This window comes from Benincasa hispida, chromosome 11 (assembly GCF_027475165.1).
Source record: "Benincasa hispida cultivar pf3 chromosome 11, pf3_genome.v1.1, whole genome shotgun sequence".
NCBI classification, from domain to species: domain Eukaryota; kingdom Viridiplantae; phylum Streptophyta; class Magnoliopsida; order Cucurbitales; family Cucurbitaceae; genus Benincasa; species Benincasa hispida.
This window is the reverse complement of record NC_143488.1, coordinates 39237290-39381468: the sequence shown is the minus strand read 5'-3', so window position 1 is coordinate 39381468 and position 144179 is coordinate 39237290. Positions and strand designations below refer to the sequence as shown.

The 144179-nt window shown below is 35.1% G+C and overlaps 5 protein-coding genes across 14 annotated transcripts in view; 1 reads left to right on the top strand and 4 right to left on the bottom strand.

Moving 5' to 3' along the window:
- Window positions 1-12267: 12267 nt before the first annotated feature.
- On the bottom strand, window positions 12268-12871 carry LOC120091380 (uncharacterized). The gene has a single exon (XM_039049381.2). The coding sequence runs from the start codon at window positions 12735-12737 to the stop codon at window positions 12543-12545; it is 195 nt and encodes a 64-aa protein (XP_038905309.1). The 5' UTR covers window positions 12738-12871; the 3' UTR covers window positions 12268-12542.
- A 15515-nt stretch (window positions 12872-28386) lies between these two features.
- Window positions 28387-29279, bottom strand: LOC120091583 (thymocyte nuclear-like protein). Its single transcript, XM_039049678.2, has one exon. It carries the CDS (start codon window positions 29230-29232, stop codon window positions 28651-28653), a length of 582 nt encoding a protein of 193 aa, XP_038905606.2. The 5' UTR covers window positions 29233-29279; the 3' UTR covers window positions 28387-28650.
- A 10406-nt stretch (window positions 29280-39685) lies between these two features.
- On the bottom strand, window positions 39686-103703 carry LOC120091408 (pre-mRNA-processing protein 40A-like). Of its 10 annotated transcripts, none has more exons than XM_090306762.1 (31): window positions 103444-103690; window positions 101134-101198; window positions 100940-101008; window positions 100501-100845; window positions 99920-100078; window positions 99764-99840; window positions 99057-99126; window positions 94975-95027; window positions 94815-94872; window positions 94386-94708; window positions 93617-93689; window positions 93443-93535; window positions 93301-93369; window positions 93148-93225; window positions 92920-93006; window positions 92798-92832; window positions 92586-92691; window positions 86921-87001; window positions 86721-86813; window positions 85211-85264; window positions 85014-85130; window positions 84739-84837; window positions 83599-83646; window positions 83430-83522; window positions 81510-81617; window positions 81279-81343; window positions 80646-80748; window positions 79158-79442; window positions 78889-79018; window positions 67222-67337; window positions 39686-39751 (listed from the first exon to the last, which is right to left on the bottom strand). In XM_090306762.1, the coding sequence occupies exons 2-31, from the start codon at window positions 101164-101166 to the stop codon at window positions 39701-39703; spliced, it is 3171 nt and encodes a 1056-aa protein (XP_090162888.1). In that variant the 5' UTR covers window positions 101167-101198; window positions 103444-103690; the 3' UTR covers window positions 39686-39700. The 10 variants fall into 10 exon arrangements, with proteins under 10 accessions (XP_090162888.1, XP_090162889.1, XP_090162885.1 ...); XM_090306763.1 differs by having other exon boundaries at window positions 39686-39748; XM_090306759.1 differs by lacking the exons at window positions 39686-39751; window positions 67222-67337 and adding an exon at window positions 75075-75656 and having other exon boundaries at window positions 100501-100842; window positions 103444-103703.
- LOC150032633 (phytosulfokines-like) lies at window positions 71069-71720 on the bottom strand. The gene is made up of 2 exons (XM_090306766.1): window positions 71448-71720; window positions 71069-71361 (listed from the first exon to the last, which is right to left on the bottom strand). Exons 1-2 carry the CDS (start codon window positions 71583-71585, stop codon window positions 71236-71238), a joined length of 264 nt encoding a protein of 87 aa, XP_090162892.1. The 5' UTR covers window positions 71586-71720; the 3' UTR covers window positions 71069-71235.
- Window positions 103704-141647: 37944 nt separating the features above from the next.
- Window positions 141648-144179, top strand: part of EGY3 (ethylene-dependent gravitropism-deficient and yellow-green-like 3) — a 5204-nt gene continuing 2672 nt past the window's right edge. Inside the window, exons 1-3 of the mRNA XM_039049304.2 lie at window positions 141648-142505; window positions 143565-143762; window positions 143983-144179. The exon at window positions 143983-144179 is cut by the window's right edge and continues 28 nt beyond it. Of these exons, the coding sequence (XP_038905232.1) occupies window positions 141960-142505; window positions 143565-143762; window positions 143983-144179 (941 nt within the window). The 5' untranslated portion in view covers window positions 141648-141959. The remainder of the gene's footprint in view (window positions 142506-143564; window positions 143763-143982) is intronic.

The following is a 144179-nucleotide window of genomic DNA, read 5'->3' as shown; positions in this document are numbered from 1 at the left end:
CTTAGAATCAAAATTTTCAAGTTTTTCTTTGTTATTCAAAATAAAACATTCGCAACAAAAAACTTTGAAATCCCCAATATTTGGAATTGTTCCATACCAAAGCTCATAAGAAGTTCTATTTAAAGATGGTCTAATTAAAACTCTATTTAAAACATAGCAAGTAGTATTAACGACTTCCACCCAATAATATTTAGGTAGACTATACTCATTCAACATTAACCCAGAAAATTCTTGCAAATTATGATTTTTCCTTTCAATTGCACCATTTTGTTGAGGAGTTCTTGGAGAGGAAAAATTATGAGAAAAACCATTTTCTTCACAAAAAACTTTAAAAGTATCATTATCAAATTCTCCTCCATGAACACTTCTAATTTTAGAAATAAAAAAGTCTTTTTCATTTTGAACTCTTTTAGCAAAACTAATAAAACTTTCCGAAACATCATCCTTATGTTTTATCATCAAAACTTAAGTAAATCTAGAAAAATCAACTATCACAAATGCATCATAATTCCCTCCTTAGCTAGCATTTTAGAAAGTCCATATGTAATAGTTGTAGAGGTCTAGTAGTAGATCACTACTACAAAACTGAGCTTTAATGTCGGTTTAAAACTAACATTATACAAGTACAATGTCGGTTGAAAACCGACATCGAAGATTTTGTTATAAAAGGTCTTTAATGTCGGTTGTCTTTAATGTCAGTTTAAAACCGACATTATAGATGACCAAGATTTCAATGCCAATTATCTTCAATGTCAGTTTTCAACCGATATTGAATACTATCTTCAATGTCGGTTTTCAACCGACATTGAACATCATCTTTAATGTCGGGTTGTCACCTACTTTTTATCAATAAATGTCTGTATTAAACTTCTGTTAAGATTTTTCTATTGAAAAATAAAAATACATACGCATATTTTTTTGCTTACACACGTGCAAATCAATAATATTTTTCTTTCATCGGTATGTACACAAAATAAAATCTTAATTGTTATTATATATACAACTCAACTTTAAACAAACACAAAAATTTCACAACAAAGAAAGTGACAAATTGTTTAACTAAGTTGTCAACAAGTTATATTAACCAATATATACATAAAGCTATGAATTCTAAAGATCTACAAAGTTGGTTGTCTACTTTGGAGGCTCATATAGATACAGCCAGCAAAAACAGAAAAAATAAAAACTAAAATAATCACACAACTAAATTAAAATAATCACGCGACTGAATCTTGTCATACTAACAAAATCATGTCAATCGGGAGGTTTTCCCTGCAAAAAAAAAAAAAAAAAAACATGCATTTTCTTAGCATATCGAAAACTACGGTTAAAAAGTAGACATCCCTACAAAAGTTCAATAGATTATTTAACATGATGTTTTCACTAACTAAGATATTTTAAAATTTCTTCCTCATTTCTTTAGGAAAATTTATAAACTTATAAACACAAACAACTTAATGAAAACCATAAACATATTTTATGAAACCAAACAATTAAGCTTGTCAAATCTAAGAGAAAAGACACTAGTACACAATTGAGCTATAGTAGCCATGAACAATTTAACAATTTAACAACCCAAGCATGGAAATAAGAATTTGATATCAAAACTAAAGACAAAACTAAAAATACGAAGCCATGAACTTATCAACAACAAAACTATTTATAAGCCACATGTTCCAATATCAAAATTAAAACAATTTATTTAGAAATTAATATATAGAATGAGATCTTACATCAAACATTATGCAAGAATTTAGAAACATAAACTTAACTTTTAAAAAGAAATAAACTCAACTAGATAATTTGAAACTTATGAACTAAGAAAACAATTAACACTACAAGGGACCTAAAGGATTAAGCACAAACAATTACCCCTAAAATTTTGACCATCAATCCAATCAAAACCATGAACAATTATTGAAAAAAAAAAAACAAAAACAAAAACAATCAGAGCATGAAAATCTATATATCACCAAATATACATCTAAATGATATAGAAATAGAACATTTAGCCTAAAGATTGCTAAACTTACATCAACAATCTTAGCTCATTCCTTTACACATTTTGGAAAAGTAAAATTCTCTCCATGCAACACCCAACTCCAAATTTGGGCATTGAGACTTTACCACAAACACAATAGAGCTTTCAAAAACAACTCAACATAACAAATGTCAAAAGTTTACAACATAAACAAACAAATAAGTTGAGAGAACATAAAATCAAGGAGCCAATTAAGAAATCATTGAATGCAACTTATAAAATTATAAACACAAACAAGTCAATTGAAACCCGTCATTTCCCTTCGCAGGAATTTTATATTAGTAATGTAGTTTCTCCCTACTCGAGTATCGATAGTAAATGATCAAAGACAAATCATTTCCATATCAATGTCAAACATGGACAAACTAAAACAATCAAAAGCATAGTCCGTCAATGTTATTATTTTCCAGTAAAAATGATAAAGTATAATTGACAACCCAATCCGTTAGAAATTAATAAATTAATCATAATTCATCAATTTCATTCAACCCAAGAGTTTGAAAGGAAATCTCTTACTACTGAGATATGTAATGATTGAGGCATTTGGTTAAATGAACTACCTGCCTATATTATAATGAGTTTCTTCAACCTTCAATTTGCTACTAGATTTGCCATAATACTCTAACAATAGAATTTATCAAGAAAATTAAATTTTAAGATAGCAACCTTGCTATGATACCCATTATTGGACTGGTATGAAAAATCCTAGACGGGTGAATAGGGTTTAATTAAATTTTTTCTTTAAGTATGCTCAAGTGATATAGTTAGATATTTTAAAATTAAATTAATAAAAATTCTAATTTATGACAAATAACAAGATTGATAAAAATTATGTGAGAACATAGTCAATCTATCTCAACCAACAAAATCACGCAATTAAAATTAAATGTAAAATAATAAGTAAAGAGTCAGAGAAAAAAACGCTAGTTCAGTAAAAGTTGACCTACATCCATTTTCCCAAGCGCCTCCTAAGATTTTGATTAAAAGGTCTTCTTTGACTCTTTCCATGGATGAGAGTTGAACCCCTACCTTGCTCATTTTACGGATTCAAGAGCAAACTCAATCATTTCCATGGGTTAGGATCCAACCATTACAATTGATGATTTAAATCACACAATAAAACTCTTTAAAAAGAGTGGATATACAAGTTTGGACTCACGCACTTTAATCTTCATAATACAATAGAAATTTCTCTCAAGAATAAGATGAAAAGAATGAAAATTGGAAGTTGTAGAGAGGGTAACAATGGTAGCCTTTTTGCTAATTCTGAAGATTGTAAAGTTATGAAAAGTTGAAATAATTGTTGAAGATGAAGTATAAAAAGAGAGGAAAGTGGGGTAAAAAGTGGATTTTAATTTGAGACATTGGATTGTTCAAAAAGTTACATTGAATTGTGGAAATTTAAACTTAACTAGCCGTTAGACACAAACAAAAAATAATATAATAATATATATCTTTTAAAATCCAATAAATAAAAACAAGAGCCCACCATTTGTCAAAAACTAGTTGTTAGACATAAACATAAAATAATATTAAATTTATTTTTTTAAAATTTATTTTATCTTTTTAACAATCCAAAAATAAAAAAATGGGCATCATCTCGAGTATTTTTCTGTTATGTTCTTTTTGTTATATCTTCTTCGTTTGAACTTCGATTTGGGTGATTCAAGAGGCATCGAAATCGTTGTTCCGAGCTCTATGCTATAGACTATTGAAAATAATAAAATTGTTAGTAAAAGAAATCGGGTTTATTATTATCAAAATATTAATGAATTAATTTGAGATTAAAAACCAGAAAGCCAACAAGTCCTAGCAGATCAACTCCTCACACAGGAAGTAACCTTTTCCATCAAAGGAACACAATCCGCATAAGAAAACTTGCCCGAGATAAAAGGCAAGCCAAGATAATGGAAGGGGATGGAAGCCATAGGAAAACCCATGAAAGCTAAAAGTCCTCAACCTCATTCGAGGTCATCCCAAAACAAAATAAAAAATTCTTCCCATTGTTAGCAACAAGGCCAGACAAACCTTGAAACTGCCTCAAAACAATCTGCATGAATGAGAGCGAACGACGGTCTGCCCCAGCAACAAACATCATCAAGTCGTCCGCAAAACAAAAGACGAGTAAGCTTAATTCTATCACAATGGTAATGAAACCGAAAGGAAGGAGGACGAGAATTCAACATGCACATCAATGCTTCCATGACGATCACAAAGAGGTAAGATGACAGCGGGTTCCCTGACCGAAGACCTCTGCATCCAGGAAAATAACCCTCGATAGCCCCATCAATAGAAACAGAATACATATGGAAAGTAATGCAAGCTCTGATCCAACTAACAGAATGTATCGATAGCAAGCAGTGTGCCGAAGAGGAAATTCCAGTGAACAAAGGCATAAGCTTTGTTGGAGATCCACCTACAAAACACTCCATGTAACGACCGGATCCATACACATTATGATCCGACCGCTACGACATGCATACTTAGACTTTTCTATCATGAGATGAGTTTGGTGAAAATTTCAAAGAACATATCTAAGTTTTATTAATTAGATAGAAAACTATATAAAAAAGTTTATTTATCAAAACACCAGGATCCATAAAACAATAGCGTGGTGGTACAAAATGCATATGCCTATAATAGTGAGTTTGATGGTTGGCCATTTGAGCGACATCCAATTCTGCTATTTACGCTGTGTCCTTACCTACAAAGTCTGTAAAAATATAGGATGAGTATATAATATACCCAGTAAGTAGTTCTCACGTAGGGTAGTGACTAAATGCACAATCACAAGCAACATGTCATGAAAACATATGATCGGGACCGAAAACGTATAATAACATGTGGTGGTCGGTTATGCTTCCAACATAAATCTCTCCGCCTTGATAGAAAGATGAGGACTTTAGCGAAAACTGACCCATCTGATGATTAGCGGGTCATGCAGTCAGTAGAGTTAGTGTCGCATCCAACATCAACCATTAGCATAAACGTAATATTGGACTAGAGGGGTGCAACCATACATACCTTGCTAGTTCCTAACGTAAACAGAACGTAAGATTAGGCCTGGAGGGGTGCAACCATACATGCCCTGCCAGTCCTGAAAGCATAAATTTCTCCGCCCTGATAGGAAGATGAGGACTTAAGCGGAAACTAACCCATCTGATGATTAGCGAGTCATACAGTCAGTAGGGCCAGAGTCGCATCCAACATCAACCATTAACATAAATGTAAGATTAGATTGGGAGCATAACTTACACCTAATTAAAACTTGATTTTAACGTAATCGTGAACAAACATAATGCATGGGGTCCCTTGTAGAGAAACGTGTTCTAAACATGTAATGCAATATAACAATTAACATAACCATGCAACATAATAAAGGTACACTACCATAGAACATTTAAAGAGAGGGTGAGATAAACTACTTACCTTGACTGTGATCTAATTATTCCTTATTATTCTTTATGATTTGATCAGTAGAGCTTTCCTTTTTTAAATCAAAAGAAGAAATTTGGGCAGCACCTTACTCGAGCTTTTCTCTTTTATTCTCACAGAACTTCCTCACTCACACTTACTTTTTCACACGATTCTTTGTTACTGAGATTTGTTTAAGAATGGGTTAAATCTTCGGCAAAGGGTCCTATTTATAGTAGTTTTCAGCTCTTCTCAGAGTGACAAATCATCCTACAGGTGGCTTCTTTAGAATTACTTAGGGTTTAAGGATTCCTCTCAATAAGACACCTAATTTTGGCTAACGTTTACCTTTACGTCATCATTCTTTGTTTGTATTCAATTTTAGGATTTTTCTATGTATAATCTATAAGATCGTGGCCAAATTCAACGCATAATCCACGCTTCTGTCCAAATCTCGCTCTCTCCAGATTTCTTGCTGGTTTGGCTCTCGCGACTTCCGCTCTCGCTCTCGCTCTCGCTGATCGTGCTCTCGCTGCTCTCAGCTTTCTCGCTACAATTCTCGCTCTCTCTGATTTTTCCTTCAATCTCGCTCTCTCCAGGGATCTCGCTCTCTCTACTCTTGCCAGCCTCAATCTCGCTAGCCTTGCTCGCTAGGGTTTCTCGCTCTCCAATTCTCTCTTCGATCACGCAACTCTCTTCTTAGTATCTCGCTCTCTCCAGTTTTCTCGCTGCAATTCTCGCTCTCTCCAATTTTTTTTCAATCTCGCTAGTTTTCACGCGTGGTTACCTTCACTGCTTGTGGATTCCACTTCCTCTTTTCCAAATTTTAAGAGTATATGGGCAATTAATTCACCTCCAATTCTTCCAATGAGTAGTGTCCAAACAAAAGTTATCTACTGCCCGTTGTCTCCTGAATTAGCTAGCGTCCAACTTCCAATTAATCCTCCTGATTCTGCTCCCTTATTCATTATTTTTGGATAATGAATAAATTTCCAATTTCCAATTATTCATTATTATTATTCTTCTTCTAAATTTCCACCCCTTTAAATAAAATTTCGTCCGGCTTATTATTTGACATTTAATTTCCTGTATGCGTTCAAATTTGGGTCGTTACACTCCACCCTTTACCATCAATCCTATGATACCCACCCATAATCTGATTATGCCCTTTCACAAAAGCAGATTGATTGGGCTAATGAAATGTGGAAGCCACACACCAAGACGAACTGCAGTAATCTTCGAAATGAACATATAAGTCACGTTGCAACAAGAAATGGGCTTGAAATCTCTAAGCCCCTCAAGCTTGGGCCTTTTCGAAACCAATATTTTTGTAATTTTTCTTCTTTTTATTTTTTTTAGAAGAAATTTTATTTTTGATTAATTAGTTCTTTTGAAATATTGATATTTTTTTTACAATATGAATTTGAAATATAAATAAATAATCCTTCCACCTTGTATATTATCAAAAAAATATTTTAAAAAAATTAAAATGAGGCTATAATTTTATAATAATAATTGTTGAATGAGTAATTTTAGACGAACCACAAATTGTCATGTCATTTTTCAAATTGATGAAGAAATTACAAATGATCAAATTTGGAACTAATCAAAGTTGATGTGTCCCAAATTGAACCTGAATATATTAGTTGGCAAAATCGACGATGCCACATATTTTTGTCGTGATCATTGGATCGAATAAAATAATTTGGTCAAATTTAATATTATTTGAGCTCAAGTTCATTTGAGCCCAAAATAGGCTTAATTTAGCCCAAAAGCCAACCGAACTCATGATCCAAATAATTGGATCGAAGGACTAGGTCATGGACTAACCAACCCTATATAGAAACTCTATAGATAGAGAAATTCTCCTTCATTTGAAAGCTTTAGAAATTTAAAACTCCAAAGAATTTAGAGAAAATTCTCCCAACAATCAATTAAAAGATTAAGCTGAATCACACTTGTAGATAGAAATTCTTTGAAGATCCAAACATTCTTTTAAGACTTCAACTTCAAGAACAACCACTTGTTCTGTTTCCTCAAATCAAGCAAACACATTTAACAAAGAGAATCAAATAATCATGTATTATAGATCGAACTGCATCTGCATAAATCAACATAAATACAAGTTCAACTCTACGAAAATACGTTTCTCTAAAAATCTTGTGCAAACAATAATATTATATGGAAAATAATTGAGAAATAGTATGATTTTATTACATTTTAAAAATAAAACTTCAACAAAAATATAAAACATGTTTTTTGTCTTCAATTTTTTTTTAAAAAAAGAACCAAAAACAAGTACCAGACATGTTTTTTTAAAAAAAAAAAAAAAATAGAAAACCAAAAACACTTAATTTTTGTTTTTAAAAATGAAAAATGAAAAATAGATTTTTATAAAACAAAAAACCAAATGGTTATCAAACAGGACCTTAATTGGACATTTTTAAAAGTTTAAGAACCCATTAGATATAAAACTAAAAAAACATTTTTCATCTCTAGGTTTTAGGTTTAATTTTTATTTGGTCTCCAGGTTTCAAAATGTTGTATATTTAGTTCTTAAGTTTTGAATTTGGTTTTTATTCCGTCTATAAGTTTCAACTTGTGACAACTTTACGCTTAAGATTTGAGTTTTATTTCATTTAGGTCCTTATGTTCCAAGATTTACACTTAATTATGCTTTTTAAATCTGAAAACATAATTAATAGATATTAACATTAAAGATGGAAAGTGAGTATTTAGTAAAAAATCAAGATTAAAAAGTGTCAATTAAAACACTTTTGAAACCAAACTCAAAGCTAGACAGTAAAATTGTAACATTTTGAAACCAAACTCAAAATTTAAGGACTAAATATATAATATTCTAAAACCTGGAGAACAAAATAGCATCAATGAGCTATACTGATAAATACAGACATTTTCTTTTTGTTAAAAAACAATTAAGAGATGACCTTTTAATTATATAGTTTGATGAGTGGAGATGTTATAAAAACTTTTGAAATTTTAAAATTGTTAACTTTTCATAATATAAGTTATAAGTAAATAAGTAACCTTTCATATTCAAGCTTATTTAATATTAGGTAAGTTAAGAGAAAATGAAAAGTTAAAATGTGAGATAAATATATGGATGGGTGAAAGAGTGGAAGAGAAAAATTTGGTGAGAGAGGGTAAAATTATAGAGACAGGTTGAGAGGGGAAAAAATTATGGAATTAGGTAAAATGGGTGGAGAAGAAGAAATATCCGATTAATAGAGATAAATAATTAAATGAAAAAAGAATTCCTTTTAAAAAATTGAGTGTGTATTAAACATTATAGTTGTTCATATATTAAAATTATATTCAACTTCTTAATCCAACATTATATATATTCATCTTCCTTAATTATAACACAAAGATATATAGAGGACATTGAATAAAATATTTCAATTTAAAAAGTTATTACTTATTCATTATTTCTTATTCCATTGAACACCGTACTTTTTTTAATATTATTTTATTATGACAGTTATATTACATTTTTTTCAACTATTAATTTTTTAAACAACAAATATAAGGTTACATATCATATAAGAAAATATAAGGATACAAAATATATTTTAATTAAAACGATAAATAAATTATACGAAAAAAAATATAAACCAATAATAATTTTTTAAAAAATACAATGAATCCCTTGAACATATTATTGTTGTGGATGAAGTATCCCATTGTCGGTGGCTCCAATCTTTATTTCTCCATTAAAAAAAATGAAATAAGAAAAAACGCACGCAAGTACACAAGCACATCTATAAGAAAAATACATATAGGTAGAACAAAAAAATAACGAAATTAGCATAAATGGTTTAAGGGTTTGAAACGTATTATTAAGCGAAAGAAAAAAAAAAAAAGAAAAAAAGTAAGCACAAGCATATACCATATAAAAAAAAGGTTAGGTGCAATGAAATATTAGAAGAAAGTGATCGTGTAATTTCTTTTTCATCTTCCAACCTTTTGTTGTGACTTTGTGAGCATGAATGATACGAGTGAATGATGTATATTTCTTTTTCGTCTAATAAAGTTATTTTTGTTTTATTTTCTAAAATAACCAATAAAATTGAAAATATTGATAAGTAATATTGGGACCATTGGCCAACCAAAATATGAATAATCAAAATTTTTCAAACGTCGCAATTTAAATTTAATAATTTGTTCAAATGCTTTTTGTGCGGAAGGCTGAGCTTGGGAAATTTCCTAACTATTGCTTCTTCTTTTAAATGATCTTAGTTGCGGTTCAAACTAAAATTAAAGTTTCCTATATTATTTATTTATTTACTTATTTATCAGAAATAAATATATATACACACTAAAAATTATAGTTTGAAGACCTATGAGAAATTAAAAAGAGTTCAATTTCACAGTTTTTTATTTGAAAATAATAAAAACTAAAGTTTCCTAAATACTAAAAATTAAAGTTTGAAGAATTATGAGAAATAAAATTTAAAATTATGAAACATATTAGATTGAATCAAAATTAAGAAATGCATTAGATAGTCTTTAAAGTTAAATTTATGATTTAGATCTGCTACTTCTATGCCAATACAAGCATAGATCAACTCTCATAAAGGGTTATGAACGATCAAGTATGATCGAGCATGTTCAAGCATTGAGATGATATACGATACACGGAAGGAAAATGACGGTGAGATACAAAACACTTTCCGAAAATGGAGCCACAAACAATTAAAATTTGTGAGATAGGATAATGAGACTTCAAACACTGAGATGATATGGGATGTAGGGATATACCATCTCAGTTGGGCCTCTAAACAGCTCCAAAGTATTGACTATTGACCAAAAGGTCAAAAGTGAGACTCTTTCACCCTATATATTTTTATAAGCCATTGTTTCATGGATATAGATATTAAAATATCTGTGATTTGAATGTTTGGACATTGAATGTTTAGGATAATTAATGTCTGTGTTTAAATATGCATGATAATTAATGTTTGAAAGTTAAATATGTGTGTTAAATTTAACAATTTTGTATACAGAAACAAAAATTAAAGAATTATTTAATTAAATACAAAAGGCCAATTATTATGGTCATGAAATAAATTTAACATTATTTAATCAATAAAAATAAAAGTAAATGAATACTTTTATATTAAATTTTATTAAACATAATTGATTAATTTAAATTAACTACTAAAAATAATTATTTTATTACAAATCAATTAGAATATCGATAATCATCATAATAATAATTTTTTATATTAAATAGTTAAGATAGCTTAAAATATTAATAATAAAGATACTAGTTGAAATTTATTAAGTCTAATTAATATATTTATATAATAATGAGTATCAATATTAATTTATTAATTAATAAAGTTATATTTGTACTGACATCTTTCACGTAACAAAATTCTACACTTTTGCAGTGTATTAAAAAACTAATATCATATGGATTTTGAAGTTTTTTGATAATAATATTTCGGGTTGAAATAAACAAAGATTAACAGACCACTTTTATATATTCACTCATGTCTTATTTAGTTGTTGAATATAGTAGGACACCTCTACTTTTAAAATCGATCTTACTTTGAATTTAACAATATGTGTAAAGAGGGTTTCGAATCACTATTTTTTAATTTTTTTTTTTTATCAAGAGTATGTTTTTAATATCAAATTGGGATCACATCGACACTCAAATTAGTCATTAATCATATTAGCTTAATAGACAAAACAAGAGATTTATTCAACACCTTTGTCAATTTAGTATAGCCACAATTACTATTTCTATACAAACTCTTCTCTATTCATAACTCAAGTCATCATAACTATTTTGTTACCCAAAAAGCATTATAAACACACACCCCAAAACTTCTCAAGCTATATTATAGAGGCTAGAAAAAACAACTTTTTTTTTTAATTGACTATTTCTTTTTAAAATTCCTTTTTTTAAAAAAATTACAATATCAATCTCTAGAGGATTGAAATCGGTGAGACAAAAATCAAAATGTCACCGATCTACGAATACATTATGGATATATCCATAAAATATTGGTATTCATATATACTTTTTATAAATAAATAAATTTATAAAATAAGATTTATATCGGTAATTATATTGTTCAAGCTATTGTTATAGATTTGATTATTACTATTTATACTTATATCGAGATTAATAAATAATAATATTTTAGATTTTATCATATTTAATCCTTAACATCAATTCAATTTGAAGTTATATTAACTACATTGTATCGAGACTTAAAATGAAAATTGAAACTTAAAAACCACCCCGATCCGAACAGTGCAATATTGCATCAATCAGAATATTTTTTTAAACAAGAATTTAAGCCTATTTTAAAATAGAGTCCTGTCGTTTATGCACATGATTGAAGCATCATTAAATTTCAATTCCAATATGAAAAAGAGAGACAGAATCACATACTTTATAACCTAATCATTCAAAACACCAATAAAAAAATAACAGAATTATTTATTTATATATATTTTTCTGAAATTTGAATAGGATAATAAAAACACAATTGACTTTTAACATCGAACAATGCACAATAAAATAATCTGTTCCAGTTTGACATAATGAATTATGAAGAATCGACAATGGCATAATTGAGTGGGCCGTCCATACCATTCCTTCCTTAATTGCAATTCAATTATGTGGCTCATTTCCCATCACAAACGCTCAACCGATTTGTTTTCCCCCAACTATTCAAACTGATTTGATTCCCAATCAGTTCACACAAAACAAAATCAATCGCTCAAATTTGAGGAAAACCTCTCGATTGAAATCAAAACCGAAACAGAAATAGAAAGAAACTCAGAAATTGATACTTTCATCAGGATTCATAATTAATTACAAGTTTGATTTCGGAGCTATGTAATCCGAAACGGTTCCATATCTGAATCTATGAAAAGAAACACAGAATCGGAAGCTACACGTACGATCAAACCAAAACAGAATCATCACAAAGAAAAAACCAGAACATTCCGCGCGATTAATTGAAACTACACGCGAATATCAGAGAGCGAGAGATCTAGCGATACCCATACCCGTCGATAAGAGACAGAGATCAAAAAGAGACTAAGAAATTGTACGTTTGCCAGGACGATCGGCGACTTTCATGGTTTTATCGATCAACAATCGAGCTTTCCGGCTACGGATCTCAACTTTGACACTGGAGCTTTTGTCCATCTTGATATATGGTTTCTTCGATTTCTTCAGTGCCTTGACCTTGGATTTAATGGATTCCACCAAATTTCCTAGCTGATTCGCCATTGAAGCCAGAGAGAAATGGAAATGAAGGAAGTGTAAGAGGAAATTTGAGGAATTAGGGTTTGAAAGGAGGAGATGTGAGAATTCAGTTGTTGAAGGAGGTGTGGGATTCAATGGTTTTCGACTCTGTTAGTAGCGAAGAGCTTCCATTTATATAGAAGAAACAAGCACGCATGCAATGTGGCATTTTATGAACGTGAAATGATTAGCCTTGTTCTAAACACTATTTTACAAATTTGCCACTCACTTACCCTATTACTCTTGGTTCCTAATCTATTGGAGACCTTCAATTTGGAACCAACCTAGATTAGGTTAATCCTTATCCAAACTATAATTAACCTTGGATCTTTTCAAAACTCGATTACTAATACACATTATTTTTTAAAAAATGAAAAAAAAGAGAGGAAACAATCATCGTAACAAACCACCACTCGAAATAAGAGCTCGAAGAAGAGAAAAAATTTGCTCTTCGACGCCTCATATAGGAGTAGGAAACATCGATCATCACATGTGCAATCAATGTCACTTCGTCAATGAAAAAAGATACTTTTGTAAGTTTCACTTAGACATCGTTAATTAAATTAACCACGTCTAGAACCTTGAGCATATTTCATCCTGGTATGAATGTATAACCAGTCAGGCGAACACGACTCAAGTGATCACAAAGCACCAGCCTAGCCAATCGGCTTGCCTGAACGAGACTCTAAACAACATCAGTATTCACTGTTTAGCTTGTATGTGTTCAACGAAGGAGGATGCCAATAAACAGTATAATTCAACGTAGCTTCTTTTCCCTTAAATGCCATGTTAAAAGATCTATCCTCTTAAAAATACTTATCGACTGAATTGCTAATAAAGTCAATATCTACAAGAACTCGTTAGAACATTAATTTGTTTCGAGGAGATCCACTATTAAACATCTTAATCTTTAAAACTTGTATTTTTTGGTTTTCCAAATTTTAAACTTGTCTCATAGATATCTAAACTTTGAATTATCAATTTTCTATTTAATTGTTCTCTAATTTATTTGAATTTTTTTAAAAAATTAATTGATTTGTTAGCTATAAAGTACGTATAATAATGAAATAATCATAAAGTTTCAATTTTAGTTTTAATAGATTTGTGAATTTAACAAGTATATAAAAAAATCAATGACTCATTAAATACAAAATTGTGAGTTTTAGAACTTATTGAACACAAAGAATAAAAATATTGAACATGAAATGGAGATTTATTGGATACAAAATTGAAATTTTAAAGATTTATTAATTATTATACACTTTTGAAAGTCAAGGAATTTTTTTTGAAGTACAACAACACTTACCGACCTCTAAGAAGAAAAGTCATGCAAAATATTACTGAATACAAGAGATTGAATAGACACAAATTTTGAAATTTTGAAATAACATTTTAAATTAACCTAAATATATATCTTTTATCATGAAAAATTTTCAGTGTAAAAGTAATATAATATTTGTTACACATTCACGTGTGTAGGGAGCATAGAAATATTGTTATTTTAGGGAAATAGAAATATTAGTTTAATTTATTGAATTTAACATGTGAATTAGTGGACCTTTTATTCAAATATTGTAGTTTAAAAAAGTAATTAGTGAAATAGGATAGTTTTAAAATCATTTAGAGATTTGTGGTAGTTTAATAATTTTGAGGCGAGTAAAAAAAATTAAAAATTAAGTTGAGGGTTGAAATCTCGACCTAAAGTAAGTCGAGAGTTGAAATTTCGACCTATAAAAAATTTAAAAGCAAGTCAAAGGTTCAAAACTCGACCTACATAGGTCGAATCTTCAACCCTCGACATCTTGCTTTTGCATGTCAAATCGTCTTGTCACTTCCCCAGGTCGAGAATCCTCACTTCCCCATGCCAAATGGTCTCATCACAGCCAGAGACTTTAAATTCGTAGGTCGAGTTTTGAACCTTCGACCTATGGTTTTTTAAACAGTTGATTGCCTCTTGCTCTCTCATTCTTACTCTCTGCCTTAATCTCTTCTTGCTCTCTACTTTACTCTCTACTTGCTCTCTACTTTACTCTCTTCTTCTCTTTCCTGTGAATTCTTTCTCTCCACACTTTACATCATAAATTATACAGGTTTGTTCATTCATTCTATTAGATTTTTATTTTTTAAAAATAATTATAAATTTTGTTTCTATTATCATATTATTGTTTCTTTTTTATAGTTTTTATTTTTGTTCGAGAAACAAAAATTCAAAAAGAGGTATACGTTTACTCAACTAAATTCCTATTTTTTAATTAAAAAATAAGTTATAGATTCTAATATTATTTTATTTTATTTTTTTTATAGTTTTTGTTTTTGGATTGAATAACAAAAAGAAGTCCACTATTGAATTTGTGAGTTTAACTTTTATTTATTACTAGTTTTTTTTTGTTTTTAATACTTATTTATATTTATTTTATACTAGATATATCATTTTAATTCCTTATATAGTGATGTCAATGTTGATAGTTTTTTTTCTTTTCGATTTTAAATAATATTAGTGTCAGGGTTTTTAGGGTTTATTGTTGTTTTTGAAGACATTCGATTTTAGGCAAAAGAAGTAATCTTGTTTATTTGTCTTTTTATATGATATTCTATTCTTTTAGTATTATTCTTACTTAAAAAATTTAGTATTTTGTTTGTTTTTAATAAAAAAAATGTTACTAATTTAATGAAAGTTGAACTTTGATGTTTATCATTTAAAAAGTTTATTTTTTTTAGAGATTTTTTAATAAGAAAGTTTAGTTTCTAGTTTAATATAAAATTATTAATTTGATGTTTAAAATTTTTTATTATAAGAAGTCTAATATTCTTGTTTGTTCTTTTTTAATAATATTCAATTCTTTTAGTTTTTAATAAGTTTGATGTTCAAACTAAGTTATTTTTTTAAAAAATAATTTTAACATTTTTGTTTGTTTTTATTTGTATTTAAGTTTGATAATTAGTAAAATATTTAGTTTAATACAAAAGTTTAGTTTATAGTTTAAAACAAAAAGTGAACAGTGGACTTGTTTTTGAACAATTCATTGAAATAGTAGGGATGTCACTTGGTGTAGATATGAGAGTAAATCAGTTATAAATAATATATAGACATCCTAATCTAATACCATCGGGATAAGTAAGGTTTATGTCATTTCCTATTCCTAATGAACAAGCAATGTACTTGATGTTCTCAATCGCGATGCCACTCTCGAATTTAATGCATTTATATGTTAATGTGAATAGGGTAGGGTTGGATATAAACTTAAATGTATCCTGTAGTCAGTTTGAAGATCCGACCCAATATATTGACCTTGATCCTGAATCAGTTGCACCACCTTGTGGTGATGAAGATATGGTGACTAACAATCAATACAGGGATTTTAGAACAGATCGGATGATGAATTTGAAGAGTTGGATTTTGATGGTCGTGAACATGAGTTATCTTTAGATACATTCAACGATAATAGCATTCGAGAACACGATCCAATTGTAGCCCCTGTGGATGTTGACAATATACCCAATTGTATAAGAGGATAATTTGTTAAGACAAAAAAATGCTACAACACGCGGTTAAATATTTTGCTATTAAGTGTCATGCACCATATGAGGTTGTGGAATTGACACTAACGATTTGGGCAATTTGGTGTAAGAAGTGGGAAGAAGGTTGCAAATGGAGACTTTGTGCAACAAAGAAAAAGTTGCATGGTTTGTTTGAGATTACGAAGTATATTGATCAACATACATATTTTTACTCATAACTTAGTCAAAGTCATGTGCAGTTAGATTCATCGATGATTGCAATAGAGTTTTGTGATGCCGTAAGAGAAAAACCATCCATCAGCGTGACACAACTGTAGTCTGACATAATAACAAAATTTGGATATCGTGTTTCTTACTATAGTATGTGGGAGAGCAAAAGAAAGGTGTTGGCTAAAGTGTTCGGTGATTAGCAAAAGAAACGCCAATTGAAGGACATGTCATCCTTATTTTGGGCATTCGGTCCTTGTATAGAAGCTTTTAATAGATATCAACTGATACCCATTTGTATGGAAAATATCGAAAAAAGTTATTGACTGCTACATTAATTGATTCAAACGGGCATCTTCTTCCCCTTGTATTCATCGTTACAAATAAGGAGTCTGCATACTCATGGGGATGCTTCTTGTAAAATTTGAGAGAAATAGTTACACATGAAGAGGTGTGTTTAATTTTAGATCGACATGCTGACATTATCTTAATAATCCAGCAAATGGTCTGACGGGACTAAAATGTCAATCGATTCTGTTGACGACATATTATCGGCAACTTCAATAAAAAAAAAGTACAAATTCAACACATTAAAGAATTATGTTTATCGTGTCGGATGTCGATTCCAAATTCAAACCAAGTTCTTGCTATATGCAGTTACAACGGGAGCTATATGAAGGAAATACATTATATGTACGATATACCTATTGTTCCTCCACCAATTCCTAGACGTAGGGGACCTGTTCGAGGAGAAGAAGATGAGTTTGATGAGGTTGCCCACAATCTGGAAGAATTACCTCCTATGACGCAGACACATAGCTAAATTGATTATGTTAGTCTGATGATGATAATGTCAACATTTGGTTCAAGATTTATGATTCAGAGGCTGGTCCATCGTCTTCATACTTGCATGGACATAGGCGCGAACGTGGAGAGCATAATGAATATTTATATTATGAAGCGCTTATAAAGGTACCAGAGCAACATCAAAAGGAACCAAAGCAACCTCAAGTTCAAAGTCGATTATGACAATAGTCGAAATCGACGACGTTCGCCTTGTGGGACACAATGATTTTTTTTAATTACTTTTAAATGAATGAGATACATTAAATAGTTGTAATAATATGAACATTTTAATTTACATTTTATTATTTTTAAATTATGGAAGAAAACGTGAATGAAAATTTATTATTTTCTATGATGTCTCATATAGTTAAGAGTTAAGGATGTTGATTTTATTTATTATTAAGAAATACAACATATTTTTTGTTAAGAAATATAATAACAAAAAAAATGGTGGTCGAAAATAATAACACAGAAAATGGTGGTTGAAAATAATAACAAAGAAAATGATGGTCGAAAATAATAAAAATCGAAAAGGCTTTTGTCGAGTGTTCAGCACTCAACGTGCATTTCTTGAAAACTTATTTCTCGGGTGTTGAAATCTCGACATACAGAAATTAAAAAAGGTCAAATTAAAAAACTACCATATTTCCTAAATAGTTTTCAAACGGAGTTTTTTTTTTTTTTTTTTTTTTTTTTTTTTTTTTTTAATATTGTGATTAGGAAAACAATTTAGGAAAATATAGTGGTTCTGGAACTATTTAGAAATCTATGATTGTTTTGGGATTTTTCGAGGCGGGGATTTTGTGTAAAATATTTTGTCGAGGGTTCAACCCTCGACCTGTCAAAAATTAAAGAACAAGTCGAGGGTTTGACCCTCGAACTGAGAAAAGGACGAGTGTTCAACCCTTGACCTGTTGAAAATTAAAGAAGAGGCCCTCGACTTAAAGGAAATTAAAGGAAGAGAAGAAAATTTGAAGAAACCCTCGACCTCTCGAAAATTAAAGAAGAAACCCTCGACCTAAAGAAAATTAAAGAATCGTTTAGTAATTATACACGATCGAACACAATCGTTTAGTAAATTACAATACGATCGTTTAATAATTAAATTATACACGATCATACACAATCGTTTAGTAAAATTACTATGCGGTCGTTTAGTAATTCTTTATTAACGTAACAATAGGTGCAAACTTCCGGAAAGAAGAAGTGAACGATGAACAAATTCTTTATTAGACGATAGGAATCAAATAAGATTAATCGATCGCTTACGAGACGCTAAACAATCGTTTACAATCTCTCCACGATCGCTTACTAAATCCTCTGTGATCGGCCACAAACTCTTACACGATCGCTTAACTATTACTATTACATGATCGCCTTCTCAAAACCTATACGATTGCATACCTTTTACTATATGATCGTCTACCAAGTGCTACACGATCCCTGAACTTTACTACACGATCATCTAGTGAAAGTAGACGATGAGCGGCACACAGCGATGGCTTCTCCACAACAGTGTCTGCCGAACTCCCATTCTCGAGAGCTCTTTTTCTCACTGCACGATCGCCCACAAATTCCTACACGACCGCTTAGCTATTACAATTAGACAATCGCCTTCTCAAAACCTATACGATCGCCTATAATTTACTATACGATCGTATACCAAGTGCTACACGATCGTCTAATGGAAGTACACGATGAGTGGCACGCTACAATGGCCTCTCCAGGATAGCGTCTTCCGAACTCCCACTCTCGAGAGCTCTCTTTCCTCACTACACGATCGCTCACAAACTCTTACACGATCGCTAGCTATTACAATTAGACGATCGCCTTCTCAAAACCTATACGATCGCCTACAATTTACTATACGATCGTATACCAAGTGCTACACGATCGCTGAGCTTTACTACACTATCGCCTAGTAGAAGTACACGATGAGTGGCACGCTGTGACGACCTCTCCAGAACAGCGTCTTCCAAACTCTCACTTTTGAGAGCTCTCTTTCCTCACTACACGATCGCCCACAAACCCCTACATGATCATTTTATACACATTAAAATTGATACTTGTTTGATCTGCTTCAACCTAATCAGGTACATTAACACTGAAACAAATTGATTATTTTATACACATTTTTATTGTATTTGTCTTTAATGTTCTCCAATATAATATTTTGTGTTTCAGGTTATTTGGGAGCCGTACAAAATTATTATGCATACTTTGCCCAATTTTTGTACGAATGGTCAAAACATATGGCAGACGATAAGTGCTCTCATATGTTTTCACATTGGTGAGTGGCATCTTCTGCCAGGGTGATGAAATAATTCGGTTTTTAGCAGGATATCCCATCGCCCTGTAATATTGAACCCTTACGACATGATATCGACTTAAGGACTGTAAATTGGTCTGAAAAAGTTGGACATTTGGTAGTGCAATGGCACTATCGTGCAAGGTTTATTGTAGTGGGAGTTTCTATCGATCAGTTTGACAGTGATGTCACTCAAGACTACATTCACTGGTATAATAATATCACAATGCGCTACGTCACTCCTCCGGGAGTAGCTGTGGGTCATCTGGTAAATGAATATTATCTAATTATTTTTAATTTAAATTTATTTTAAATATTATCTAATTGTTTTATAATTCACAGAGATCGAACAACAGTAGACTCCGTGATGTGGAGAAGATACATTATTTGTGCAATATATTTATTGTTCCTCCACCAGCTCCTAGACGTAAAGGACCTGTTCAGGAAAAGGATGAGTTTGATGAGGTTGCCTATAATGTGGAAAAGTTGCCCCTGTGATGCAGATGTAAAGTCAAACTGATTATGTTAGTTCGATGATGATGATGCCAGTATTTGGTTCAGGACATTATGTCTCAGAGGCTGATCCTTCGTCTTCATATTTGCATAGACATGGTCGAGGTCATGGAGAGGATAATGAATATTTATATTATGAAATGCATGCAGAAGTACCAAAGCAACATCAAGAAGAACCAGAGCAACCTCAAGTTCGAAGTTAACGATGACAACCAACTCGAAATTGACGACGTCCGCCTTGTGGGACACATTGATTTTTGTAATTATTTTTATATAAATGGGATATTTTAATTTATACTTTTTTATTTTTATGAGATATTATATTTTTTAATTTGTTCTTTTTAGAGTTGAGTTAAATAAAATAATAAAATAATAAAAATAATTTAGAATTTTTTTTTATAAAATATAATTTTCTTTTTAAAAAGAGGTAAAGGTCGAGTTTGAAAATTCGACATATTAAAAAAAGAAAAATATAAAAGTCGAATTTTCAACACTCGACCTATTAAAAAAAAAAACCATATTTTTATAAATAGTTCAAAACTCGATATTTTTATAAATTGTTTTTAAAACTACCCTATTATTTTAATTTTCCCTTTTCAAACCAAAATATTTTTCTAGTTGGTTTTAAAAACTACCATATCAACCCAAATTTCTCTGAATTAGTAGTGTGAAAAGAAAAATAAATTCCCACTTCAAAAAAAAAAAAAAAAAAGAAAGAATGCCGAAATGCGAACTAAAGTCTCCCCATATGATGTCATTTTTAAGACTTACACGTGTGAGCGATTGAAGAACTTGCCATAACTTCATTAGATAAGATAACTATTCTCTTTAAAAACAACAATAACAACAATAATAATAGGATAACTATTCGATCTACAATATTTAGTTGTCGAAAACGTTCTAAGATTTTAATATCATAATCATGTGATTATCATTAATTTGAACAAATTCCTTCATCATTTTGAATATCGTAAATTTTATGAAGTTTAAAAGAAAAGAAAAGAATTCTATAGTTCATAAAATTATATTATTGTTTGACCATTTTATAAAGATTTAAGTCAATATATAACGTAAGTTTTTTTTTTTTCTTTCTAATTTTAAATTTTGACAGCCACAACCTCAAACTCTAAATTTTGTCTAATGTCAACCTTCATCCCTCTCTTTTGCTTCTTAAATCATGAATCCCAATGATTTTAACTGAAATTAAGTAAACTTTCTAATTTTTTTATTCACAACATAACATATTCACAACTAATAAGTTTAATTCAGTTGTCAGTTTTGATCGACACAATCGAACCGTGAACACACATAACCCAAAATAAAATAGTCTACACCCAAAAAACATAGTATATGAATCCAGATTATTATAACCAATTAAGTATCCAGTTCCTCGAAGTCCTCCTTTTTTTTAGAAAATAAAGTTCTCAAATCGCATTAAATATTTTTGAATTGTGTCCTTGTACAAAAAAATATTTTTGAAACTTATTTGATATATGGTTGATATATCGTCATCGTCTAAACTTATTTGAATGTTCTAACTAGATGGAAATAAATTTTGTTTCGAGACGGTTTGAATTTTGTGTCAAGTAACATAAAAATAACATTTTAATAAATTTGAATATGTTAACATAACAATAATTTGATCTGGTTCAATTTTTTTTTAAATAAAATTTGTACAAAATGAGTTAACTAATTGAGAATTTCTATCCACTAAAAGTAAAATTTAAAATTGTAAAAAGATTAAGGGCCAAATGAAAAGTTACTTAAAAAATATATATAAGAAATAAAATTTGAACTTCTTTGTACTTTTTTGTCCTCAATCATTTGAAAATTTTCTTCTCTCTTAAACTTTTTTATTATTTTAAAATTATAATTTTCAAAACTATTAATCCTCACATAAACTAAAGAAAAGGAAAGGAAAAAAAAAATGGAAAGTCAAAAGGACATAAGTGGAAGGATAGCATTGCAATCTCATATGAGGGCAAAATTGTACATTGACATATAGATTGGGGGAGAAACTATAATTTAATTTGTTATGGAATTAAAATAAATAAATAAACGTTGAATTTTCTAGAACAAAAATTGATTTCCCACATAATGGACAAAAGTTCGTTAAAAATGGAAAAGAATTTTTCAAAACAAAATGCCTTTAATTTCAAATTTAATGTGCTTGACTATTTAAAACAAATCAATAAAACCCTAAACCTTGGTTCACACTACACACACCACAACCACTCAAACTAATCACAAATTTAATTTAGGACCATCCTTTAATATTTTTAAATTATGTTTCAAAACACCACTCCTATTTGTTGATTTTTTTAAAAAAAATTTATTTTGTATGGATGTTTTAAAAAATTGAGTAAAAAAAACTATATAAAAAACTAGTTTTTAAAATTTTATTTTTATTTTTGAAATTTGGATAAAAATTATAGTACTTAGTAAAGAAAAATGAAGAAAATGCAACAAAGAAGTTGTAACAAAAAGATTATAATTTAAAATCAAATAACTACGAAACAAAGGTTGATATTTTTTTTCTCTTTTTTCTTTCTTTTGGGAGAATATAAAACATCTATAATCCATGTAATCTTTTTCAATTCCATTGGTTACACCACAATTTGATATGAGTTTATTTTTTCACAATTTTTTTTATATGTATGATTATCAAAAGAAACAAATATTAACTTTAATGTCAGTTTGATATTACAGGATACAATGTCGATTAACAACTAACATTGAAGATCGTGTTATTAAAAATCATTCAAGGTTGATTGTCTTCAATGTCGATTTTCAACCAACATTATACATGACTGCTAGTCACCTTTAATGTGGTTTTCAACCAATATTGAATAAAATTTTTCAAGGTTGGTTGTCTTTGATGTTGGTCAATAACCGACATTAAAGGGTTTGTCCAACATTAAATATCTATCATTTTTTCTTTATTGAAAAATATTTAAAAAATATATATCTTTTTACCTTGCACACATGCCTAATACTATTTCTTTATTACCTATAGATGCAAAAAATTAATAATTTCATGAAATTTAATGAAAATACCCAACAAGGTATGAAAAACTGGAGTAATTCGTTTCATGTATAATTATTGCTAAAAAAAGATTTTCAAAACCAAATCCACAATATCAAACAAAGAAATATTAATCGCTTAGGAACAAAATAATACAATACAAGCAATCTAGAAAGAAAATAACCCAATAATTTAAATTTTTCCTTCCCCACCAAAAGAATAGGATATGTTTTATTTATTTTCCCCAAACAGCACATGAAGAACTTGTAATAGTCGGTTGAAGTACATTTGAAGTCTAAACAAAAGTAAATTTCAAAAACTGATTTCCCTTTTTTCAAAATGTGAATTAAATTTTGAAAACCTATTTCGAAGGTAGATAAATCCATATATGAAAGTAATGTTTACAAATTTAATTTTTAGAAGCAAAACATCAAGAAATAAATGGTTTATCAAAAGAAGCTTAAACTTAGTTTAAGATTGTTGTAGCTTTAATAATTGCTGGTAATTATAGTTTTAAAAAATCAACTATAAGCCAACAAGAGCGTAGCACATAGTACTTGTACAACCTCAAAGTTTGAGGTTCGATTCTCTCACTCCACACTTTAATTATAATACCTTTAAAAAAAAGAAAATCAACTATAAAATGTGAAATGAAGTAAAATATTATTTGGTAAGATTTTTTAATTCTAAATCAAAAAATAAAAAAAAAGTTACTATGTTTGGTAAATTAATACTAAATGTGTGATTCAATTATATGGTAGTAGACTTGTTATTCCAATCATTTTCATACTGATATTTAATTTATAATTTGTTACAATATAACTATTTAAAATTTTTATGATTTAGATTGCAACAAATTTTGTTTAATCTAAATTATTTAATAATGTTGATGGTAAAGTATGGACAAGAAGATTCATTTGATCTTCATGTGCCATTGACAGTAAATTTGAATTTTGGAGAAGAGGCCACCTGCAAAACAATCAGAATAACACACTGATGGAGATGCTTATAACACTCCGATGCTTTAATAAGTTAGTTTTCAACACAAGGGTTAGAGCAAATAATTTAAGGAAGAAGATGAACTTACCTTATTGTCATGCTCTATAAACAGTAGGCTAAATTTGGGTTTCCTTCATCCTTCAAGAAAATGATTCAAACTTCCTTTATCCTTTTAAAAACATGACTCTTGAGAATTGGATCAAGCCACATGGGGGCCTTGGATAAGGGCCTACTAAGAATGGGCTACAAAGAATGGGGCAAGTTGGTCTCAGTCTCAAGCCAATTGCTTTGCCCTCTCTTCTTTGACATCCGTCTCAAGGATATGGCCAAGTTGGCCTCGACCTCAACCTTTGAGACCGAGGGCCATATGGGTTGAGCCGCCCAATTATTTCGCACTCTTGTTTTTGGAATCTATCAAAATGAGAGGGGACGGGTTGGTCTCGACCTTGGTAGGCCAACTGGGTCGCAACCCAATTGTTTCGTCCATTCCTCACTAGTATTTTCCTAGGCTTGTTTCCAAACATATGCACATGCTCCATTAGTAATTTGGTTTATAATTAAAACTTTTTTCAAAACTTGGAGAAATTTTTTTAAATCAAATACATGGATAAAGAAGAAAATCAAAAGATTGAATTACAAATTCAGTCTTGGTGCTTTAAAAATTATATATAATAAATTTTTAAACTTTAAATTTATCAAATAGATCTAAATAGATCTAAACTTTCAATGTAATGTGTAATAAATCCCCAAAACTTTGAAAAGAATCCAATAAGAGTTTTGAACTATCAATTTTATATCAACAATTTGAAGAACTTTAGAAAATGTTTTGAAAGTCAAGAATATATTAATCATAAAAATATAAGATTTTTACGTGGAATATCTTCACTACGACTTAAATTTCATAAATGTCCTAAAAATTTAATTATTTCGTGAAGAGTTTTTAGACAAAATTAATCTTTTATTTTATTTTTGAAAATTCACTATATTATTTTGTTTCCTTATTCTCAACCATCTAATATTTTATTTTTAGTGACATTTATTGAATTTATATTCACTTGATGCAGGATTCATATATTCTTTTGATATTAGGTGTCTTTTTTTGTTGGACATTTTCCCAATCAATTACAAAGTTTTCTTTCTTTTTCATTTGTGTTTCATTTCTTAAGTATTTATATGGATTTATTTTAAATATATACGAAGTTTATTCCAAATGTATTTAGAACAAGTATAGATTTAAGGTTGTTATATAATATAATTTCATATTTTAATTTTAGTCTCGTTTCTATTGAGATATATATTCCACATATTTTGACATGTATACACATGTATATAAATTAAGATAGATGACATCCTTATAATAAATCCATATATATTTAAAATTGAAAACAAAATGTAGTTAAAACCTTATGTACTATAGTTATTTGAATTTTGAAAATGAAACAGTTTCAGAAAAAGCCATTTAAAGACGCGTGAATATGGTATATTTTTTTCTTATGTGTGTTTTCGTATTTCTATCTTATTATTATTATTGTTATTTAAAAAAAGTCTAAAATTCGTGGAAGTAATATAGACATTTGGGTTAGATTTTTGTGTAATATTTCATTCTACCAGGTTATTCATGAAAATAGGAAATTTAAGATATTTTTATAATTGGGACTATAAAATTAAGCTACATGTATAGGAAGTCTTAAAAATAAAAGTTAAAAAGCCCATTAAATACAAAATTAAAGCAAGTCTTAAAGTGTGAACTTCCTTTTCGTTAGGTTTCATTCGATCTGTTGTGGATTGGATGATAGAAAAACCAGCAAGCCATTCATTCAAAAGATCACAACCAAAGGAGGGATGAAAGCAACCTGCTGTAAGCCGTATTTTGTACTTATAACACAAAATAGGAGGTCCACATGAAATCTGACCTAGATTTTGAAAACACAAGTTTTTGACCTTAAGCTTATGCCATCTTCGGGTGAAATTACTAAAATGCCAATTAGGGGTATTCAAATAACCCAACAACCCGAACAACATTGACTACCTAATTGGATTGGGTTAGTTTTGATCTTGGGTTGGGTTAGGTTAATTTTTTTTTTCTATTTTTGTCCAATTGGGTTGGGTCACGGGTGGACTAAAAGAAAATTTGAATTGATCCGTTCCAACCCAATCTGAAGTGTATATATATCAATAAAGTATTATATATATAAAGAATTACTTTGGACGGATGAATTTGTGAGTTTTTAATATTTTTCTTTTAGAGTTGCTATGATGTTTATCTTTGTTTAAAGTTTGTAATAAATATTATAGATATTTGATATTTAATATTTGAATTTTATAAAATTTTAGTCATGTGTTATAGATAAATTTACGTATTTTGTTAAAGAAAAAATAAGTTATAATCCGAAAACTCAATCCAACTCAACACAACTCAAATTTTAAAGGTTGGGTGGGGTTGGGTTAGATACTTTATTCTAGTCTTTTAGGTTGACAACCTAACCAATCCGAATTTTTAGGTTGGTCCAAAAAATACCCTTAATCCAATCCATGCTAACTAACCATGTTCGATTCCCTTTTTTCTTCAGACTCGCTCGTCGCTCCTCTTTGTTGACTCTTGCTCTGGGTTTGAATCCTGACGAAGTTTCCAGGCTTGGAATCAATCCTCCAACACTGGTTTATTTAACTAGCAATGCTGATGAGGAAGCTGCAACAAACACAATGTCAAACAATTCTCACATGAGAATCAAAGATTCTTGCTTGTGCTCCTCGATCACACCTCCTGATTCTTGTTTGTGCTTCTCGCTTCTCGATTCTCGCTCTTGAATTTGTAGTCGCTACTTGTCCATCCTCACCTTTTAGCTTGCTGATCGTCTTGTAGAAGAAGTCATGGAAGCCACCTTTAGGTCGGGTCAGCATTGTTGGGTTGTAGTTTTTGCTACAATGCTTAAATCATGGGTGGGTTTAAGGGAATAAGAAGGAAGAAGGTGGATCGTTGCAGAAGAAGAATAAGGAGGAGGAAGAAGGTGGACCATTGTAGATGGAAGGAGGAAGGATGTGGATCAAGGAGTGTGAAACGAGAAGTGAGAGCAATGAACGAAGGTCGAGAATCAAGAGATCTCGATGCATGATTGGTTGTTTTGGTAATTTCTCTCAATGATGATGTAATCTAAGAGTAAAAAACTTGAGTTTTCAAAAGTTGGATGAGATTTCATTTGAGACTTCCAAAATATGTCATTCATACAATAATTCCATATCTGCATTTTATCTTGAACTAGAAGGTCAAACCTTCAAATTTTAAGTCTCACATATGGTTGAACTAAAAGAAAAAAAAGATTAAAAGTTCAAATTTCAAATTTTATTAAATGTAAAAGGTTAAATTAAATATAAAAATACTCTTAAAGTGTTTCCTTTTATTTTTTTTCAAAAGTATCCTATTACAATATTACCACCGGTCTGTCGTATGGATGACCAAAAATTAGGCAAAAAATGTGAAATGACTCAATTTTTGAAAAAAAAAATGTCAAATGACCCTTTATCGACGTCAAATTCGAATGGAATTATAGAAATATACTCGAGCGCATGCAGAAAAGCAAACTCGCTCGTCTCGTTCTCTCTCTCTCTTTTTTTTTCCACAAATAAATCACTATGTCTCTCGCTCTTGCTCGTCTCGTTCTCTTTTCCTTTTTCACTCACAAATCTCACTCTCGCTCTCGCTCGTCTCACTCTCTCTTCGTTTCCTCACTCACAAAATGACTCCTCTCTCTTATCTTTTGCTCATCGGTGTTGGTTCCATCGGAGTTGTTCACGTGGACTTGTCGTGTCAAAGAAGAAGAAGACGACATGCAGAAGAAAATTTCTCGTACCAAAAAAGAAGAGGATAAAGAAAAAAGAAGGTCAATATCGTAACTCTACGTGGTCATCACATCAGCAAATGGGCATTTGACATTTTTTTTTCAAAAACTGGATCATTTGCTATTTTAGACCTTTAGAATGGGTATTTTGACAATTATTTGTATTACCATGAACTTCTAATAAACATAAAAAACATAAATCATTTAAAATAGCGAATGGAAATTAGGAATCGAAATGATGCATTGGTGACCTAATTTCCATTTAATTAGTAGAGGTAGTATCATAGGATATTGAAACCACGGACCTTTTGATTGTTTACGGACACGTACGTGTGACAGTTGAGCAATGGTTGAAAAAAAAAAATTATGGAAGTTTAATGCTAACGAAAGATATGAAAGTAAATTAGAACTCTAGTTCTGCCATTGTTGAAGAAAAAGAAACTTCATAATCTAAAATTTGATTCCCCAAAAAATTCACAAACCACGATTAATCATACAACAAAAACAAAATATATACCTGAGCCTTTCCCTTTCAAGATCCTCTTCTTCCCAGAGTTCGGAAACAGATTTGGTTTCTGAATCCAATCCCTTCAAAATTCTCTTAGGCATATTCACAAGCACCTTGCGCGCATTCAAATTCAAGCTCTATCCCTCGCTCCCATGCCCGCCCTCTGTTCCATCTCCTTCAAATCCGCCTCCCAGTTCACAGATCTTATCCCAAATCTCCTTCGCAACCGGCACAACCGACAGCCTTGGCTGCCGAAACAGAGCAAAATTCTTCATCCCTTCCATCCCCTTCTTCATCTCTTTCAGATCCACCGGTTCCCTCATCTCTCCGACTGCCTCCACGTCGACGACGACATCATCGTCGTCTGCCGAGTACCACTCCCGTGCGACGGCAACCACGCCGACGACGCGGCGGGCCTTGGCGCCGGAGTGGTAGAAGAAACAGAGGTCGCCGAGTTTCATGGACTTGAGATGCTTCTGAGCTTGCTTGTTCTTTACGCCGTCCCACTTTGTTCGTCCGTCGTTGGCGGCTTGGTCCGCCCATGACCACTCTGCTGGCTCCGTCTTCAGAAGCCAATACTGTTTTCTGTCTCCGGCGACGTCTTTGGCCATTGTTTTCTGCGTACGCTTGTGGCTGTTAAGTGAGAGAGGAAGAAGAGATAGTGACGTCGGTGATCTTTCCGGCGGGAAAATCGTGGTTATTTTGCCGCCTAAATTCATGGCCCTCCTTGATTTATAATTTTTTCCCTTTTTTTAGTAATTTTTTTTTTCCATTTGTAATTTATAAACTTCTTGTCAAATATTCTAAAAAAATACGCGTCAACGGAAGATAACATATTTAGATAAGTATTTATTTTAAACTTAAAAAAAAATTATTTTAGTTCCAAAACTTTTAAAAAGTATTTATTTTAATCCATACTTTTAAAATTATGTTAACTTTTCAACACAAATGTGAGGAATTTGTATTTTTTAAGGACTAAACTTTAGATATATTGAGCAAGATGAAGGTGAAACAAAATCGCTACACAAAAAAACACTCTTTATTGATGAAAGTTAGCAACGAATTTTAAATCATTGCACCTTTAGCGATGGAAAATATTTTTCGTCTCTAAAGTTTACGGTTGACAAAAATTTCCGCAGGATCTGGACGGAGAATTCCCGATTTGACTGGAAATGAGATCAAACTGAAGATTCTAACCAGGTCCTCGATCGGGGACAGGAGGGTATTCTGCCCTGTCCCCGTCTCCGATTAAATTTTTTATTTTTTAATATATATATATATATTACAAATAAAAATATTTATATATAATTATAGTCCCTCCCCTCTTGCCCCAATCTCGTTGTCAATCCTACTAAAGTTGCAACGAAAAACTAATACGTTGTATTTCAGCAACTATAAACGTGGTCTTGGCATATTCGTGCAATGAAATATTTATTCCGTCACATGTTCTTTGTAACAAATGAGTTAATTTGTCATAGTTTGTTTGAGACAATATGTAACTCGTGAATTAAAAAGGCAGGAGTTTGAATACGCAGGCGAAAACCCCAAAACGTCGCCTGTTTTTTTTTTCAACCACTTACTAATCCATCAAGGTTTCACCATTTATCCTAAAACTACTTGATTGCGCCGTTGAAGACTTGGAGGGAGAAATTTTTGTCACTTCGGAGGAGACATCGCTCAAGACGTGGCTGAAGGTTGAAGGTTGTATTTGAAGTTGCTTGGAAGGAGAAGCTCCAGCGTGAGGTAGCCTTTTGGTTTCATGGTCTCTGCATTCTCTCTTTGTCTGTCTTTTTCTATGTTTGATTTTTTGTTTGTGATTGGGGTTTTGATTTCTACTCATGAACTGGAGCTTAAAAGCTCGCAGATTCTATTGTTTGTTCTCAATGATATTTGCCCCAAATCCATGAACTGGAGCTTAAATTCCATCAAGGTTTCACCATTTTTTGTTTGTTCTTAAAAGCTCGCAGACAACACTCACTTTGACATTACTTTGTATTCATCTTAATGGGTTTTCTCAGGTTTTGCTCAAGAATCTAGTGGCGTTTGAAGCAATGACAGAGCTGAATCTGCCTTGTTTGGCCAATTACACCATGCTAATGAATGGGTTATTGAGAAATTCAACAAACTTGAAGATTTTGGGGAAAGCGGAGATTGTTAACAACCATTTGAATAGTGAAGGAGAGGCTGTGGAGGTGTTTAATGGATTTGAGAACTCAACAAGCAGCTTGAAGAAAGACAACATTTTGACAATCCATCTCAAGACTGGTCTTTATAATGAGAGTTGGAGGGAGCCCTAGAACTAGAGGAGATGGTGGAAAATTCAACTCAATTGATTCTTTTGGTGTAATTTTTAATTAAATTTAAATTATTGAAATTATTGGAAGGATTCTGTTAGGTAGTGGCGGATCAAGTTTATTGCCATTAAAAATAATTGTGGAGAATTGAACTCAATAAAATTTCTTTGTGTTACTAAATGTGAATAATTATGTGCTCAAATTTTTTATTTGAAGTATGTTTACGTCAACATAGTTTTATTTGGAGCTTATTGTGTGATTTAAAAGTTTATTGTTCCACTTTTAACATTGAAAAATTGATTTTGATCTCGTTTCTCTATATAATTGTGGCTCATTCACATACTTTTTATTTTCTTTGTTTAGAGATTTTGTTCGTAGGTTGGCTATCTTTTTGGCTAAGCTCCTTGAAGGTATGTACATTTTTGCATTTGATTTTTTTGGTATTCTTGCATTTAATTTTTAGTTGAAGTTTTGTTATTGAGCATGTTGATAAAATACTTGGATATTTTTGTTTGATTAAATCATGATGAAATTGTGATGTTGCCCTTTCATTTTTTTTCATAAGATAAAATATGGATAAAAATTGACGGGTATCCCAAATTGAAGTTAAAGACATAAATTCGTGAATTCGAATGATGCCACGTATTTTCATCATGACCAATGAATTGAATAAAATTAGTTTGGTGTAATTTGATATTATAATTTGGATTAAAGTCTAGTTAAGCGAAAAAAAATGGGTTTAATTTGGCTCAAATGCCAGAATAGGCCCAAATCCAAGTAATTGGGCCAAAGGGGCAGGTCTATGGACTAACCAAGTCCAAGTTCACGAAGCCCACTTAAGAACTCTATAAATAGAAAGTTCTCTTCATTTGTGGGAGTCAACAATTCTACATTACAGGGCCTAGAGAGAATTCTCCCAATACTTCGACTTCAAGAATATCATGCGCTCTGCTTCTTCAAGTCAAGCGTACGTATTTAACTGAGAGAGAATTAGATGATTAAGTACTATAGATCGAAACACATCACATTAAATCAACATCAACACAAGTTCAACTCCACGAAACAATTTTTTCTAGAAACCTCGTGCAAACAGTGTTGTAACGTTTTGTAGGTGAATAAGAGTTGCAAGAAATATTTAAATTTGTTGTAATAAGTTTTGTGATAATTTTGTTTAAGACTTTGGTTTGAATTTTGTGACATGTGAGTTTCATGATAATTATATGAGTTATAGTTTTTGATATTAAGATAGGAGATTAATATTTATTAGGTCAATTTTAATTATGTTTAAGTTTGAGTTTAAATTTAACTATGTTTCATGATAGTTATGTGACTTATAGTTTGAGCCTTTGCTTCAAATATTGATATTATGTTCATATATGTAGGACGAAATCGATCTTTGTTGGTGGCTACACACAACAATGAGTCAAGGTTGTCTTCACACACCTTTTTGGGATGGATAAATATTTTGGTGACTTTTTTTTTGTTTGCACATCTTAGTTTGAAAGAAATTGTGTGTTTCAAAATTTATACAAAGTACTAACATATGTACTTTGTTTTTATGTGGTAACTTTTAAGATTTTTGTGAACATACACGTGTGGCAACCTTTTTTTTCTAAACTTTGAATCAATAACAAATATTAGCATGTATATAATGTTTTACTATACAATTTTATTTGTTTCATTCAAGGACAATTGTTTTTTTTTTTATTAGAAAAAGGTCTTAAATGATTCAAGATTTTTTTTTTAAAAAAAATATTGCAACAAAAATAAAAATCGTTTCATCACCACTACGACGAAACGACAAAAGTGTCACAAAGTTATTCTTGTATCCTATGCAATGTTTTAACATTTAATCGCAATCTACGTTGTTATAATAAACATTGCATAATGCGACTTTCACGTAGTACGTCGCAGACTGCGTGTTTTTACTATAGTTGCAGGAAGCGATGAATGCATAAATATATCGCAATGTGTGGCAAATGTGTAAATTCATTGCAAAAAGTCTTCAGTGACGAGGATTCATTGACGTTCCATGTGACGATTATTTTTTTCGTCTCTAAAGGTCATTTGTGATGAAAGATAAGCATTAGTGACATTTTTTCTTCAACCATTATTTTTTTGTAGTGAAATGCCAACAACCAACATGTTGAATTTGAACGACCAAAATTTTAAACTAAAAATATCTTTTAAATTATCCCGCTTTACCACCTTATTTAAAATTTAAACTCTAGATTTTTTTTTTTACCGTAGCTAACTTATTTGGTGAGCTAATCATCCAAAAATACAAGTCACCTTGTCATTTTGTTAAAGAGTTAACAAAATCTTAATATATCTGGGACTAAAATAAACATTTTTTAAAAAATTTAGAGACTAAAACGAATTTTTTTAAAAGTTTAGAGACAAAAATAAAACAATATTCAAAGTTCCTGGACTAAACATACATTTTTAAAAGTTTAAAACCAAGATAGAATATTATTTGAAGTTAAAGGACCAAAATAAGATTTAAACCTAATATTTACAATCAATTGTTAAAGCAGCTGATAGGGACAAGACCTTTAAACTATCTCCACAATGGTATGATATTGTCCACGACTTTGTTTTTGGTTTCACCCCAAAATGCCTCATACCAATGGAGATAGTCATTCTCAATTATATACCCATGATCCTCCTCTTATCTAACCAATGTGTGACTTTGATCAATTCCTAACAATCCTCCCCTCGAATAAAGGACCACCGAGCCTCCTCTCAAACAGTCATCCATCCGTCTAACTCATATCTAGGCTAACTCCTTTTCACCCGAGCATACCACCTATCCAATAGAGTTCAACCATGGATCACATCATGACTACTTCCAAGGCTCCACTTTGGTCGCATTCCCACAATCCTCCCCTCAAACAAAAGACCATTGAGCCCCCCTCAAATAGTCATCCATCCGTCTAACTCATATCTAGGCTAACTCCTTTTCACCCGAGCATACCACCTATCCAATAGAGTTCAACCATGGATCACATCATGACTACTTCCAAGGCTCCACTTTGGTCGCATTCCCATAATCCTCCCCTCGAACAAAAGACCATCGAGCCCCCCTCAAATAGTCATCCATCCGTCTAACTCATATCTAGGCTAACTCCTTTTCACCCGAGCATACCACCTATCCAATAGAGATCAATCATGGATCACACCATGACTACTTCCAAGGCTCCGCTATACATCTTTGTTCGACACAAAGGATTCTACCGAGCATGGTTAATTCAGGAGCATGGCTCTGCTACCACTTGATAGGGACAAGATCCTCAAACTATCTCCACAATGGTATGATATTGATGTCTAAGGATTATTCTGAAATCTGTAATCTCAAGAAACGATTGAGTAATGAATTTGAGATGAAAGATTTAGGTGAACTGAAAAGGATCCTAGGAATGGATGTGAAAATAGATAGGGAGAAAGGTTTGTTAACTATTTTGTAGGAGAGTTATGTGCATAAACTACTTGAGAAGTATAATATGTCTGGTTGTAAGGCAATTTCGACACCTTTAACATATCATTTTAGGCTTTCTTCGTCTCAATGTCCTGTTACTGAACAAGAAAGATTAGATATGGCTAATATTCCCTATTGTAATTTTGTTGGAAGTATTATGTATTTGATGATTTGTACTAGGCTTGACTTGGGATATGCTATGAATATGATAAGTAGGTTTACATCAAATCCTGGGAAGGAGCATTGGATTGCAGTTAAATGGGTACTTCAATATTTGAAAGGTAGTGTCAGTGTATCATTGTGTTTTAGTAGGGATTGTGATAAATTAGCACTATTAGAAGGCTTCACAGATGCAGATTACGCTACAAACCTTGACAAAAGAAGGTCTCTACCAGGTCACCTTTTTTGTTTGTTTGGTAATGTGGTCAGTTGGAAGGTTGCTTTACAGTTGGTTATTGCTTTGTCTACTACTGATTCAGAGTATATTTCAATAGGTGAAGCTGTGAAAGAGGCAGTGTGGTTGAAAAAATAGTTGGTAAGTTATTGTCGCAAGAGTTCATTCCTATCGTCCGTTATGATAGCCAGAGTGCTATTCATCTTGCGAAGAATCCATCTCATCACGAATGGTCTAAGCATATCGATGTCAAATTTCATTTTATCAGAGAAGTTGTGGCCTAGAAAGATATCGAACTGGTCAAGGTTCATACAGTTGAGAATTTGTCAGATATGTTAACCAAGGTTCTTCCAGCCCATAGGTTTAAATACCTTGTTATTTTCTACAAATCTCCCTCATAACAAGAATATTTAAGTGCCAAGTTGATTCTCCAATCTTCCTATCATCTAGATTTAACATATCTAACAAATTCTCAACTGCATGAACCTTGACCAGTTCAACATCTTTCTGGGCCACAACTTCTATGATAAAATAAAATTTGACATTGATATGCTTAGACCGTTCGTGATGAGATGGATTCTTCGCAAGATGAATAGCATTCTAGCTATTACAACGGACGATAGGAATGAACTCCTGCGACAACAACTCATAAACTATTCTTTTCAACCATACTGCCTCTTTCACAGCTTCACCCACTGAAATATACTCTGACTCAGTAGTAGAAAAAGCAACAACTGACTGTAAAGCAACCCTCCAACTAACCACATTACCAAACAAACGAAAAATGTGACCTGATAGAGACCTTCTTTTGTCAAGGTCTGCACCGTAATCTGCATCTGTGAAGCCTTCCAACAGTACTGATTTATCACAATCCCTGCTAAAACACAATGATACACTGGCACTACCTTTCAAATATCGAAGTACCCATTTAACTGCATTCCAATGCTCCTTCCCAGGATTTGACATAAATCTATTTATCATACTCATAGCATATCCTAAGTCAGGCCTAGTAAAAATAATCAAATACATAATACTTCCAACATCATTACAATAGGGAATATTAGCCATCTGTAACCTTTCTTGTTCAGTAACAGGACATTGAGACGAAGAAAACCTAAAATGAGATGCTAAGGGTGTCAAAACTGCCTTACAATCAGACATATTATACTTCTCAAGCAGTTTATGCACATAACTCTCCTGCGAAATGGTTAACAAACCTTTCTCCTTATCTCTTTTCACATCCATGCCTAGGATCCTTTTCAGTTCACCTAAATCTTTCATCTCAAATTCACTACTCAATCGTTTCTTGAGATCACAGATTTCAAAATAATCCTTAGACACTAGAATCATATCATCTACATACAGAAGTAGATAAGTATATGTACCTTTCTAAGATAGTTTCCAGTACACGCAGGTATCATATGAGCTCCTATGAAATCTCTGCTTCATAATAAAAGTGTAAAACCTGATATACCATTGTCTTAGCGATTGCTTCAGTCCATAGCTGAACCTATGAAGACAACAAACCATGTCTTCCTTTCCTTTCACCTCATAGCCCTTAGGTTGAGCCATGTAGGTCACTTCTTCCAATTCACCATGAAGGAAATTTGTGGTGACGTCCATCTGTTCAACAAACATATCAAACTGAACAACAATAGATAAAATTAATCGAATGGACGAATGCCTCATCACCAGAGAGAAAATCTCATGAAAGTCAACTCCCTCCTTTTGAATGTATCCTTTGGCTACCAATCTAGCCTTATACCTAGGCTTGCTGTCACCTCCTGTACCTGGCTTGATTTTATAAATCCACTTTGACTGAATGAGTTTCTGATTATGAGGCTTTGGAACCAATGACCATGTCTAATTCTTCTGCAACGAGAACAACTCTGCTTCCATAGAATTCTTCCATTGTTCCTTCGAATTAAATACAATAGCCTCCTCAAAAGTAAGAGGCTCTGCTTTAATACTGTCAGTTGCACAAGTAAGAGCATAAGCAACTAAATCAGCATAACTATACCTCGTAGGAGCCTGCCTCACCCGCTGAGGCCTGTCACGTGTAAGCTGATAGTTCTGTAGGTTACTGCTACTTGAGCTTTCTTTACCAAAAGCTCCCTCATCAATCAAAGTCCTTTGCAGTTGAGACTGTCTACCATCAGAACTGGATGACTAATCACTGGAATCACCTGAACTAACTGATGGTTGTGCTTTAGAATCAATTCTAACCTCTGCCTCAACCTGATCAACTATCTACTGTTTCTACTGCTCTTTGACACGAAATGGCATCTCTATTTCATTAAAGGTCACATCTCTGCTGATAATGCATTTTAACACCCCGAGGATAGCTAAGTGCCCTCTTATTCAGCTTCCCTTCCTTAACATGAGCATAAGCTGAACATCTAAATACTCTGAGATGATCCAAGCTTGAAGCTTTCCCTGTCCATATCTCATAAGAAGTCTTTAGGCCTAAAGCGAAAGATAGACTCCTATTAATAAGATAACAGACTGTTTAGGCAGCTTCCCCCCAAAACTTTAAGGGTAATGAAGCATTTGTCAATAGACATCTTGTACGCTCCATCATTGTTCTATTGAACCTCTTAGCTAAACCATTATGTTATGGAGTGTACGTAACAGTGAAATGTCTCATAATTCCTTCAGATCTGCAAAATTTATCAAATTTTTGATTCACAAATTCCAAACCATTGTCTGTCTGGTTCTCAACCTACTTTTTCCATTCAAGAAATTTTCCAAAAGCTTCATTCTTCTATTTCAGTGGATACATCCACACCTTTCTTGAAAAATCATCAATGATCGACATAAAGTATCTCGAACCTCCCATAAAAGGTACCTTTGTAGGACCCAAAAATCTGAATGAACATAATCTAAAATTCCTTTGGTAAAATGCTTCCCTTTCCCAAACTTCACTCTGGTAGACTTTCTCATTATGCAATGTTCACAAAATGGGAATTCAATGTCTTTAACTCCAAGCAAACCTTATTCTGAAAGAGCTTGAAGACCTCTTTCACTGACATGAGCTAGTCTGTTATGCCATAACATAGATGTATCTGTTTCTTTCCCATATGTAACAGCAACACTACCTGAAACTACAGTACCCTCCAACACATAAAGACCATTCCTCAAGGTCCCCTTTAGCTTAACCAAAGAACCCTTGATAACCTTCAGAACTCCATTCTCAGATTTATAGGAATAACCTGTTCTATCTAATTTGCCCACAGAAATTAGATTTCGTTTGAGTTCGGGAACATACCTTACATTTGTAAGAATTCTGATCATACCATAATGTGTTGCAATTTGAACTGTCCCAATTCCTTTTACATCACAAGCACCATTATCACCAAGCAAAACTGATCCCCCATCATTTTCCTGAACGTCAATCAAGAAATCTCGGTTAGGAGTCATATGAAACGTGCACCCTGAATCGATGATCCAAGCATTTTGAATGTCCCTACTGGACACCATCAAAACCATTGCTGAATCATACCCATCAATAACATTGTTGCACTAGAATCTCTACATGCTTGCTACTTGATGCTTCCTTGCTCTTATTCAAAGGGCAATTTTTTTTAAAGTGTCCTTTATGATATAGGAAACACTTTTTGGTTTTCCTCTTTGATTTTGACCTGGATCTCAAATCTTTTCCCTTTCCGTTCTTTTTCTCACTTCTGCCTCTGGCCATGAGTAACTCTACATCCTTGCGTTCCTTTTTAATATCAAGGTTTCTCATTCTCAAGGCATCCAACACTATATCCATGGACAATGAATCTCGGTCATATTTAATAGCTGCGTTAACTTCTCAATATGATTCTGGCAAAGAATTCAGAAGAATAACTGCTTGATTTTCATCCGACATCTTCTCACCGATGTTATTGAGATCAACTATAATCTTCTGAAATTCATCTAGGTTCTCTTCTAAGCCTTTACTTGAGTCCATCTTATATCCAAAGAATTTCTCTTTTAGATATAATTTATTTGGCAAGGACTTAATCAAATAAAAACTTTCTAATTTCTTCCATAACTCCACTGTAGTAGTGGCCTCATCTACTAGCCTAAGCACTCTATAGAATTATCGTCGAATAGGCCATCTCATCCATATCCTTTTTTTCAGCTTCTGTAATTGTTGGTGGAAGGTCATTTTCGTCTAAGATTTTGGCTACCTTTTGTTGCACCAGAATAACCCTAATCCTTTTCCTCCATAACCCGAAGTCACATTTCCCATCAAATTTAACAACTTCAAACCGTGTAGACAACGAAGCCATTTGTCAAATTAAACCCAACAAAATATCCTGAACAAAGAATATGCCAGCACACAGTTTCACACACCCTCCTTGAATCAACTGGAGCTCTGATACCACTTGTGAGAGTTTCTGAACCGAACTTAGATGACCAAAAAGAACGCAAACAATTAGCAGAAATAAATCGAAAGCAGTAAAGAACACCAAGATATATAATGGTTCGACCAGTTTGGTCTACATTCACTTTGAGAACCAGTTTGAATTAATTTTATTAATGAGCAATAAATGAATTTACAAATTATAGATAATCAATGAAATCACCAATCTGTAATTTCAATATCCACTGATACCTAGAGATCCGCACACAATGTCACCTCTGATTACTGAGAACAACCTGTTGCAAAACAGCCCAAAACAGTGTGCTACCCGCCTCTGACCAGCGAACCACGTGCAGACCCACGCGTCTCTCTCGCTAACAACCACTGTCGAACGCAACCTCCACGGCGAAACCGAACCGCCATCTGCTCAGATCGGCGAACTTCCTAGACCGGACCGCGACACCCATGCTCGAACCAGCGCTGACAGAAATCCCCGCCCACGCTCACGCCGCAGCTATTGCCTTCAGTCTCGTGTTCCAGCCGACGCGGCTCTTGACTACAACTCTCACAAGAACCCGCAACTTCAATGACACTCTCGGTTTTGGTCTTCCACGAAGCCGGCTGCACGAGTTCTCTCCTCCCAGGCGGCTGCCGCTCACGTTTTTCCTCTTCAGCGGCTGCCCTCTTCAGCTTCACAAAGGGGCACACGAATTTTGTCCTTCTTTGGAGAAGAAGGAATAATTACAAAAATTGCCACGGTTCATAATTACAATAATACCATTAGGCTTTTAAATTCATCAAAAACCTAATAAAACCCACTTAGATACATTGTTATTTTCTACCGTAGCATAGTTCAATGTATGTGTTAGTGACTAGAAAGTCCATCATTCGAATCTTCCACCCTATTAAAAAAAAATTAATCCCACTTTATTAAGGAAAAAAAATTGCATTTAACTTTTAATTTCATTAAGTTGTTTTTTGGCTTTAATATTATAGTTTTTATTTTATCTTTAATTTTTGTTGACTCCTGCACTAATTTTCATTAAAGAAAAATAATGTCAAAACTCTCAGATCATTTTAATAAAAGTCAAAATTTCCACAAATTTCAGCATACTCAAGGTATTATTAAAAAATATTTAGAACTCCTTTCCAATAATAATAAAACTCAAAATTTCAACCAAAACTAGCTCGAATTTTTTCCTCTCTTTTTCGTTATTTTTTCCAATAATTGAATGGTATTATCTACTTTTAGGTATTATTGCTCCATGCATGGACAAGATAAATTTCATTCTTGACTTGATGGCTAAATTATTTATTTACTAAAGTATAGATACAAGTTTGTGCTATCGACTTCTCAGATATTCGATTCTCTCATCTCATACATTGTCAAAATAGATATATACAGAGACCAAATTATTACAAATTAAAGTTCAATAACTAAAATCCCGTTTGATAACCATTTTGTTTTTCATTTTTGTTTTTGAAAATTAAGTATATGGACACTACTCTCATCTCCAAATTTCTTCCTTTGTTATTTACTTTTCACCAATGATTTAAAAAACTAAGCCAAAATTTGAGAACTAAAAAAAGTAGCTTTCGAAAAATTGTTTTTGTTTGTAGAACTTGTTAAGAATTCAACCATTGTATGCAAGTCATGATAAGAAATGTGGATGATATAGGCTTAATTTTAAAAAACAAAATGATTACTAAACAAGACCTTAATTATTAATATAAAGAAAATTGTAAATTAATTATACGAATTTTATTTTTCTGTTAGCTTCTTGTTATTCCATTGGTTAGTTTGTTCCCTTTGGTCCTCCTATATATATAGGACATTTGTGTTGTATTTAATAAAGTGAGTTTTCTCCTAACATGAATTAGAATACTCTATTTATTCAATACATGTCTTGGTATGAGAGCATTTCTGCAATAATATTCAGGTTGAATCATAGAACAATTACAAATTTATTCTCCTCTATTTTTTCACTCCTTTCTTTGTAATTCTCTTTTTGTTTTTCATTTCGATTAACTTCAACCTTGAGTCGATCTTCATCTGATTACGGCAGAGGACTATTACCACTTCTCCAACTTCAATTCTTTTGAAGTTCAGTTGAATCCATAACTTTCGTATCATTCGACTGCTCCGACTACCAACCTTGTGACTTAGTTGCTCACTGGATCAAGTAATTACTTCTCATGGAGTAAGACAATGCATCTAGGTCTTTCTGGTAATAAGTTAGGTTTTATCACTGGTGATATTACAAAACTGACGACAAAGGGAAATCTTGGATCCACTTGACAGTGCAACAATGATATTATCACATCGTGGATTATTGATTCAATTTCAAAAGAAATAGCCAAAGTTTGATTTATTCGGGAAGTGTGAAGGAAATTTGAGAGACAAATTGAAGAACAATCCAATGATACTTATGTATATCAACAACTGTGAAAAGATCTTATTACGACAACTACACAAGGTATTCTACCTGTTGAAAGTTATTATGCTAAAATCACAACTATTTGACAAGATCTTATTGTTGAATATCATCCTGATCTCAATAAGTATGCTTGTATTAGTGACCAAAAGTCTGCAGTTTTAGCCTCCCACCCTATTAAAAAAAAATCCATTCAGAATTTAATTTCATTGAGTTGATCTTTAGCTTTAGTACTATAGAGTTGACTTTATGTTTAATTTTGGTTGACTCGTCCACTAATTTTCATTAAAAAATGATAATAGTGTCAACGTTAGGTCATACTATTTGGCTTCTTCATTTAGTTACTTTCTAACTAGTTGTGTCATTACTTGAAATCTTTGTAATGTCTTATCAGTACTTTAAAGTAGGTTGTTATTTAATTTAATACTCTCCTTGATTTGTGTGATTTCGGAGAGATCACATATAATCTTCTTGTATTTCTCTTTTGTCTACCTTCTATTTAAAGGAAGAAATGTTAATGAAATTACATAAGTTTTCATCCCCTCATTAACTCCGTATTCTGAAAAAACTCCAAAATCGTTTCATAGTATCAGAGCCAAAAATGGCTTACATTGAATTCGATTCCTCACTGATCGATGCCGAAAAGGCGTTGTAAACACCTTCCGACCCAAATCAAATAAAATCTCGTGTCTTACTCTAAAATAGATAGTAAAGTGAAGTACATAGTCAAACCAAAGAGAGCTACTAACATTTCTAAATTAAAAAGCTTATAATATAGTAATCGTGGGGGTTATTGTTTGGAATTGTTACAATGAAAAATAAATTCGTATGAAAATAAAATGAGAATAAGAGAAAGAAAGATTTGTGAAACTCAATAATGAAAAGATCTAGTTTGGGTTTGATGTTATATTTTTTCCAATTAGATTAATTGCTCATCAAACTCTAGATCAAACATGTTTTGCTTAAGCCTAGTCAAATGTATAGAAAACGACTCTGCTCTAAACAAAATTGATCAATCGCATTAATATTTAGGAAAATTTCTAGGATGAATGAATTAATTTCCACCGTCTAATTAACCCATTCAATATGACTTCTACCATAAGATTGATCAAAGCAATACTTAGAGTGGTCGACTTCACAATTAAGCAAGTTAATCTAATATTTTGCTTATGATTTATTACCATAATCAAGGATAAATCTAAGCATGGAATAACATCAACAAGCATTGGTTGTCAATCAATACATGAAAATATCATTTATAATCACAAAATTGATAGTAGAAATCCATAAGCAGATAGTTTGAACAATATGAAATGAAGAATAAGTCTCACAAATTACCTAAGAAAGGGGAAAACTATCAAACCCAAGCTAGAATAGTTACTTTAGCCTCCAATCATTCTTAAAATGCAAGAAATTAAGCTCCTAGATGATAAAAAGGAAAAAGAATAAATGTTAGGTGAAGATGAGAAGAAAATAGGGCTGGAAGAGGAAAAAGGCGTGCTTCTTCGTCAAATCAAGCTAATTTCGTATTTTATAAACTCGTGGTAATGCCACGACGCTCTTGTCAAAGCGCAGAGGGGTAGGTTGCATAGGTGCAGTGGGCACTCTGCACTGCGCGCACGATCAAAGCTTGCAATATGGTTAGTAATGGGGGTAGGGCGGGGTAGGGGGAGGGGTTCCCCGTCCCCTTCCTCATACGGGGAATTTACCCTCATCCCTTTCCCCCGTCCCGGCCATTTGAAGACAAGGACAGGGTGGGGATTCCCCAGGGAAAACGGTCCCCACGGGGACCTATTCACATTTCGACGACGATAGATCTGATGGAACAAACACTTGCGCAACAGAAGAAAAACAGATCTAAAGTACTCTAATTAGGTTAATCACAAAGGATAAACATGTAATTAAAACAATTAAAAGGGGAAGAAGAAATACAACCTTTGTACTCTAATTAGGTTAATCACAAAGGAACACTTGCACAATATCCTCACAAGCGGTTCATAGACCACCACAAGAGTCTTCCCGACTATTCTCTGGCCTTAGAACGGAATGGTGGAATCTGGTGAGTGACTAATTTGGAGAGGAAAAGGTTAAGTCTTTGAGAGAAAATTGTTCTAAGATTATCACATAATCTCATCAATTTCCACTATGGCCAAGAGGTTTAAAATTCATTAAACTCTTCCTTTTAAAGAGCATTACATACAAAACATGCAACTTTGAGTTTGATGAGAATTTGACACTAAAAAATTCACCAACTCAAAGTGAGATTTAATGGGCAACTGTCTTCAAATGAAGATAACACTTAGCAATGCAAAAGATTGATATTTTCCACTTACAAATGTTGGATCTTTCCACTAACTTGGTCAATGGTCAAAGTTTGACTCTCAAAGTCCAATGTCTACAAATTTGACTTTTGACTTTGACAATTTGACTTTCATTGCATTTTTTACCTAGGCAACAATTTGACTTTTAATGCAATTTTGACCAATTCCATTTAATTTCAAAATTAATTCTAATAATTTAATTAATCTAATTTAATATTCAAGATTATGAATAGGGATTCATATAAATTTTGTTTGAGTTTGATCTAGAGCTCTCTAGAAAATGCGTCAAGCATGACACCGCTGTACTACTACTCGACGTTCCTCAAGGACATTTTCGTAATTCTTCATCTTCTTTCTCCCTTGATGCAATTGAGCTCCAATTTTGTCTGCTTTAGTGCCATTTTGCTCTAAACACTTTGTTCTACCTCTTAGACATCCGAGATTTGTAAAATCATTAACTAAGCACATTAAATAGAGCAACGACCCCGAATTCAGTAAAGGAAGATAGCACTTTTTTAGTGTTATCACTCACCACCTGACTCACCGAAAGAAATCCAACCAAAGAAGAACCCTAATTTCTAAAAAACAATCAACAAAGCCATATCAAGCAAGAATATCGTTGATGAAACCAATCAATATCAAGTTTGTTCGGGAACTTGCCCTGTTGGAAATCCTTGCTTCACCAATTTGCTCAACTGAGCTACCTCGATTAAGCTTGACAAAGGTAACTTTCTTTTTTGGCAAAATATCATTCTCCCAATCTTGAAAAGCTACAAACTTGAAGATCATCTTATTAGGAATACTCCCTGTCCAGACCAGTCTATTATCATTTTACCCAACGAACATGAACCTATAGGGCTACTACTGCCCAACCCAGAAGACGATATATGGTTTATTGTTGATCAGTTGCTCGATGGTTGGCTCTATAATTCATTGACATCTGAAGTTGTTTTGTAGGTCATGGGACACGATGAAGCTAAGACTACGAGAATTAATTCATGAGTACTTTGGAGTTCAATTCAGATCTCAGGAAGATCATGACTGACAAATGTTGCAAGAAACTCGTAAAAGTACGATGAGAATTGTGACTACCTGCCTACCATGTTGTTTATCCTATGGATATGAGAAATTTTATTTCTTATATTGTTGTTGGACTTGATGATGAATATATTTCAATTGTCTACGTTATAAGAAGTCAAGAACTATCTTGGAGCAAGATACAGTTCGAATTGCTGTCTTTTGAACAGTGTTATGAACGACTTCAATCTTGTAAAGAATCTGCTTTAATGAACCTGTGCAAGGCGAGAAACCCAAGACCAATGAGTTTTCATCCAATCAATCTTCATTTAATCAATTTAATCGATCTCCATAGAATCAAGCGAATCATGGAGGAAGGAATAAAGGATGAGGAAGGTACTCGCCTTATCCTTCCAACACTCGGCGCGTGTACCAAATTTGTGGGAAACTTTGCCACACTACCGTTATTTGATACCATCGTTATGATAAGAAAGACAATCAATCTACTGGAAATAATGTTTCCACTATCAATTCTGAAGGAACTTTTATTCAAGAGTACCTATGAGCGGAAGCGAATCTTTCCAATTCATTGTGATAGAATTTCCACATATACATTCAAACATACATATATACATTGTAAAGCTAAATTACTAGCATGCTTAAAGGATCAATAAATAAGAAACTGAGATATCATACCAGTTGAAGACTTTTCTTCACAGTAAATCTCGCTTTCGCTGGAACGGCAAGTTATCGTTCAGCAACACCCAATCGTCTACCACGAACAGAAGGAAACGGGGACGACACCACCATTCAGAACCCTCAGTATTCTCAGAGTGAGAATCCAAAGGGTGGGCTTTGTTTGGATTTGGTAGAGGGGAAGGTAAAGGGATCGTATACAACGATCAAGCAAGTGGGAGAAAGACTCGTCTATCATATAGACAAAATGCCTGATTATTTGGGTGAAGTATACGATCGTGTAAGAAAAGGTAAGCGATCGTCTAAACGATTGTGTAGAAAAAGCTAAGCGATCGTCTATACGATCGTTTAGTAAAGCACGGGCGCTAAATGATCGTTTAGTAAAAGATAAACGATCGTTTAGTACAAGGCGCGTGTGGATGTAAGCGTTAATCGGTCGTTTAGCATTATCGTATAGGCGCTAATTTTACTAAGCGGTGACACACATAAACACTATCTCTTATGCTTAACACACCATGAGCTATTTAAGCGTCTCAAAGCAATTCTTTACCTTACTCATCCATTACGAAAACAGAAGAGACACGGGCCAATTATCCCATAACTGTCCAATTAATAAATAATAAATATAATCTCATTTTATTCATAACCTATAGCTTAATATCATACATTAACCATAGTATTTTTCCTTAACTAGATATAAATCATATTTATAACCATAGTATTTTTCCTCCACTAGATATAAATCATATTTATATCCAATTTCCTCCAAATTAATGTATCCCATACATAATTAACTAGTTCAATTATATAATATATAATCGAACTCCCTCTTGTCAATTTGAAAATTTCAAACTGACCCAAAAACTTATTCTCAACTTGTATCCAAGCTACCAAGAGGACCATATGGACCTATGGCTTGAAGCTCCAACGATACGTGAATAACTTACCAAACTCTTTAGCCATGAGTTCCACCATCCGTTAACTAGCAGGCATTCTACTAAAAACCAACAGCTGAACTCTTCTTACCATAGATATATTTCTATGTCCATTAAATATAACCAATCATCAGTACAATGACCTTTCACAGATGCTCGTAACTACAGTTGGGCCAATTTACCATTTTGCCCCTGTAGTTACATCTTACTTCTTAAGTACCACTGATCCCTCTAATGAACAATATAACATAGTCCTACTATGTGTGAACACCTCTCGGGCCATGAGAAAGTATGTGGCGTCACATCGTTCAAGCCTCAGGATCAGCCTTTAAGAGAGCAATATATCTACTTACCCCTACTTCGGGGAAGAAGTGAACTCCATCTTGTGAAGCTGAGTTCCCAGCTCTCTAATCAGATGAATCCTCAAAGTGGTAGGTTTGAGTTGACGCTCTAACCACTTGCACCCAAGCAAATCAAAGGACCGCCCTCAATGGCAGGAGTTCCCAACTCACTCAGGATTGAAGTCATGTTACCTATAGTCATCCCAGTGAAGTGAAGTCTCTGTCATGAACGGAGTTATATGACATGACGTTAACATTTCATGGTCAGGTCTTATACAAACTCTTTGTATAGGATGCCCTCGCTCGCATGTCCCTACACGAATGATCAGGATCAGACCGTTTTTGACAAGTCACGACACTTGTAACTATTCCACAAAGCGGGTCACGTCTGCAATGTTACCAGGATAAGGTTCCCCTCCTATATCCATATACTACATACCATTTTAGTTATCACTTAAGATATGATCCACTTGTATGTCACTACATACATGCTTAAGTTACATAAAAACAACCAGGGATTTTAAGTTTATTGATTTGTGGTAAAGCATATAAAACATCTAAATGTTCAAAGCCAAGAAGTGAAGTAAATATCATATATTATACATCACAAGCGTTTGTACAAGCGTTTGTACAAAAAAAAATGTGATGTATCATATATTATACATCACAAGCGTTTGTACAAAAAAAATGTTTACAAACTATAGGACACGAGACTTTAGAGCATAAACCCTAACAAATTCTACCTCCTCTGCCTCACTCGAACTGGTTTGTCTCCTCACCTGCTCTAAAACTGTTCAAGATCTAGCCTAGTACTTGGATAGTGGTGCCACCAACCATATAGTTGAAAATATGAGAGATTTGAAAGAAAGGTTTTCTTCTTCTTGTATTTCTCAGTGTATTATATACAAAGAATGGATTAACATTTATACAGGTTTTGCCCTAATTTAGAGAGAATAAAGGAATCTTCAATAATATATTTATAATACAGATGGCCAAAGGAATCTTCAATAATATATTTATAATACAGATGGCCTTTTGTGATAGGTTAAAGGAAAAGCCCCTAACAAACCAATAACAGAAAAATCTTCTAGAAATATTCTTCAAACATATCTTTTTTGCCAGCGTGGCTTAAGTGACTTGCCTTGACATGGTTTTGACTATTGACAAGGCACATATAGTCATCATTTTTTGTCTTCCTAATATCCCTCTCAAACTTCGGGGTAGTTCAATAACACCAAGTTTGAATCACAAAAGAAAATATTGAGAATGTGTTAACGGCTTAGTTAGGCAGTCGGATAACTGATTGGTGGAAGGAACATACCGGACCTCTAATAATCCTTTGACAACTTGATCACGAACGAAATGTACATCGATCTCAATGTGCTTAGTACGCGCATAGAAGATCAGATTAGAAGCTAAGGCTCCAGCACTGAGGTTAACACACCAGAAGATAGGATTTTGCGTGGATTTGACCCCCATCTCATCGAGTAATTGTTGGAGCCATGTAATTTCAGAGGAAGCATAAGCTAAGGCCTCTATTCTGATTCTGTTTTGGACTGGCCACAACGGTTTATTTTTTTTAAGACCAAGATACAAGGTTGGCACCAACAAACACACAATAAGCTGCTATAGATTTTCGGTCATCTATATTTGAAGCCTAATTAGCATCTAAGAAGCCAGTTACTTGAAGACCAGTGTCCGGTTGAAATAAAATGCCAAGATATTTTGTATCACTCACATACCATAGCACTCTTTTGGTCACTTGCCAGTGAATATCTGTGGGTCTTTGAAGAAACTGACTAAGTTGATTGACAACATAAGCAATATCTGGCCTTGTTTTGTTAGATATAGGGGAGCCCCAATTATACTCCGATAGATGAAGGGATCAGTAAGAGGGACACCATCAGACGCCCAGAAATGTTTGTTCAACACACATGGTGTAGCAGCCGATTTTTCATTTGACAAATTAAGTTTGGGGAAAAGATCATCGACATATTTTGTCTGATTTAAGAGAAGTCCAGTTTCGATGTAATTGACCAAAATACCAAGAAAATAGTTAATGGCTCCTAAGTCTTTAAGAGCAAACTTATTATCTAGATGTCGGATCAACTGGGCAATGAGATTAGGATCGTTTCCTATAACTACAACATCGTCAACATAAACCAACAGAAAGATGACAGGCTTGTTCATTTGATATATGAACAGAGAACTATCACACCTCGAATTTTGAAAGCCCTAATTGACAAGAAAATCATGCAAGCTATTGCTCTAAGCTCTCAAGGACTATTTTAACCCATAGATAGCTTTTTCCAACTTGAAGACATGATGAGAATGGGTGGGATGCTCATATCCTGGTGGTTGATACATGTATATAGCCTCTGTTAGTTTTCCATTTAAAAAGGCAATGTTGAAATCAAGTTGTCAAAGCTTCCACCCATTCCAATTCTCATCGCAAGTCTTCCATTGCTCAATCTGTTTAGTTAGGAATAGGTAGTGTGTAATCCATTAAACTTCTTCTTTTTACTTTTATTTATCGCCTCAAACGCATTACTTCACAAGCATTATTGAGTGGCAAGTCCCTATGTTCGACCTCGGATTACCCGAAAAATTTACGTTTTTGTTATACTTGGCGAGAAGGCAAGAAAACTTGTGATAGGAACGCATGGTCATTACATACTAAATTAACGCAAACTTTCCATTCCAACGCATGACCTCTGACGCATGGGCATAAATGCATACCTTAAGACATATAGCACACAACAAATAATGCGTTCACAACACCCACAATTCCTCCAACAAGTTTTTTAGTATAGTGAGTTAATCCTCTTTGCTTGGTGAAAGGTTGTAGCAATGCTTGTCGATGGGTTGTTGCAATGCTTGTCTATGAGTTAATTAGCCGCATCTAACTGCCTGAAAAGGTAAGAGATGGAACGCACTAAGCAAAGTATGCATTGTTCCTACAGATAGGCACGGTCTTATGCTCGACACACCCATGCACTATAGAGATATAGTCATGTTGCTGACCACCTAGAGGTGTGCGATGCATTAGTGTGACGAGCTGGGATTACTTGAGCGATTTAAGATAATAAACATTACTATGCATTAATAGTTGTTGTGTATCTACCAATTCTCATCGCAAGTCTTCCATTGCTCGATCTGTTTAGTTAGGAGTAGGAGTAGTGTGTAATCCATTAAACTTCTTATTTTTACTTTTATTCATCGCCTCAAATTCATTGCTTCACAATCATTATTGAGTGACAAGTCCCTATGTTCGACCTCGGATTACCCGAGAAACTTGCGTTTTTGTTATACTTGCCGAGAAGGCAAGAAAACTTGTGATAGGAACGCATGGTCATTGCATACTAGATTAACGCAAACTTTCCATTCCAACGCATGACCTCTGACGCATGGGCATAAACGCATAACTTAAGACATACAGCACACAACAAATAATGTCTTCACAACACCCATAATTCTTCTACTTTTAAGAACTTTATATATATTTTTCATAGTCAAAAGGATAATTAGCCATTTTTTTTCATTTTAGATAGGTTTGTGAATCGGAACAATACTTAGGAACCTTTTTGGAAACTTTATATGTGCTTTTTTATATGTTGTTTTGAGGGTCAATTGTATTAGAATCTTGTGAACTCTAATTGAATGTTTAATACCATTTGATGCTTTGATTTTCTTTTAAGTGTGAACAATTATTTATAGGTTTTTATCAAAGATGTTATGAATGGTCTTAGTTTTTGTTGATATTATCAATGGCTTCTAGACTATTTGAGAACTTGTAGAAATACAAGTTATTTAGACTGTCTTATCTAGATATTGCGGCCAAAAGATAGTAAATATGCGTCAATTGTATAAAAATTAGCTTCGAAATACAATAATTATAAATTATCGCAAGGCTCAAGAAGAACTGATCAACGTATCTCTGTCACATTGCACCCATCAATCAACAATAAAGAGACGATTAACGCAATGACGGCACAATGCAATAGTCGATCTAGGGCTGACTTTCAACCGCATGCGATAATAAAAACAATACCGCATACGAACACTCGATCGAAAAATGTAGCTAAGCAAGCAAAAGCGGAGGATTAAGACACGTGTACAACTAACGGTTGTGCAGAATTGACAGTCTGATTGCATAACAGAAGGAATAATATCCCTCCATCTTTGGAATTTCCATAACAACAAGTGGGGACCAATGGCTGGAGTCAAAGATCCTCACCTATAAATACCCCATAGATTTCAGAGAAAACTTATGCTACTTGATACGGGGCTAATTGCTGCTAAAGTGTTGAGAGGAAAGGCTAAACTGAGTGCTTAACTGAAAAAATCTGGGAAGAAGACAAGACAAGGCCGAGAGGTGAGTCTCAGTTCTATTCTGCCAAATACCCGTCGAGAAGCTCTGTGCTGAGAACCCTGCTACCGGTTGAGCAAGCCTGAGAGGGAAGCTCATCCATCCATCGGATCCATCTAATCCAGCAAGTAGATCTACACCTGAATCGATGCCAAGACGTTGGCGCTTGTTTGTATCTGTTCTATCTCTTTTCATCATTATATTTCACTTTCTTTATCCTTTCATTCACAAACCATGTATCAAACACTTAATAGACATAATTAAATGTTTTGATTGCTTTCATATTCCATTTTCTATCTACTTCCGTTCCTCCGTTAATCACTTTCTCCATGATGTCTTCTTAATCCCCTAGTAGTTAATATGAATTAAACAAGTACTTAACTTGTGTTAAAGAGATAATTGTGTTTAGCTAAAGCATGCTAAACGGCATTTTCACCTGTGAGAGCAGAAGTGAGGATGCCATTCTTATCTATCGAGAGAAGGTTAGAAGAATGCGTTAACTAAAGAGAGTAGTACTTCCAGACATGGAAGCAACCTTGCATTCATTACGTTCGTCTCTGATTCACCACAGACATGTGGGAGCGTGGTCGATCACTGAAAGGTGTACACTAAGAGAAAAACGGAACCGTGCTTATAACTTCAACACAATTAAGAATTTGAATTGTTTATATTAGCTATCTTTCTCTTTCTGTTTGTACATAAGACTTGTCGCCGCATTTCATGCTCTTTGCATAACCTTCACAGCCAGCCTGGACCCCAGCATCTTGTTTCATGAAGCTTGTATCTTGTATCATCTAGATTAGGTTTACTATACTTATTTTATTATCGCATTTTACTGCTTTCTTTTACTTTACTGCAACTTTTATATACTTGTACAAAACATTCTTTACAGATTGAAAAACCTAGTCGCATACACCACGAGCATACCACAATAATCTCAAACAATCCCTGTGTTCGATCTCGGATCACATCGAGAAACTTGAAGTGGAATTACACTTGGTTCCAACATAAGGAAACTTGTGACAATGCAAGGCATACTACAAAAATATTCATAATTAACGCATATCTAGAAGTAGTATCGCATGTTTGTATCAACGCATTGTTTAAGATCAAAATTTGCGTTAACACTATTAATGCCTGAAATCTAGTATAGTTTTGCACTTTGGTCCTTTGATATTGCACACTATTCATATGTTTTTCTGAAGAAGTGGAAAAGCTAATTTTCTTGTTTGTTTTGTTCACTCAACCATGATCTTTATCTTCCCTTGTACTATTGTTGGCTATTGTGATTAGGTTGTTGCTATTGGAAATGATACATTTTATTACCTTTTGGTTTGCCATTTTGTTCCCTTGTACTATCACTTAGTAAATTTTGAAATGAACCAAGTTTCTTTGATTTTAGGTTATATACCAGTTGATGATGTTTCATGACATTTATTTTTTTAGGTGGCATGCATGTTGCGCCTTCTCACAATTTCATTTGCAAATTAACATAATATACTAAATTGATATTAAATTGATTTTTACACAAATTCATATTTAAATCTATTTTCTCCAATTCTGTTAGATTCTAATTTGAACGTTTCAAATTAACTTATCACGCTACTCTAGAGCTAATCCATTCATGAGCTAGCAGGGAGACCTCATGGACCTACAGATCATGGGCTCCAACGATCCAAGATTAATCGGCTAATTTGTTCGCACGAGATTTCAAGAGAGAAATATCTTGAAATATTTTGAATTTTAAGAGAGAGATGAAAGGTAGAGAGGTCCCACTTGGCGTGTCAATTTGTTCGCACGAGATTTCAAGAGAAATTTATTTCATAAAACTTGAACTTTGTATTTGTTTTAATTTTGTAGAAAATGAGTACAGTCTCTAATACATAATATTTTGATGCTTTTAAAATAAACTATAGTCTTTAAGTTGGTTGATCTTCTTGAATGATCGGCTTTTGGGCTTGTTGATCTTCTTGGATGATCGACCTTTAAGCTTGATGATCGTCTTGGACGATTGGCCTTTGGTTTGTTGATCTTCTTGGATGATTGGCCTTTGGGCTTGTTGATCTTCTTGGATGATCGGCCTTTGGGCTTGATCATCTTCTTGGACAATTGGCCTTTGGGTTTGATGATCTTCTTGGATAATTGGCCTTTGGGCTTGTTGATCTTCTTGGATGATTGGTCTTTGGACTTGTTGATCTTCTTGGACAATCAGCTTTTGGGCTTGATGATCTTCTTGGACAATCGGCTTTTGGGCTTAATGATCTTCTTGGACGATCGACCTTTGGACTTGTTGATCTTCTTGGATTATTGGCCTTTGGACTTGTTGATCTTCTTGGATGATCGACCTTTAGGCTTGATGATCTTCTTGGATGATCGACCTTTAGGCTTGATGATCTTCTTGGAGGATTAGTGTTTACACGAGTCTTCTAAAGAAACTTATTTTGTGGTGAATTTGAGTTGGTGTTAATGTTGATGTTGATTTGATGCGATGTGGTTCGATCTCTAGTACTTGATTCTTTGATTCTCTCTTGGTTGAATGCATACACTTGATATATAGAAGCAAAATGTGTGGATGTTCTTGAGCTTGGAATCTTAGAAGAATGTTTGTATCTTCAAAGGAGTCTTCTAATTGTAGAGAATTCCCTCTAAGCTCTCTGGAGTGTAAAATTGCTCCCCTTTGAAATGAGTAGAGTACCTCTATTTATAGGGCTCTCTGATGGGCTTCATTGGCTTCAGCCTAGTTAGCCCATGGGTTCGGGCTAGGTTGGTCCATGGGCGTGACCTTTGGGCCCAATTAATTGGTTTTTGGGTCTGATTTGATATTCGGGTATAAAATTCAACATATTTTTGGGCATAGTTGAATTTTAACCCAAATAATAATTTCAAATTGGGCCAAATTAATCTTATCTGATTCAACGATCACAATGAAACCACGTGACGTCATTGGACTTTGTCTTCAACTTCAATTCGAGACACATGTCTACTCCTAATTGGTCCCAAATTTGATGATTTGGAATTTGGTCATTAATTTAGTAAATGATGTGACAACTTGTGAATGGTCCAAAATTTCTCCTTCAACAATCATCAAGGGGGAGATTGTTGGCTTTTTGGCCCTTAACCTCAAATTAATTAATTTTAATTAATAAATTTTTTATGATAACAAACCTACTTTTATTTATTGACAGTTTAAGTGTCTATTGCGTAAAGCTCGAAACAAGAATTCCAACGCAATTTGAATCGCCCAAATCAGATCTCATACAAAGAAGATATAGGCAAAATAAGCTTAACGGAAAAATCCCGAGCTAATGACGTGACATAAGTTTTCTCATCATAGTGGACAAATGGAAAGGTGCCACTTGGAGCAATGGATGAGTGACACATGGTGGGCTTTTGATCTTTGGATTGTTTTAAAAAGAAAATGAATTTAAAAGGAAAATGAATATAATATTATTTTATGTTTGTGTCTAACGGCTAGTTTTGGACACATATGGAGGCCATGTAGTTTTTGTTAGGTTTTAAACGAAATGATTTTAAAAGATATATATTATTATATTATTTTTTGTCTTTGTCTAACGGCTGGCTAGTTGGGTTCAAAATCTTCACTATTGATTTTTCTTTTCCAAGATCCAATGACTCTAATTAAATGTGGTTTCAAAAAATTTTCTTATCTATTTAAACACATCTTCTTCTCTAAATTAACATAATATTTTTTTCATTTTCAATCCTCCATAACTCATTAAGCCTCCATTGTTTCTCTCTTCAAGCTTCAATTTTCTTCTTTTCATTTTGTTCTTGAGAGAGATTTTATGTTGTGAGAATTGATTCATTGAGTGATACAATTTGTAAATCCACTCTATTAAGAGAGTTGTAATTGTGCCCTTTATGTTTACAAACATTTTGTAAGGGTTGTTCTTGACCCCGGAAAAAGAATTGTTGCAATGGTTTAATCCTCAACCATGGAAAGGATATCAGATTCGTTCTTACTCCCGAAAAAAGAACGTTGTAGCAATTCGACTTTAAGCCACGGAAAAAGTCAAGTTCGTAGTGACATACTCAAGAGGAGCTTGGGAATTGGATGTAAGCTGTTTGTATCGAACCACTATAAAATTCTTGGTGTCAATTTCTCTATCCCTCTCCTCTTTAATGTTGCAATTAATTTGTTATTATATTTTATTGCTCGAAATTAATTACAATTTTTGTTCTTGAAATTAATTGTTCATATTGGATTATTTTTATTGGTTGTTCTTGATATTTGACATCATTTATCAATCTTGTTATGAGAACCAATTTAGGTACTTTAACGTAGTATTATTATGTAACACTCCGCACATTTTTTTAGTAATAACGTAATTTCAGTAACTTTATTATTTGAAATTTCAATAATTGTTATTAATTGGAGGGCATTTCTTGAATTTTGGACTTCAAGTGTAACTACGGGAATTTAATTGTTGGCGTGAAATTATTCAAATTGGAAATTAATGGCAAGAATTAATTTTCTTTTGAAACGGAATGGAATTAAGTTATGAATATAATGAGATTATATTTATTATTTATTAATTGGACAATTATGGGATAATTGGCTGGCGTCTCTTCTGTTTTTGTAACGGATGAGTAAGGTAAAGAATCGTTTTAGGACGCTTAAATAGCTCACGGTGTGTTTTGCATAAGAGATAGCGTTTATATGTGTCATCGCTTAGTTAAATCAGGGCCTATACAATAGTGCTAAACGATCGCTTAACGCTTACACCCGTGCACGCCTTGTACTAAACGATCGTTTAGTGCCCGAGCTTTACTAAACGATCGTATAGACGATCGCTTAGCTTTTCCTACACGATCGTTTAGACGACCGCTTAATTGTTAAATTGTTAAATCGTTTGTGGATGTGTGGATTAATGGAGTTTTCTGGGATTTAACCTCGGTTTGTTAAATTTTTCAGATAATTGTAAAGAACCCTGTATTTTGGGCACAATTAATTGCTATCGAGTCTGTAATTTCAAAGTTAATTTGAGTCTTGAGTCGTTCGTGAAGAAGTTTGAAGCAAGGGTTGTTGTTCTTCGTGGAAGAAGACGATCAACCGTTGGTCGAGTCGTGTAGAAGATGAGGTAGACGATCGCTGAGTATCAGATGCTCGGTTGTCGTTTAACATGCGTGCGCACTAGATGATCGTATAACTCAGCAAACCTCATCACTTAGTTACTAACTATACGATCGTAAAGTAAATGCATGGTAAATCGTTTACCATTCGCGTGTTAAGCGATCTTCTAGACGATCAGGCTTCGCAGCCTCGTTGTCGTCTATGCGATCGTTTAGCTTTCGCGCTATCATCTAGTGTGCGCTACACAATCGTTTATCTGGAGGCCTTTACTAAACGATGAGAGCTTCGCCCGACGGTTCAAGACCGGTTCGCTTGTGAACCAGTTTACTCGGTGGAATAATGTAATAGATAGAATTTTCATTCTGGTTTTATGTTGGTTCATCTCGGTCCATTGATCTGTGGTTTTATACATGCGATGTATATTTTTTTTATGTCATATAGTATGCACATATAGATAAATCTCACCTTAGGTTATGCATTGGTCATGCATCATCTCTCTATTATGAGTGTTATGATTTAGAGAAGCATGATTTAAATTACGTAAGTGTGTGCTCATGCATCATATAATATAAGAGATATTTATGTATGTATTATTTATTTAGCATTATATTTATAAGTGTTATAAATATCTCGTTATGTGGCAATGTATGTTTTAGTTATTTCTTTTATAAAGGTTATAAAATGAAATTAAAACTAAAATCAATAATAAAAGGTTAAAGTGTAGCAAATCTATCTATAAGGGACCTTTTGTCTAAGACGGTTCTATCTGGGTTGGGGTATTTAACGTGACGGAAATGGAACACCCCTACCTGGGAACCTACCTGGAAAGGTGAATTAGATAGATTTGATACATGCATGCAAGTTAAGGATAGTCTATAAAGAGTTTAATGTGACTACTTGAATTTGTTTTATTTCAAAAACAAAAGATGTTTTTGTGCAGACTTAATAAATGACCTAGATTATAATCAGTAGCCGGATTGTCTAGGTTAATAAACCCCTAGGTAGAACATTCAGTGGGAGGTATTTGAGGCATATGATACTTCATTTAAACCTTTCGTGTTTCTCCCTTATTATCCACAACGTGAGATCTATCCTCGACCATGTGACACCCTGGGAGTGTCCCCCTAAAGGATAGTATTCGGGTAGGTCAATATCAAGGTGGTCACAAGCATTGTGACTTGTCACAGATGATCTGATCCTGATCATTCGTGTAGGGGACATACTGTTGGGATTGATGTCCTAATTCTCCCGGAATCTCGTTGTTTTGTAAAGATACACATTGTTCAATGAATAAAACAAGTGTTATTTAATTCTGGAATTTACTCATATCCAATAAACAAAGCTCCTTGGTTATCTTATGTGAACTTAAGCATGTATATATGATATACAAGTGGACCATGCCTTAAGTGATAACCTAAATCGGTCTATAGTATAAGGATTAAGGTGGGATACTTGATTCTGGTGACACTACGGATACGGCCTGCTTTGTAGAGGTTTGCAAGTGTTGTAAACTACTACAGATGGTATATCCTGACCATTCGTGTGGAGACGTGGAACGGGGGTGTCCATTACAAAGAGTTTGTATAGGACCTGGACCACAAGATGACTAAACTCTGTATATAACGTCGTTGATACTAGAGACTAGCATCTTACCTAAACGACCATAGGTGGCATGACCTCAATCCTGAGTGTTTTGTGAACTTCTGCCTTTGAGGGAGGTTATTTGATTAGTATGGGTGAGAGTGGAAAGATTACCAACTCAACATGCCTACTTTTTTTGGGACTTGTCTGATTTGAGAGTTAGGAACTCAATCCACAAGATGGAATTCACTCCTTTCCCAAAGAAGGGATAAGTAGAGAGATACTCCCTTAAAGGCTGATTCCGGGGCTTGAACATATGGCCATGGCTTCTCTTTAGAAGAGAAGACTCGGTCATAGTAGGACTATGATTTATGTTCATTAGAGGGATCAGTGGTACTTAAGGAGACAGATGTAACTACAGGGGCATAACGGTTATTGGCCCAGCTGTACTTACAAGCGATCTGTGAAGGGTTGTCACACTGTTGATTGGTTAAGATGGACATATAATATATCTGTAGTGAGGAGAGTTCAATTGTCGGTCTATAGTGGAGTACTTGGCAGTTCACGGATGGTGGATCCACTGACTAAAGAGTTTAGTCAGTTATTTGCGTACCGTTTGCGTACCGTTGGTAGCTTGGATTCTATTGAGGATCATTTCTTGGTGTTGATTTCAAATGTTCAAATTGACAAGAGGTATTTTGATTATATATGATATAATCGGTATGATGTATAAGATACATCTAGTGGAGGATTAATGTAAATGAGATTTATATTAAGTACCATGGAATAGAAAAAGAACTATGGTTTATATGTTTCATGAGATGAAATATTAAAACTATAGGTTATAAATATAGTATGATAAGTTGATTATCATTTTTTTTATAATAATATTAATTATTAGATAATTAATACTTTTTCTTTTAAATAACCAAAGTAGTGGGTGGTTATTGGATCATGGTAACCGTGAGTTTAAAAGGAAAGTGGTTTCCTATTTTGAAAAGAAATATTTGGAAAAGTTTGGAACGGATTTTTGAGTTTTCTCTCCGCGAAAAGAAACTCACAAAGTTGTCAAGTAAATACAGATTTACTAAAACGGCTGGGCGAGCTAAGCCATCATGCAGGTACAAGCTAAACGATCATGTAATGTTTACTAAACGATTACGTAGTTTTGCTAGACGATCGCTGGCCCAAGGTAAACGATCGTGTAGAGTTTGTAGGCGACAGACCGAGCTAAACGATCGTATAGCTTTTGCTAGACGATCGCATAGTTTTATCTAAACGATTAGGCATCAACATATACGATAGGTCTCCGACTTCTCCTACTTGCCCAGTCGTGTACGCGATCGTTGTTTCCTCCGTTCGCCTGCTTCATACCAAGTCCGAACAGAGCCCACCCTCTGGATTCTCACATCGAGAATACCAAGGTCGCCTTGTTGGTAGTGTCAGACTCAACTCGACACTGTCGAGGTTTTTTAGAGGCCGTTCGTGGTTCTGTGGAGGTCGTTCATGTCGCTGAGGACGAGTGCGGTGTTCGTTAGTGTTGCAGAGGAGATCATTGAGGACGAGCGCGAAGTGTTCGTGCGTTGTTGCGGTCGTGTAGATCGGGCGTTCGAGGTTGATGTTGTTCGAGCGACCGTGGGCATCGAAGCGTGGAGACGTTTCTGTCGATGTGCGTAGGGTTTGACTTTAAATTCATTTGTATTATTCATGCTGTAATTTCTCTATATTATTTGCATAACTGTTTGTTTGAAGTCGACTATAAATGTATTGTTGATTCATGATTGTAATTTGGAATAGTCTTGTTTCCGTTGCTCACAAAAATCTCAATTCTGATTTCCTTCAATTGGTATCAGAGCCAAGTTTTCTGATATTCCAAATTACAGATCTAAATTGAACGTGTTTTACAATCGCGGTGGGTTTCTGCATTTATGGTTAACCGTTTTCTACATTTGTGGATTTTTTTTATGAACGTTTCGGGTTTAAGTTGCCTTTTTGTTAAAGCTTTCGGTATTACAAAGTGTTAATTGTAAAGGCCCCTGCGTTTTTAGGCGAAATTAACTTTGCAATCGAGTCTGTAATTCGAACAGTTCGAGTTCGTCGAGTCGTTCATGATGAAGCTTCGACGCATGACGATCCAGTTCTCAATGAAGAAGAAGATCAAGCTTTGGTCGGATTGTGTAGCCTCAGGTAAACGATCGTAGGGATTTTACTAAGAGATCGTTTAGATTTTTCGTTCTAGACGATCGTATAGTATTTTCTAATCAATCGTTTAGCTAATGCTAAGCGATAGGGTAAATCGTTTACTATATCGCGTAGCATTGGTTGTGTGATCGCGTAGGCGCTGGAGGTAGGCAATCGTAGTGAGAGCATACGATGCTTGTCGTTTAGTAGAAGACGCGTGTTAGACGATCACGTAGTTAGCAAGCTTCATCGCTTAGTTTCTACCTATACGATACAGAGACGCTAGCTAAGCGATCGCTTAGGCGATAGTACTTAGCAGTATCGTAGTCGCTTAGACGATCGCGGAAGGTAGGCACAGAACGAAGCGCGCTAAGCGATCGTGTACTTCAGGCTTCATCGCTTTGTAAAGGTACACGATCGTGTAGTAGTAACTAAACTATCGTTTGGATTTTTCTAGATGGTCGTATAATAAACGTTGAAAGATTGTTTAGCTTTGGAGCACTGGTAAGTGATACAACAAAGAGTTTGTTTTATCGTGTAGACGATCGGGGGGTGCTTAGTACACGATGGATGGTTGGAGAAGTGATGCTTTATTGAGTGGTTTAAGACCCGGTTCGCCTGTTTGAACCGGAGACTCCTTGTCTTTGTAATAATTAGCTCTCCTTTTTGTATTTTAAGGCAATTTTACTCAGTTCATCAACTTTTATAGCTTATAGATGTGATGTATGGTACTTATATGTCAAAGTGTTTGTCATATAGTTGAAAACCCACCTTATGTTGTGCAATTATTCATGCATCATGTATTATAAATGCTATAATCTTGCATGAAGAAATTACTTGAAAGCATGTGCATGCATCATGAAATATAAGAGTTACATTTTTCATGCATTGAGCATTATCATGCATCATCCTTTTATTATAATCGTTATAGTCTAAGGGTGAATGGAAGCATGTTTTGCTTGTTTCATTGTCGTTTTGTATAAGTGTTATATAAAAGAAGTAGCAATGAATGGACAATACATTGAGCATGACACTTAGGCAGTTTATAATCGTTATAAATGCCTTGCATGTGTTAGCCTCGCACTGTGGTGGTTGTTTCCGTTTATAAGTGTTATAAAGGAAATTAGTTCTAAAATCAATATTCAGAGTTGCATGCAGACTTAGGATGAACTCAATTTTTTTAAAAGGGTTTTAAAATTGGTTTGAGATAGACCTAAGTTCAAATGGTTCTAAATAGTTTTGTAACCTAGATTAATCTTTTAAAATCGGTTGAATAGGATTAAATTGGTTGGAATAAAAGATTAAATTTGTTGTAAACCTATCTATAAGGGACCTTTTGTCTAAGGCGGGTTCTGGCTAGGCTGGGGTTCTTAAGTTGACGGAAACATAACACCCCTACCTGGGAACCTACCTGGAAAAGTGAATTAGATAGATTTTCAACAAGCATGCGACGTTTTGGTCAAAGACCCCGTTAAAGAGTTTAATGGATGATGACCAAAAGTTGTTCAACTATCCAAGGTAAATGTTACTCTTGGGAAAACCTAAAAGACACTTAGTTAAAATCATTAGCCGTGTTTTTTCTAAGTAAGCTAAACCCTAGGTTATAAAATACTCAATGGGAAGAGGAGGTGTATCAGATATGTCTATGATTCCACTCACGTTTCTCCTTGTATGTTCACACCATGGATTCATGCTTAGCCTCGAGATGCCCTAGGATGCATCCCCCTTCGGATGGTGTTTGCATGAGTCAATATCAAGGTGGACGAAGAGAGTATTTATAGTAAGTGGGTGAAGGGTGTGTGCCAACACGTCCTATGGTCTCTGTCATTGGTTCACACCGTGAGATCATTCTATACGCCCTCGTGTCGCCTCCGGAGCGGCCCCTTTTGGATGGGTTTTATGCAGTTGGTCAATATCAAGGTGAACTCCAGAAATGGATAGGGTCACTTTAGGTTTTTCCCCAATCAGATTTTTTCCCTTCAGATTGGCCTTTTGGGACGGACCTCATGGGCTTAAAATGGTGGGTCACACTTACAAGAGATTGTTAAGTAAGTTAATGATCTCTTGACCAAATCAATGATGGCTAGTCGTTATAGGAACAATAGTTGTTCTAGTATTAATGACTGGTTGAGAACTTCTCAATTCAGAGGAGGGATAACTGACCTCCCTTCGGCGGCTTTTGTCCTAAACCTTTGAAGCCTCATTGCGAAACTAGATGTCACACAAGGTTCATGTTAGTTTTGCTCAAACCTTATTGGATGTTGTTTTGTTTTACAACGGGTATTTGCTTAAAACTTAACGTAGGTCAATGTGTTTTTCTTTTCAGCAACTCGTTAGTAATTCCGTTTAAAGCTTTTAAAAATGACTGATCCACTTACAGTGGAAAGAATCGTGTGAAATGAATTTCGTGGCAAACGACCTCGATCCCACTACTCTCCAAAAGAGGAGAGAAGACAGTAAATATGATTTATTGGTCTTGGAGACATGTCTGGTAGAGAATGATGATTACGCCTGGATCCTTAATTCAGGTGCTACCAATCATGTCAGTTCCTCTTACCAAGGATTTAGTTCCTGGCAAACGTTATCACAAGGAGAGATGACTCTTCGAGTCGGTAATGGTGAGGTTGTTTCAGCTATTGTTGTAGGGAGGCTGAAGTTATTTGTTGACAAGAAACGTTATCTATTACTGGATAGTGTTTTTGTAGTTCCTCATATTAAGAGGAACTTAATCTCGGTTTCTTGTCTCATTGAACAAGGTTATGCCGTCTTCTTTTCTAAGAATAAAGTGTTTATTTTCAAGAATGGAATGGAGATTGGTTCTAGTTCAATGGAAAATAACTTATATGTACTAAGGCCGTTAGTCATAAAAGCCTTATTTAACACTGAAATGTTCAGTACGGCAATAACAGCTAAAAGACCAAAAGTTTCCCCAAAGGAAAACTCCCATCTTTGGCATCTAAGGTTAGGTCACATCAACCTCAATAGAATTGAAAAGTTGGTGAAAAGTAGACTTCTAAAGATTTTAGAAGAAAACTCCTTGCCGGTATGTGAATCATGCCTTGAAGGCAAGATGACCAAACGACCTTTTACTGGAAAAGGTTACAGAGCCAAGGAAGCCTTGGAGCTTGCACATTCAGACCTTTGTGGTCCAATGAATGTTAAAGCTCGAGGTGGGTATGAATATTTTATCTCTTTTATAGATGATTATTCAAGGTTTGGGTATCTATTCCTAATGCAATGTAAGTCTGAATCCCTTGACAAGTTCAAGGAGTGTAAAGCTGAAGTTGAAAACTTGTTAGGTAAGAAGATAAAAACACTACGATTTGATCGTTGTGAAGACTAACTATATGATAGAACATGAGATTGTGTCCCAACTCTCGACCTCTAGTACACCTCAGCAGAATGGTATATCAGAAAGGAGAAACAGGACCTTGGACATGGTTTGGTCTATGATGAGTTATGCTCATCTTTCAGACTCGTTTTGGGGTTATGCAGTGCAGACTGCATGTTATATCCTGAACAACGTTCCTTCTAAAACACCTTTTGAGTTCTGGAGAGGTCGTAAAGGTATTTTACGCCACTTCAGGATTTGGGGCTGTCCGGCACATGTGCTAGCGACTAACTCAAAGAAGTTGGAACCGCGTTCGAAGGTTTGCCTCTTTGTGGGCTACTCCAAGGAAACGAGAGGAGGATACTTCTATGATCCAAGTGAGAACAAAGTTTTTGTTTCCACTAATGTTATCTTCTTGGAAGAAGATCACATAAGGGATCATAAGCCATGAAGTAAGCTCGTTTTACGTGAGATCTCAAGTGAGACTGAGATTGCTGAGGGTTCAACAAGAGTTGTTGAACAGGTCGACAGATCAACAAGAGTTATTGAGGTCGAAAACTTCTAGTCAACCAGCTCAAGAGTTGAGACTGCCTCGACGTAGTGGAAGGGTTATGAACCCACCGGATCGCTACCTGGGTTTGACTGAAGCCCAAAACGTCATTGTGAATGATGGGATCGAGGATCCGTTGTCTTCTAAGAAAGCAATGGAGGATGTTGATCACTGGACGGCAGTTAAGACGATCCTCGAGTATCTTCAGAGAACAAGAGTCTACATGCTTATGTATAGAGCTAAGGATCTAATCCTTACTGAATACAACGTTGTTGATCCCTTTACAAAGGTCCTCATGACTAAAGTATTCGAGGGTCGCCTGGAAAGTCTGGGCCTGCAGGACATGCGGCATCTTGTCTCAGGCAAGTGGGAGATGATACTGGGGGTATATTATACATTTTTATTGTATTGTACATTAGTCTCTCGAGTCATTAGGACAAGTGGGAGATTGTTGGGATTGATGTCCTAATTCTTCCGGAGTCTCATTGTTTTGTAAAGATACACATTGTTCAATGAATAAAATAAGTGTTATTTAATTCTGGCATTTACTCATATCCAATAAACAAAGCTCCATGGTTATCTTATATGAACTTAACCATGTATATGTGATATACAAGTGGATCATGTCTTAAGTGATAACCTAAATCAGTCTGTAGTATAAGGATTAAGGTGGGATACCTAATCCTGGTGACACTACGGATACGACCCGCTTTGTAGAGGTTTGCAAGTGTTGTAAACTACTACAGATGGTAGATCCTGACCATTCGTGTGGAGACGTGGAGCGGGGGTGTCCTATATAAAGATTTTGTATAATACCTGGACCACGAGATGACTAGACTCTATATATAACGTCGTTGATACTAGAGACTTGCATCTCACCTAAACGACCATAGGTGACACGACCTCAATCCTGGGTGTTTTGTGAACTCCTGCCTTTGAGAGCGGTCCTTTGATTAGTATGGGTGAGAGTGGCCAGATTGCCAACTCAACATGCCTATCTTTTTGGGGACTTGTCTGATCTGGGAGTTGGGACTCAATCCACAAGATGGAATTCACTCCTTTCCCGAAGCAGGGATAAGTAGAGAGATTGCTCCCTGAAGGGCTAATTCTGGGGCTTGAACATAGTGGCCACAATTTCTCTTTGAAAGAGAAGACTCAGTCATAGTAGGACTATGATTTATGTTCATTAGAGGAATCAGTGGTACTTAAAGAGACAGATATAACTACAAGGGCATAACGATTATTGGCCCAGCTGTACTTACGAGCGATCTGTGAAGGGTTGTTGCACTATTGATTAATTAAGATGGACACATAATATATCTGTAGTGAGAAGAGCTCACCTGTCGATCTTTAGTGGAGTGTCTGACAGTTAACGGATTGTGGATCTCGTGACTAAAAAGTTTAGTCAATTATTCACGTACCGTTGGAGCTTTGGAGTTATAGGTCCATGAGGTCCCTTGGTAGCTTGGATTCTGTTGAGGATCAATTCTTGGTGTTGATTTGAAATGTTCAAATTGACGTGAGGTATTTTGATTATATATGATATAATCGTTATGATGTATAAGATACATCTAGTGGAGAATTAATGTAAATTAGATTTACATTAAGTACTATGGAATAGAAAAATAACTATGGTTTATATATTTCATAAGATAAAATATTAAAACTATAGGTTATAAATATAGTATGATAAGTTGGTTATCATTTATGTTTATAATAATATTAATTATTAGATAATTAATACTTTTTCTTTTAAATAACCAAAATAGTGGGTGGTTATTGGATCATGGTAACCATGATTTTAAAAGGAAAGTGGTTTCCTATTTTGAAAAGAAGTTTTTACAAAAGTTTGAAAAGGATTTTTGAGTTTTCTCTCCTCAAAAAGAAACTCACGAAGTCGTTAAGTAAATACAGATTTATTAAACGATGGCTGGGCGAGCTAAACGATCGTGCAGGTGCGAGCTAAACGATTAGAAAAGAGAAAAAGGTAGGGCATGAGATTTTCCAAGCTGACATGACTCACAAAAACCAGATTCTTCATTATATTTAGCTGGCAGATTACATTGTTTAATTAGGAATTCTAAAGTTTGGGTCGATGGGTGACCCAATCTCCTATGCCAAACAGCCTTTAATTCTACAATATTAACATTGATACGATTTCCAGACTAATTATATAAAGCTTCTATTCAAGATAATGACACGAAATCTTTTTGTGAGGTTGGTAAATTTGTAGTCCCATAAGTTATCTTTTATTTTATCCAATTCTCATGCAACTCAACCATTTGCTTTGATTCATACCAATTTATGAGGATCGGCCCCTGGTACATCATAAAATATGATCCCAAGAGGTTAGATGTTCAAATCACATACTCCATATTTTTCTACTCAAAACAGGAAAAAAAAAAGTAACTTTTCTTAGTTGTTTTTATTATTTGTCAAAAAAAAACACAAAAGAATCTAACCAAGTTCAAAAAAAAAAAAAAAAAAAAACATAACATGTACAAACATAATTTGAACACAATATGAACAATAAGAGAATTTTAATTTATTTAAAAAGGTTTAAAAACTTATATGTTAATTTAATTATACTCATTTGAGGACACGTGCGATGCCCAATGGTTGAAAATCTATAGAGCATAAATGTAGACTGGTGTGGTTAAACCATGTATATATATGCAGTGTGTGTATTAGTTTTCACCAATCCTTTATTGGTGAAAAAAATAAGGAACAAAGAAAAGCTTAGAGGCACCATAAAAGGAAAAAAAAAATAAGGAACAAAAAAAAAGCTTAGAGGCACCATAAAAGAAAAAAATAGAAACGATACAGAAAAAATATAGAAGGATACAAGGACAAGAATGTAAAATTAAAAAGAGAAAAAAAAAACGAAAGAAAAGAAAGAAAAGGCACAAAAGGTACATACAAAACAAAAGGATGTGATTTAAGAGGAAAATAGGCATTATGAAAAGGTTTAAGGGGTTGTTTGTTTCATGGGAATTCAAGATTCATATAGAGTGAGCATGTGGATTACCACTAATATAAGATATCTTGGCATTTGGAGATTTACGGAGGGCATCTTGAAAGTTTTGGATTCTCCTGAAACATGGGTTTTCTAAAATTTTCGTTTTAAGGTCTTCTTTTTTTACTTTTTTAAACCCTTCTTTTTTTTAATATATATATATATATATATATATATATATATATATATATATATATATATATATATGATGGAACACAAGACATACGTAGTGGAATAAGGATCTAATTACACTCTAATTGCTTTTAATTAAAAGGAAAATAACAACCCTACTTAATTAATTAGGGTTTTTTTGAAGAAATTACCTTTGAAGCTCCCGAAACATTTTCATCTCCACCCGAACACAAACGGACCACCACTAAAGCTGACCTACTATCCTCTGGACTCAGAACCGGGTTGTGGGACCTGATGGATGAATAACCTGAGAGAGAGAAAGAGATGGAATTAGAAGATAGATTTTGGGTTGGGTTTGGGTTTTTATTTTTCAGCCCAATTTTGAAAACTATTTTGGCAAAATTGGAAAAAGTCTTTAATCCAAATTGAAAGTCCAAATTTATAGAAAAAACCATGCAACAATTGCATGAAACAAATCTATAAAAATCCAATACCTAGAATCCACTATCTAAGTAGACTTAATGTCTCCACTATAAGCCAACACTTAGCCCACTATTTTATTAGAGGAATTATCCAACAAAAGTTTGGATTTTCCCACTAACTTTAGGCAAAAGGCGAAATAGTCATTTTGTCAAAGTCAAACTTTGACCGAAAAGTCAACATTTTGACTTTTTATGATTTTTTCCGTGTTGACTAATTTTGACCTCCCGAGCATGAACCCGCATTCATTTTCTCGAAATTCAAATCACATTTGAATATAAGGTCAGTCAAAGTTTGACTTTTCAAAGTCAAAAGTTAGCTCTTTAACTTTTTACATCTTTGACCATTTCCATTATTTCCGAGCTTCCGAATATGAATGTAATTTTTTATATTTAAATCACATTTAAATATTAAAGTTGTCTCTAAACTGAAAAATCGACCACTATATCACATATACTTGTCGGTTTCTCTCTCTTCACCTAATTCAAATAATTCGAATTATTGTATCATATTGTTCTAAGTTTATTCCATATGAACTAGTAGGGGAACCTAATGGACCTATAGATCATGGGCTCCAACGATCCGAGATTAGCTGGTTATACTTTTTAGACTGAGCTAATCAACATTTGTTAACTCACGGGTCATTCCACTATAGTCTCGTAGTTGTACTCCCCTTACTATAGATATATTTGTGTCCATATAATATAACCATGATTAGTAAGTTAATCCTTCATAGGTTGTTCGTGGTATTAGCTGGGTCAAAAAAACCATTTTACCCCCAAGACTACATCTTATTCCTTAAGTTCCATTGATCCTCTATTGAACAATTAGTTTAAGGTCAAACCTATAAACCGAACCCCTCTCGGGCCAAGGAGAGGGTGGGGCCCCTTGTTCAAGACCTGGATTTAGTACTAAAGGGAACAACCTATCTACTATCCCTATAACGGGTAGGAGTGAATTATGTCTTGCACCCTATGTTCCCAACTATCCACCTGATCTTACCCCTGAAATGGGAGGTTTATTGGGCCAGTGATAATGAGTTGCCCTCATCTATGTAGATCTAAGGATAATTTCGAGTGAACGGGAGTTCATAGTTAGCTCAGGATTAAGATTAAGTTACTTAGGTCATCAATTAACGAAATAGTCAGTTTTATACATAAAACGGCGTTTAGAACGTAAAAAGTGACTATTTCATAGTTCAGTCTTATGTAAACTCTTTACATGGGATGCCCCCACTTCCATGTCTCCACATGAACGATTTAAGATCACATCGTTTGTACTAACTACAAAATGGACCACATCCATAGTGTCCCCAGAATAAGGCGCCCAACCTCATTCATATACTATAGACCATTTTGGCTATATATTTGAACTTGACCCACATTTATGTCACTATATAAAGTTCAAATTACATTAAATAGCCTCATGACTTTAGTTTATTGGATTCAAGATTACAATTTCAATAACAATTTTATCGAAAAACAAAATAGAATGTGTTTATTAATTTATAAACTACGAGTTTTAGGACATAAAATCCAGCAATATATATATATATATATACACACATATATCCTATTATCATTTTATAATTAAGATAAATATTGTCAACTATGTATTTCACTTTCTATATTATCGATGTTTTTTTATCTTTAAAAAAGATATTCAAATTCAAATTTAAATTAATATTTATTTTATAAAAAATTTAAATTAATCTATACTATTTTGTTGAGAAAAACAACAAATAAAATAATGAAACTATATTAATTTTTAAAAAAAAAAATCAAACAAAAAACAAATATGTTATATAAATTCAACTTATATTAAATTAATTATTAATTAATGAATAGTCGGAAGAACATTTTTGGAACATGGTGTAAATTTAAGGCATTCCCGGTAGAAATCCCACAAAACAAACACAATTATCCAAGTATTCCCATATATCTTCAAAAACATTCCTATAAAACAAACATAATATCTAAAGATGTCTGACATCTGTAATTTCAAATATATATAATTTTGAACATTTAATTATACTGGTTATCTACATTTCCGAAAAAAATACTTTTAAAAAAAATCTAAAAAAATAGGAAAAACTTAAAAAAAAAAACTCGAGGTGGTTTAACTTTGCCAATAAAAGTACCTCAAGAACAATAAAAAAAAATATTGGTATGAGCATTTTCGATGACTAGTCATCTATTAAAATTTAAAATAAGGATAATAGGTTAGAAATAAATTAATCACCCATTATTTATTTAAATCTGAAATAGAATATTAATTGATATATTGATAAAAGTCATAATTTAAATTGATACAATTATTTGTTAATTTTTATCCACTCTGAAAAGAGAAGCCTACACACGAAAATCATCTAAGAAATAATAAAGGAAAAAAACTTTCTGCAACTTCCAAGCTAACCTATTCATTTCTTGAACTTAAAAAGAGGAAAACAAAAGAATAATGAGAGTATTAACTCCTCGTCCGAGAGCAATATAAATTTATATTATTCCATTTGGAAAAAAAATGAACCTCACATAATATGTAAAAAAAAAAATTAAACAACAATGAAAATAACTAATCTGAACTCAACGAATCCATATTTTTTTAAAACAATTTTAGTCTCTCTATAATGTTTTAGGTGTCATGAACAATTGTGAGATAGAAGATTGAACCTTCAACTTCTAGGGATGAATGTCATATTAATATCACTAAGCCAAGTTCACTTTGATATTCTTCTTTGTGTTTTCTATGTACATGAAACTAATAAGAAAGTCACATATTTACAAACTATTCATGGTTATTCAAAGTCTCAGTGTTTGAAGGTTTATTATCCTATCTCCCCGATTTTAATTGTTAATGGACCCATTCTTGGAACGTGTTTTGTATCTCACTGTCATTTTCCTTCCGTGTATCATATATCATCTCAATACTTGAACATATTCAATCATACTTGATCAGAACTCTCTAAACATCAAAACTTCCCACATCCTATATCATCTCAGCATCTCAAACAACCCCATTGAGTTATGTCTTTTAAGAAAAAACAAATATTCATTCATTAACGTTGGGTAAACCAACAAACACACTCTCTTATAAAAATCTATAATTTTCTATTTTCATATTGCCCAACAAATTCATATATTTATTGGTTACACACAACTGAATATTAATGTCTTCTCGACATATCAATAAGTTTTTTTTTTTTAATCTACGGTGAATACTTAGAAATAACTATCATAGTAGGTTGATCAAATATAATGATAACAATTTTACATAGTAATACATAATTAGGATATCGTGACGGGTTGTTTTTATATATAGAAAAATGAACTAAAATATTTACAAAATATAACAAAATTTTAAAACTATCAATGATAGACGTTGATAAACAGTGATAGACTTCTATCAGTGTCTATCAACGTTTATCATTGATAGTTCTAAAAATTTTGTTATATCTTGTAAATATTTTCAACAATTTTACCATTTGAAATAATTTCCCTATCGTGATCCTATGTTTTTTTTTTACTAGGAATATATTAAATTAACCATTAGTCACACTAATTAAACAAAATTGACATCAATTTTTCCAAAAATGAAGAGAAAGCTAGGAAAGAATCTCTTCCTTTGTCACATTTTCATTTTAATTCCCTTAAATCTATTATTGGTGAGAATGTACAATGGGGAAAAAAACAAAAACAAAAAAGTGAAAATCAAAGGTGCAAATAATCTCATGGCTTCTGATCATCTGTGTAGATATAATCAACATGGGCTGCAAGAGTTTTCCTCATCAAGCAATATTCTTCTCCAATTTCATCACAACTCTCCTCCTCCAAAACATCATCCACAACCTTCAACTACAACCCAAAGTAAAAAAAGTTCACTTTTTTTTTCTTTTTAAAACCAGATATTAACAAGAGAAATTGCTGATAAATTTACATACCCCATCTCGAGAAGTCTCGGGAAAAGCGTTTGAAAAACCGGGCACGGGCCGAGCAGCAACAGTGGCCCTCGACGAGAAGGAAAAGAAGAGGAAAAGGAAGAAAAATGTGAGGATGGAGGTGAAAAGTTTGGAAGCCATATGAGAGAGAGATTGGGAAGAGGAAGGACTGTGTTGATGAATATAAAGGCATTGTGGAAGGGCAAAATTGGAAGTTCAAGACAAAAGTAAGCAGCATGGATTTGTTATTAACATGAGTTTTTCTCTTAAAATTGTATTTAATCATTTGTAATGTTTAAAGTTAAATATAAAGTTGTGTGGAAAGAAATAATAATTAGGAGAGGGTTTAAAAAAAGAAGAACGCGTTTGTCAACGGCTATTCTCGTGACTATGTGTCGGACCATGCTTGTGGCTTCATTTTACAACTTCACATGCCACAATCGATGTGTCGTCTCAATTTTGTCTATGCTTTTTTTCTTTTTTTTTTCTTTTTTTTTTCTTTTTTTTTCTTTTTTTTTTCTTTTTTTTTCTTTTTTTTTTCTTTTTCTTTTTTTTTTTTTTTTGTTTTGAGTGGGGATAAGATAGTATATGCTTCCTAATGTGGATTTTACATAATTAGTCTATTTACTATGAGTTTAGTCTATGGAGTTTTATATTTTTATCACATAGATCTCCAAATTTTAGATTTATCACATAAGTCTCTAAGTTTTTAATTGTGTATCTGACAAGTTTATGATGACACATTCAACGGTTTTTAAAAATTATGGTTAGATATAAAAGTAACTTGAGTGGTGAATTTTAAAAAAATACCGAATAAGTCAATGACCTTTTAGGTCACAAAATTTAGAGCTCAAAGTTTATTACACAGAAAAAAATAGATTTTTAAGTAGCTTTATAAATTTTAATGATTTACTAAATACAATAACCAACCTAAAAGTTAGATCTATTCAATGTTTTTTCTTTTTAAAATTTAAGCTTATAAACAATATTTTTACTTGTAATTTTGTTTGTTTCGTTATCAGCTTCCTACCCATTGTATTAAAAAAACATAGCGGAAATTTTGAAAACTTAAAAAATTAATTAATTAATAAAATGAATTTTTTTAACTTTGTTTAAGAATTCAAATGTTTGTAAAAATCATAGCAAATGTTTTTAACAAGATTACTAAACTTGGAAATTAAATTTTGAATGATTTATTTAAGATTATTTTCAAATATAAGAAAATGAACCAAAATATTGACAAATAATAGTTATCACGATTTATCTATGATAGACTACGATAGATAGCAATAGACTACTATCTGTCTATCATGATACAGATAGACACATATAGTAATCTATCACTATCTATCACAGATAGAATATGATATTTTGCTATTAGTTGTAAATATTTTTAATAGTTGTCATTTAAAATAATTTATAATTTATTTATTTATTTATTTATTTATTTATCTAAAATTTTGAATCAAGTGGTAATTTACTATGATATTGTGGAAATAAATATTGATATGTAATAGTGGTGTTATCTACTTGTTAATTTTAGTTTGGGCCTCAAATTTCATTAACAAGGAGCGTAAAGAATAGAAAATATTAAATTTGTAACCTTTCTATTTAAATAAAATTGTAACAATTTCAATCTCGTTGGTCTAGCAACCATATAACATGATATTGCAGCAAATTCATTGAGTTCAAATTCTTGTAACATTACTTGGAACCATGTTATCAAACTAATTTATTGTAGAATTAAAATAACTCTAATTTGTTAGCTTAATTTTTTTAGTCACGATATTAGATTTATTTATGTTTTAAGTTTTGTTTCATTGCGTCAAACTAAACATATTCAATGGTTTATGAGGCTCCTAAGTCCTCTCTCTCCAAATATTTGAGATTCATATCTCTACCATCTTATTTCCTAAACTAAAAGATATATGTGACAAGACAATAATTAGGTCTAACTAACATTATGCTACTCTCTTTTGTAACCTAGTTAAAAAAAACTAACGATACTTCGATATTTTCGTAAATTTTAATTTGGTGATTGGGTGGATTACACAAAGATATGTACGATCCAGCTACCCCTAAGTTCTTTTTCTATTTCATATTAGAGAGTTAGGTTGGAGAGGGAATCTATTACAACAAGGTGCATATGTGGGAAACAAAACTAAGAAAGCACAATGATGTAATGATTACAAATATGCATGCCTCTCTTATAGGCATCCAAAAATTGCAAAACATAGTGGTGTTTCAATGATTCTTATGTGGGTAGGTCCTCTAAAATGATTTGGATTTCCCTAATAATGATATCTCTTTCTTGAGGGTGTAGTGGAAAAGGTCAGCTTGGAGACTATAGCCACCACTTACTATTATTGGTCAAATCTTTATTTAATCATCCAAACCTTGCAAGTTTCTTTCTCATCATGACTTCAACTAGGATGAAGGAATTTAAACATCCAACCTTTAAGGAGATTAATAATGTCTTGACAAGACAAGTTATCTTATGTCAATAAAATCTTACAAGTTAATTCATCAACATACAAATAAAATACTTAACCCACAAAATCTAGCTAATCCAGCGTCGTTTCATAACTAATGAATCAACTTGAACAATTATAGTTTGACCCGATTCTAGGAATGTTGCTCCTAACAGTACATAAACTTCCCAGAAAAATAGGGAAATAAAACTTAGACTAGTTCTTGTAGGTGGTACTTACTCAAATAACTGACGACTTTTACACAATAAAAAGGGAGCCAGAACTTTATATCCTAGCAAAATTATTCGCCGAAAGCATGCATTTGTGAGCCCATGCTAAAATTTCAAAATAAAGACTTTCTAAGCCACCAACTTTGTAAACTATCATATTCAATAGCCAGATAAAAAATTTCAAGAATTCATGTTTTCATAATAAATGTGTACGTGAGAGAGCTATGAACCATTACTTTCTTTTTGAATGACAAATAATAAAAAATTGTGGGCAAGGACAGAGAAAAAGTAGAAGCAATAAGGGGAAGAGATGAAAAGGATCATTATGTGGTCAACTCTCTATGATATTTGCCTCTTAAAGTCAACCGTTCATATTTCATTCATCTCTCTTCTTTATTTCCCTTGATCTTCACGGGCTTCTCTTCTCAATTCTCACAGTCGCAAATACAGTTAGATCTCTACAGTGTTTATACCACATAAGATTTTGTGGCTGATATCTCTAAAAGATGTTAGAGTTTGATCTATCTGATAATATGGGTAATGATAAAAAATTCACAAATAGCTCACCACATTTGGTTTTAGGACTCCTCACTTATTATCTCTTTTTTCTAAAGAATATTTGTGAGTGTCTAGGCCAACTTAAGCATACCTCAATTAATCACATGGGATAACCAACAGCCTACAACATTTGGGTGTCAAGAAAACTATAGGATCTTAAATCTTAAATACGTGGACACCATAGATTAAACTCATGATCTCTTAACCCTTTATCAAGGTCATGTTTCTAATTACCACTAGGCCAATTCATGATAGTGTTTACTCCTACTTATTCTCAATCTCTAATATAACAAACTTAATTCAGACTCCACAGTATACAACCAAATTGCCTTGAAGGTTTATATTTGAATTCTTTTTCTTTTCTTTTCTTTTCCTTTTTTTTTTTTTTTTTTTTGTTAGAAACAATTTCATGATGTATGAAAATTACGAAAGAAAGAGGAGAAAAGAAAGTCTCAATCAAAAGGAGCTATTAAAGACTTCTCTAATTGGACAAAAGAGAAGAAAAACAACGCTAGCAAAGAAAAATGGATACTCCTTTTCATTTAAATCAAACGTCCTCCAGATTCTTCCAATCCATACCGACCACAAAAAAGCACAAACGAAATTCTTTCAAAGGATCACCTTTTCCTTGAAGGGGGATAGTAACCCAAAATGAGAAGAGAATATGGGTCATTTGAGAGCACCACCGATCAGCTGAAGGCTATATATGTAAATTGCTCCAATAACTATGAACAAGAAGAGTACTGAATGAAAATGTGAAACTCAGTATCCATACTGTTTTTCCATAGGATACACCAACTTGGGGAGAGAGCGCCATGGAGGAGACACCTCCCAAGTAGAGATGTCCATTTTCTGACTTGCAAGGACCCACCCCCCATTGGATGGGGAATTCCCATTTAGACCGAGAATGGGGCAGGAAGTGGGTAAAGAAGTTTCGACGACCGTTCCCTGCTCTGTTTATTTATCATCGTTGTTTAAAATATACATATATATTAGTTTATGTATGGATAATTAAAAAACTTCCTATGACATTTATTTTATTTCATTTTAGAGGCTTAAGATTTTTTTTAAGTAATTAACCGTGTAAATATGAATTCATAGTGTAAAATTAACTATTTAATTGAAAACTTTCTAAAAACATGTTTTAATTGATTTTTTCTTAAACAGAGAATAATTCTCTGTGGGGAAACCAATCCCCACAAATTCTCCACGGAGATTCTCTGTCCTAATCTCCACGAAATTAAATAGAAAATTTTGTGGCAATACGGAATTGAATGGGGGCGGAAACAAGCAAGTCAACCCCATCTCAGTCCTATGGACATTTCAACTATAGAGCACTATCGTTAAGAGTTAAATGGCCATGTGAGAAAGCTCCCAAATGAAAGAATTTAACTTTCTTAGGGTATTCATCATGCCAAATAGCTTTAGTAAAGAGATGGGAGTGCTCACGGCCCAATGATCAAGGCTTTTGAGCAAGAACAAAACAAAACCTTGTTGGCAACCATAATTTCATCATCAAACATCAAAAGCAAACGTTTGATAATAGAAGGCTTAATTCAGCTAATTCCGATACATCCTCGTCTTTCAAAAATATTCTGAAATCCAATTCCCAAAAGGCCAATTCTTCTAGCCAAAGGTCTTTTACCATAGACACCTTCTTATAGGAGACCGAAAAGAGTGGGGAACAAAGAGCCAAGGGTCTATCCATATTACATGCCCAAGAATCATGCCAAAAGTCAGTTGTACCCTCATTTCCACTTCCAAGGAGGTTATTAAGGGGCTGTGAACAAAGTTTAGTGTGAGGTATCTCGAGACTATTCCTGCACTCAGAAGATCCCAACAAGCAAAATAGAAAACAGAGGAAATTACAACCTGGTTTCCAGATATATTGATTCAACAAATAGTTTCAATCTCCTCAATTACAAGTACTAAGAACAAGCTACAATATCACAATAATAGCAGAAAAGTAAAATTGCTTAAAATGAAATAAGAACAGATAATGGCGTATTCGAGAGTGCCCCTCTCCTCTTGCTGAAACTTCAGCCTCAAGATATTCCACCCTCATTACAGACTTGCCAAACTCTTCTTGTAACTCCTTCCGACAGTTCCCACCTCAATAACAGAGAACACGTACCTCAAGTGTGCTATTTTCCCCTCAGGTGATTTCCCCTTCTTGCCCTTCCTTACATATTGATGAATAATAGGAGGCCTTACATTTAGCATCAATAGCTAATATGGAGACCAAACTTGCCTTTTTCATTGGGAAAGAGGACTTCATTCCATTATATAAGAAGATGCTTTATAGGTACCCTCAACGTTACCCCTCCCCAAAGGAAGTTCTGAAAATGTCTTTTGATTATATTAGCAACCTTTGTTGGCATTCCGAAAAAGTAGTAGGTACTAAGTAGGAAGGTTGGATAGTGCAGCTTGGAGAGGAGCTAATCTTCTACCCTTAGATATATGAGAAATTTCAATTCCTTTTTTTTTTTTTTTTTTTTTTTTTGTCTTCTCTTTTTGAAATTTTTGAAATTTTTAAATTTTTTTTAATTTTTTTCCAACAATTAGAGCCCAAAAAAGAGATGTTTTCGGGGTTGCCTTTAGGAACACTTGGTAAGTGTTTGACCACCCCCCTAACTGCAGCGATGGATTGGAAGGTATTATCTCAGTCTTAATGCCAACAATTTCTAATCTGAGGTTTGATGTTTAGACCCAAAGCTCCCTCAAGCTTGAACTGCATCAAAAGCATTATGTATCGCTCCAATGTTTTTTAAAGCTCAAGACGCAATAAAGCGCAATAGTCTTATGGGGCATAAGTGCAAAGCCCAAAAGAAAGTGCGGGCTTTTCTTTGTGAGGGGCACTATATATAAAAGTAATACATAGAAAAGAGAGAGTATAGTTGAAGTGGAAATATGAAAAATAAGATCCCTAAACACAAGAAGTTTTGCATTTAAGCTTAGTAAATTTGATTTTTTTTTTTTTTTAGTTAATAAAGAAGAAAAAACCTCAATTATTACAATATTTTAAAAGTAATGAAAAGGCCTCAAGGCCCAGGGCTTTAAGACTTCATAAAAGGTGTGCGCCTGAGGTGCGCCTTAATTTATGAGTCTCACCTTTTCAAGGCGTGGCACCAAACCTACACCTTGAGCCTAGATGCATGCCCGAGAGGGCTTTTTAAAACATTGGATCGCTCTAATTTCGTGAGATAAATATAGTAGAGTGTCACCTACAAATTTGAGGTGAGGAGAGAAATACACAACCTTGATTCATTTCCTCCATAGGGGACCAAAACCCTTTGGTTTCAAAAATGTCGTCAAGAGAAAGTCCAATCCACTTTATCAAATGCTTTCTCAAGATCAAGTTTGATAAGATAACCTTTTTTTTCAATTGTTCACAAGCTCGTTAGCAACAAGCGATGCATCAAGGATTTTTGTCTACCTTTAATAAATGTTGAATGATAGTTTGTAACCATGTGAGGAAGGAAAGTTCATATTTGACTTTAAACTTCGTTTTTTCCAGTCAATGAAGGAAATCTAGAGAGGTTATCCAAGGTAGTGATACTGGTGGACTGAAAATGCAAATTCCAGAGAACTTCCTCCTTAAGAAGTGAAGGATTTAATATTTATTGCAAAATGAGTGAACATTAGAACAAGAACAGTATCATCAAGGATTTTTGTCTATCTCAAGTAATTAAGGTATCCTCAACCAAGAGGTCAGATATTCAAATCTTTGAATCCTTCACCCCCAATGTTGATAGCTTTTGAGAGTTTGTTCAAACACTTTAGCTGGTTTAACTATTCCTCCTCAGCTTTTACAAATTAGTCTTAGAAGAAAGAAAGAAAGAAAGGAGGAAAAAAATGGAAAAAGGCCGTCTCCAAGTAGACATCCCACCAAGTTTGTAGTGAGCAAGGGCAGGGAAAGAGCCAATAAAAAAGAAGAGAAGCAATTTTCTTCTTTAAGTTGGTTTTAAGTGTACCATCCTGCTCTAGTTCCCAACCTTTTTTCTTCAAATAAAGAGGGTCTGCTATCTTCAAAACAAAAATCCAGGCATAAAAGTCTATGACCAACAGAGACAGCTTATTAACAATAAATTAATCCGAAGCCAAGAAAGGATTTGAACATCATCAAACAATATAGGTTAACAAAAATCCCACTAATAGTCAGTATAAGAGTTAAAAACTACCTACTTGCCCCATCGTCGCCACATTCACCATCCTCAAGCTCCTCATGATCAAAATTCTTATATGAACCATTTCGATGATCTTTCTTGTGCCTTCTATGTCTGCTTTCACCATCTGACTCGTGAGCAGATCCATGCTACAAAACCAAATGCAAGCCCACACAGCAAGACAAGAGGGGAGCATAGAATTATGTCATTGATATTTAGAGAAAAATAAAATAAGTATAATGTAGGGGAATGAGAAATCAACCATTTCAGATGGAAAAGATAACGTACCCGCCTAGACTTCTTCCGGTCTTTATGCGATTGGGATTTCTTGGATCGATCATAACCTGTTTCATCTTCATCCGAATATTCCTCGTCACTATATCGCCTCTTCCTTTGCTTCTTACTACGTTCTTTCTCCAGTCGCCTATTCTCTTTTGATTCAAGGGTATCCAAAACATCAACATTTTCATTGTCTACTCCATCTTTCTTGAAGTGATCCTCTTTTTCTCTTTCACCTTTTCTGTGTCTCTCCTTCCTTCTTTCTCTTTCTTCTCTCTCTTTTCCTTTTCTTGCCTATCAAATTGGAGAAAAAACTTCATAAGGAAAATTGACTTTTTTTATTAAATGATAATGCATATAGGTTCCGAAGAAACTCAAATTGTTCATGGCCAACTTCACAATCAGGGAGAAAAACATACTGTAATTTACCCCACACACACATAAACAAAAAAAACAAAACACCAATCAGCCCAAAAGTTTAAGCAGATAGGTTACAGTAAATTAAACAATATCAATATTTTAACACCCCCTCACTTATGGGCTTGAAAATTTGTAGGAAGACCCAATAAGTAGAAATCAACTGTAACAGAGGAAGAAATAACATTGTAGGAGTTCAATCACCAATCAACTCAAAAATCTTAATGTTGATGGTTAAAAGTAAACTTAAATTATACCAACACTTAAAAAAACAAACTCTACTTTTTCCATTTTCTTTCAAGCAGGTAAAAGAATCACCGATGTATTAACAAATCGGAAGATATGGAACAAATATATGTATGAAAGTACTACAGATTCATTTTAGAATAAAACCTTCTCGAAAGTAGTAAAGTCTTATGTGAGACTCAAAGTCCATGGGTGAAGGCAAGAGTATTAAGTTAAAAGATAAGTAAAGGCAATTTATCGAAGAGAGAAGTTTTAGTTCAAATATGAAACCAAAAGGAAAGATATATTATGCAAAAAAGATCATATTTCCACTGCTAATGTCTTTTGTTAATTACTTTTTGTCTTAATTGGAATGCTTTTATTTTCTCTATGTAATCATTTTAACGAGATACTCAAGAGGATTTCATTTGTATAGGGATGTGACGAGGGTGCTATGGATGTGTCAACCTAGTTGAGATATGTTTCATGTATTTTTGCTCTTTTGTTTCATTGTATTTTGAGCATTATACTCTTTTCATTACATCAATAAAAAATTATGTTTCTGTTTTGAAAAAAACAATAACTAACAGCTTTATATAAAAACTGATAGAAGAAGAACAGAGGTTAATTGGATAATTAGATATGTTCTAGAATAATTCCCTTTTTACCCCACTTGTAGTAAAACTCTATAAATAGGAAATTTCCCCTCTTGTATGAAACACATTATTCATTCTAATAAAAGATTTACAATCTTGATTCTTGGAGGATCAATCCTTGAGGCTACTTAGGCTACATCAAAAATTCAATTGCATTGTGTATAAATTAAAAGATTCAAAATAGAAAGTAGCTGAATACCTTTTCCTCCTTTCGCTTATTTTCATTTTCTTTTGCATGTTCTTTCAGTTGTTCAATGTACTCCTCAAATATTTCCTTACAGAGGCTCTCGTCCTCAACGGCACTACAAAATTAAATTCAAAAAGTAAATTCTTGCCAAATTTGAGTAAAAGAAAGGGACAGGACAGTTTGTCAAGGCAAGAAATATAAACCTAATATATGGGGGCAAATTTTGTACTTAAAAACATAAGAACTAATAATAATAATAATAATAGAGAAATTAAAACTGAGCACCCTTCAACTCACTTCAGCTTATCTTATATAATCTCCAATTCGAGGCTTTAATTGTATCACCTTTTGGTGTTGAGTTTTCCCATTTAGTCATTCATCAATTAAATGTTTCTATTACAAAAATAATAATAATAGAGAAATATTAAATAAGAAGAATAGAACCTTCGATTTCTATTTAAAAGGTTTAAGCTTTAAAACAAAGTACATAATGTGCAGTAACATAATGAAAACCAGGAATACCACTTTCTTTTAGATAAAGGTAAGATTTCATTGATTTTTTTTATTTAAAATTTAAAAAAAAAAAAAAAAAAAAAAAAAAGAGAGAGAGAGAGAGAGAGAGAGAGAGAGAAGAAAAAGGAATACCTGTATTCTTGGCTTCCTTCAAAAAGGCGTCTACAGTCTTCCCAATTTGAATATGCAGATATTTCCTACAATAAATGCAAAAGGTGAAAATGGGTTAAGCTTACGTTCATCTTTATTTATTTACTTTTTGTTTTTGGTGTAGAGAGAATATAAAAAAACCCACTCATTTACTCAGTTAAGCTTACGTAACTAAGATATGAACTGACACACAGAGCAAACAACAAAACAAACCTTAAATGAACATAAGAGATTGAAAAAATCATCTCCAAGACGTTTACGCTTCTTAGCTTCTTTCTCCTCCTTCTCCCTCGCCCGTTCAAGCAACTCATCAAATACTAACTGCAAACAATAGTCCATGCATAATTAAAAGGGGAGAACGCGAGAAAAAACACGTGAACAATATAGAAAGCATTTCAAGCCAGCAATTATTGCTATGAATAAAATGATGGTGTCTAATACAAATAATTTATCACGTGAAAGATTAAATACAAGCACATATAAACAATATTACTTTATACAGATACATCACAAATTCCCGTAAACAAAAAATGAGAGACCATGGAAGATATTTTGGTTTTGGTGGACTAGCCGATTTCCTCCTGAGACATCTCATCCAGCATGCAACTTCCAATCAGTAACTGACATTGGCTAAGACACCCTTTCCTAGATTAGCTTTTAAAATCCATATTTTAGCTTAGGATCCCTCTTACTAACTGAAACAAAAGAATCAATGGGTCATCTGCGGGCACAAATTATTTATTCTAACACTAGAATAGAGAAGAAAAGTATCGTGGTAAACATAGAACTAGAACAAAAAAGTTGACATCATTATCTTGGCACTACTTACAATCACACAAGCCATCAAGGTCTTCTAATTTTCTCCCTGTAGATACTAAATATCTGACATACAGCACCATATTCTAGGGGTGCAAGTAAAAACCAAAAAAAACTGAAAATCCAATTAAACTGACGTCGGTACGGGTTTAAATAGGGAAGGTTCGGGTTTTGGCCAAACAGAATCGAATATAGCCGAGCCGACCGTTATATATATTAAATGTCACATACGTTTCAGAGACCGGTTGTGGTTGAATTGGCTAGTAGGTGCACCGTTATCCCTGAGGGTGAGAGTAACCCCTCCTTGCAATTCCATTGGGTCTAGGCCCAGCAAAGGTACAGGTCTACAATATAAATTCCAATGGCAAACCGTCAAACCAACCAACCAAACCATTGATAATCAGTTCGAGCGGTTCAGTTCTGGGTTTACGATTTCTTGATTATTTCAGGCGGTTCGGTTCTGATTTGACCCTCAAACCGAGCCAAACCAAACCATTTACACCCTTACCATATTCCATAACAGAACACCCGTAGAAGGAGAATTCCACAAAACACTCATGGATAACAGCTCACCTTACAAGGTCAGAATCCTAACCTGAGACACCTAGAATATCTCTAAAGAAGACCAACCAATGCCCCTCTCTTTTCCATTTTTGTTCCCCTTTTGTGGAGTGAACAATCAGATACCTTTCTTGGAGAAAGTTATTTCATGGACTTTGATAAAGATTGGACAAAGATTGTAAAATGAACTTTTAACTTCCAGCAATAGAGGAAATTTTTTCAAGGAGCTTCTGACCTAAAGTCAATCCTAGATTTTTTTTTTTTTTTTTTCTGAAGTTCAAATAATGTAGCTGTTACATCAAGAAATTCAAGAGAATGAAGTATGTAACTAAAAACAAGTTTTCTCGCTGGTGCTAGTGAATGATGTGCAAGCTCATAAGTACCTCCAGACACTGGAATATATTCCAGTAGAGCTCTGATAGTACAAAGCATTTAGGACACAAAAATCCCCATCAGAGTCTGTCGCACATAACAAAACAGTATATGACTTGCTAGATAAGCAGAAATATGTGCACATTCTTCCTGAGATCACCACAGGAAAAAATCCAGAAACAAGGCAGCAAACAAAGATTGAACTAAAGCATATCGAACACACTAGAAGCAATCACTTATTCATCCATACAAGCTAAAGAAAAAGTACTCAAAACCATCACTCCAAGATGATATCAAATGAATTGCAGATGTCCTAAAAAGGCTTGATCTCAAGTAGAATGCTAGACTCCATCAAGAATAAGAATGATTTTGCCTGGAAAATACCTTTAAGTTGATGTCTGGTATTGCAGGATTACCGATATCTTTTGAAATGGCAGCTTTAAAGTCATCAAGTGTCCATGACAATGACATTGCAATCTGATGGTCCCAAAAGATCAGATCATAAACTACTAATTCAGAACAGGTAAAAAATGCTTGTGCAGATGGAAAATACCTTCCGCAGCTTCACAGCATCTTTTATTCTAGTTTTGTCATCACGATACTGCAAAAATAAAACCCCCCAAAAAAAAAAAAATTAAAAAAAAAATATTGAATCAGCCCCAATACAGCAGCATTTCAGCAATACAAAAGTAGAGGAGAATAGTGAGAACAGAGTATTGCAGATTATTTTTTCGGTAAATTTTCTTTCTCAACGCCATAGCATAGAAACGTATTTGCATGGAATCACAGATAATACAGCTATAAATAGAAAATAGTGCAGGAGAGATTTCATGCAGAAAACACGTACCCTTCTATGACAGAAAAGAACTGAAATCCTTCTACATTACAAGATCGGCAATGGAGTATAGTACTTCAAATAGAAGAATAATTGCAATACCATCTTTCAAAGGTTCACATGCTAAATCAAGCTTATAGAAACCAAATACTTAAGATGAAAGATTATAAAAACACAATAACTCCCCTACAATTCAGATATTTGAATCCACACAGCATTCCGTAGTGGAAGAGGGTTGAAAGACAAGTCCATGTGCTCTGGAGCGAAATGTCGAAGGCTATTTTGTGGTTAATATGGAGAGAAATAACATAACATTTTCAAATAAGTGTAATTCTTTTGAGTATTTTGTGATCTTATACAATTTACAGCTTCTAATTGGAGTAGCCAGCACAATTTTTGTAATTACGCCTCTCACTCTACCAACCTAGATTGGAAGGTCTTCTAGTAATCTTTATTTTGGGGAGGGGACTCCTTGTTCCCCTGGCCCTTTAGGTTGTTCTCTGCTAGTTTGTTTCTTTTTAGGAATGAAGTCTTTCTGATATTTCTTAACCCCCCCCCCCCCCCCCCCCCCATCAAAAAGAAAAGAAAAGAAAAGAATGAAGAATAAACAAAAGAAACAAAACAACAGCAGCAGCAGCAGCAGCAGAGAAACACAAGACCGAACACGCACAATATTGCCTATCCCATAGTAGACTTTTAACAAATTAACTTATTAATCACCATATTACCCCTTGCTTTCTACTCCTATCACGAGAACCTTAACCAAATCAACATATTTATCTAGAAATCAGAACATTTTTAAGAATGAAAATGTCAGTAAGGTACTCGCGAAGAAATTAAAAGATATAGTTGATTAACTTGTTTTTGTAGCTCCTCAGCAACATCTTCAAATAAATCTTTTGGAGTTGAACCAGAGGTATTTGCAGCAACAGCCAAATATGCAGGTAACTCTTTAACCTGAGGAGATGAAGAGGGTGGAGGTGAGAAATGCATATTCTCAGCATACAAAAACAATTAAAGAATAACACAAAAAGAGCAAAATACCTGGCCAAAAAAGAAAAATGCCTGACCCACTATTAAGAATGCTATTACCATAATTAAGAAAAATAATAAAGAAAATGCCAAGTGTCAACCTTCATGCAGTAGTCACGCCAATGAATTTTAGGAGTAAGAATCCCTGCAGCAATGTGTTCTTCCATCATCTTGCGGAACTCATCACGGTTTTTACGTTCTGCCTTTCTCAATTCTTCCTATAGAACACAAAACTTAAAAAGGACCCTACTTAAAGAAGGGAAAGTACAATATTAAACAAGGAAGCAAACAGAAGTACCTTCTGTATTTTTCTCTGCTCCTCCTCTTCCTTCTCTAAGTCACGTAGGTATTCCTGTAATATACTTTCATAAGAGTTCTGCTCAGACAAAAGGTGTTCTTCTATTTTAAAAGGTTGTTCTAAAAGAATTAAGGGCTGACTAGAGAAAAAAAAATTCAAAAAAGTCCTTTTTTTTTCAACTCTTTTGATAAAAACTTTTTAAAATGAATTTTGAAAGTTTTTCAAAAGCTATTTCGAGTGATTGCCAAACACATCAATTTTTTTTAAAATGACTTATTTTCAAAATTAAACAATTGAAAAGTTGAACCAAATATACACTAAAAAAAAGTGTGGGATCTTAAATCTAGTGGATGGTTTTGCCTCTCCAGCTCTCCCTCGGAATTACTCCCCTCCCAATCAATGCTTCACCGTACTAAGTTATTGGCCTCCCTCCATATTCATGATGATTATCTTCCTTGGGATAATTAAAATCACCCAACAATAGGCTTTTGATCCATTGGGCCCTCTAACACTTGTCGCTCCATCCACGGACGCATTAAAAACTCCTCTCTACATCAATGGCCCTATCCAAAACAAGGTTCCCTCCTGGATACATTCCCAAATAGCCCACCAACGAAGCTCCTCCGGACTCCAAAACTTCTCTTACCCCATTAAGAAACTGACTCATTCAGCCCAATGGTGCAAAAATGAAAAAACAAAGAGATCAAAAGCCTTCCCAATCATAATACCACTAATTTACGAAAAATAGTCACTTTTTTCACCTCCACCAATCTCCTTTTGTCAAAAACCACACAAGATTCCACAGAAATCTTCCTCAACGACAACATCCACCAAGGATGTAGAAACTTGAATGGAAACACATGTGCACACACACAGATCTGTTCCACCAATTTTCTGACCACAACCTCACCATACTTCTGCATCAAACAAAGTATCACCAGTGTGTGGAGTTGGAGAGATGTAGTGAGAGCATAGTGAAACTTGAAAGTGGATGTACATGCAAAAGAGTGTGTAAAGAGAAGTTCGTGAAAGAAGCATACATATGTAAAGAGATTTGTGAGAGAAGGCTTGTACAAAAAGAATTTGAAAGATGTAATTTGTGGAGAAAAGTATATAAGCAAGATGGATGTTACAAACCCTCCATTCAATGGAATAACGTGTGAAATGAGATCCCTAAGAATGTTATCCCCAATCACATTCTAACATTGGAGAAATGTGTATTTCAATGAAAAGAAACACTCCCTGAAAGCCATTTGGATTAATTAGTTGTACTCCTAAATTCTTAGGCCAATCTATTGCAATTATTTGTATTGTCAGTCATTATAAACATTAGTATAATGTTTTTGCAACCCCTCTTTAGGCTTAGGGATCTCTCTTTCCCAAGGCCTCTAGGCTGTTCCTCCTTTTCTCATTAATATAATGAGTTTTAACGTTAATTAGTCACTAAAATATAAATAAACAAAAACAAACAAACAGACATTAGTATGATTGTTGGAAAATAAAAGGTTACCTGGAAGATTTCCAAACGATCAATTTTTTCAAGGCGTGAACATCTTTCATCAACCTCTAACCGGTCTTGTACTTTACGCCACTGGCTACTAGCCTTGAAGGAATACAAATAGCAGAACACTTCAATTGAGTTTGTAAAGCTAAGTAGAACAATGATAAATAATGAATTTTTTAGACATTGCAAAAGGCCTAAAAGAGTACCTTAATAAAGTCACAAGATTCCAAAAATTTTCTGTAGTCCAGAATGTTTCGACTCCGCTCCTCCTGTGCTTTTGCACGCTCCTAACCATCAACCACCATCATATTAGTGAAAAAAAATTGTTGTTAAAAAAAATTAATAAGTTGTCTACAACGCGGCTACATTTCGGCAACTCAACTAAGAAGTCATATTTACTGAAAGCATAAATCATGTAGAGAAAAGGGAAAGTGAAGAATGAACACCTTTAAAGATGTGGTGCAAACAGTTGAATTTTCTATTATTCACATACTTTATTTGCGCTGAATTAACCATTTAAATCCACCACATCATTTTAGGTTTCAAGCTAAAAAGTGGTGAGTGATAAATACAAACAGGGACACTAGATAATGTATCGAACTTTTTTCAAGCATTCGTAAGACTTTACTCAGGATATTATTTACTACAGCTAAATGCATGTACAAGTTAATGAATTTTATCCACTACTTTCCAACAATACCATACTTTCATAGAGAAAAATAAAGGATATTCAATGAGCATACAAATAATAAATAAATATGATGTAAGATCGAAAGGCCCTTTTTTGTAATTACATAAGAAGTTATTAGTTAGTTAATCATTTTGTAACTAATTTCTTCTATAAATAAGACCCTCTCTCTCAATTTGAAGAGAGATTCATTTTGATAAACTTCTAGAGTTTGGTTTGACACCAAAGTGGTATCAAAGCAGTCCAAGACTCCTCGGACGAATGGCCGAAAAAAAAAAAAAACAGCCAGTGGGTCGAAACATTCACAAAAAACAAGAGGTGGAGGAGTTCCCCACCCTCTCGCCAAGATCCTCCTCGAGACGCTTGCTGTCCGTTGAGGCCTCTGTGAGAGATTTACAGAATATGATGAGCACGGTGCAAGAAACATTGGAAGTTTGTCAAGGAAGATCGAGATGATGTCGGCAGCACCACAAAACCAAGAAAATGCCCAACCATTCGTTCAAGAATGGGGAAGGAGAGGAAGAAGGGATCTCGGGCATATATGGGGGCTGCGAGCTCGCCAAGAAAATCATCAAAAAAAGGGGCAAGATAATTGTTTCCGGTGGAGATACCCCCGGATCATCAAGAACCTCAACCACATTATCAAGAACCACAACCAAACTATCAAGAATGCAACCAAGAATTCCAAGATTGGAGTTCTTCTAGTGGGGAAGAGCAAAACATTGAGTTTGATGAGTTTAGGGGATGAGCAAATGGCTGTTATGGAGGAAGAAGGGAACCTCAAGACTTTAAGATGAAAATTGACTTATCGGGCTATGATGGGAAGCATAATATTGAGTTGTTCTTGGATTGGATCAAGAATACCGAGAATTTCTTCAATTACATGAACACGCCCGAGCATAAGAAAGTCCACTTAGTAGCGTTGAAGTTAAAAGGTGGTGCCTCGGCATGGTGGGATCAACTTGAAGGAAATCGACAAAGAAGGGGCAAGGGACCAGTTCAATCATGAGAGAAGATGAAGAAGTTGATGAAGGAATGTTTCCAACCTCCTAATTACGAGCAAACCTTGTACAGCTACTACCAAAATTGTAGACAATGGGCTCGGTCATTGGCTAATTATATCGAAGAGTTTCACCATTTGAAAGCAAGAACCAATCTAATGAAGAATGAACAACATCTAATTGCTCGGTTTGTTGGAGGTCTACAGCTGGAAATCAAAGAAAAGGTGAAGCTCCAACCTTTTCATTCTCTTCCTGAAGCAATTTCTTTTGCTAAAATAGTAAAAGAACAAAATGAGTCATGCTCCAAAAGAATTTCAAGAAGAGGGCCATGGGAGATTGCCTTAAGCAAGAAAAGTGGCCTACCGAATACATCCCACAATCAGCCATCATCCTCGAAGGAGAAGAGGAAGATAAACCCGATGATTAGAATGAAAAGAAAGAAGATCTTGAACTCAAAAAGAAAGCCCAAAATCCATACAATCATCCCTCATTTGGCAAATGCTTTCGATGTGGCCAAAGTGGGCACCTTTCCAATGCTTGCCCTCAATGAAAAATAGTTGCAATTGGAGAAGAAGAAGATGATTCTTGTGGAGATGATGAGGGATCAGAGGAGGAGGCAGAATTTCTTGAACCCGAAGAGGAGGATAGACTATCTTGCATTCTTCAACGAATTTTGATTGAACCAATGGGAGAATCTCACCCACAGAGGCATTGCCTTTTCAAAACCCGTTGTACAATCCATGCCAAGGTATGTAATGTCATTATTGGCAGAGGCAGCAGTGAAAACTTTGTGTTGAAGAAGCTCGTGACAGCACAAATCTCAAAGTGGAACCTCATCCTAGTTCATACAAAATCGGGTGGATTAAGAAGGGAGGTGAAGCATACGTTAGTGAGATTTGTTTAGTCTCTCTTTCAATTGAAAATCGCTACAAAGATCAAGTAGTGTGCAACGTGCTAGAAATGGATGTATGCTATGTCTTGTTGGGACGTCCATGGCAATATGACACTCAAGCTACACACAAAGGGAGGGAAAATACTTATGAGTTTCAATGGATGGACAAGAAAGTAGTATTGTTGCCTTTAAACAAGAAGAATGAAGATGGAATCAACTCCAAGAAGAGTGGAGCAACCATCTCTTCATCACAATCGGTGGGAAGAAACTTGCTACATAAAGGGAAGCTGACATCTTGGGGTTGGTAGTTTCTGGCAGTACAGTGGAAGAAACAGTCCAAAAATTCCTCCACAAGTACAAGCCTCGTTTGAAAATTTTCAGAAAATTAAAGAAGATCCTATAAACTTACCTCCTCTGCGTGAGATTCAACACAACATTGACCTAATTCCAGGAGCTTCACTTCTTCATCTACCACATTGTCGAATGAGCCCAAAGGAGTATGAAATTCTACACCAATACATTGAAGAACTCCTCAAGAAAGGTCACATCCAATGAAGCTTGAGTCCATGTGCAGTGCCCACCCTTCTTACTCCAAAGAAGGATGGAAGTTGGAGGATGTGTGTAGATAGTCGAGCAATCATTCATATAACCGTGAAATACCGCTTCCCAATCTCAAGAATCAGTGACTTACTTGATCAACTTAGAGGGGTATTGATCATCTCAAAAGTTAATTTGAAGAGTGGCTACCATCAAATAAGAATAAGGTCGGGCAATGAGTGGGAAACGGCTTTGAAAACTAATGAGGAACTCTTTGAATGGCTTGTCATGCCATTCGGACTACCAAATGCCCCTAGCACATTTATGAGGCTCATGAACCAAGTACTACATCCTTTCCCTAATAAATTCATTGTAGTTTATTTTGATGACATTTTGGTGTATAGCAAGAATGAAGAAGAACATTTGCAGCACCTACATGATCTTTTTCACTTATCCAAGAATGAATTGTATATCAACCTCAAGAAGTGCATTTTCCTTGTTCAAGAAATTTCATTTCTTGGCGTCCTCATTGGCAGAGATCAAATAAGGATGGATGCGAAGAAAATTGAAGCAATTAGATGTTGGCCGGTTCCTACATCAGTCAAGGATATCCAACACTTCCTTGGCTTAGCATCCTTCTATAGAAAGTTCATTAAGAACTTCAGCTCAATCACAACCCCTATCACAGATTGCTTGAAGAAAGGGAACTTCTTTTGGGGACAAAAACAGCAAGACAGCTTTGAAAATATCAAAGAAAGACTTAGTGCCAGTCCTGTCCAAAAGCTTCCAGACTCTTAAACAGTGGACGCCTGTGGTGTGGGAAGTGGGGCTGTCCTACCTCAACAAGGGCATCCGGTTGAATATTTTAGTGACAAGCTTGAAAAGCTTAGTCCTTCGAGGCAAGCTTGGAGCACTTATGAACAAGAGTTATATGCTCTTGTCCGAGCATTAAAGCAGTGGGAGCACTACCTAATATCCAAGGAATTCCTTTTATTAACCGATCATTTCTCATCGAAATACATGCAAGCTCAAAAGAACATAAGCAGGATGCATGCAAGATGGATTTCATACATCCAACAGTTTGATGTTGTTATTAAACATCAAGCCGGCTAAGAGAACAAGGTGACCGATGCCTTGAGTCGTAAAAGTTCATTGCTAACCATTCTCTCTACTGAAGTGATTGCATTTAGCCATCTCCCAGAATTATATGAAGAAGATATGGACTTTGAAAAAGCATGGTACAATTGCACTAATTACATAATATTGTAGATGGCCTATTCAAAGGTGAAAAATTATGTACCCCACATACCTCTCTTCGAGAGGCTTTAATAAAGGAAGCTCACTCAGGGGGGTTGGCGGGACATTTTGGTCAGGACAAGACTTCTGAATTAGTCTCTATAAGATTCTATTGGCCTCAAATTCGAAGAGGCACTAATAACTTTATTAAAAGATGTGTCATCTGCCAAAGAGCCAAAGGGACTTCAACAAATGTCGGCTTATACACACCTTTACCAATTCCCACAACCATGGAAGACTTATCAGTTGATTTTGTACTTGGTCTTCCTGAAACACAACAGGGATATGATGCAGTCATGGTAGTTGTTGATCGATTCAACAAGATGTCTCATTTTTAACTTCCAAGAAAACAAATGATGCGGTTTACATTGCTAACCACTTCTTTAGGGAAGTTGTTAGACTCCATGGAGTGCCTATATCCATTGTGTCAAACAGAGATGTCAAGTTTCTTAGTCATTTTTGGCGTGTTCTATGGAAGAAATTTGACAATACATTGAAATTTAGTACCACATCTCATCCTTAAACTAACGATCAAACAGAGGTAACCAACCGAACTTTGGGGAATCTAATATGTTGTTTAAGTGGTTCTAAACCTAAACAATGGGACTTAGCACTTGCACAAGCCAAGTTTGCTTTCAAAAACATGAGAAACAGATCAACCGAAAGATGCCCATTTGAAATAGTCTACACTCGAGTTCCAAGACTCACATTTTTTACCTTGCCAATTTACCATCATTCATGGATGTAAGTATAAAAGCTGAAAATATGGTGGAGAGAATTCAAGAATTACACAAGGAAGAACATGATCATTTAGAAAAAAAACAACTTTATCCTAGAAAGAAGCTAAGGATAAGTCAAAAGGAGAAGTAACATTTGAAGGAGATCTTCTTATGGGTCATTTACGCAATAGCAGATTTCCTACGGGAACTTATAATAAATTGAAAGATAGACAGCTTGGACCATGTAAAGTATTGGCAAAATATGGTATCAATGCTTATCGAATTGAGCTTCCAGAACATCTACATGTCAACCCCCTCTTCAATGTTGCTGATTTGAAGCCAAACAATGCACCAGATGATTTTCATTTAGCTTCCTAGTTCACTAGAGGGCGTGTTTGATTTTGGGAGGGGTGGATTTGCTGTAAGGCCGAAAGACCTTTTTTTATAATTACATGAGAAGTCATTAGTTAGTTAATCATTTTGTAACTAATCTTTTCTATAAATAAGACCCCCCTCTCATTTTGAAGAGAGATTCATTTTAATAAACTTCTAGAGTTTGGTTAAATAATAAACAGCTCATAAAAAAGAAGCCAAAACAGAATAGAGGCCAAGCTGACCTCATGGCAGACTAGGAAAAAAAAATGAAAGTAGAGAAGGAAGATGAAAAACTAGTGAACTTTTCCATCAAAGCAAAGCCGTGGTCGAAATAGAAGAGGCGGGAGCCATACAGATGCATACCTTAGTCTTGAGTTCCTCCAAGAAGCTATCAAAGAGATCACGTCGGTCCCTATCTCTTTCAACTGCTTGGAATCGTTCGTCATTTTCAAATATCGACTCGACTTTGCTGTTCATTAAAATTTTCATAAGTGTCACAAATTACAAAGAAAGCGAACAACCCATAATAACAAAGGTGAAAACGGCAAAGGAACGTAAATGGGTAGAAGATCAACCCCCATCTCATTGATGAAGTCAGCTCTGTTGACTCCTGCGCAGAACCAGATACAGGTAAAAGATTTTTTTAAAAAAATTGCACGTGAATAGGTTCAAACGAGCTTTGAGAGAAGAAACATACTTCCAGCATCTTCCTGAATTCTTCCCGCGCTTTTTTCTGTTTAATTCGTCTTTCGTCCACTTCCTGTTTTTTTCTTTGACCAAGGAACTACGGCATACAACAAAGCACAGATTACTTAATCAAATCACTAGCAGCATCACAGGAGCATCTTTCAGAAATTTAATAGCATTACAAGTAGACAACTCGTAACAAAAGGGGACTAGCATAAAATAGTCCAGCGTGTCATACCTCATTGAAAGCCTGCTTCCGTTCTCCAAGTGTTTTCAGAGCACCATACCTCTTGTCATTAATTATAATTCTCATGGCCTAATAGATTAAGATACAAGTTATAGATAGTGGCTTAATTACAAGCAGAAATTTGGACACAATTAGATCAATTACCCGATCCCAAGTCCAGTCAGAACCAACATTGGCAGACTCGAGAAGAGCTTTAAATGCATTTTTAGCTTCCTACATAAAAGATTGATAATCAGAAAAAACATAAAGTTCAGCTTGAAAGTGACAACGTAGGTTAGAAGATTACCTGCTTATTTGGATAAGCTGAAGTTTCCTGATCAATAGCTCTCTCTTCCAATGTAAATTCGACTTTCTCCTCTGCTATATCTTTCTTAGTTTCCTTAATAGTGATGAAGAACCATTAATAACGGGTGGAGAAAACATAACATATCCAAACAGAATAAAAACAATCAAGTTCTACCTCAAGTTCTTGGGCAGAAACACCATCTGTCAAATTCTCAGTATCCTGAGCATAGGGCTGGTTCAAATCAAACCTGCATATTTATACATTAATAAATCTTAATTAGCATAGAAAATGAAAATTTCAATAGAAAGGTCTGATCAAGTTAGGATTTAAATTTTCTTTCGTTCTTTCTTTCTTTCTTTCTTTTTTTTTTTTGTGTGTGTGTGTGTGTTTGTTTCTTAACAATGTTGATGATGTTGATCCTATCTTTTAGGTTTGCCAAAGTATTTGGAGTTGGATTGTTTCATAATTCTTTATCTTCCAAACAACTAAAAACAACCATTGGGTAAAACTTTTAAGACACTTATTCATCGGAGATCTCACTACCTTGAAAATTTTATCATAGCCTTTTGTAAGTTTGCTTTCAGCTCTTTAATTATATGCTTCCATTCAATTATCCTACTACTACATAGAAATGCATGTTTCCGACTATTTGCTTTATGAGAGAGAATATAAATGGCATGAAAATCAGATTACAGGTTAGCAAGTGTAGGACATGAATTTTGTAGCAGTGAAGATTGTTTTGGCCTCATAAAAGTACATTTCAAAAACTCCGATAATTAAAGGTGACTTCGAAAATTCGAAAAGTACTATAAAGCATTTAGTAAAGCACTTTAAGCGTTCATATAAAAACATGCTTCAAATAGAGACATTACCCTCAGAAGTCACCCCAAGCTCACCCTACATACCAACAAAAGAGAGTGCTTACTTAGATAACTGCCAATACCTGGGTTCTACAGTAGTATCCTCCACAACACCAGCAGTATTGTCATTTTCTGAGATAGCACAAGAAGAAGGAACTATATTGACGGGTGACTGAACTCCACCATTTGTTTCTACACTTGAAACAGCACCAGGAGAGGCATCCTTATCAGTTTGTAAATCAGCAGCTGTCACTGACACTGTGCTAGATGCTAGTCCTTTGGCAGTAGCTGCTGTATCGGCAGTAGTAGATGGTGCTTCCAGGGTAGAAACAGAAGGGAGTTCAAGAGGAACAGGTTCCTTCTCTGTTCCTAGAGTAGATGACTTCTCTACTCTCTCCCGAGCCAACTTCACATATTCGATGAACCAAAATAGCATGGGAAATAATTAATAACCAAAAGATAAAAAGTCAAAAGCTACAAGTATGCATGGTCAAGAAAGATATTAAATGAACCTTCAGTTCCTCAGGAATGATCCATTTAGATTCCTTGGTGATCTTGTTATAATAATATCTGTACCACATTCATAATTTTAAATAGGGTTAATGAGTCAAAAAAGCATTCAAGAAGCAAAATGTTTGCAGTAAACTAGATTGGTTGAATTAGATTGCTCACTTCCTTCCTTCAGGACTTGTGAACTCTTTCCAGTTGGTTGATGCATCTGCCCTCTGTCACAAACATGAGAATTTGACAAGTCAAAACTCTAGTAAACAGTCATTTATAAGAACTTTGATCATTGTTTTGTGAATATGTACTTTGAGGAGAGTGTAGGTCAAGATATTTACCACAAAAACAGTTTAGAAAGGAAATAAAATGTAAAGAAACACGATGGGATTCGGCAAAAGGAAGTCATAGGTTAGTGGAGGCTAAAAATATAGCAACCCCAAGTAAATAGATTAATCTTCAAAAACTCTCTAATTTCCAACTACCCAAATCTGCCAAATAAACCCTTTAACGTATTTGACCAAAGAACTTTATCTTTTCCTTCAAAATTCTGCCCACAATGTGACTTGAATAAAGTTTCCTAGCTGCTATGAAAGAAGCAGAAATGCAAACGAAAATATCCAGCAATGAGAGAGAATTTGATTTTGATCATAAAATGCTTACACATAATACACCAACTGGGAGAGGACAAAACATATATCCATATTCTATCTAAGTGAGTTGTCAACCAAAGCTAAGAACAAAAGAGAAAATTTGATTTTCTCAGGAATTGTCTGATTCCAAAGACCTTATTCTTAATAGAGAAAATCATCAAAAAGAAGAAGAAGCTGAAAGCAGGAAGATGGGGTAATTCCGAGTCACCAAGTGAAAAGACATATAGGCTCATATGATTAATTCAAGGTAAATTACTTATGGTCTCTATTAAGAATCCAATTATTTTCAAATAACAATAAACCAACTCACTCATCAGATTCAATTTATTTCAACCTAAACCAACCCAAATAAAATTATTGTTTGTGCTGGGAACAAGATCAATGTTTCAACTTTGCATGTTGAGTTTTGTATCCATCATCCAATGCTACTGAATTTATTTTGAGTGACACAACCTGCTTTAAAGCATAAGATTTTCTGCGAATATAATTACAAATCTAGAATAACGATGCACAGGTTTGGCACTATCATTCTGGCAGTTTACAGCTTAAACAAACCATTCCCCCCGGTTGACCAGTCCTATATTTTTAAAAACTAGTTCAAGCCACAAAGCACCAAATTCATGAGAAATTATTGAAAATAATTTGAAATTCATGGCCATATTTTTGCAAGGAAAATCTCCCACGGGAGGACTGCCACCAGATTTTGTCTTCTGTCCCTCAGTCTCAAAAAGTTTGAAGCATGTTTTGTATGGTTGTCAACTTTTGTGGCACCTCTTATTGGGATCCTTGATCTTATAGGTTTGTCGGATTGTCAATCCTTGACCTTTTAAGGTTTGCGAATACGTGAAAAGGAAGCTGTGATGACATTCATACTGTATCTCTTAAAAAGGAAGCTGTTATTGATTGCTGGTGTGCCTCCAGCCTCTGTTGGAACCTGGGCCTAAGAAGAGGGCTTTCTGATAGGTAGTTGGGTGACATGGTGGCTATCTTGGAACTCCTTAACTCATGGTCACCTCTTGATAGCCCTGACCGCCTCAAGTGGAAGTTAGATGCCTGGATGCCTTCTTGAATAGTACTAAGAGGATCTCTCCTCTCGCCTTCCCGATGGTGAACCTTGTATGGAAGCTCAAAATCCCCAAAAAAGTCAAGTTCTTTCTATGGTCCCTTGCCTATAGGAGCTTAAACACTCAGGATAAGCTTCAAAGGAAACTCAAGAATGCCTCCCTTTGCCCCTCCATTTGCTGTATGTGTCTGAAAGATGAGGAAACTCTTGATCATTTATTCCTCCATTGTGAGTTTGCCAGAAAGGGGTGGTCCTATTTGCTTGAAACCTTTGGGATAACTTGCTGCCTTCCTAACAAAGTTGATGATTGGATGCTTGAAGGCCCAGATAGCTTTCCCTATGGTGGCAAAGGTAAAATCTTTTGGAGATGTGCCACTTGTTCTATCTTACGGTGCATTTGGAATGAAAGAAACAGCAGAACTTTTGAAGATAAGTATGCTTCCATCGATTCTTCTTGGAAGGTTCTTCAACATTCAACCTCTTGGTGGTGGGGTTTAATGAGTTATACATATCCGTTTCCTATTAAAAAAAAAAGAAAAAAGAATATGTGACTTCAACACCTCCCTTTTCAAGAGTCCATCTCAATGGTGGCCCAAGATGGAAGGTATTAAATTTTATTTTACGAAAAAACTAGATTCCCTTAGGTCTGCGTGGAAGGGGTGGAATAAGAATGTCGAGGCATGAACTTTAGGTAGACGGCAGTTTCTAAAATGGATGGATGAGAGTAGTGATCTTTGTGAGTTCCTAAGAATCCAGGTGACTTCAGGCAGAGGTTTAGGTTCTCTGTCAGAAGGGTAGCTGGAGGCAGAAGATAATATGACTGGGTTCATAAAGGTAATTATAATTCGTCAAATTAAAGAGAATAGCTCCAATCAAGTAATAAAACTTAACGGATGATTACAAAAGTTCTAACACACCAAAGACCTAACAAGGACCAAACCTCCTCCCTAGACTACTCAAATCTCCAAAAATCCCCAAAAGCAAAACACAAATGCCAGCTATCCACAAGAACGACCATTTTTCCTAAAGGGCCGGTGAGACAACTACTCCTAAATCATAGAAAAGCAAGCTCTAGGCCGAACATGTTACAACTCTTTTTTACTAAAGGAATCCAATTTCGGATCTTGTTATTAATCACTATCATACAAGTTTTACAACAAATTTGAGGGTCAATTTGCATATAATTAAACCATTCTGGAATGATTAAATGTGGCAGTTCAGGCACCAAATCTATTGTTCAACCCTAACAACTACTAATATCAAACTGACAGCCCGTTACAACCAGCATTCTGAAAACAAAACCAGCACAACTACGCAGAAAGGATTCTCATGCATCAGAAACGTAGAAGCAATTGGAACGAACCAAAAGGCCAGAAACCTTACTAAGGGAAAATCAACTAGAGCCATTCCTATTTGTACCATTTATATTCCATTTCACATCAGTTAATCTGACCTAGATAATATAATGACTAGACTCCAGTAGTAGAATTTTGGATCTGACGGACAGATCATTGATTTGAAAAGAAAAAAAATGTACTTGCAACTGAAACAAAGATGGGCAAAATCAGAATAAAATCCAGAGAGCTTTTAGCATCAGAAAATCCCAAAGTTATCAAGAAGTCCTCGTGCAGAGATAATAATTATCTAGTAACATATCCTACGAATATCAACATAATGACCATAACAATGTTGAAGAAGCATTCAACGGGATAAATTAATAAGGCTGTCATACTACACGTCAAAGAAATAACACAAATAACAGAAGTTTACTGACATTCAAGAAAGATAGGGAGAGCAAGCAGCAAAGACTGACAGCTTATCCTACCTCTCAACAGAGTAGCACAGCATGTACCTGTAAGCATCTTTAAAGCTACCGAAGTTACACAACTCATTTACAGAAAGCAGCACGGAAAGTAAGTTGCAAAAAGAATGATATTCAAATAGTGAAAGGTAGTACAACATATGACAGATGCCAGTATATCTCAAGAGTTCTCAAAGGAAAGGATTGCCTTGATAACAGTTGAAAGAGGCCCAGACACCACAAATAAACAACTAATTAACATCATCTTCAAATTACTCACAGTGAGAAAGAAGACAGAGGATTCCATGCTGTTTCTTTTCTTATTTACAAATTGAATTTTTCAGGAGAAGATAGCTTTCATGTCATCGCATGCAAAACAAGTTGAGCAATCCCATTTTAACTTGGAATTGAGGGACAAAAGAACAACATTCTGTCAGTTATTTGGTATTTTCCTTTGATAATATTGCAATGCACATGCCAATCAAATTAAAAGTGTGCCAGTTATAGCATCGTGCAATCATATGCAAAATAGGAAAGAAAACAGAAAGGTAAACGAACAAGGGAATAAATTCCAATTAACTAGTACCATTCTTGCAAATAGAATAACGTGCCTGGAGAAAGAACGTCAAGATTTTAGAATAAAGCTTATCAAGTGTAAGCAACATCCAGAAAAATCAGAAGCTACTGCAATAATAGCACCACAATGAAAGATAGCAAAGTCTGTCGATCAACTCACCTCTATTGAGGTCATCAATTCAAAAGGCTTCTCCCAGCTAGATATTTTGGTCGTCTTGTTGTAATAATATCTAAGAAATGAAAAAAAAGAACATAATATTAGAGAAAAAGAATAACAAATGCAATCAGTAAATGATAACCAATTAATTGCCATTGATCTACTTGTGTAAAAATTTCACTTAATTGCCATTGATCTACTTGTGTAAAAATTTCACATATAGGGCTAGCTGGTCATTCTCTCTCGGATCATGATAATACAAATATTAATTTCCAGCATGATACTAGAAAAATGAGAAATGCAATCAGTAAATAATAACACCAAATTTTCATCAATCCTTTTTTGCAAAAAATTCGCAAAGTGGCTAGCCAGCCATTATACAGAGACACTCTCTGGGATCACAACCTAACAAAGAATTAATTTCCAACTCAAAAGCTTAAGTCAAAATTCTTGGCAATTGCATGAGGGGCCTAACTGAGTTTTTTTTTTATTTTAGTGGCAAACAGAATTTTGACTTTGAGCATTAGACTCTTTTCATTACATCAATGAAAAACTATGTTTCTGTTTCAAAGAAAAAGAACTTTCATTGAGAAAAAATTAAAGACTTGGGACTGAACTGAGTTATTAAGGACTTTGAAGTCCAGGTAATATATGAGTATGACATGAGTTACCAAAATAGAATAGAAGGATGTGTTTGTGCTGGTGATTACCTTCTACCACCAGCAGATGTATGTTCTCTCCACCCTGATGAGGCTGCACCAGAGGGCATCGGCAAAACATTGGCTGCCTGAAATTGAGAAAAATAAAGCTAATCTGAGACAATAGCAGGAAAAGATATTAAAGAGAATAAAAGAAATGATACATACTGAAGTTACAGAGGAGGTAGCATAAGGCTGCTCTCTTGAGTGATTCAGAGGTGTGACTGCAACCAAACTGCCCAGCTGGCCTCCAGAAGACACAACTGGTGCATGTGATTGGGGTACAGGATGAACAATAGTGGTATTGTAATTTTGAGGTGGTCCATACTGCAAAGAGAAGATTCCAAACAAGTCGAAGGATGTAAAACCAGATATCATGAGCTATATTGTCAATGAGGATTAATACGTGTAGCTGAGGGAAAAGATAATTATTATTCATTGATAATAAACTCTCACACATCTACAGAAAAGAATGATCCCTCTTTAAATAGGAAATTACAAGAATACCTTCAGCCTCAATCATAGCTAACAGACTAAGTAAGTAACTGAAAATTGTTACAACAAAATACGTTCTAATAAGGATTAACGAAGTCCTTGAATAACATCAATGCTCCACAAAAACTTGGAGAAATTTGAATGCAAAACAATTGAATCTTAAAGCCAAATGTCCATTTTATTGTTAAGTGCATCTTCTTAGTGTACTACAAAGAAATAAAATTGAAGTTTTCCCATGATTGATAAAAACTTACACTGTATGATGCAGATAGAGATGTTCCAGAGCCACCTGGACCAGGCATGCCAATAGCAGCAGATTGAGTGAGAGGCTGTGCTTGTTGTAATTCGGGCGTAAATGGCCTATTTGGTTGAGCTACTGGCAGTTGAATTGTTTGTGGTGGTAATGTCCCGTGAACTGGCTCGCAAGGTCTTGGAGGTAAGTGAGCCACTGGCTGAGAAAACTGGGATTGTTGAGCTTGAGGAGGAGGGGGCATTCCAACATTCATCAAGGGGACACCTTGGCCAAGAGGCTGAAAATGCGGAGAAGGCAAGGGAACAAACTGCTGCGAGTGAGGTGCAGGGACTGCAGGTCGAAACTGCTGATATAAATAATTGAGTTACATCAATTCCTTGAGATTTTGTAGTTGTAATGTAGCCAAGATATAAAAGACTCATCCCTTAGTAGCTTATTACCTGAGCAGTCATGGGTGGAACAAATGATCTAGCTTGATCCATAGGACTAACAACAGGAGGCCGAAGGGGCTTCAGAAGTAGAAAATGTGCAATTAAGAAATTAGAATTTGAAACAAAATACAAAATATTCAGTTCTTGATAAAATAAAAATTATCTACATTATGAAGAAAACATAGAATTTGGAAATATTTTACCTGCAAACCTGAATATTGAGGATTATTGGCCATTATTGGATAAAGATGCAAAGTCCCAAAAAGAACTGCAAAACCAACGATAATTTTTTTTCCATGGATAAGGAACAGATTCCAATAAGAGGCATAAAGAAGATCACGGAACTAAACCATACAAAAAAGAAGACCAGGAAAAACAAGGAAGACTCTGAAAATAAATTATAAAATGTTCCAACTAGTAAGATTCATAAACAGTCTAATATCATTATAAAATGTCAGGATGAAAAAAACCAGAACAGAGCATAAGGTCCATCAATCTCAAAGATGTTTCCCAATATCCCTCTTAACCTGAAAAATCCTCCCAAATAATCTTTTTAACAAAAAGTAGGTTAACAAGTAACTTCTTCCAACATAGCATGACAACTCTCTTGTGAACCAAGGACACCGAGAAAAACCTATAAAAAATCTCCACCATATCTTTATGTGCCAAAAAAAAATATATTTTGAAGATTCTCATATCTTTGTTGGTTAGCAAAAAGCAGTATCTTACAGCCCACCATCCACACACCTGGAAGCAAATCTAAAATACCAACCAAACATATTCCCAAAGTAAGCTTTAAAGAAATTCACCCAAATTAGAATAAATTGCACAGGAATATAATTTCTAGACTCATTTTATAAAGGGAACCATAGAGAAAATAAAATTGAGTAACTCAAATGCTTCCCTCCAATCATTTGCTAGTCCAATCAGTATTTTCTTGTTCCTTTCAGCAAAGAAAAATTCCACAGCATAGTTAAGCTTCTTTGCTTTCCTCTTGAACAGGTGAACTCTTGTATATGAAACACTAGACAGTTCCATCTGATGCATAATAAAAGTTACCAGAGAATTGTAGAAGAGCTGCCATTGCAACTTACTGTAAGGATACTGAGAAAACAGAACATCCAAATCTTCCCAGGCACCCAAGCAAGTTTCCTTAGTAAATTCTGAAATCAAACATCTTCTAACCAAAGTTTTATGCAATAATGGGAATTGACAATAAAGACGCCCTAAAGATGAATGGCCCAAGTCCTTCCATCACAAACTTCCAAGCTGGATATTTTTCCAGCAGCTTCTAAATTTTAATAAACACTCCAGAAGAAACACTAATTCAAGGCTTAATCTCTGTTTGGTAATATAAACAAGGTTTCCTGCACACCCCAGTCCCCTCCCTCCCTCACATACATGTTTTCTTTTAGTACGATGTTTCAGATTCCACCAAAATAAAATTTTAAATTTTAAATCAATTGCTACCTTCGTGTAATGAATTACCTAGTTCAATTATGACCAAACTTTAGTCACGCTAGCTCCTGTTCACCTACAGTGCTCATCCTATTATGATACCAGATATAAATACATGGTTCCTTGTGGCTTTTTTTTCTTCCTTTTAATCAAGGACTTGCTCCTTATCTCACTCCCCCTAATCTCTAATGAAACAAGTTTGGAGCCCTTTTCTGTTTTAGTTTGACTCCTTCAAGAGGTCGGTTTTTTTGTATCCCCTAGTATTCTTTCTTTGGTTCCTCAGACAAAAAATAAATAAATAAGATTTTGCACTCCCTACTAACTCATTGAGGCTTTACCCATCTCAAGGTAAGGCTGGCTTTGAGAGACAACATGGTTTCAGGTTTTCTTCCTATGGAAATGAGGCTTTCGTTGAGAAAAATGAAAGAATATACAGGAGCATAAAAGAAAAACAGCTAAAGCCACCCCAATACTTAACCCAACCGATCAAAAAAAGGATTCACTCCAAAAGAACAAAACATGACGGACAATTGCACGAAACCTTGGAGAGTGAAGTCCACGTAGAGGCATTGAATCTAGCAAGAGACTAAACAACCTCTTCCAAACACCTCTCAACCACGCATGACTGGGTAGTTTAAGGTTGTCAAGTTTTCTATTGGAGATGAACCCAAGACCTTGAAAGGTATCATCCAAGAGACAAACCTACGCGTACCTACCACAACCAAGGCACCCTTGGTTGTTTCCTTATAAAACCACGAAACCCCAGATGTTCCAAAACCTCTTCCTTTCTCCTATACAAAACAGTCTCACTACCAATTACAAAAAATGTTCCCTAATGCATGTCCAGAAGTGCCAACAACGAAAACCCATGGAAACAAACACCAAGCCAGTAACCCAGATAAAAAAATAAAAAATAAAAACCATGCCCTGATGTCGGTCTCCAATCCATTAGGCAGTAATGCAGCAAAACCAGAGGGAGACTAGGACTAAGGGACAGCCATGGAAGTGAGCAATCAATTGATTAATAGGGATTAAGAAGCAAAAACAAAAGTTACCCGGTCGATGAAAGTATAAATGGGGAAAGATATGGCGCCGTGAATCGAGACTGGAGAAATTAGAGGTTTTTAAACCTCCGGGCAGAGAATTTGGTGGCACAGGCGAAGTTGAATGAGAGTCGAGTTTCTTAGAATGACGTGTTCGTGGAGCTGCCCAGCTGCTATGGAATTGGAAGCTGAAGGCGCCCTATTGAAAACCTTTTTTCTACTTTTATGAAGGGGGATTCTGGTGCGGTTCGGGCATCGTGGCCGAAAACACCATTGTATCTAGTTTTACCCCAGGGTTTATTATTATTATTATTATTATTATTATTATTATGGTAAAACACATTTTTTATTACTTAAATTTGAAGTTGATATTTATTTGATCCTAAAGTTTTAAATCAAACATTCTAGTCCTGAGATTTAAAAATGGTTCTAAATAGTTCTTAAGACTCTTTTGACTGTTAGTTGATTAATGGTAAAATGATGTGGCAGTTGAATGATGAGTTAGCAAGTTGACTTGGAAAAAAATTGTTAATTTTAATATTGTTTTTTCATGAGGTGGTCTTCCTCTTATTTTCCTCTACACCATACTCTTCTTCAACTCCGATGAACTTTTTGTCCCCATCTCCATCAACTTTTTCATTCTCACCGTTGCCACAAGTGAAGAATGAAGGAAAGTTATCGCCACCTTCTCCAATGTTGTCGTGTGCTGTTAAGAGAAGAACAAAAAAAAAAAAGATAGAAGATAAAACTTTCGATCAGATCTGAAAGAAGAGCTTCTTTTCAGGGTTGGTTAGTGTGAGGCGACCAAAAACTGCCCAATCTTCACTCTCCCCTCTCCCTCCCCATCTCCACTTTGATTCCATTCCAATGCCCCTCTTTCACTTTCCCATTCCAATATACCTTTAATATATATATATATATACACACATGCACACACATATATGTGTATGTGATAATTATAGTGTTGTTATGTTTTCTTTAAGATTATGAATTGCTCTAGTGTGCCTTCTCCAAGTTTCATTATCTGAACAGATTGTGCTTCAGAACCAGAGAAGAAGAACAAAGGCAAGTAATGGACCAAAGAAAAAGTGTAAACCCTATGCCATATGTTCCTACATAAGCATGTTTAAGTCAATGTATTGATGTGTGGTTAGTTCTATTATATGAATTATTGTTTGTAGGAATGGGACCTAGGAGTTTTATAAGGAAAATATTATAAGTATTGAAGCTGGGCTCTCGGGTAGAAAATGGTACAAGGTGACACCTAGAAGAAGAAAGGAAAAATGGCTAAGTGTGAACTATGCGTTAGAGTCATGGTGAGCTTGTTAAAGGCTAAGGCGTGAAGGTTGCGACAGTTTAGGAGATATGCCAAGTCAATGGCAAGATGGGCCATGAGGCACAAGCTGTGTGTTGATTAAGGGCCAAGCTTGGGCATCGAGCTTGTGAGGCGATGGCCGAGAGGTGGAGGCGTGCGCGGCAAGATAAAGACGTATGCGTAGACTTGAGGGGACACATAAGAGTCCAATGAAGGCTTAGAAGTGTTGACGAGTAGTGTGTTAATGCATGGTCTTAAGCCATGAGGGCAGGATGCGAAGGCTGAAGATGTGTTGACCAAAATAGGGGCCTATGCGATGCAAACTAGACCACATGATGGCTTAGTAGCCTAAGCGTTGGTGAAGAGATGGAAGATTTCAACTTAATCGTCGAGCTTAGTGGACTAGTTGTCGTGCTTAGATGCCTTAATTATGCTTAGTGGGCCAGTTGTCACCCTAAGTAATGAGTTGGTCATGCACCCATGAGTATAAAAGAGAAGTAGGAAGAAGAAATCGATTTGGCATTTCCATCTATGCTAAGGGAGAAGAGTTGTTATAGAGTTGAAGCTTGATTAATGTTGATCAAATTTTGGTGCTGCCGAGAGGAATTTCCCATGAATTCAACCTTCAGCTAAGTGTTTCAAGCTTTCGAAAGGGCTTGGGCAGGGTAAAAAGATTGGTGAATTATGAGTTTGATAGGAGAAATGTGAGGCTCAAATTTTGAGGTAAGGAATTTAAGACGTTTATGAACAAGTTTGTAGAAGATAAATTTTCGAAATGATGTCTAGAATTGAATTTATTCATGCTTGAAGTTTAAATCTAAAAATTGATGGTTGAAATAAGTAGGCAGTTACTTCCGAGGGATAAACAAGCAGCTAGCAGCTAGGCTAGGCGTTGGCGAGCGCACATGAGTATGTAGGGTTAAACGTAAGGTGTAAGCATTGGCAAACGTGCACGAGTATATGCAGGTGAGCACAAGGCACTAACTGTGGTGTGTGTGAGGAGTGGGCGCACAGCCGCAAAGGAGAAAGCTAGTTATTGAAGGCGCTTAGGGACGTGTAAGCAAGCACATGGCGTATTGGCACGGTGAGCGTGTTATGGCGCACAAGTGAGCTTTTGTGATTGCATACCACCTACTAGCTGATTGCAAGGTACTTTTGGCTAAGTGTGAGATGCATTAGGTTGGGTGATGTGTTAATGAGTCAGAAAGATGCACTAAGTTTGATGTTAGGCTTACTTATTTAAGTTAAGCTCGAAAGGGAGCTAGTGGTATTAACCAAAAGTACTCCTTAATGTCACAGGGCCAACATCAATAAGAGAAGCCTATCATCTATGAGAAAGTAGCCCCAAGACTGTAAATGAGAAAGTTTATAAGAGATTTCTCTTATAAGTTTCCAATGGTTGTTTTACTACTAAGCCAGTTCTTCAAATGTTTTCCTAATGATGCACCATGTATGAGTTTTAGTTTATGATGAATTTTCTAAGTAAACATGATTTTTTAAGCTCTACTTTGACTCATGCTCTATTATGATAATAGACATATGAACGCATGGTTTAAATTCTCTAACAATGAGTTTTATGAAGCACGCGTCAACTAACATTCTTTACTCATGTTAAGTATTTTACGATGAATGCGTCAAAGGCTTGTGTTTACTGGAATGCTTAATGTTTCAAAGTTGAGTTTCCTTTCTTCAAGAATGATTTATGATGATATGGTGAGGAAACTCGACACCAAAGGACTAAGAGAAGGTATTTGGACCCCCCGGTACCTAAGGTATGACAGTATTCTGGGCATTACCACGTGCATGTAAGTATTAATCGACATCGGTTGTGTTGAGATTAATTCACACCAACTAAGGATTTCGATATTGAGTAATTGAGCAAGATGGCTCTCCTTAACTAGGTTATGTGATGATAATTTTTGTTTGAGGTTTTCAGGGTTTAAATATTTTATTTATTTGATAGTATGGAGTATGAATGTTTTAAACCTTGGAGTTTTATGGAAGTTGACATTTACTTAATGTTCAGTACATATGTTTTTAAAATAGTCACTCACTTGGCTAGTAGCTCACTATTTTCGATGTTTTCCTTTTTCCCAAGTAGCGGTCAACTCCTCAGAGATGGTTGTTCTACTAGTCTGCCACTCAAGGTGTGAGTTTGAAGAAAAAGGAATAAGGACAAAAGTTTGGGGGGTTTAGTGGTATTGTCTTTACTTTTGGTCAACATGTACATATTAGGGACTAAGGAGAGTACAAACAAGACCCACTATCCATGTGAATGTAAATGAGATGTTATAGATTCATAGCTCTGCACACTTATTTATATTTCTGTAATTGTGCATGGGTTATGGAAATAATGTATGTTATATTTATTAGGTGCCTGAGACTATTCATACAGGTGATGGAAATGAAGATTAGGCAGTGGTTATCATAAGAGGGTTAATAACTAAATAGGGTGGATTTGTAACACTCGAGCCATCACAGGATTTCCTTAAAGGGATAAAATAACTCAGAGTTCAAGCCTTGGAAGGGAAGAGTTTAACTAAGTACCTAGACTATGCCTTGGAAGAAGGAAAATCTCTAAGTGTTTGAGGCATAGTAGTTTGAAGTAAAAATTTTGGCTAAGTGTCTAACTATGTTATGAGAATAAGAGTTGGATTCATAGTATATGAGAGCATAGGGAAAGCATGATGGCCGCATAGGACATTCAAATGAGCGAAATTGGCTAAGTGTTGGACAACATAAGTCAACACAAGTGGAGAAAACCCTAAAGAGGGAAGGGTTGGATGCATATATGGAAGCTTGGACGCATAGATGGCCATGTGAGCACATAGATAGGCACATGCTTGGAGGGAAAAGAGAGACAAAGAGGACACATGGCCATGCCTTGAGTGGAAGGAGTAAGCTATGCTTCGAAAAGAAGATAGAAACCAAGGGAGAAGGAAGAAGAAGAAGTATCAGCGCATGGGGTTGGAATTGGGCGCATAGGACTAGGGTTTGACGCATAGAAGATCTTGTGGAATCCATCTTGGATCTATGAGGAGTAAGATGGAAGTACAAAACAAACCCTTGGGAGAGAGATACACCAAGGAAGCCCAAGAACCCTAGTTAGACACATGTCTAGGAAGGGAAAAGGTATGGGAAAGAGTGAGACTTGGATGCATACCCTTGCTTTAAGCCAAAGAGGAAATTATGTAGTGAGTAAGAATCAAGTTGGAGACATAGTTAAGAAACCATACGTTCAAACCTAAGAGACCATGCGTTGGAAGCACCCTATGGACGCATAGAGGAGATGATAAGACACATCTAGGGTTGTTGGTGAAGTCACCATGCAGCTAACCTAGGTCATCATGCGTTGATTTGGAAACTTGGAGAGCAAGGTCGGATTGACAATAAAATGGGGAACGTAGATCAACCAAATGAAGCCTCGGTCGAGCCTAGGGTGAGGTGGATGCATAGTAGGACATGTAAAAGGTCTAAATGATAACTCAAAGAGGGCCTATGCATTGGATTATACATGGTGGAGACACCTCAAGCTCGCATGCAAGTGGGAGATGTCAATGACCCTTTTGCTGGACTTTGCATGGTGCTGACACTTAAGATTTTCATGCAAACATGTGTCATGCGTTGGTGGCCTAGAAAGGGTGACAAACACCTTTGAGGGCCTATAAATACCCCAAGAGAACTTCATTTAAACTCACAACTTAATTCCTTTCAAAAGAAACTCAATAAGAGAGTTTTAGGGGGAAATTAGAGTATTGGGTAGGGCCATGCATTAATCAAGGGGAGACTATGTGTTAATCAGTATTGCCACGCATCTAGCTGAATCCATGCGTTGATCAGAGGAATTTCAAGGTTTCATAAGGTGTTGCCATGCGTCCAATTGCTTAAGGAAGGCCTATCTTACGTCCAACAACTGTCCTAAGTTAGTTTAAAGTTTGTTTCATACCTATTGAGTTGGTAAGCAAAGTGTAGGGCCAAGAGAATATTCTAAAATTGATTTAACCTTAAATACGAGATCCTAAAGTTATTCTGACTCGGTATACGCTCGAAATTCGGGGAAAAACTCGAAAGCTAAGTGAGAACCTAAGGAAAATAACTACTGTCAGTTAAGTGTGAGTGGCATGTTTTTCAAATGATTTAGGGTGTAAACTTATTACTTGCTTTACTTAAAAGTTTCCCAAGCATGTTATTCTTAAAGTTTTAAAATGAGTTTTACGTAGAGATGAACATGGGTTGGATTTTGTTGAGGGTGTTTTTTGGACCAACCCGAAAATTTGGATTGGTTGGATTGGCAACCCAAAGAACCCAAATAAAGTCTCTAACCCAATCCAACTAAGGTTGGTTGGGTTGTCGGGTTATAACTTGTTTTTTTCTTTTTAATTAAAAATATGTAAATTTATATACAACACATGACTAATAACTAAAATATTATAAAACTCAAATGCTAGATACCAAATATCTAAAATATTTATTGAAAACTTCAAATAAGGACAAATGTCATAACATTTTTAAAAGAAAAATATTTAAAATTCATAAATTAATCGTTACAAAGTAATCAAATTTTAAACATAGAGAAATATATATAGTATATTTTATTTATATATATAAAATTCAGGTTAAGTTGGGTCAATCCAATTTTTTTAAGCCAACCTATGACCCGAACCAACCCAACAAAAATAGAAAAAGTCGAACCAATGGGTTGGGTAGTCTGAGTTGTTCGGATTGTCGAGTTATTTGAACACCCCTAGTTTTAAGTATACTTTTCTTATAAAATTTCTTAAGCATACTTGAGTTTTAATGCTCGAAAGCATATTTTACAAAGCATTTATTTAATTAAGTTATTTCTCAGTAATTCTATATTTACGATGTTCATGCTACTAAATTGTTTCATATTTTAAGATCGATACCTAAATAAATTTAAGGTTTTATGATGTTTTAGTGAAGAAACTTGATACTAAAGGACTAGGAGAAGGTATCTAGGTCAGTTATTGAGAAAACCTGATACTGAAGGACTGTGAGAAGGTATCTGGGTCCCCTAATACCTAAGGTATGACGATATATGGGGCTTAACCATGTGCACCTAGGTATTATTTAACGTTGGTTGTGTTAAGATTACTTCACACGAACTAAGGACTCAACATTGAGCAATTGAGCAAAATGGTTATCCCTTAACTAAGGTCAGAAGATAATGGTTTCCAAACAAAGTGGATGTGATTTGATATTTCCAGAGTTTTATAAAATTTTCTAGAATGTTACACTTGATGTTAAAATTTGAAACCTCGAAGTTTACAAATTTGATATTTGAGTACGATTATGTTTGGAAACATGTTTTAAATGTCACTTACTGGGCGTTAGCTCAATCTTTTCCATTCTTACATTTTTTCCCCAGATAGCGGTCTACACCTCGGAGCCTAGTTGATTTGCCAGTCAACTACTCAAAGGTCCAAAACTATAGGGAATCCAAAGTTTAAATAGTTAGGTGGTTGAGTTTGTAAATTAATATGTGCATGTTAGGGATAAGAATTAAATTCAGAAGGGGGGCTTTGTAATATTAACTATTTGGCATGTATATATAAACAAATCATGTTTTTGGGATTGTTGCGTAAATTGTTGAGGGATATCTAGTTGATTGCATGTCTTATCACTGATACACTAAAAGTGTGAGTGCCCAAAGGCAAAGAGGGATAGTGGATGTCATAAGAGGGTTGGCACCTACTATCGTCACATCTCCTCATGGGTTGGAATGGTAATCTGAGAAGGGGTGTGACATGGAACGAGATATCATCCTTATCTTTGCCCCTCCATTTTCTATTAGATACAATAACATATCTCCAATTTGACTCATATACTCGATCAAATCGATTTTTTTTTTTTTTTTTTTTACATAAACCATAATTATAACTCAACCTGTTTACTACTAACTTAAGCATGTCATCGTTGCAATCACAGATGACCTCGACATGCGAACATATAATTATATGCAATTAAGTTGTCAAGAAGTTCGAGCAGAGAATAAAAACATGAAGAATAATAAAAAAAAAAACTCATGAACATTCCTGATACCTCACAAAATTCATAAATAAAATACCAAACAAACCTCACAACCAATGTTTTAAGCCTAACGGGTCATCGAAACTCGAATATCGATGCCAAAACCATCACATACAAAGTAAATGTAAAGAAACCTCATAGATTTTACCCTAAATCGGGTAAAATCGAACATACAACTCTAAAAAATATCCATACACTAAACCTTCAAAATGAAATAGCATTTATATAGAAAATTACGACAGTGTTGCAACGATGTAGGAAAAAGCCTTCGTGTACCGTAGTGTGGCATTCATTGCTGAAAAATGTTGATAGTGTCGCGGTCTTGGCCTCTTAGAATGGTATAGCGCTACAATGCTACACCTAGGAGCAATCTCTTCTTTTCACTTCCTTGAAGCTTCGAATGCTCAATTAAGCTCCCAAAAACTCCAAGATAGCTCTTAATTGTCCATAACGCTCCAAAATGCATATAATGCTCGAATTCCTACAAATATAAACATTTAAGCTCATTAATCAATCTAAACGAACAAGTTTAACGGATTTAAAATAGCTTATGTAGGAGCTATAAAAGATTTGTTGTCAACTTAGCATAACAAATATACTAATTTAAAATCCAGTGAGAAAGAACAAATTATTCATCTAATTAGACAATTTTTGTAATGCAAGTGTTTTGCTTAAATTACTACGTGCCAATTTTACCAATTAAATTATGTTCTTAATCAATCCCATCAAGTCCCCCCCCCTAGTGATGCAAAAATTTGTGGAGGTAACAGTAGAAAACGAATCATGATTCTTGAAATAAAAACGAGTGTATAATTTCACTAAGCTATATTTGAATTGACACTTCGAATTGATCTGTAATAATTCATACAATGAAACAGAACATACATATTAAAATCGTGCCATGCATCTACTAAACAATCAATGCCAAAATAGTGAACAAAAATAGCTTCTATTTTAAGTCAATAATTAAAATAACCATAAAAAAAATTAAGTATTAAATTCTTATAAACTCAAAAAGGTTCATTGTGCAAATATATATGTATATGTATGTATATACATGTTAATGCCAAAATTTAGTCAAGGAAAAATACATTTGACCTTCATGTAACAACAATGGTAAATTTTTAATTTGGGAAAAAGAGGACCTACAAAACAAAGAAAAGGGCTAGATGTCTTAGCCAATAAGAGAATTGAATAATAGATAAGAAGTTAGAAGTTTAAGTTACCTCATATGGAGCCATGATGCTCTATCTATAACGATTTGATCTAGAGTTTTATCTTAATCCTACTAGGGTTAGGATACGAGTTTCCTAATCCCTAGCAAGTCAGGATCAAATATCACATTATCTCATATTATTTTATGTTATATTGATTTTTGGTTTTATTTTACTAGGTCAAAATCCACTCATCAGCATTAGCCCTCACTCATGAGTTTGCTTTTGAGGGCCAACCACCTGCTAGTCTTGTGCGTTGATGCAAATTTAGGAGTATTGCTTCGGTCTTCATTGCTTCTTTGGTTGTCCTGTTTTCCTTATTATACACCGTACTAGTCTTTCACGCCGGTATAACCACATTCCTTATTATATAATTTACCTATTCCTGCCAATATAGCAATATCGCATTTGCCACCTCTAATGTTGGGGTTAGTGCCCTAAATCTCGTGGTTCTCATAGTTTGTAAATTGTATAAATGAATTATTTATTTAATAAAATATTGAGTTGTTTTATTTGACATTTACATTACATTGACTCAATCTAATAAACTAAGATTCAAGGTTATTTTACATAGCTTGAACAGTATGTGGTAGACATCCAAGTGGATCATGTTCAAGTAATAACCTAAATGGTTTGTAGTATATGGATAAGGTTGGGTGCTTTATCCTAGTAACACTACGAATACGGTCCACTTTGTAAATGTTACAAGAGTTGTAAGTGTTACAAATGATGTGATCCAAATCGTTCATGTGGAGAGAATGTGAGTAGGGGTATCCTATTGTTAGGTTTTTAAAAGATGTATATTTTCTATGTTAATTCCTCCAAAATTGTGTTGACTAATTGCTAATTTTGTAGGATTAAACGATCCCCAAAGCATTTTGGGATCATTACAAGAAAATTGTGCCAAAAAGATAAAAATGGTCAAGAAAATCAACAAACTGAAAAGAATTGAGTAAACACCTAGGAGAGCATCGAGTAAGGCTGTTGGATCATCAACCATCGAGTATTTAGCAAAATACTGTCAAATAGCATCCAGTAAAGACTATCGAGTATTCAACCATGTTCCATCAAGTCATCAAGTTTCGTTTGATTCATTTTCCATCGAGTTAAGGCAATTGAGCAAAGAGCATCCCGAGCGTCAAGGATTGAGTATTGACAGCCAAGTGTCGAGCAAGTATTAAACATAAAAACTCGATGCGCTTGTTATTCTTTCTGAATTTTGATGTGATCCATCCGCACGCTTCGCGATGATTTTCTGTTGGTATAGATGAGTTTAGTTCTTCAGAAGACGAAGGGATATCATTTTTTTTTTTTAGAAAATCCATCATTTTCTTGAGAGAAAAACTTAGAAAGAAGAAAACCCATTTTTTTAGAGAGATGTTTCGATTTCCAAGAGCGATTCTTGTATTCCGTGAGATTGAGTCGATTTGTACTCAGACTTGTATCAATATGCAACTATCAATGGAATGCTTAAGAACTTCAACCTCCATGAGTAGGTAAATCTTTTTCTTGGGGTACTATGTAATTAGGCATTTTCTTGAGACTTTTCTTGAATTTTCTTTCATGTAATTACTTTTTTTTTAATGTTCTTGTTGAGTTTAGAATAAAATTGATTAAAATTGAATTGACAAATCAAGATTAATCAATTTTTGTGTGAAAAATTACATGGTTCTATAACAAAATTGTAATTGTAGTTGCAAAAATTAGTAGTCTTGATAGAAAATGTGGATTCCTTTTCATCCTTTCTTTAAAGAATCTATTAATTCAGAAAATTCATGTAATCAATCTTGAATTTTTCAATCTTTTGATTTCAAGATTGGAATAGTTAAGAAAATCCATAAGTTCAATGCAATTTACGGATTAGTTGTGAAATGTCTTTAGGAAGCAATTAATGCCTAGATTTCAGTTAATTGTGAAATTAACTAATTAGAGCATTAGGAATTTATTCTTAATGAACCATTGAATAATCTAATTGCATGATTTCTTATTAAGTCAATGATAGAATTGTCTAGTTATATAAAATCCCAAAGATTTTATTTCCATTGAATTTTATCTCACAATCTCTTTCTTATTTCTCTCATCAATAAATTTCTTATATCAATTTTTGTCTTTTGCTTAGTTAGTTTCCTTTAATTCTTAAAACAAACAAACCCTCCATTTAATCTCATGCATTTAGGAATTCAAATAGTCAATTTTTAGGCCAATTACTTGCAGTTCTCTTGTGATCGACCTCTTACTTCCACTATTACTACGTGTTAGTTGTAGTTGTAATTAGAGTTTAAATAAATTTCATTTGTTTTGGGTAGATAGAATTAACGACACCTACTTTACACCAAACACCTATACAAAGAGCTTGTATAAGATTGGACCGCAAATTGATTAATTTCTCTTTATAACATTGTTGATTGAAGAGATTAACATTTCATAAGATGACTACAAGTAACTCGATTTCGATCCTAAGTGAGTTATGAACTCTTGCCTATGAGGACAGTTATTCGTTTTCGCACTATTGGTGCTTATGTGTATGTATGATCTTTGGCCTTAAGTCGTGCCTAAATGAAGTATGTAATGAAGATAATAACAAAGCATGAGTTTTTCGTGTTTGAACCAACTATATATCCAAACAAGGTTTCCTGGTAAGTCTATTGTAAACGACTAAACCCTTACATAACAAGGTCTAACCGTTACGACATGCATACTTAGATTTTTCTATCACGAGATGCTTTTTGGTTAAAAATTCAAAAGAACGTGTCTAAAATTTTATTAATTAAGTAGCAAAACTATCCTTAAACATTAGCATAGTGGAACAAAATGCCTATATGACCAAAATAGTGAGTATGATGGTTGGCCCCTTAAGCGACATCCAGTCATGCCACCTACGTTGTGTCCTTACCTACAAAGCTGTAAAATAGGACGAGTATATAATATGCCCAGTAAGTAGTTCTCACTTAAGGTAGTGACCAAATGCACAGTCATATGCAACATGTCATGAAAACATATGATTGGGACCCAAAACATAAACTTATAATAACATGAGATGGTCGGTTATGCTTCCAACGTAAGTTCCTCTGACCTGGTAGGAAGATGAGGACTTAAGCGAAAACTAACCCATCTTATGATTAGCGGGTCATGTGGTCAGTAGGGCCAAAGTCGCATCCAACATCAACCATTAGCATAAGCGTAAGATTGGACTAGGGGGTGCAACCATACATACCCTATTAGTCCCTAGCATAAACATAACGTAAGATTGGGCATAGAGGGATGCAACCATACATGCCCTACCAGCCTTGGAAGCATAACCTATACCTAATTAAAACTTGATCTTAAAATAATCGTGAACAAACATAATGCATGGGGTCCTTTGTAGAGAAACGTGTTTTAAACATGTAATGCAACACAACAATAAGAACATAATAAAGCAACATAACAAAAGTGCACTACCATAAAATACTTAAAGAGAATATGATATAAACTACTTACCTTGACTGCAATCCTAATTATACCTTACGATTTAGTCTTGAAATGCTCGATTCTTTTTTTTTTTTTTTTTGTCGAAAAAGTGTGTCACTTCCCTATTTATAGGGATGTTTTAACCGACCTCTCCCTTTATATATGTAAATGTGTGTGTGTGTGTATATATATATATATATCTTATTTTATGTTTATCTTCTTTTATATTTATCTCCTTTTTTTTAAAAAAAAAAACATATCATTATTATCTTAAACCTTTTACACACACACACACACACACACACACACACATATATATATATATTATTTTCTATTTTCTTCAAAATGTTCTTATATTGTCATTATTTTATTTTCTAGATTTTTTTCCTTACTTGGATATTTGCATAATTTTCAAATAAATATTATGTTTGTTATTTATCCAATGACCAATAAGATTTATAGGCCAAATTTTAAACTTAGCGGCTTAAACTCATAACTTGTTTACTAGTATCTAAATTTAATCTTGAACCTTAATTAACATTCATTATTTAATTTTCTACAATATTTGTATACAACTTGAGTTGTTATATTCTTTCCCCTTAAGAACTTTCGTCCTTGAAAGTTTCTTGGTTCTTAAATAGATACGGATATCTAGTCATCATTTATTCTTCTCGTTCCCATGTAGCTTCTTCTACTTGCTGATTTCTCCGGAGAACCTTCACTAAACTTATTTCCCAATTACAAAGTGACTTATTCTCCCTTGCTAAGATGCATATTGGAGTTCTTCATATTCCGAGTTTTTACTTATTTGTAGGGCTTCATAGTTTACTACATGTCATGGGTCAGATATGTATTTCTGAAGCATCGATACATGAAAAACATTATGTATTGTAGAAAAGGTAGGTGGTAACGCTAATTGATAAGCTACTTGGCCAACACACTCCAATATTTCAAAAGGTCCAATAAAGCGGGGGCTAAGTTTGACTTTCTATTCGAAACGCATAATGCCTTTTATTGGTGCTACCTTTAGAAATACGTGATCTCCTACTTTGAATTCCAGCTCTTTCCAACTGTTATCAACATAACTCTTTTGTCTACTTTTAGCTGTTCGCATTCTTTTCCGAATTAACTTAATTGTCTCTGTTGTTTGCTATAAACCCTGAATTCTACATTTTCTATGTAAGTATGTTTAGCCATGAGGATATTATGTTAATTAAATGATAAGTGAAATGATGGTTTAATATAAAGGATTACGAAGAAAAGAAGAGAACAAAATTAAAGGATTAATTAATTAATTTTGGCTGAAATGTACTTAATCATTACTAGGTGAGGTGGCGGTTTGATATTCATGTATGAAAGGCAGTCGGAAGTATAAAAAAGGAAGATGAACTTTAGAAGCTTGATTTTGGCAAATGACTCGAGCGAATTAAATGAGATTAGTGCCATTTGAAAGTTGGGAGAGTTTAGTGTTTGTGTTTGGGTGGCCGGAGAAAGATCACATAGGAAAAAGGTCGAAGATGAAGAAATTTGCAGAAGGGCTAGGTTCTCGGATTAATTAGGGCCAGTGGTAAAGATTGGAAGCTCCAGGCCAAACCACAAGGAATTTAGGGCTTGATTTTTTTAAAGAAAGTTAACTCAATTCTAAACAGGTTTGTAGAAGGAAGTTTCTTGAAAAGAGTTGAGTTATGAATTTTTGAAGTTGAAACAGGAATTCGGTGCATAAACAGGCAGCTGAGTAGCTCACTGAGGGAGCGAGAGCGAGACAAAGATTGTGGAAATCTCGCTCGGGATGATAATCTCACTAGTTTTTGTGCTGAATCTCACTCAAGAGAAGAATCTCGCTGAATTTTTGGACTGAATATCATTGGTGTTGATATAAGTCTCGCTGGTGTTGGTAAGTCTCGCTAGTGTGATACTTGATCTCGCTCATGAGGATCTCACTCATGATGATGATCTTGCTCATGAGGAAGGTCTCGCTCATGATGATAATATCGTTAGTATTGATGATCTTGTTGATGAAGGTTTCACTAGTAAATAAACTATTTGAAACATCTTGATGGGAATTCTAAGAAATCTAATATGGAAGTTTCAGGCCAAGATGAGTTAGGAGAAGCCTACAAAACGTTAAAAGCCTAAAAGAGTTGTGAGTGACTAAAATAATTTAATGTTTTCAATGTTTATGCATAGAAGACCATGCGATTTCAATAATGTTTGATGATAAGTTTATACGTTTTCAAGCAACCAAGTTTTTATGAATTGCATAGCATTTCTTCTCCAGCATATGCTATGCAATTGAAAGTTTGATGTATGTCATGTTGTGCATATGACCAGACATATGTTATGCAGTTGGAATAGTTAGCAGGTTTCAATCCAATCCTAAATACGATTGTTGGATTGCGGTTAAGAACATCCTCAAGTATCTCCGGAGAACAAGGGATTATATGCTCGTATATGGTGCTAATGATTTGATCCTTACTGGATACATTGATTTTGATTTTCAAACCAACGTAGATTCTAGAAAATCTACTTCAGGATCATTATTTACTCTAAATGGAGTAGCTACGGTATGGAGAAGTGTACAGCAAAGTTGTATTGCTGATTCTACCATAGAAACAGAGTATATAGTTGCTTGTGAAGTAGCAAAAGAAGCAGTATGGCTAAGAAAGTTATTGACTGATTTGGAAGTGGTTCCAAATATGCATATGCCAGTCACCCTCTATTGTGATAACAGTTGAGTAGTTGAAAACTCAAAAAAACCGAGAAGGCATAAGCACGAGAAGCATATTAAGCGTAAGTACCATCTCATCAGGGAGATAATACACTGAGGAGACATGACCGTCCTGCAGATAGCCTCAGAAGACAATTTAGTCGATCTATTTACAAAGGACCTCGCGACTAAAGTGTTTGAAGGTCACCTAGTCGAACTGGGACTTCGAAATAGATAAAGCTAAGGCAAATGAAAGAATTAATGGGTATACGATGCCCTAGTTTATTGTATTTATATTTTTTCTCTCGTACTCAACATTCTATATATTTTTATATTTATGTAAACCCACCGAAGTTTTAGTCCAACTAAGAGTTTGTTGGGTTGTATGTCCTAAAACTCGCAGCTTGTAAAACCAAACATATTCTATTAGCAATAAAGATGTTATTGAGGTTTATTCAATAAAACTGTTATTGAATATATAAATTGCAAAGATTAAATCCAATAAACTAACGAAACCATGGCTATAGTATGAATACTTGAACTTTTTGTGGAGACATAAAAGAGTATCAAGCTTAAGTATATAGCCAAAATGGTCTATAAGCATAAGGGTGAGGTTCGATACCTTATCCTAAGGACATCATGATGTCGCCTGCTTTGTATTTGATACAAACGATGTGATCCAAAAATCATTCATGTGGAGACATGCGGGTGGAGGCATTCTATGCAAAAAAAGTTTGCATAAGACCAAACCACGAAATAGTCACTTTTCTTTATAACAATCGTTTACTATTAAAATTGACTATTTAAATCTGATGATTATAACACAATTTCAATCCTGAGCTAATTATGAACTTATGTTTATTCGGGATCATCCTTTAATATGCATGGGTAAGAGTGGCTCAACAACTCATTTAATAAGCCTCACATTTTAGGGGTAAAATCGGGTAGATAGCTGAAGACATAGTCTTAAACAAAGAGGCCCTCGCCCTCTCTATGACTGAGAAAGACTCGATTTATTGGTGGGATCATAAACCAATTGTTCATTAGTGATCAGTGGATCAGTGGAGACTTAAAGGGCAAGATGTATTACAGGGGTAAAATGGTAATCTTAACCTAACTGTTAATACAAACTACCTGTGAAGGATCGATTTACCGATTATGGTTAAATCAACTGGATAGAAATATATCTACGTGAAGAGAGGGCAGCTGCTGGGCTTTAGTGGAGTGACCCGGTAGTTAATGGATGTTGATTAATTCGGTTGAAAGAGTTTAGCTAATTAATCTCGGATCGTTGGAGCTCATGATCTGTAGGTCCATTAGATCCCCCTACTAGCTCACAAACGGAATAACCTTAAAATAACGTTATAAGAAAATTTGAAATGTTCAAATTTGAACTAAATGAATAATTAATTATATGTGATATAATTAAAATATTTAACTATCGAATTAAACAAAATTGGATAGTTGGTGAATATTTAAATGTGATTTAAATATTAATTGCATGAATAAAGATTCATGTAATAGGATTGGTGGTTTAATAATTTGATATTTGATATGAAATTATTATATTTTAATTATTAAAATAGGTTAATTAATTCTTTGGAATTAATTTTTGGATAAAATTAATTTGATAAATTATTCCAAATTTTTTAAATTGGACTTAAAATTGATTTTAATTTAAAATATGGATTTCAGAAAATTTGAAAATTGATTTTGATTAACATTAATTAAAAATGGGAAAATAAAAACCATAGTGGGTTTTTCCCACTTTGGACACCAAATTCCCACTTAAACTAAATTGTTTTGGTGTCAAATTTCCACATAATCTGATTGCATGCATATTTTGAACAAATATCAGCTCATTCAGTTGAGAAAGAGATCATGCAATTGGAAAATTATGAGAATTTTGAGTGAAGAACGAGTTCTTCAACTTTTGGACAACAAACCAGAAACTTCTCCAGATTTTTCCTTAAAATTCTTCTCATTTTGGATTCCACCATCCAATCTAAGGACCTAGAGGGTAGTAGGGAATATCAAGTGGTGGTCTAGAGAGAAGAATTCAAGCTGGAATTGAAGAATTAAAGAGATCTTCTCAGAAACCCAATTTTCGTATTTATTAAACATGAATGCTCGATTGTGCAAATTGATGTAGTTAGAGTGCTTGAGATCCTGATTGCTTCCACTTTTTTATTGTCAACACCAACACATAGGTGACATGACCTAAATCTTGAGTGAGTTGGGAACTCCTTCCCATGAAGGCGGTCATTTGATTTGCATGGGTGAGCGTGCTCAGTTTGTTGACTCAATATGTCTAACATTTCGAGGATTCGTCTGATTGGGGAGCTGGGAACCCAACTACCCAGATGAAATTTGTTCCTTTCTCAATGTTGGGGTAGGTGGATAAATTGCTCCTTTAAGGGTTAATTTTGGGCCTTGAACAACGTGACGACATACCTTCTTGGCCCAAAAGGGGTTTGGTCCTAGTTGGATTATGAATTATTGTTCATTAAAGGGATAGTGGTACTTAAGAAATTAAATGTAACTACAAGGGTAAAACAATAATTTTGACACAATTATACTTACGAGCAATTTGTAAAGGGTCATCACACTGTTGATTGACTATATCTAATGGACATAAAAATATATCTATAGTGCGAATAGTGCAAATGTCGGTCTTTAGTGGAGTGACTGACAATTAATGGATGTTGGGTAATTTAATTAAAGAAGTTTAATTAATTATCCACATACTATTGGAGCTTCGATCTATAGGTCCATAAGATCCCCTTGATAGATCAACTAGGATAATTGAGAATTAATTTAATTTTGGATTGATTTGAATTGTTCAAATTAATTATATCATATATAATTAATATAATGTATTTGATACACTATAATATAAAGTCTATTTAAGAGGAAATAAATATTTGAATATGATTCAAATATTGACTATATGGATTAGATTCATATAAATCAAATTTAATAATATAAATTTGATTTATATTAAATATCATAAATTGTTGAGAGAAATACGAATTTTAGGTTATATTGTATTTGATATAATAAAACTATGGGTTATGCGGTATATTTGATATAACATACAGTTTAATCTATATACTATATGATAAGTTGATTATCATATATATGTTAAATTAATTATAATTGTCTCCCCTTTTTCTCTCTTATAAAGATATATATTAAATATTTTATTAAATTAATTTTTTGAATTTAATTGAGTAACTCCCTCCCTTTGCTTCTTTCTTCTGAAGATGTGGGAGAATGAGAGGTTACGGGTGATTTTTATCATCTTCCTCCCCAAATGACATAGAGGGTTTGTTCTTTTTTGTAGAAGTTTCTTTTTCCCAAAATGTTCTTTTAGAAAATTCCTCTCATCTCTAACTTATCCTTCACTCCCAAAATTAAATATCACATGGCCTATAAAACTCCTGTGATTCTCAAGCCCTTAGGAGAATACCAAGGTTTCTCTTGTGACGATGTCTGGCTATTTTAGAATTGGATTACTGATTTTGTTCGTGATTAAAAAGAGAATTTGTGATCGGTTGAGAAGAATTCATGAAGATTTATTTGGCTTCAAGGGTAAGTGTGACTAACCCTAAATTACTTCTGTATTATATTTAACCATGCTTATAATATGCATAATGTTGTTTACTGTAATTTTAATTCTCTGTGAAATTGTAAATTGGGACCGATCTTCGCTTCCGTATTGGACTTCACAGTCCTTTAGTCTATCACTAATAGATGGTTATAGAGTATGTCTTCTTTTTCTTCTCATTATTATTATATAGACTTCTATCATTGTCTATCACAATAAACAGTGATAATGTTTTATCATTATCTATCGTGATAGACTACTATCGCTATCTAACAGTGATAAATAGTTTTCTTCTTCTTCTTCTTCTTCTACTTCTACTATAAACTACCATGGCTATCTACTAATAGACAATGATAGACTACTATCGTTGTCTACCAATGGACATCACATCTAGTTTTTTCCACTCGACAACATCAAATTGAATAACGCTATTATATCTGGAGGAACTCTTAAACAAGAGTACCCATGAGTGGAAGCGGATCTTTCTGATTTCACTATGATAGAATTTCCACACATACATTCTACCATACAGATATGCATTGTAAGACTAATTACTTGCATGATTTAACAAATAAAATACAAAAGACCGAGAGACTTACAAATTGAAGACAATATTCAATCGAACTCGGTCCAACGGAAGCGAACTCCTAACACTTCTTATCATCCACCAATCAGTCGCCTAGCAGCACCACGGTCGTCTACATGATTAGCAGCACACAAACAAACAGCAACCGGGGACGACACCACCACTCGAAGACCTCGGTATTATTAGAGTGAGAATCCAAATGGTGGACTTTTATGGAATTGGTAGAGGGAAGGAGGGAAAAGCAATCGTGTAGAACGAACAAGCAAGTGGGATAAAGGGATGACTATCATATAGTCGGGTGCTTGTCGTTTAGGACGGGATACACGATCGTGTAGGTTTAGCTAAGCGATCATCTATCAAATAGTAAGCGGTGCGCTAAGCGATCGTATAGTAAACGTAAGTGATCGTTTAGTGCGCGGGTGTGCGATCGTTTAGGAAGATGGGCGCTATTGTATAGGCTCCCAACGCTATGCGATCATATACTTTCACATTGTAAGCAATTTTTTGTGTGTGTTACAAAATGAAAACTATTTTCATTTTTATTCTTCAGTTATAAGAACTGAATCGACCTTCCCACTTTCGCATGAATCTGGAGAAATACTCTGCCAATTACCTCATAACCGCCTAATTAATTAAATTAATGAATATAATCATATTATATTTTTAACCTATAGTTTGATATCATATATCTACTATAGTGTTTTCTTCTCTACTTGATATATATCATATTTATATCCATTTTCTTCCAAAATAATGTACCTTATACATATAGTCAATTATATCATATATAATCGAACTCCCTCTTGTCAATTTGAACATTTCAAACTGACCCAAAAACTGATTCTCAATTTTATCCAAGCTACCAAGGGGACCTTGTGGACCTATGGCTCGAAGCTCCAACGGTACGTAAATAGCTGACTAAACTCTCTAGCCACGAGATCCACCATTCGTTAACTGCCAAGCATTCCACTAAAGACTAATAGCTGAACTCATCTCACCACAAATATATTTTTATGTCCAACGAATATACCCAATCATGAGTACGATAACCCTTCACAGATGCTCATAAGTACAGTTGGGTCAATTTACCGTTTTACCCCTGTAGTTACATCTCACTCCTTAAGTACCACTAATTCCTCTAATGAACAATACAACATAGTCCAACTATGTGTGAACACCTCTCTGGCCAAAAGAAGGTGTATGACGCCACATTGTTCAAGCTCTGGAATCAGCCCTTAAGGGAGCTATCTATCTACTTACCCTTACTTCGGGGAATGAGTGAATTTCATCTTGTATAGCTGAGTTCCCAGCTCCCAAATCAGACAAATCCCCAAAGTGGTAGGTTTGAGTCAGCGGTCTGGCCACTCGCACCTATGCAAATCAAAAGACCGCCCTCAATTGCAGGAGTTCCAACCCACTTAGGATTGAGGTCATGTTATTTATGGTCATCCTAGTGAAGTGAAGTCTCTGTCATGAACAGTGTTATATAACGAGACATTAATACTTCGTGGTCAGGTTTTATACAAACTCTTTGTATAAGATGTCGCCGCTCACATGTCCCCTACATAAATGATCAGGATTAGACCATCTGTGACAAGTCACAACACTTGTGACCATTCCACAATGCGGGTCGCATCCGTAGCATTACCAGGATAAGGTTTCCCTCATATATTCATATACTATAGACCATTTTGGTTATCACTTAAGACATGATCTACTTGTATGTCACCACATACATGCTTAAGTTACATACAGACAACTAGAGATTTTAGGTTTATTGGTTTGTGGCAAAGCAAATAAAACAACCAACTGAGCAAAATCAAGAAATGGAGTAAAATATCATATATTATACATCACAAAAATTCGTAAAAACTGTTTACAAACTACAGAACACGAGACTTTAGGGCATCAACCCCAACAATATCATCCAACCAATTGTTCTTCGTATGCCTATTGACCATAGTTGCCTATTATTGTCTATCGTCGATAGATAGTGATATAGTACTTATTATTATTATTATTATTCTATAGACTACTATCACACAGTTTTCTTTTTCATCTTCTTCTTCTACTATAGATTACTATGGCTATCTATTGATATACAACGACAGACTACTATCATTGTACATTAGTGGACATCAATATTTAGTTCTTTCACTCGAGGACATCAACAAGCAAATTGGAAAATGATAGACAGTGATAGAAATTCTATCTCTGTCTATCACTGTAATAGACAAAGATAGAGTTATATCACTGTCTACCAGCGATAGACGGTGATAGAACTCTATCATAGTCTATCCCATTTGAATTCCAATGAGCCACGTTTCAATAAAGTTAAATTCCAATAAGTTGAATTTGAGCTAAAATTAAATCCCAACCAATTAAAAAAGAAGAAGAAAAAGCTAAGAAGAAGAGTAAGAAGAAAAAAAAGCTAATAAGAACTGAAAGATATGATAGACAATGATATATTTATACCATTATCTATCACTGATAAAATTGTCACGATTGAAGAATAAATAAAAAGAATTAGAAACTAAGAAGAAGCAGAGAATTGTCGATTAAAGAAGAAGCTAAACCGATCATGAATAATATTATCAACAAGTCGATTAAATAAAAAGAAAAGACTAAAGAACATCCAGATTAAACATAACAATCAAAGAAGAGGAAGAATGAGGAGAAGGAAAAGAAGAAATGAGGAGAAGAGGAAGAAGTAGAAGGAGAAGGAGAAGAAAAAAAAAGAAAAATAAGGAGTGGAAGAAGAAGCAGACGAAGAAGAAAAAGGAGAATAATGAAAAGAAGAGATCGCATGCAATCAATAAGAAGAAATCGTCGAACAGAAACACGTGCAAGTTAAAATCAAATGAGGGTAGTTTAGGTATTTCAAAAAATTAAATCATTGTCGTGCATATGAAATCTTGCCTCTCTACCAAAATACAGTATTGCCTCTCTACCAAAAGAATAGGGTTTACCAAAGGAATAGGTTGGTTACAACAAAGTGTCTAACCATTTGTTTTGTTGAGATATTTTTGCATTCTCAAATTAGGGATTCCATGTTGTATAAATACATTACCTATGTACATTTCAATACACAGTAAATTATAAAGGAAAAGTTGGCTTGCCAACGTCGTGTATTGTTTGAGTTATCGTCTGCCCGATTGAAACTATCCTTTACCTTTTCTGCGTCTACCTCCTGACGCTATCGTCTACACGATATCATCTATTGTCTACCCCTTGACGCTATTGTCTACACGATATCATCTATTGTCTACCTCCTGACGCCATCGTCTACATGATATCGTCTATCTCTTGAAGCTATCATCTACCTCCTTCAGACGTCATCGTCTACCTCCACCAAACACTATCTCTTGGCGCTATCTTTTACCTTGTCTAAATGCTATCATTCGCCTCTTGACACTATCGTCTACCTCTCCAGCACTATCGTTTATTGTCCAATCGTATACCTCTTCAAACAACAACAAGCACTTCGACTTTCTGCGTGAGTCAGCCATATTCTTCAATCTCACATTCTAACTTGGTATCAGAGATAATAATGACCAAAGTCAATCAAGGAAACCTGGAAGCCACCTCGGCACAGCCAACTTCAGTGGCCCACCCTTGAACCAACTCCTCAATCAGATAACCTCCATTAAACTTGATCGCAACAATTTCCTCCTATGGAAAAACTTGGCTCTTCCAATTTTGCGGAATTACCGACTTAAAGGACACCTGACCGAATAAAAGGTTTGTCCTCTAATGTTTCTGCAACATGACGTCGGTGATAGCATACCGACTGGATCGACTGGAGCAAGAGTTTCTCCGTGTAGTATAGAAGGAAGCTCTAGTAGTGGTCTTATAGCTCGTCGACAACACTTGAGATAAATCCTCAATACGAAGCGTGGATGGCTATAGATCAACTCCTCCTCGGCTGGTTGTATAACTCCATGACACTAGAGGTTGCCATTCAAGTGATGAGATGTGAATGTGCAAGGGATTTGTGGACCAACATTCAATAATTCTTTGGTGTTCAGCCCAGGGCTGAAGAAGATTATCTGAGACATGTGTTTCAAACAACCAGGAAAGGTAGTTTGAAAATGGAAGAGTACCTTCGAATTATGAAAATGAATGCTGACAATTTTGAGCAAGCTGGTAGTCCTGTGCCACCAAGAGCTCTTGTTTCACAGGTACTACTAGGACTTGATGAAGAGTACAATGCCATCGTGGTCATGATCTAAGGGAGAGCGGACATGTCGTGGCTTGATATGCAGTTAGAACTTCTCCTGTATGAAAGGAGATTGGAACATCAGTCAAACCAAAAGACGACAGTAGGCTTCAACCAAGTCAGTAATGCATCGGTGAATATGACAAACACTAGACATGTCAACCAAAATAACAAAACAAATAGCAGCAATCAGTCTACTGGGGGATGACAACAAGGTGGTGGTGGCCATGGCAGAGGTTGAGACAGGGAAAGAAACAACAACAAACTTGTGTGTCAAGTCTGTGGGAAGGTATGACACATAGCGTTCTACTGCTTCAACAGGTATAACAAAGATTTTGTTCCCAATTCTCCTCAAAACAAGGGACAACCCTTCCCCAACAACCAAACCAAAAAACACACAACCTCACCCAACAGCCCTAGCCACTGCTTGTGGAAGTAGCCCTTTTCTGACAAGACAAGAAAACATGACTGATGCAAATTGGTATGTTGACAGTGGTGCCTCCAATCATGTTACCTTAGACTTCAACAATCTTAGCAATCCGAATTAATATTCAGGTACTGAAGCAGGCACTATAGCTAATGGTAATACTCTAAAAATTTCTCATGTTGGAACTGCAAGTCTGTCTAGTGATCTCTGCAATTTGAAACTGAATGATATGTTATGTGTGTCTGCCATAGCAAAAAATTTAGTCAGTATATCTAAGCTAACAAAAAACAATAACATGTTTATTTAATTTCACATGGATTACTGTCTTGTTAAGAACAATGGTACGGGACAAGTAGTAATGAAGGGAATGCTTAAAGATGGACTATATCAGTTAGAGGGTGCAGAAGTCGACTCGAAGTCAGTAGGAAACGGAGTACCATGGCAATTAATGCACAAGAATAAAGATCTATCTGCTCTTAGTATATCTTTGAAGCATAGGGTGTCTAAGGTTACATGGCATAGAAGGATTGGCCATCCTTCGTAAAAAACACTAGAGTTTATTATCAAAGGCTGTAATATTCCTATGTTATCTAATAAAGAGCTCAAATTTTGTGATTATTGTAGATATGGCTAATATCATTCTTTAGCCTTCCCTAACTCTAACTCAAGAGCATTTGCAACCTTTGAACTTATACATACTGATTTGTGGGGTCCAGCTTCTCTCTTGTCTACAGATGGGTACAAATATTATGCTATCTTTTTTTATGATCACCGATGCTTGGTTTTATGAAATGAAATAATGGATGATATGCGTTGATGAAATTGCGTTGTGCACTCAAGTTTCCCCGGTGGAATCCAAGTGTAAATTTCTTTAAGTTTTCTGGTAAGTCCAAGGTCAAACATAGGAACTTGTGAAAACAGTGTATGTTGGTAATTTTTATGAAGAACTTTGCAGTAACCGGATAAATAAATAAGTGTTGGGTGTGTTGTTTGCGTTGATAAAAAAGAAATAAATAAAGGTGGCGGAGTTGAGAAAAGACAGTTGTGTTGATAGATGCAATGAGTATGCGATGAACGGGTTGAGAAGATCTTTAGCTAGAGTTACTTGGGAATGCGTCAGACTATGCGATTATGTTACAACCATGCACAACAAGTCATTTTCCAATGTAAATGTGATGCTCCTAAATCTATGACGCATGTGTTGAATGCAAAAGTGTCCATAGAGCTTATCCCTAAGTCTCTACTATTGTCCTATGCGATGATGCAAAATGCATGAAAGTAAGGTGACCGCATACAATCATATCCTATATCTAGGATGCATGCAATGCGTTGATAACAAATAGTGCTCATTCCTAAGCGTCTATCTCTTGTTTATGCGTTATAATCTGGCTCTTCCAAGTCTAGATTCTAACCTGACCTTCCCAAGTCTAGATCCTGTCCTTAGACTACCCTCCCGAGTATCTCTAATGGACGAATGAAGCATACATAAACAAGACAATCGCAAAGAATGAAGATTCCCTAGTTGAGCTAGCTAAATGTTTCTCAACCCATTCAACTGATTTAGCTACTCATGCGTGAATAACAGAGAGTGAACAAATATAGAGAAGGAAATTCCATTTTTATAATGAGTTGAGTACAAAATGACAATGGAAAGTAAAGGTAGAGAGCATGGTAGCAATTCCTCGCTGGCCGAGGCTTTTTACACTGAAATCTCTATTATGATCTAAGGATGTTCCCGCTTTTGCAGGTGTCAGCCCTCTCTCTGTCTTTGAAGCTTCCGGCGCTCTCCCAAGCTTACCGGAATGATCTGCCGGCACAACGTCTTCCATTGCGTCTGCCTTAAAATGAAAGAAAACTAAGAACAAAGATGTGCGAACTAAAGTATGAAATCTCTAACTGCTAAACTCGTGAACTGATCAACCCCTTCTTTGAAGAATGCCCTTAGTATTTATAGAGCATCCATGGTGAAAGGCGGGTTTTCTCTCCTGGTCGTACAGATGGGACAACTTTAATTCCTGACTGATGCGTCGAATAATTGTCACCGATAAAGCTGAATGTACTTTGTGACCTTTATCGGCTGTCAATTTAATTTGGATTCGACTGTCATTAGCTTTCTGTCCCATCGTGCTTAATTGGCCTTGCACCCGGATGCGCTGCCATGTTGTGCTGACCAAGTTGCGGCGATCCTTATCGGGTGAATGTTTACGAGCACGATCAATGCAAAGCCTTGCGGTGAAGTTGCAGTCAACCAATGATTTCCTATGATCGCAATTCTTGCATTGTGTTAACGCATATTCTGCACAAAAATAAAAAAATCAACAGTTCTAATGCGCTGAACACATGCAACTGCAATATTAAGAAACCGATGCTTAATGAACGCAAATTAACATATCTTATCAATGCGATCCAACATTGTTTAAGAACTTAGCACTATGATAAGGTGCATTTATGCCCGTTATCACACCCTCGAATTTAAACAATGCTTGTCCTCAAGCATAAGCTAAAGATTCCTTTAGTAAGTCAACCGCAAAGTTCTTTTCCTAGACTTCTCAAGGATACTTCATTCAAATCCTATATACCTAAATTTTCTTAAGTCTTATTCAAGTCTCTTATTAAAATATTTCTAAGACCTAGGGACTGCAAGCTTAACTTTCAAAAGGACTTTACTGAATTCTGGAACATCGCATGATTTATTTCAAAAAGAAAATTTTCATTCTGGAACATCGCATGATTTATTTCAAAAAAAAAAAAAAAATTCTGCTGGGGTGTCAAATGATTTTATCCTTGCACAAAAATTTTCTTCATCGATATTTTTTCTGACCTTACGCTGGTCCAAGTGCCTTGCCTTCGTTTTAGCTTGCCCCCACGGGTGTCATGTGGACATCCAACTACGAGAATGCACTCTTTCTCAGACTAAACTCATACCAATTTGGTAGTGGAGCTACGGTCATTTGTTTATGTGTTGATCCTGGTGACTTACTTTCGTTTTGGCTTGCCTTCACGTGTGTCATGTAGACATCCAACTACGGGTAAGTGCCTTTCATAACTTAACTCTTATCAACATGGGTTTCCCATTGCATTGACAGTGGAGTTGTTATTCTCAATTTTTGTTTTTTTTTTTAGAAAATAGCAAGGTCGAAAATAAATACCTCACCCCCAAATTTAAAATGCGGCAATGTCCTCATTGCCAAAAGATGAAAATAAGTCATGCGATGTTCTATAATGCGTTGTAAAGAGAGTTTGAAAGAAAGCTAGCACGAGGATATATTTCTTTAGGAAATGAGGAAATTTACGCTTCTAGATGTTAATCTTAAACACTCTAAGTTAAAAGACATGATGATAGGTTGAGCTAGCTGCGTTAATGCTATGTGAGGATTCTAAAGAATTATTTTGGGAATGCTTGAGGACAAGCATTGTTCAAAATTTAGGGGTGTGGTAACTTGTAGAAAGAATTGTCTCAAAGTTGGAATAATTAGGATTAAAAGGATGTAAATGCATTCATAATAAAGGAAAAATGCAAGGAACTACATATATGTAATAAAATCATGCAAAAGTACCCATTAAGTAGAAATTGCATCGCTTACGCACTATAATGCAGGAATCGGGAGAATTTACTAACTGTTGCAAGCAAAGCCAATGCAAGGAGCATGCATCTAGCTAATCTGATGCATGGTAGATACATTTGGCTCGTGCAATTAATGTCAAATCACAACTTTCAAGCATGGGCAACTGATAGGTGGCGTCTGCACGAAGCAGAATTACAGACGGCTAACTCAAGGTATGGACTAACTTCGAGAAATATTTCATGAGGTAACTATCTTAAGACTAAATTGACTCTAGTATATACGAAAGAAATAGAAGCATATTTGTCATCATTGAAATCATACTTGGCAAAGAACAGAATGCGGTAAACTACTAAATTTATCTATGTCAAATGATTGCGGTAATTAAAGAGGATGCGTTGATAAGACTTTTAAAACTAACATGCGATGTGATAGCGCAAAATTTGAAATAAAGATAGGGAAGAGTACACTCGCAAATTTTGCGTTGTCACCCGCATTGTGTATTGATGCATCCATCCTTGCAGCGATCTATCTTCTGTGGATTGCGGTGATGGAGTGAGATCATTTGCTTCTTCTTGTAACATCTTCGCAATCCTGTGCCTTAATCGTTGTAAACAGACAAAGAGAGGGTCAAATGATTTAAAACAAAACAACAAGTTTTTTTTTTTAATTTTTAATAAGAAGTAAAATTAAGTAAGATTCAAATAGCTAAATTCTAGTAAAAGTGACGAAGGAATAAGAGTTCAAGAATCATGTAGGGAGGTAGTCCGGGTTTTTTAGCTTCATGGAGACTTTTTCTGGCTGGAAATCACCTCCGCAATATGCTTTAACTCGTTGTCCATTAACCTTAAATGTCTGGTTGCCATCCTCAGTGATTAGCTCCACCGCACCATGTGGAAATATTTCTTTAATGATGAAGGGACCGGACCAGCGTGATTTTAATTTTTCCGGGAAGAGCCGCAGTCTTGAGTTGAAGAGTAAGACCTTTTGCCCGACTTGAAGGTTTCTAGCGCATATGCATTTGTCATGCCAGCGCTTGGTGCGCTCCTTATAAATTTTCGCATTTTCATATGCGTTAATCCTCCATTCTTCCAGCTCGACCAGTTGCATTTTGCGCGCTTCTCCTACTTTCTTTAAATCAAAATTCAGCTTCTTTACCACCCACAATGCTTTATACTCCAGCTCCAAAGGCAAATGACACGCCTTACCAAATACTAACGCATATGAGGACATACCTATTGGTGTTTTGAATGCGGTCATGTATTCCCACAACGCATCGTCAAGCCTTGTTGCCCAATCTTTCCGTGAAGGCTTTACTACCTTCTCGAGTATCAGCTTAATTTCTCGATTGGACACTTTAGCCTAACCATTCGTTTGCGAATGGTATGCGGTGGCCACTTTGTGGAGGATATTGTACTTGCGCAATAGCTCCTTGATATTGTGATTGACAAAGTGGGATCCTTCGTCACTTATGATGACACGAGGAGTGCCAAATCGAGTGAAAATATTTTTCTTCAGGAACTAGGAGACTACCGTCACATCACTTCCGACGCATGCTATTGCCTCTACCCACTTGGAGACATAATCGACGACCAATAAAATGTAATGTTTACCATGCGAGGGAGGGAATGGCCCCATGAAATCAATCCTTCATACGTCGAATAATTCTAGCTCTAAGATAGTGTTCATTGGCTTTGCATTTTAGTCAGCCGCATCCTTGAATAATGTAGGCCAAAAGAATCCACTTTGCAAACCTTGGCTGCGGTGCGCTGCCCTCGAAAGTGCCCACCATATGGCGAGTCATGACATTGTGACAAGATGCGTTGTTGAGCAGCATTTGGTACGCATAATCGAATAATATGGTCAGCACCTTATTTATACCGATTCGGCTCATCCCAATAATAGTGTTTGCTTTCATGTTTGAGCTTCTTCTGATGATAGGTGTAATCTTTGGGGAATTGTTCACAAACCAAAAATTGACGATGTCTGCATACCAGGGCAATTCTTCTATGTGGAATAGCTGCTCATCCGGGAATGAGGCACACACCTCAGACTCGTTGCGGTCAACCTCAGGATTTTCCAGTTTAGACAAATGATCCGCAACTTGATTCTCTGTCCCCTTCCGGTCAATTATTTCAATATCAAATTCTTGAAGGAGAAGAACCCATCTGATCAATCTCGGCTTTGTGTCCTTCTTTGTCATTAAGTATTTGATCGTCGAGTGATCAGTGTAGATGAGTACCTTGGTTCCCAACAGATATGCTCGAAATGTTTCCAGCGCAAAAATCACTGCCAGGAGTTCTTTCTCTGTGATGGTATAATTTGTTTGAGCAGGGGTTAAAGTTTTACTCGCATATGTGATGAGATGCAAAATTGTTTTTCTTTTTTGTGTTAAGGTTGTCCCCATCGCATACTCGATTGTGTCGCACATGATTTCAAATGGCAGTGTCTAGTCCAGCGCAATCAACACGGGTGTGGTAATCAGCGCATCTTTTAAAACTCTGAATGTGTTGAGGCAGTTGTTGTCGAACTCAAATTTTCTGCCAGCCTCTAGCAATGCACTCAGTGGTCGTGCTATCTTAGAAAAGTCTTTGACGAATCGTCTGTAGAATCCAGTGTGCCCCAAGAAGCTTCGCACAACCTTCACGCTGGTTAGAGGTGGAAGTTTTTCAATTGCTTCAATCTTTGCTTTGTGCACCTCCAACCCATCCCGGGAGACCTTATGTCCTAACACTATGCCCTCCTTCACCATGAAATGACATTTTTCCCAATTGAGCACCAGGTTCGCCTCTTCACATCTTTTTAGAATCTTCTCCAAGTTGGTTAGGCAGACTTCATAGGTATTCCCATAAATGGAGAAGTCATCCATAAATATTTCCACAGAATCCTCGAGATAATCTGAAAAGATCGCCATCATGCACCTTTGGAACGTGTTTGGTGCATTGCAAAGGCCAAACGACATGTGGTGAAAAGCAAATGTCCCATATGGGCAAGTGAATGTGGTCTTGTCTTGATCTTCAGAAGCTAACATGATTTGATTGTATCCGGCATAAACATCCAGGAAGTAGTAGAAGTCATTCCCTGCTTGTCGGTCTAGCATTTGATCGATGAATGGTAGAGGGAAATGATCTTTCTTTGTGGCCGCATTCAACTTGCGGTAGTCCATGCATATGCGCCATCCAGTGATGGTTCTCTGCGGTATTAATTCGTTGTTCTCATTTAGGACTACTGTCATTCCGCCCTTCTTCGGCACACATTGCACGGGGCTGACCCACGTGCTATCTACTATAGGATAGATAATGCCCGCATCTAGCCATTTGATAATCTCCTTCTTGATGATCTCCTTCATTGCAGGGTTGAGTATGCGCTAATTTTCAATTGTTGCTTTGTGGTCATCTTCAAGACGAATGCAGTGCATGCAGTACGCAGGACTAATTCCTCTGACATCGGCAAGCGTCCATTCAATTACTCGTACATGTTTTCTTAGAATGCTCATTAACGCATTCTTCTAATCTTCGTTGAGCGCAGAGGAGATAATAACTGGCAACTTTTCATTCGATCCAAAACATGTGCACTTCAAATGGGTTGGTAGGGTCTTCAATTCAAGTGTCGGTGGTTTCACCAAGGAAGGTTGCGTTGTTTTTCTTTCTTCTTTTGGCTCTACTTCTTGCCTTGTGATCATGTATTCTTCCTTGTTTGTTTTTGTTCTGATCGCATTGCAAGCAGTAACGAATGCGTTGGCATCCTCTTCTTCATACTTTTCATCAGACTTTTCTTCTTCAATCAAATTCAGGTCATCATCAGAATCTTGCAGGTCTTCTTCATCCGGAAATTTCATGGCACGAATTATGTTAAACTTGAGCTTCTGTCCGTTGATACTCAGAGTGATTTCTCCTTTATGCACATCAATTTGAGCATAACCCGTTGACAGAAAAGGTTGCCTCAGAATGATGGGCACATCTTTGTTGGCCTCATAGTCTAAAATGATGAAGTCAGCTGGCAGGATAAATTCGTCAATTGTTATCAGCACATCCTTCACCTTACCTTCTGGATGAACCAGAGATCTATCGGCCAGTTAGAGAGCCACTAATGTGGGCACAAGTTGTCCCACATTTAATTGTCGATTGAAAGCGACATCAAATTTATGTTGGCCCTCAAGTCACATAGGGCTTGCCCAATGTAGAGTCCTCCTATAGAGTAAGGAATGGTAAAGCTCCTAGGATCGCTCATCTTCGGTGGAATTATGGATTTTGAACTTTGCGTTAATGCCACCGTGGCAAACTTTCCAACTTCCCTCTTCTTAGTTACCATATCCTTCAGAAACTTGGCGTAGGCAGGCATTTCACTAAAAGGAATGTTAACATGTAATTGCTTTAACATATATAAGAAACATTGGTACTGTACCTCTTCGTTTTTCTTCTTCCTCAGTCTCGTTGGGAAATGGGGTAACTGCATTTTCACGGTTCCCGTTTCCATTGGCTTCGAGGTCGATGCAACCTCCGGTTCTACTACTTCATTTTCTCTTTCTTCTTCTTGTGTTACCACAATCTCAGGTTCAGCTGCAATGGAAGTTGTTCTACTATGCTCCTTATTTTCTCCCTCCACAGTCTTCCCACTGCGCAATGTCACAACCTGACATTGCTTCTTACCTGATCCCCCCTGGGTTACATGGAAGTTCGGTTAAACTTGGCAGCGTCCTTTGCGGTCTACTTTTTAGCTCACTTGCAATCTGGCCCATTTGTAATTCAAGATTGCGGATGGACGTAGCCTGACTTTGAAGCACGATCTCGTTTTTCTCTATGTATTGCTTTAATAGGCTCCAAAGAAGAGGATTGTGGTAGTTGTTGTAAGCTACCTGCTTGATTGCTCGGTTGACCGTTGTTGCGTGGGAAGAATCCTAGTGGCCCTTCTTTTTGCGCCACAAGTTAGAAATTTTTTTGTTGACTATTCCAAGCAAAATTGGGGTGGTTTCTCCACCCGGAGTTATAGGTGTTTGAAAAGGGATTATTTTTTACAAAGTATACAGATTGTGGATTTTGCGGGCAATCTTCCATCGCATGCCCATCACCGCAAGTTGCACACCTTGCGATGTTTTAATCGATTGCGTTGACTTGCCCAGTTTGCGGTGTTGGGCTGCTGATCGCAATTCCTTGGATTAAATTCATCATTGCGGTCATCTGGTTCTGTAATGAAGCAATAACACCATTGTTTGCGTCAGAGTCTTTTAGTTGCAATCTTTGGTCACTCTTTTTCCAATATTCATGGTTCTTAGAGATGCGATCCAGAATATTCTTCGCCTCATCATATGTTTTATTAAGAAGACCACCAGCGGCTGTTGCATTGGTAGCGGTTTACAAAGTGGGATTCAAACCATGATAGAAAATCTCCATTTGAAGGCAGTCTGGTAACCCATTATGCGGACAATCCCGGACTAAATTTTTAAACCTCGCCCATGCATCGCTGAGCAATTCGTCCATATCTTGTTCAAAATCTATAAAAAGCTTCCTTTGTCGTGCGTTCTCGGTAGGTGAAAAATACTTCTTCATAAATTTATCCACTACCTGTTCCCAAGAAGTGATCTCTCTCGGTTCGAGAGAATATGCCCATTTCCTAGCCTAATCATAGAGAGAAAATGGAAACAACGTTAGTTGAACTTCTTCAGCAGAGATGTTCAGGAACACAAAAGTATTGCAGATTTCAATAAAACTTCGGAGGTGGGCATGCGGGTCCTCGCCACGCCTTCCTTCAAATTGACCTGCAGTCTGGATCATCTGCAGCATCACCAGTTTTATTTCGAATATACTTTCGTCGAGGGCAGGCCTCATGATTCCTGGAGAGAAATTATAGAGGTTTGGCGATGCATAGTCCCTAATGGGCCTATTGCGATCGTTTACCAGTAGAATTGGATTCGCCGTGACATTATTATCATTTGGTGCTCCATTTCCAGGCTGCTCCACCATCTCTTCTTTATCTGATTGTGGTTGTTGTTGGCGGTCTCGCAATCTTCTTCTAAATGTCCTCTCAATCTTTGGGTCGTATTTCGCCAGAGATTGAGAATTCTGCAAAGAAATAAAAAAAAAATTACCGTTAACAAACTATTTTGCCAAAGTCCTCGGCAACAACGCCAAAAACTTAAAGCTTGGTTTTATGAAGTGAAATAATGGATGATATGCATTGATTGAATTGCGTTGTGCACTCAAGTTTTCCCAGCGAAATCCAAGTGTAAATTCCTCTGAGTTTCCTGGTAAGTCCAGGGTCGAACACAGGGACTTGTGAAAATAGTGTGCGTTGGTAATTTTTATGAAGAACTTTGCGGTAACCGGATAAATAAATAAGTGTTAGGTGTGTTGTTTGCGTTCATGAAAAAGAAATAAATAAAGGCAGCGGAGTTGAGAAAAGACAGTTGCGTTGATAGATGCAATGAGTTTGCGATGAACAGGTTGAGAAAATTTTTAGCTAGCGTTACTTGGGAATGCGTCAGACTATGTAATTATGTTAGAACCATGCACAACAAGTCATTTTCCAATGTAAATACGATGCTTCTAAATCTAGGACGCATGTGTTGAATGCAAAAGTGTCCATAGAGCTTATCTCTAAGTCTCTACTTTTGTCCTATGTGATGATGCAAAATGCATGAAAGCAAGGTGACCGCATACAATCATATCCTATCTATAGGATTCATGCGATGCGTTGATAGCAAATAGTGCTCATTCCTAAGCGCTTATCTTTTGTTTATGCGTTCTAATCTAGCTCTTCCGAGTCTAGATTCTAACCTGACCTTCCTAAGTCTAGATCCTATCCTTAGACTACCCTCCCGAGTATCTCTAATGGACGAATGAAGCATACATAAACAAAACAATCGCAAAGAATGAAGATTCCCTAGTTGAGCTAGCTAAATGCTTCTCAACCCATTCAACTGATTTACCTACTCATGCGTGAATAACAGAGAGTGAACAAATATAGAGAAGGAAATTCTATCTTTATAAATGAGTTGAGTACAAAATGAAAATGGGAAGTAAAGGTAGAGAGCCAGGTAGCAATTCCTTGCTGACCGAGGCTTTTTACACTAAAATCTCTATTCTGATCTAAGGATGTTCCCGCTTCCACAGGCGTCGGCCCTCTCTCTGTCCTTGAAGCTTCTGGCGCTCTCCCAAGCTTACCGGAACAATCTGCCAGCACAACGTCTTTCCTCGCGTCCGCCTTAAAATGAAAGAAAATTAAGAACAAAGACGTGCGAACTGAAGTATGAAATTTCTAACTACTAAACTCGTGAACTGATCAACCCCTTCTCTGAAAAATGCCTTTGGTATTTATAGAGCATCCATGGTGAAAGGCGGTTTCTCTCTCCTGGTTGTACAGATGGGAAAACTTTAATTTCTGACTGATGCACCGAATAATTGTCATCGATAAAACTGAATGTATTTTGTGGCCGTTATCGGCTGTCAACTTAATTTGGATTTGATTGTCATCAGCTTTCTGTCCCATCACGCTTAATTGGCCTTTCACCCGGATGCGCCCACCATGTTGCGCTGATCCTTCTCGGGCGAATGTTTGCGAGCACGATCAATGCAAAGTCTTGCGGTAAAGTTGAGCTTGACCAATGATTTCCTATGATCTCAATTCTGCACAAAAATACAAAAATCAACAGTTCTAATGTGCTGAACGCATGCGACCACAATATTAAAAAAATAATGCTTAATGGATGTAAATTAACATATCTTATCAACGCAATCCAACATTGTTTAAGAACTTAGCACTATGATAACATGCATTTCTGCCCGTTATCAATCACAATGGGTACACATGGATCTATCCTCTGAGGTTAAAAAGTGACACACTGGCAGCTTTTCAACACTTTCTCACCATGATACGAACTTAGTTCAATACACTGATAAAGTCTCTATAGTCGGATAATGGTGGAGAATTTTTCAAGATATACAAAGTTTATCATCAGCTTGGCATTGCCTCCACGTATACCTGGCCATATACGTTAGCACAAATGGAAGGGTTGAGAGGAAGCACAGACACATAGTGGAGACAGGGCTAACCCTACTAGCCTAAGCACATCTTCCCTCACATCATTGGTGGGATGCTTTCTTATACTGAACTCTGCTGATTAATGGCCTTCCCACCCCTGTCCTAAATGGATAGTCTCCAATGGAAGTGATGTTAAAAAAGAAGCTCAGGTTTGAGGAGCTTCGAATATTTGGGTGTGCACGTTTCCTCTGCTTGAAACCATACAATTCACATAAGTTGAGCTATCGTACAGAGAAATGCATCTATCTCGGTCCGGCTGTGAATCACAAAGGCTATAAATGCCTCAACCCCAGTGGTAGGCTATTCATCTCTTAACATGTTGTGTTTGATGAAACTGACTTTCCTTGTCAGGTGTCTCATTCAGCTTGCAGACCAGCCAAACAAGTAGTTGCCATCCTCCCGGTTTCCTGGCTGCCCCTCAGTCAGGACACACTGCACAGTGACTCTATGCCCTCTACGTCCACAACCTCGCCTTCACCAATTGTCAGAACAACCCACACCCAATCACCAACTAATACCTCTACAGACTGCCCAGCCTTCCCACCTTATTCTTCTAATCGTCTACCCACCAATTGTTTACCCAGCGATCGTTTACCCACCACCCACTTAGCCACCAATTGTTTACCCTCCGATTGTTTACCACCTGACTCACCATCGCCTACCGCCCAACCCACCGATCGTTTACCTTCGTCGTCCACTGCCCAGTCTTCACTCGATACTGTCCCACACCCTGTACCCGTGTCTACTCATCCCATGATTACCCGAAGAAAGGCATGTATCTTCAAACCTAAAATACTGTCCTCCCAAACCCAAAAAAACTGGTCCCTAACTGAACCTACCTGAGTCAGTGATGCACTAAAATCCACGCAGTGGAACAAAGCAATGAGTGATGAATTTCAAGCACTAATGAAAAATCAGACCTAGACTTTAGTTCCTCCTCACCGTTAATGAACGTTATTGGAAATAAATGGGTATTCAGAATCAAACGGAGTCTTAATGGTAAAGGAATCCACCACCAAAACCCGAGTATTGATTTCCTTGAGACATTTAGTCCAGTGGTAAATGCATCCACCATCTGGATCGTCATTAGCCTTGCTGTATCCAGAGGGTGGCAGCTGAGATAGTTAGATTTCAATAACGCCTTCCTCAATGGGGACCTTGATGAATAAGTTTACATGTGCCAACCACAAGGATTTGTTGATCTTCAACTATCAAATCAGTCGCTTACACAATGCCATATATGGCCTCAAACAAGAGCCAAGGGCCTGGAACAATACACTGAAAACAACACTATGTAGCTGGGGCTTTTAGAATGCTAAGTCTGATACATCTTTCTTCATATATTGGAGCACTTCTGCCTTGATACTCTTACTGGTATATGTTGATGATGTAATTATCACCGACACCGATCCGCGGGTAATCAATAAGCTTGTAACAGCCTTGGACTCCAAGTTTGCTCTAAAGGATATTGGCCAACTCCATTACTTCCTTGGAGTCCAACTGCACACTGTCCCCAATGGAGTTCTACTGAATCAGGAAAAGTATGTCGAGGGCCTACTTCACCGCATTGACCTTGGTGTTCTAAATGAACAACTCTCCATCTCCGATGACACTCCTCTTGACAATCCCTATATCTATTGGAGCACGATTGGCGCCTTACAGTACTTAACCACCACGAAACCTGACATTACATATGCGGTTAATCATCTAAGTCAGTACTTAAAGAAACCTACAGACGTTCACTAGCAAGCGGTGAAGAGAGTATTAAGATATGTAAGTGGCACTCGACACTTTGGCCTCTATATTCAATGTAGGTCCGACCTGTCTGTTTCGACCTTCTTCGATGCCGATTAGGCAACCAACATAAACGATTGAAAATTAATTACTGCTTATTGCATCTTCATTGGAGGTAATCTTGTCTCCTGGTCCTCAAAGAAACAATCCATTGTCGCCCGGTCCAGCACAAAGTCTTAATATAGAGCGCTTGCCCATGCCTCTGCAAAAATCATCTGGGTGCAACAACTACTGTCTGAGATTGGTGTCAAACACAAGTCGGCTCCAGTCCTGTGGTGTGACAACCTCAGCGCCGGTGCTCTAGCCGTCAATCCGGTGTTTCATGCGCGGACTAAGCACATTGAGATCGACATTCACTTCGTTCGTGATCAAGTCCTCAGTGATCAGCTTGGTGTTCGTTATGTACCATCCTCTGACCAAATCGCCGATTGCCTCACCAAGACCTTACACACTCACAGTTCTTCCACCTTCGATCCAAACTCAGTGCAGTAGAACTACCCTCTCGTTTGATGGGGGATGTTAAGGATGCCAACACGTAAAATACAGAATTGCCTATTTACCAAAAGAATAGGGCCAAAGAAATAGGTTGGTTACAACAAAGTGTCTAACCATTTGTTTTGTTGAGTTATTTTTGCATTCCCAAATTAGGGACTCCATGTTGTATAAATACATCACCTATGTACATTTCAATACACAATAAATTATAAAGGAAAAGTTGGCTTGCCACCGTCGTGTACTGTCTGAGTTATCGTTTGCCTGATTGAAACTATCGTTTACCTTTTTTGATACTATTGTCTACCTCCTAACGTTGTCGTCTACAAGATATCATCTATCGTCTATCTCTTGACGCTATCGTTTACCTTGTCTAAGTGATATCGTCCGCCTTTTGACACTATCGTCTACCTCTCTAGCACTATCGCCAGTCGTATACCTCTTCAAACGACAATAAGCACTTCGACTTATTGAGTGAGTCAGTCATATCCTTCAACCTCACATTCTAACTAAATCACCCATTTTTTTCTTTTGTTATATGTACGAATAATTTCATATATTTTGGCATCTATAAGAATTTCCCAAAATAAAATCCAATTACAAACCAAACATTTTAGAATCAGTTGCGATATGTCACTTGGCACCTTACCGAAATGTAAGGACATACTCGTCTTTTCACCAACAAACTCGTGGACGCGTGGCATCCGTTTGATGCCCGTCTATAAATTCCTTATTTCAGTCATAATTCAGTCCAACGGATAACATCTTTAAATTGTTCGTCACGTACAAGAAAATCAACATCAAATCGGATGAACAGGCAAGAAGACTCGAAGAATGTCGTCAATGAATATGAAAAAAATTCTTCAAATTTCATTTCAGCCGCACAAATTTCAATCTAATGTCCCACACATTTCTTATGAATCATCGTCTTCCCCATTCTTCTCCAAGATTCTAGACTTGTCTATCAGTACTCTTTCGATCTCTTTATTTCCTTCCATCATGCCATGGATTTCTCCATCTCCAAAATCGAACTCGAAACTTTCAATTTTGAATCAGTTCTCACATGGCCACTCTATCAATCGCTTCTAATTCATGGTTCATCAGTCGCAAGGAGAAGCTCTATACAAGCCGCATAATCGCCAAGCCTTTTGGTAAGATTCCACTAGGGCATAAAACCGACGGCTATTTCTTCACAATTTCCAGACCTATTACAGAGAATCGCCTAAGATTCTCCGCTAGAGATGATTCGGAAAGTGAGCCGTCATCTTCCTCGATCGCGGTGGTTTCAGACGAGACGGGCGGCGGAAATGACAGCGAGAAGGCGGAACTGTCAGCCGGAGAAGATGAGAGTAAAGAGAGAGAGAAACAGCAGGAAATGGATTGGAAGACAGACGAGGAGTTCAAGAAGTTCATGGGAAATCCTTCGATCGAAGCTGCCTTAAAGCTGGAGAAGAAGAGGGCGGATAGGAAGCTGAAGGAGCTTGATCGTGAAGGTGCCGATAATCCGATTGTGGGATTGTTTAATAGAATTGCCCGGGATAATTTGACAAAAGAGAAGGAGAGGTTAGAGAAGGCTGAAGAGACTTTCAAGGCTCTTGATCTCAACAAGGTATTTATCTGTTTTTCTCCAAATCTTTATGTGGATATATATATTTCGTATCCATATTTTGTGTAAAGCTAGTTGCCAACTTGCCACTTGTCAATGCCAATCTAGCATATTTAAATAAAAATATTGTTAGAAGGAGTAAATTTAATGATTGTAAATACTTAGGGGTGTTTGGGGCATTGAGTTGAGTCATGAAGTTAATACGTTGTAAATAGGAAGTCTGTGTTTCGAGTGTAGAGTTTTAAGATAGAGTTTCTCTATAAATGTGCAAATTTCAATAGTAAACACTACTGAAATTGAGTTATTAACACCGACTTATGTAGTTGATGGGCCAAACATGAAACACCCAAGATACCCCTTAAGTATAACAAAAAGTATAACAAGTAATCAACTTGTGTGTACCTCAGCTCTCATGAAGTATGAATTATTGATTAAGAGGCTAGAGGTTTCGTATCTCCCACCAACAAATGGTTGATCAATAACAAAAACAAGAAGCATGAGTTGTAACAAGTATGAAATTATGGATACTAAAGAAAAAAAAGGTAAATAAGAGACTAAAATGGTACTTTTCGAAACTTTAGAACCAAATGGACCTAGGACTCAAAAGGTAATTTTTTCCTTACAATTTTTTTGTTAAAATAAATGATGAAAATTGCCGTGGCAACTTATGTGTAAATATCAGAAATATTATTTATAACTATACATAAGATTATGATTTTTCTAGGTTTCTTTCCATCTATTATTGAAATAATTCACACAATCACTTTTTTCTAATTGGCCGTCACGTACATGAATGACTTTGAAAATGATGTCGCACATGTCTTTCAATTTTACGCATTAACTATCGCATCAACTCTATCTTATTTTAATGAAAAAAATTCTCTAAGGTATTTTTAGACTTTGAGGGGCATTATTGTAACTTACCCCGATCGGGGTTATTTTATTTAGTTTAGCCTAAATTAGTAGATGTATGGAATAATTTTTCATGACACAAACTCAGGCTCTTGATTATGAACTATGGATATTGATGCTGTTAACTAACAAACTTCTTTAAATTGGCAGCTAAAGAGTTGCTTTGGATTCAATACATTTTTTGCAACTGATGTACGTAGATTTGGAGATGGAGGTATTTTCATTGGGAACTTGAGGAGACCCATTGAAGAGGTGATTCCCCAGTTGGAGAAAAAGTTGTCGGAGGCAGCAGGAAGGGAGGTAGTCCTATGGTTCATGGAAGAGAAAACAGATGATATCACAAAACAGGTATATCCAACCCATTTTATTATTTGATAAACGAATGCCGATATTTCTATAAATATAAAGTTCAACACATAACATGAGGCGTTGTTCAATATTTCAATTCATGTCATACGAATATCAATCACACAAATGCTGATAACTTGGAATTTTTAACATATTTAAAAGGTATGGAATAGTTTGTGTATTTATTAATTCTATAACTTATTGTCGGAATATGTTTTAGGTCTGCGTGGTGCAACCCAAGGCAGAAATAGATCTCCAATTTGAGTCTACAAAGCTGAGTACTCCATTGGGGTATTTTAGTGCAATAACTTTATGTGTTGCGACTTTCGGGACTATTGCTTTGATGAGTGGCTTCTTCCTAAAACCTGGTGCTACTATTGATGATTATATAGCTAATGTTGTACCCCTCTTTGGTGG

Bases quoted from the DNA above. Each gene is read 5' to 3' on its own strand.
- LOC120091380 (XM_039049381.2), bottom strand. From the start codon at position 12,737: ATGGCGAATCAGCTAGGAAATTTGGTGGAATCCATTAAATCCAAGGTC.
- LOC120091583 (XM_039049678.2), bottom strand. From the start codon at position 29,232: ATGAATTTAGGCGGCAAAATAACCACGATTTTCCCGCCGGAAAGATCA.
- LOC150032633 (XM_090306766.1), bottom strand. From the start codon at position 71,585: ATGGCTTCCAAACTTTTCACCTCCATCCTCACATTTTTCTTCCTTTTC. The intron at 71,362-71,447 runs GTATGTAAATTT...TTTGGGTTGTAG, and splicing joins CCGAGACTTCTCGAGATGGG to TTGAAGGTTGTGGATGATGT.
- LOC120091408 (XM_090306757.1), bottom strand. From the start codon at position 101,166: ATGGCCAATAATCCTCAATATTCAGGTTTGCAG. The intron at 101,009-101,133 runs GTAAAATATTTC...CTACTTCTGAAG, and splicing joins CTCAATATTCAGGTTTGCAG to CCCCTTCGGCCTCCTGTTGT. The intron at 92,692-92,797 runs GTTGATCTTCTA...TTTAATGAACAG, and splicing joins ACTTCATCAATGAGATGGGG to CAAAGTCGAGTCGATATTTG.